General features: G+C 57.7%; 9 protein-coding genes across 21 annotated transcripts; 5 read left to right on the forward strand and 4 right to left on the reverse strand.

The window, feature by feature from the left end:
* Window positions 1–1,696: 1,696 nt before the first annotated feature.
* Window positions 1,697–4,046, reverse strand: PNCK (pregnancy up-regulated nonubiquitous CaM kinase). The gene is given in 14 exon segments (XM_058659186.1): window positions 1,697–1,856; window positions 2,114–2,172; window positions 2,245–2,332; window positions 2,399–2,480; window positions 2,543–2,652; window positions 2,728–2,782; window positions 2,857–2,880; window positions 2,883–2,970; window positions 3,148–3,216; window positions 3,218–3,287; window positions 3,368–3,442; window positions 3,718–3,741; window positions 3,743–3,845; window positions 3,962–4,046. Coding segments are annotated over 14 exon segments (1,074 nt in total). The 5' UTR covers window positions 4,029–4,046.
* A 10,713-nt stretch (window positions 4,047–14,759) lies between these two features.
* On the forward strand, window positions 14,760–21,475 carry SLC6A8 (solute carrier family 6 member 8). Of its 2 annotated transcripts, XM_058658619.1 has the most exons (14): window positions 14,760–14,915; window positions 15,025–15,663; window positions 17,084–17,215; window positions 17,762–18,011; window positions 18,417–18,549; window positions 19,234–19,368; window positions 19,464–19,567; window positions 19,644–19,768; window positions 19,988–20,100; window positions 20,206–20,343; window positions 20,435–20,537; window positions 20,636–20,736; window positions 20,809–20,979; window positions 21,154–21,475. In XM_058658619.1, the coding sequence occupies exons 2-14, from the start codon at window positions 15,402–15,404 to the stop codon at window positions 21,292–21,294; spliced, it is 1,908 nt and encodes a 635-aa protein (XP_058514602.1). In that variant the 5' UTR covers window positions 14,760–14,915; window positions 15,025–15,401; the 3' UTR covers window positions 21,295–21,475. The 2 variants fall into 2 exon arrangements, with proteins under 2 accessions (XP_058514602.1, XP_058514603.1); XM_058658620.1 differs by lacking the exons at window positions 14,760–14,915; window positions 15,025–15,663; window positions 17,084–17,215; window positions 17,762–18,011; window positions 18,417–18,549 and adding an exon at window positions 18,969–19,150.
* Window positions 21,476–27,425: 5,950 nt separating this feature from the next.
* BCAP31 (B cell receptor associated protein 31) lies at window positions 27,426–52,775 on the reverse strand. The gene is made up of 8 exons (XM_004598840.4): window positions 52,647–52,775; window positions 51,743–51,878; window positions 50,630–50,730; window positions 45,639–45,786; window positions 31,157–31,292; window positions 30,351–30,474; window positions 28,703–28,803; window positions 27,426–27,823 (listed from the first exon to the last, which is right to left on the reverse strand). The coding sequence occupies exons 2-8, from the start codon at window positions 51,832–51,834 to the stop codon at window positions 27,785–27,787; spliced, it is 741 nt and encodes a 246-aa protein (XP_004598897.1). The 5' UTR covers window positions 51,835–51,878; window positions 52,647–52,775; the 3' UTR covers window positions 27,426–27,784.
* Window positions 52,776–53,383: 608 nt separating this feature from the next.
* Window positions 53,384–71,300, forward strand: ABCD1 (ATP binding cassette subfamily D member 1). The gene is made up of 10 exons (XM_004598841.2): window positions 53,384–54,331; window positions 56,755–56,935; window positions 64,532–64,674; window positions 64,755–64,923; window positions 65,172–65,266; window positions 67,076–67,221; window positions 67,570–67,715; window positions 69,650–69,734; window positions 69,852–69,977; window positions 70,118–71,300. Exons 1-10 carry the CDS (start codon window positions 53,429–53,431, stop codon window positions 70,350–70,352), a joined length of 2,229 nt encoding a protein of 742 aa, XP_004598898.2. The 5' UTR covers window positions 53,384–53,428; the 3' UTR covers window positions 70,353–71,300.
* Window positions 71,301–78,808: 7,508 nt separating this feature from the next.
* On the forward strand, window positions 78,809–92,237 carry PLXNB3 (plexin B3). The gene is made up of 36 exons (XM_004598895.2): window positions 78,809–78,967; window positions 79,628–79,714; window positions 80,026–81,068; window positions 81,264–81,443; window positions 81,836–81,964; window positions 82,039–82,139; window positions 82,638–82,770; window positions 82,927–83,083; window positions 83,171–83,279; window positions 83,362–83,476; window positions 83,580–83,705; window positions 83,784–83,900; window positions 84,098–84,191; window positions 84,274–84,443; window positions 84,554–84,705; window positions 84,970–85,075; window positions 85,430–85,560; window positions 85,747–85,923; window positions 86,030–86,225; window positions 86,341–86,580; window positions 86,681–86,842; window positions 86,915–87,066; window positions 87,162–87,262; window positions 87,352–87,575; window positions 87,672–87,850; window positions 87,960–88,026; window positions 88,407–88,734; window positions 88,879–88,982; window positions 89,087–89,180; window positions 89,399–89,571; window positions 89,712–89,872; window positions 91,100–91,247; window positions 91,343–91,407; window positions 91,482–91,557; window positions 91,675–91,749; window positions 91,889–92,237. Exons 3-36 carry the CDS (start codon window positions 80,031–80,033, stop codon window positions 91,991–91,993), a joined length of 5,685 nt encoding a protein of 1,894 aa, XP_004598952.2. The 5' UTR covers window positions 78,809–78,967; window positions 79,628–79,714; window positions 80,026–80,030; the 3' UTR covers window positions 91,994–92,237.
* Window positions 92,238–92,406: 169 nt separating this feature from the next.
* On the forward strand, window positions 92,407–97,229 carry SRPK3 (SRSF protein kinase 3). 8 transcript variants are annotated; one of them, XM_058658345.1, is made up of 16 exons: window positions 92,409–92,581; window positions 93,320–93,421; window positions 93,500–93,630; window positions 93,811–93,919; window positions 94,008–94,095; window positions 94,284–94,371; window positions 94,730–94,836; window positions 94,920–95,085; window positions 95,172–95,197; window positions 95,412–95,538; window positions 95,626–95,865; window positions 95,949–96,049; window positions 96,368–96,475; window positions 96,548–96,617; window positions 96,699–96,791; window positions 96,889–97,229. In XM_058658345.1, exons 1-16 carry the CDS (start codon window positions 92,433–92,435, stop codon window positions 97,185–97,187), a joined length of 2,004 nt encoding a protein of 667 aa, XP_058514328.1. In that variant the 5' UTR covers window positions 92,409–92,432; the 3' UTR covers window positions 97,188–97,229. The 8 variants fall into 8 exon arrangements, with proteins under 8 accessions (XP_058514332.1, XP_058514328.1, XP_058514330.1 ...); XM_058658347.1 differs by having other exon boundaries at window positions 95,439–95,538; XM_058658346.1 differs by having other exon boundaries at window positions 92,410–92,581; window positions 95,415–95,538.
* Window positions 97,230–97,276: 47 nt separating this feature from the next.
* On the reverse strand, window positions 97,277–104,140 carry IDH3G (isocitrate dehydrogenase (NAD(+)) 3 non-catalytic subunit gamma). 2 transcript variants are annotated; one of them, XM_004598845.3, is made up of 13 exons: window positions 103,909–104,140; window positions 100,764–100,805; window positions 100,552–100,563; window positions 100,219–100,316; window positions 99,832–99,944; window positions 99,053–99,113; window positions 98,777–98,909; window positions 98,499–98,632; window positions 98,202–98,304; window positions 97,975–98,121; window positions 97,650–97,744; window positions 97,500–97,560; window positions 97,277–97,390 (listed from the first exon to the last, which is right to left on the reverse strand). In XM_004598845.3, the coding sequence occupies exons 1-13, from the start codon at window positions 103,987–103,989 to the stop codon at window positions 97,289–97,291; spliced, it is 1,182 nt and encodes a 393-aa protein (XP_004598902.2). In that variant the 5' UTR covers window positions 103,990–104,140; the 3' UTR covers window positions 97,277–97,288. The 2 variants fall into 2 exon arrangements, with proteins under 2 accessions (XP_004598902.2, XP_036354094.2); XM_036498201.2 differs by lacking the exon at window positions 100,552–100,563.
* Window positions 104,141–104,212: 72 nt separating this feature from the next.
* Window positions 104,213–106,590, forward strand: SSR4 (signal sequence receptor subunit 4). 2 transcript variants are annotated; one of them, XM_004598846.3, is made up of 6 exons: window positions 104,213–104,418; window positions 105,332–105,450; window positions 105,799–105,873; window positions 106,025–106,114; window positions 106,306–106,371; window positions 106,462–106,590. In XM_004598846.3, exons 1-6 carry the CDS (start codon window positions 104,352–104,354, stop codon window positions 106,564–106,566), a joined length of 522 nt encoding a protein of 173 aa, XP_004598903.1. In that variant the 5' UTR covers window positions 104,213–104,351; the 3' UTR covers window positions 106,567–106,590. The 2 variants fall into 2 exon arrangements, with proteins under 2 accessions (XP_004598903.1, XP_004598904.1); XM_004598847.3 differs by having other exon boundaries at window positions 105,335–105,450.
* Window positions 106,591–108,516: 1,926 nt separating this feature from the next.
* Window positions 108,517–126,864, reverse strand: PDZD4 (PDZ domain containing 4). Of its 3 annotated transcripts, XM_058658471.1 has the most exons (9): window positions 126,706–126,864; window positions 117,427–117,546; window positions 112,712–112,965; window positions 111,817–111,907; window positions 111,367–111,465; window positions 110,925–110,987; window positions 110,624–110,725; window positions 110,249–110,344; window positions 108,517–110,136 (listed from the first exon to the last, which is right to left on the reverse strand). In XM_058658471.1, exons 1-9 carry the CDS (start codon window positions 126,763–126,765, stop codon window positions 108,571–108,573), a joined length of 2,451 nt encoding a protein of 816 aa, XP_058514454.1. In that variant the 5' UTR covers window positions 126,766–126,864; the 3' UTR covers window positions 108,517–108,570. The 3 variants fall into 3 exon arrangements, with proteins under 3 accessions (XP_058514454.1, XP_058514456.1, XP_058514455.1); XM_058658473.1 differs by lacking the exon at window positions 117,427–117,546; XM_058658472.1 differs by lacking the exon at window positions 110,249–110,344.
* Between the last annotated feature and the right edge of the window lie 7,932 nt (window positions 126,865–134,796).

Genomic DNA, 134,796 nt, shown 5'->3' on the forward strand with positions numbered 1-134,796 from the left:
CTGCGCAGTGGTACACAGCAGCGGGCAGGTGGCAATCAGACTGAAAGAAGGAAGAATCCAGCTGTGGTATCACAGCCAGCCCCCGTCAGTTCTAGGAGAGCGTGGGTTCCAATCCTCGCACTGTCGCAAGCATGCAGCCTGAGCTATTAGTTGCATGTCAGTTAGTTGGTCACCTCGGAACATCAAGTGGAGAAGATAGTAGTAAGTTGCTGCGTTTCTCCCCATCAGAGGCTGCCCAGCTCCTTCAGTCAGCAGCTCTTTTCACACCTTGGTACTGCCTAGCACTGCCCACACACTACCCCACCACCATGGGAAGGCAGAAGAGTGGCAAAGAAAAGGTACCGCTTGCAGCAGGTCGCGGGGTGCATCCTCTTGCTGGGGTGCACCCTTCTGCGGGGCAGTCATTTCAGGGTAGTGGATAGGACGTCCTGATTTCAGAAACTGCCCTGAGAGCTGAAGGAACCAGTCACAGTTTAGGCACTCGAAAATGTGATTATGGCTCCCCCTGCTGACGAAATGAAGGCATATACCATCTGTCAGAGCTTGGTGGCTGGGAACGGGGGCGGGGGGTTGGTGGCGAAAGGAGTCCTAAAAGAGGGAGGTCGCAACTGGGCAGAAACGGTCTATCCATAGGCTTAGGCAGGAAGCGTGGTAATCTCTGTGCGCCGACTCTTTCTTGAAGGCTGGGTCCAGCGTGCCAGTTCAGGTATCTCAGCAGCCAGCACTCTCCTTCACCACAGCAAGTCTTAGTATAACCATGACTCCAGTAGAGGGCGCCCTCTGCACAGGCCCAAAGCATTCTCGTCACGAGACAGCTCAGTACACAGGGAATAAGGAAAAGCAGAACAAGCAGGTGCCATCGGCATCCCGTGTGAATGACTCAGAGGATGGACAGTAGAGCAGGCCAAATGCTGGCGAAGACTTCCTGGCAGGGAGGCAGGAGGCAACAAGGCCCCAAATAAATCAGGTGGCTGCAGGTCCGGAGGAAGGCGCCACTGCTGCTCTCAGTCCGTACCCTCAACACCCAGGCATGCCTTGCTCTGGGCTTCCAAGTTCAACCAGGAAACGGGTATTCTCCATCACTGTCCCCTATTGGACTGTGGGGTCTGGCTGCCGGAGGAGGAGAGCGGAGGAGAGGCCAGCTCATCTGGGGGCCTGCGGAGAGCACATTTTATGTGGCCTCTTGGTGCTCCTTTGATGGGCCACAGAGAAGCTGTGGCCAGGAACCAACTGCACACTGGCCGGGGGCAGGGGGGTTGCTGATTTTTCCGCATGATAAGATACCCCTGGAATTGTTTAGTTTGACCATGAGGAAAAAAACGAAGGACAAGAAGCGAGGGAAGACAGAAGGCTGGAGGCCACAGCCCTTCCCAAGCTAAGGCATTTCCATGGAAGGGGACTGCGACAGTGCCCTCTCCTGCTGACTGCAGTCACACCTCTAGGGTGGCAGAGCCACAGGCCCGGTTGCCTGTTGCCCTATGCTTGGACTATGAGGAGCGGAGGGCCCAATGGCATGGGCAACACCTGGTGCCAGGGCCCCACTGACAGGGGACTAGCTCTTTCTGCCAAGTAACCCCGCCCCTCCCCACTCTGCCATCCGCAGCGCATCACTGGTCTGTCACTGTTCATTTCCTCAGACATCAGAGGAGTCTAGAGGAGCACAAGAGAAGCACAGAACAGCCGTCCAGCACCTCCTCTACTTCCGGGCTCCCATCCCAGCATCCAGCAGCTCCCAATGACTCTCCGAGTCATCTGCAGAGGCCTGCCCCGGACTTCCGGGCCGGGAAAGGGAACCGAAAAAGACCCAAGGGCAGGGAGCCGGAGGGCGCAGCTGGTAGTCGGCCTCCAGCATCTGCCTGGGGAAGAAATGGCGAGGGGGGCGGTGAAAGGGCCAGTCCTGTGCCCCACCCCCTGCCACAGCCTTGGCTTTCACAGAGGCTCCCAGGAGGGGTGCCCACTCCCCAGCACAAAGGAAGGCTCCCAGAATCCCACTCTTTTAGGTAAGCCTGGAGCTGGTTGGCATGCGTACACACCTGGTCATCAGCACCAGGGGCAGGGGCCGCTCAGGAAGCCAGGGTAGCTGTGGCAAACCACAGCTCCGAGGCCTCCTCACCCTCTGCTCTGGCCCAGCTTCTGGATATGGCGCAGAACTGAGGTGGCATTGAACGCTCGCTGAAGGAAGAGAGAGGCTTCAGGTTTTGGCTAGGGGGTGCGGCTCAGATGGCGGCCTGTCCCCACACGCACCTTCCAATGAGTCCGGGCGAAGTTGTTCTGCTTGTGTTCACTCACTAAGCCCAAGATGTTCCAGTCGAAGGCTGCATCCCTGGAGATCCTGGGCAGGGAACCAGGTGATGTGGCCCCCGGCGCCCTGCGACAGCTGGCCAGGTGCCACACTCACCAAAGGTGCCTCAAGGCCTGTCGGCAGGTGAGCCTCACCTGTGGGTCCCGCTGCAGCAGGTGCCGGATGAAGTCTTTGGCTGTGGGCGAGGATGAGTGGGGAGCCCACAGCAATAGCACGCAGCGGCAGCCTTCAGCTTAGCAGATCCAGAGATGCCATCCCAAAATGGAGAGCTGAACTCTTAGCTGGCCCTCAGGACCTGACTGAAGAGCTCGGAGTCGCTCTCGTCGTAGAAGGGTGGGTAGGCGCACAGCCTGGTGCCACAGAAGGGTCACCCAGCTGGCCAGCCTCCCGGCCCCCACGCAGGGGCAGGCTGGCAGGTGACTCACAAGATACAGGAGATAACACCCAGGGCCCACACGTCCACGGCCTTCCCGTAGGGGGCTGACAGCTTGTGCACAAACATGTGATGCAATTCACAGGTTCCCACACACACCCCACGTGACTCTTCCCCTTACCTACATATCCTGGAGTCCTGCAGGCATGTTGCCAGCCTGGATTTTGGAGAGGCCAAAGTCAGAGACCATGATCTTGGAGTCCTCAAATGGTGTGGCATAGAGCAGGTTTTCAGGCTGCTGCAGACCAGGGGCCAGGGGTGGCAGGGGAAGGGCCAGATCAGTCCTGTAGCTTTGAGGTGGTTCCCAAACCCCTGGGGGAAGAGAAATGCTGGGGCAGGTCCTTTCCCTGGGCACCCAGCAAAGACAGAGCAACAGGTGGCAGGACCATGGCTGGGGACCTATTGCAAGCACCTTGAGGTCACGGTGCACAATGCCTAGGCTGTGTGGGTAGGAGATGGCTCCAAGGACCTGAGCCACCAGAGTGGTTGGTGTCCTGCTCTGTGTATGAGCCTCGTTCCATGATGCGGTCAAACAGCTCTCCGCCCGTCATCCTGGAGGCAGGTGAGGCATCAGGTGGCACACGGAGCAGGGATATGGCCTCTGCCCGGCCCCTGTCCCTGCCTATCCTCACAGCGCCATGGCCAGGTAGAGGTGGGAAGGGCTCTCGTGGACGTCCTCTAGGGCCATGATGTTGGGGTGGTTGACCCTGCCAAAGCAATCACAAGTCCTAATGCACAGGCCCTTAGGCCACTGGCCCCATCCACTCTGCCACATGCACCTGCTCCAGCACAAAGCCCAGGTCATTCTCTAGAGCCCCACGGCTGGTGGTCCACAGGGGCTATGTTGGGCTAGAGAGCAGAGGAGAGTGAACCAGATGCCCTCGCCCCAGGAGACTGGTGACCAGGCCTGGACTAAAGCAAAAAGACCAGCTTCCAGGCTCCTACCATCCCCATGGGGTGCCTACGTGGCCCAGGCTCGCACCTGCAGAGCACAGCGATTTCATTCCTTGCCTCTCAGGGCCTTCTTGGGGATACACTTGAGGGCCACCAGGTGTGCAGAGTCCCTCTCCTGGGCCAGCATCACCTCGGAGAAGGCGCCCCGCCACACACATGCAGGCAAGTGCACGCACGTGCAGCCAGGAGGATGAGGAGGAAGAAGAGAGACAAAGAGAGCATAGATGGGGAAGGGCGGGGGGCTCACTGCCTGCCTCCCCCAGCCCACCCCCGCTCCTCACATGTGCACACACTCACCATGCTGCTTATGTCCGCAGTCAGCTTCTTCAGCAGTAGCATGTTTGCAACAGGGAGAGCTGGAAGGGACCCTGGCAGGTCCCGCCCCCCCCGCCTCTGCCAGCCCCTCGTCCACGGTGCCAGGTACCCAACTGCCCCCCTATTCTTCTCCCCCTCGCTGCCTCTGCACATCCAAGCCACCACAACCAGCTGTTTTCCGGAAGGCTCCATGAGCCATCACCCTGATCTTTCTAGGCCCACCCCTGCCCACCGCCCCCACAGGCAATCGTCACCCAGACCACCAACCCACCCAACATGCGCTTGCGAACTCCTCACTCAGCTACCTGCCACCACTACGACCGCCCACACGATCGCCCACTCCGCCTCCTAGGTCCTCTGTGCTTCTGAGTAGAACTCGGCAGCCTGGGCTATGTGGGCCGCGAGTGTTGGAATAATGGGGCGCTTAGGGCGTGATAAGTATGTTCGAGGGGCTGTGGCAGGTGCCGGCCAAGCTCTCTGAGCCTCTCCCAGGCACGCACGCTCTGGGTTCCAGGAGCAGCAGGTGCAGACCTGGAGGCTATGCCGCCGCGCCGCCGAGCCTCCCCGCCCCCCTGGCCCGCCCGCCTGCGCCTGGCCGGTCCCGCCCACTCCGCGCGCGTTCCACTCCTGCCAGGCAGCCGAGTGCGTGGAGCCGTGGAGCGTGGACGCGCCGCTGCTGGGTGCCTTGTAAAGCAATCCGCGGGCTCTGCTGCCACAGCCTCCTTCCTAGGTCATTCAAGCCGGGTTCCCAGAAGCTTCAGTCCCCTTGGAAGCCGGTCTGGGCCAGAGTCTTCAGTCCTGCAGCCTGCTCACCGACACATGCGCATAGCCTGCCTACCTCCACTCCCACAGGGTGGGCGCACGAGCCAGCCATGCAGGTCATCTGATGTGATACCAGCTCATTCCCTCAACGCTGCCACTTGTCTCTGCATCCATCAGCGCCCTCTGCCTCACCCTCATTTTCCATTTGAGATCGTGGCCTTCAGGCCTCTGAAGTCTCCACAGCATTGCACGTGTCACCAGGTGTTTCCCAAAGGAGGATCCTGGGTCCGCAGCCCCCATCGCAGCTACTCCGAGCTGGAATGGGCCTTCCGTCAAGAAGGAAAGCACCAGGAGCACAGCTGGGGGAAATCGGGTCCCTTTCGGAGGAATGCTGTATTTTTGTAGCCACCTGGGGCAGTTACTCACTCAGTGTCCACAGCAGCACCCAGAGAACCCTCGGTAGGGCCCCAGTCCACAGGCATGGGCAAAAAAAGCAACGCTCTCCATGCATACACACATTTGTGTTTCAGAGAAACATGACGTATAAATGCACTGTGAGCTACCCTATGAAAAGAAAGAATCCAATCCCGGGGTCAGGGTGAGGGAACTCTGTGGAAAACACATCGCTGGATGAAGGCGTGGGATCCAAAACATGCAAGGAGCTCTGAAAGTGCCACACGGAGAGAACAAACAACTCAATTTAAAAAACATTAGTCATTAGGGGATTATAAATTAAAACCAGATGGGAGATACCATGGCACACTTAGGAGCATGGCCCGAATCCAGCTCCCTGACAGCACCTAGTGCTGGGAAGGCCGTGAGGCCCCAGCCGCTGTCTGTGGCAGCTGCTGGCTGTGAATAGCCGTGCACTCACTTCTGTTGGCAGCTGGCGAAGAAGCTAACCATCTTCCTGGTGCAGGACCCGACAGTGGGAGTCCTGGGTATTTACCCAACACATGTGTTGATGTAGGTACACACAGAGAGCAGGGCAGGGTCACTTCTAGCACTTTTCTTCACCATCAACAAGAGCTGTGAACAAGCAGAGCCAGCAAACAAACACACCTGCAGAGCCAAGCTGCTGCGAGCGCTAGGGCAGGGGCGACAGATGCACACTCCAAGACAGGGCAATTGTCAAAAGGGTATGGAGGTTGGGGGCTCCCAGGACAGAATGGAGAATGTGACTAAAAGAAGCCACTTGTTTCCCAAACGCATGCAACCTCCTCCGCAAGACATCACAGGAGGATGGGCTAACGGAAGGTCCTCTGAACGCCACGGCTACCTGCTACAGTACAAGCAGGACACCACAGAAGCCCTGAACTCCAACGCAGGAGCTGTGGATTAACCATCCCACATACTGTACTGTGGAGCAGTGGGAAAACCACCACCTACAACACTGCCATCTCCTAGACAGCACTGGTTCATGTCCTGGCTGCTCCCCTTCCCACCCAGCTCCCTCCTGTGGCCTGGGAAAACAGTGGAGGACAAAGCCTTGGGACCCTGCACCCGCGTGGGAGACCCAGAAAAGGCTCCTGGTTCCTGGCTTCAGATCAGCTCAGCTCCAACCATTACAGCCACTTGGGGAGTAAGCCAGAGGATAGACCATGTCACTCCCTCCCTCCTTCTTTCTCTGTCTGTAAATCTGCAGAGGAAATAAATATAAAATAAATCTTTCTACAAAGAGAGGAAGGCAGGCATGGAGTCTTAGTGAACCTGCATAGCTTTTTTTTTGGTAGAGCCATTTATGGGGTTTTTTTTTCCATTATTTTATTATATTTTTGACAATCTTTACATAGCTAATTAGGGCAAAAAGGCTCAAGGGCTACAGGAAAGTGGGTAAGACTATTATTTCCACGTTTTTTTCCCTGTATCTGGGGTGAAGGGGGATTTTAAGGGAGAAGCCCCACCCAACCTCCCACCCATCCCAGGTCCCTGATGTGGGGCATGCTCCGAGGGTCCTGCTCAAGTGGTTTTGATAGTTCAACAGTTATGAATTGCTGCCAATCTCGCCACCCCAAGCACAATGAGCTCGTTGAAGAATCCACTGATTGACATAGTCCACCTTGGAGTCTCTGCCCAGTTTTTCACTGCCAACACTTGGCTGGGGTAGTTGATTGATTTGTTCTGTCCTCTGTTGTGGTGCCAGGTGTCCTCTGCAGGTTCCGATGGACTGCCATATCCTCCATGTGCACCTGGTTGTGCTCTCCACTGCTCCGTCTGAGCCTCTGAGGAGGCTCGGCTCTGGCACTTGCACTTCATGGCAGACCATGGAACCTGCACTTCTCTTCATGGTTAGGGTTCTGAATCTGGCAGTTCGATTGGGGAGATCCTCAAAGAAACTGTTTGAGGTGATCCCAGACCAGATTCTTGTGTGTACTTGCAAGTACAGGGCCCGGTACAGTCCATCCCCCAATCAGCTGGTGGTTGCAATTGCTGGGTTGATTCTGTTTCCAGCGCAGTCTTCCACTGGAACCAATGGGTGTTGCAGTCCAGCCTGGTTCTGCCCAGCACACACTCGGCCCTCACATAAAACAGTGGGAGCTGCAGTCTAGTCAGAGTGACCCACCCCATAACCCCCACCAGGCCCGCCCCCTACCCTGGTTCCCATGCTTGTCGGTATTTGCAACAGACTAGTCCAGTCTGTCCCACATCCCAGTCAGCTCTCATACATGTCAATGGGCATTGAAGGCTAGTTCAACCCAACCAACCCCACTATCCAGTCCACACGCATACTGTTGGTTGCCTTTCTGTCTAGCCACCCCAGCCCCTGTCCTGATTTTCATGCTCTCCAGTGGGAGTGGTAACCCAAGAGGGAGGAGCCCACTATTTCCCTCCCAGGCCACTCCCACTCCCGGATTATGCACTCTCCAGGTGGTTCTGGAATTAAACTTGACAGATTTAGCCTCCAGTGCCAGCCCTGCCAGCTGATGCTGTGGCAAATCCCAACCATCCCTAGCCCACTCTAATTTTGTTTGCACCAGTAGGGTCAATGAGCTCAGCCTGGTTTTTCCCTGATCTAGTCCACATGAGGCCCACAGGTGTTGTAGCCCTGCCTGGTAGGGTCTGCCCCCATCCCAGCTCACGCTCTCCAGTGGGAGTAGCTGTCCAGCAAAGGAACCCCCTTATTCCCCCTGCCGGCTCCAACCCCTCCCGCCTGGTTCTCACATGAGCTGTTGGGCACTGCAGTCACATCTGGTACAGGCAACCTCACCTTGGCATTCTGTAATGTGCACTGGTTTGTGTTGTGACTGAACCCAGCTCGACCCACACTGTTCTGGTGCTCGGATTCACCAGTGGGTGACGTGAACTGGTTCAGCCTGGTCTGCCCCCGACCCATGCCAAATATATGCCAGTGGGAAACTTTCCATGGCCTGTTCTGGGCTGTTTCCTTTCATGCTTTTTGCGCTCACCTGCCGGGTCTGTGTCCTGCCAGAGGAGCCGCCCAGGCTCCTCCATCAGAACTTCTCCCAATGCCAGATTTTGCGCATACCAGTGGGTCCATGAGCCAGCCCTGCTCAGTTCACCTCCTGTCCTATCAGGAACAGTGGCTTTTCCTGACTGGCCTTCAATCCAAACTGGTCCTTGCTGTTGGATGTTTCAGCCCAGCCACGGCTTGTCCATACCCACATACGGCTCACACATGGCTGAGACCTAGCCTAGTAGGGGTTGAGACTTAGCCTAGTCCACCCCACATCTACCCTGGTCCTCCAGGACACCAGAAGGTGTTGGAGTCTGGCCCGGCTCGGTGCATCCAGTCCCAGTCCACACTTGTGCTAAGGGAGACTATAGCCATATCCAGATCAGAACATAGCCCCATTCCAGCCCCATGCTCCTCGGTGGGAATCTCAACCCAGCTAGGGTGTCCCCTTAGCTCCCCAACTGGGCCTGTTCCCAGCTGTAGATCACACGCATGCCAGTGGTGGCTCTGACTCAGCTTGGCTCAGCCCCTCACCTGTTCCAACCCCTGCCTTAGACACTGTGGCTTAGCATTCCTGGCTCACGCAGACCAGTAGGTTCAAGAGCCTAGCTTGGCATGACCTGTGCTCCATCCTGGTCTCTAGTTTCGCATGTGGGCGAAGGTTTGCTCAGTCCTGCCCGATACGCCTAGTTCCATTACCATTTCACACATTGGCCAGCCGTTGGAGCTACTTTGCCCAGCTTGTCTGACCCCCAGGTCTGGAGCATATGTTCACCAGCGGGAGCTATGACTCGCCTAGGGAGTTTCCCAAGTTCCTCCACTTGACCCACTCCCAGATCTGGTTCTCATACATGCCAGCGGATGGTAGGCCAGTGTCCAGCATAGTCTGGCCTTCCATTTGGCCTTGTATGAGTTGGTGATGAACGTTGCAGCCCAGCCCACCAAACACCCTATTCAGGATGCACATTCGGGTGCTGCTGCCTTAACCAGTCCAGACTGTTGCAGGTTCCTTAACCTGTGATTGATGGCAGGTTCCTTGGTCACACCTAGCTTAGTCCATCACCACCCCGTCTCTTGAGCTAACCGGTGGGGCTAGAATTTCCACAAGTTTGGCCCACACATTTCCCACAGAATCTACCCCCAGATATGGTTCTCTAGCGTGCTAGTTAATGTCGTGGCCCTGCCTGATGTGACCTGTCTCCTGACCCACCATCATGTCAGGTAATGGGATATGATTCTGCTGGACAAGCCCCGAGTCTTAGCTTTTGCATGGACTGGTATTCGGTGCTCAGCATTGTTCAGTGATTGCAAGTACTACACTTGGATTTAAAGGAGGCCGGTGTATCAGTCTTATCCATAAAGATCATCTGGTCCCTCTCCTGTAACCTACCAGGTCTCAGTACCCTCGCTTACCTTCAAAAGAAAAGTTACTCTGTCCTTGGGAGTCTTCAGGATTGATTTGAACAAAAAAAAAAAAAACAGAAGCACAGTGGGCTCAACACGGAGCTACCTAAGCTGCAATTCAAAGCCCCAAAATCTCAGAGCTCCCAGCTGGGCAGCCAGCAGGCAGAGCCTGGCGCCGAATGGCGCACTGGCCACCTGGGGACAGCTTGCAGTGGCTGGAATCGGGGCTTTGAGCATGAAGACATCCTGGCCTGGCACCCACCAGCATCCACAAGGCTGCCGGAAGTTTTAAGCCCCAGACCCCAAGGTCACCCCCAATCCCATCCACCAAGCAATGATGGCGGCGGATGGGGCCCGGGCCCTCCCAGCCCTCCAGACCTCCCCTCTCAGTGGACTCACCGCAAGGGGAGCAGTCTCTGGAGCCCGGGCAGGCCTGGGGACAGCTCACGGCGTGTACACAGTGGCTGGAATCAAACACCTGCGTACTTTAATAGGCCCTAAGAATGTCCCCTCCCCACGAGGCAGCACGAAGGCATGCACTTGCAAAGGCCATGCAGTTTGCATTTGTATTTGACTTGAGTTTCCTGAGGGCTGCTGTCACAAACTACCCAAACTACAACAGATGTGGTGGCTTCAAGCCACCTTGCCTCTTCAGCTGTTTCTGCCTCTGTCGTCATGGGGCCTTCTCCTCTGTGTCTTCTCCTAAGGATACTTGTCATGGGATTTAAGGCCCTAATCCAGCAGGATGTCCTCTTGAGACCGTAACTGAATCACATACATGAAAGCCTTTTTACCCTCTGGAATACGCTCACCTTCACAGCCACGGATAGCTCTGTGGGTTTGTTATTCTGCCTCCCACAGTCATCTTACCTGGAGTGAGCCCAAACCCAGCCAGGGCACAGGCACAAAAACCATTTCCCTGGGGACCAGTGTTGTGACACTGCAGCTTAAGCCACTGCTTGTTAGACCAGTATCCAATATGAACAGTGGTTCGAGTCCCGGCTGCTCCAGTTCCCTTCTGTTGAAGCCATTTAGGAAGTGAACCGGCACATGCAAGATTCTCTTTCTCTCTCTCTCTTTCTCAACTCCACCTTTCAAATAAATAAATAAAGTTTTAAAAAGCACACAATTCCACAAGCACCTCCCTTCATCCTCCAAATGCAAGACAGCCTTCTCCTTTCCAGTGGGAAATTGGAGATGCGAGCGGGGAAGGCGGCCCGTCTGCCCTCAGGCTACACTGCGTGCTGATGCTGCTGCCAACACATGAACACACACACCTGGTTCACACAGCCGTGTGCTCTCAGCTCAGGGGACCGCAGCATTTCAATGGCATTGAGCAAGCTGAGACTGTACGGCTCCGTGAAGCCATGGCTATCGCCAGCGCAGGCGCAGACGGGAAGCAGGTACATGCACACATACACACAGGAGTTCATCCTAAGGACACAAGCGCAAACCAACAGCTCCCGATGCTTGCAGATGGCGGATCTGATCACGAAGTCAGTGACATGGGGCTATGAGGAGAAGTTGCGAATCCCTATGTGGGAATGTACAGTGTTGCAGATAAAGGACAGACTTATCCATCAAAGTGGGTCAAGGAACAAAACCCCACAGTTCCTGGAGCTGTTTCCCACAGCCAGCTGCCCAAAGCAGAGGGCTGCGCATCGCCAGTTCCCGCCTCGCAGAACACAATGTAAAGGACAGACACGACACAGCCTGCCTCAGCCAGGTGGCCAAGGTCAGCGGCGACGTGATAAGCCGTGTGGCAGGCACAGCCTGATGACAGGGTGTGATGACGACGGCCCTTTGCCTCCCAGCTGCTCCTCCGGGCAACCCGGCGTGATCAGGAGCGAAGCAACAGGCCCAAGCAGGCCGGCCAAACAGATGAGCCAGTCGGCCTCCCAGCTGTCAGGACATCCGTGCGGAGCAGCACCAGGAGTCGTGAGCTGTGCACTACTTCAGGGACAGAGGGAAGCAATGGCCAGAGAGGGCAGGCAGGCAGCAGGGCAACTTTGGCTCCTGGCTCCAGTGATGCCTCTGGACACAGATCAGCCTGCATAAAATGCACAAAAGCAATTCAGCGGGTCTGAGTGAGCCAGTGTGGACAAGGACAAGGGCAAAGAGCTGAGCTGCAGTCCCCTTGTAGGCCTCCCCACCCCCAGGGTCACTGTCCTGTCCCCAGCTCATTGCCATTGCAAAGCTCACTGTACCCACACCCTACCTCCAGCTACCCAGACCCTCCTGCAGGCCCACCCCAAGCCACAGCTGCACACAGGATCCATTCCCGCACTTCCCACCCCTACCCCTCAAACATGTGTGCCAGACAGTGCACACATGGGGTCCAAAACGGAAGCTCCGGGTGGGCCCAGATGAGTAGTGGGGCCCCCACCCGCTCCTACAGCAGTTGAACAGCCACTTGGGCTAAGGGGCCTGGCAGGACCAGCAGAAGTTGGCTGGACCTGTCTTTTTTTAAAGATTTATTCATTTTATTACAGCCAGATATACACAGAGGAGGAGAGACAGAGAGGAAGATCTTCCGTCCGATGTTTCACTCCCCAAGTGAGCCGCAACGGGCCGATGCGCGCCAGTCCGAAGCCGGGAACCAGGAACCTCTTCCGGGTCTCCCACGTGGGTGCAGGGTCCCAATGCATTGGGCCGTCCTCCACTGCTTTCCCAGGCCACAAGCAGGGAGTTGGATGGGAAGTGGAGCTGCCGGGATTAGAACCGGCGCCCATATGGGATCCCGGACTTTCAAGGCGAGGACTTTAGCCGCTAGGCCACGCTGCCGGCCCAGCTGGACCTGTCTTACAGGCGGTGTTGCCCCCAGGGCGGGCACTGTAGCTGCAAACTTTGCGATGTTTTTCCAAGGTGGAAGGCCCTGCTGCAGCTTGCGGGAGGGTTCCCGCATCTCCCACAAGCAGCTGGGGACCCTAGCACAGGGGTGGGCCAGGGGAGCTCAAGCACAAAAGCCCTGACTTGTGCATCGAGGGGTGTCTGTGGCTATGGTGCAGGGGCTCACCATAGCACCACCTCCAGGAATTGGCAGTGAGGGGCCAAAGAATCTGCCCAGCGAGCACGCGCGCGCGCAGCGGGAGATGGTGAGATTTCCAGGCAGCAGAGGAGGATGTGGCCCTGCTGCGTCAGGACGGGAGAGGAGGGCTGCCCCACCCGTCCCCCTCCAGCTGGGGAGCCCCAGGGCCTGCAGGTTGCCGACACAGGTGGCAACGGCCCCGCAGCAGGCCCCAGCAGGGCCGCTCAGCAACCACCGCACCCTTCCCTGCCAGTCCTGCCACTCCCCCCTCTTTGGCAGCCACCCCTGCTCCCACAGGGTCCCCCCCCCCCCCCCGCCACTCCAGCTGGCAGCTCCCTTCTGTTCCTGCCACTGGCCTTGGAACCTGCTTCCCCACCCAGTCACCGTCCCAGGGTGGAGGAGGGCCCCACCCTTGGCTCCCAGTCAGACTGTTCACCCGGCACTCCCCACAGCAATAGCCACTTCCCCGAGCTGTCGTTATTGTCTGTCCCACGTGCTTCTCCAGCCCGGCCTCTCTGCGTCCCACACCCCTCTCCAAAGGCAGCTCTTACAGTCTTGAGTCACCTGCACCCAGTCACGTCCCCACTTCCCTTGATTCTCCAAGCAGCCTTCCCCTGGGTCATTGCCAGTTACTGCGTCTCCCCCACCTCCCTCCTTCCCTCCCCCACCCTGCCTCAGTCTGTGGGCATCAGCTGCCCCTGGGATGAGGTCCTGGGTGTACTTCACCCGATCGTCTCCTCTCTCCAGTGCCAGAGAGGTTGTCAGCGAGTAAGTCAGGTCAGGACACTGCCTACTCTGTCCTCTTGCCTAGGTGGGCCTGGCTGTTCTGGGCCATCCACACCAAACTTCTGGAGCACCTCGGCCACCTTCCAGGCTGGGGCACAGAAGACCCAACTTGGAGGTCTTGGGATACGCAGTATGACTGTGCCACCTGCAGGCTTACCAACCCCCACTCTGATCAGCGTGAGCAGAGATGACTTGTGTGTCGCTCCTCCACACCACACACACAGACACACACACACACACACACACACCCTTAGTGAGGCAGAGATGCTGCCCCTCCCTCACATAGCAGGTTCAATCTGGCTTGGGCCGGAACTGCTTTTCTTCCTAAAGCTGGCCGGATAGCTGTGGGCTTAGCTTAACGGGATGATCCGTATGGGGACAGTCATGTCTGCAATTAGATCCAGGAGCGTGGCCCTGGGGGGGGGGGCGGTGCGGGTACACTTTACCACTCCTGCCCTCCAGCCAGGATAATGACCTCTTCCTTTACTACCCTACTTCCAGGCTAGCCTCCGTCAGGGAAATTTTCAAATGAGCCACGTAGCTGGTGGTGGACGGGCAGCACCGCCGCCTTGTCCTGACTGGGGAGGCCTTGAGGTCACGCTCCAGCACCAGCAGCGCCTGGAGAGGGGACCTGGCCTGTGGATCTCCGGGGGAGGGTCTGTGCACCTTCCAGGCACCAGGGGGCAGCCTTCTATTCCTACCCGGGCCTCCAGCACAGTGTAAAGCCCCTACTGGCCCCTGCATTAGGCACAGGCGGCTCTAGAATCTCCCTTTGACCCTGACCGCCTGCGTTTCACCACTGTACCTCTTAGGAAAGGCTTCGTGCCAGGAGGCCTGGGGCAGAATTGCACAGCACAGTGGCAGATGGTACCCCCCCCAACCTTTGCTCTCCAGGCGAATCACCCGCCCAGCCCTTGAGGAGGCCGGGAAGCCCGCTGCCTTTTTGGTACCCAACCTTTGGCCAGCCTGGAGCTGCAGCTCTCACAAGGGTCGGAGATGGGACAGGTTGGACAGATCCAGCCTGAAGGAAGAGGGGAGAGAAGGGGAGGGGGCGCTCTGGTTGGCTGGAAAACGGCCAGGGAGGAGCCAGGAAGGGAGAGCGGGCTCGGCGGAACCAGGTGAAGCTGTGGCGAGGTGCTGGCCTGGAGTGGGGGTGGGTTGCTGGCCAGCGCCCCAGGTAGCAGCCATCCCATTCCCTGCTGGAGCGGCGTCTCCTCCTTGGGAGAAGGGCGGGAGGAGGTGGGCGGAGTGACGGGGAGGGCGGGCGGGAGGGATGGGAGAGGGGGAGGGGAGCTGCACGGTCGTGGGGGTGGGGCGACAGTGACATCACCCCCGGAGTCGCCTTTTAAGCAGCTGCCGATTCGGCCGGGGAAGAGAGGGCCGGTCGGAGTGCGGTGGCGAGTCGCTGAGCCCGCCGCGGCCCCGAGAGCGGCTGGAGCCGCCGCCGCCGGGAAGGAGGGGGCGAGGCGCGCCCGGGCCGCCGCCGTCGCCGCCGCTGAAGCCGCCGGCGAACAGGGTAACTGCCGGGGACGCGGGCCGAGGAGGGAGGGGGTGCGGGCTACGGAACCCTGCTCCGATCCCCACTTGCAGACACTGGGCGCCTGATGCCACCCGCGCCCCTCTAGGGTGAGCCTCGGACCCGGAGAAGCGCCGCCGCCGCCCGAGCCGCGGGCAAGAGCCTCGGGAGCCGCCGCCGCTCGGCCGGGCCCCGCCGCCGCCCGCGCGCCCCCGGGCCCCCGACACACATGAGATTCTTCAGACTCACTTTCAAGTGCTTCGTGGACTGCTTCTGACTGCGCAGCCCCCCGCCGTCCCGCACCCCGCCCGCCCACCCGCTCGTTCGTCGCCCCGTCCCCCGGCCCGGCCGCCCCCGAGGCCCCGGGCGGGCCCGAGCCTTCGGGGCCCTCCTCCCCCACTGGGTGAAGCCGGCGACCCCTGCCCGCCCGCCTGCTCCCGACGAGGCGCCACGACCCCCGGCCCGGCCGTACGGCCCGCCGGGGCCATGGCGAAGAAGAGCGCCGAGAACGGCATCTACAGCGTGTCCGGTGACGAGAAGAAGGGCCCCCTCATCGCGTCTGGGCCCGACGGGGCCCCAGCCAAGGGCGATGGCCCCGGGGGCCTGGGGGCGCCTGGAGGCTGTCTGGCCGTACCACCACGGGAGACCTGGACACGCCAGATGGACTTCATCATGTCGTGCGTGGGCTTCGCCGTGGGCTTGGGAAACGTGTGGCGCTTCCCCTACCTGTGCTACAAGAATGGCGGAGGTGAGCGCCCCCACCCCAGGGGTCAGCCCCATCCTACCCAGGGGCTCCTTACTGCCTTGCTTGCCTCTGGCCCACCAGAGCCGAGGAGCGAAGTCCAGATCCTGGGGAGGTCCCCCTAGGGCTGAGAGCCCGGGCCAGCCCCTAGCCAGCCTGGGGCCACTCGGTGGCCCAGTCCCGCTGCCTCCACCCCCCTCACCAGTCATGTGCCTGGCAGCGAGGGGGGGCGGGGCAAGGAACCTCTCCCTTGCAGAACCCAGGGGCTGCTGGTCCCTAACTGCAGGGCCAGGGTGGGAATGATTGGCCACAGAAATGGGGAGGAAACCCAGAAGGGCCTTCTGGGGAGGGGGCTCCAAGCAATGAGAAGTCCTGGCTGCCCCCACCCCCACCCCAGCAGGCCACAAGTGGCACAGGAACACACACAATGGGCCACTATCCCTCCCCCACGCCCTGCCCTGCCTTCCCTCCCCTCCCTTCCCTTCCCTCCTTTCCTTGCCTTTCCCTCCCCTCCTCTCCCCTCCCTTCCCTCCCCTCCTTTCCCTCCCCTCCCCTCTGGCCTGGGCCTGGAACACTGGGTGCCTACGCCAGCCTTGGGAAGCCTGCGGCCTGCCCCGTCTGGCGCCACCACTGGACACAGTGCAGGCTCGCCCCGTGCCCGCCAAAGCCCAGCTTAGCAACAGTGATGGGCATGCGTGTGTCCTGTGACTGGCACAGCAGCACTGCCAGCGCCAGGAGGTCCAAGTGCCCAGGCGATGGGTGGGCCACTGAAGAGCAGTAGGGAGGCACTGCCCCAAGGTCATACACCAGAAGGATGCTGGGAGCAGAGGCCGGGCCAGGCCGGCCCAGCCAGGGAGCAGTGTAGAGAGCTGGGATGGGGACAAGGGTACCAGCCGAGGGCACGGGGGCTCCAGCCTGGCCCCCTGGAGCTGTGGTCCCCTTCTCCCACCCGTTTCCCTCTGTTCTTGCATAGGACTGCCGCCCACACTCCCTCATAAGGGCAGGTGAGGCCCTACTCTGCCTTCACAGCCCTCCACCAGAGCCCCCCTGCCTTGGTGCTGGGCACACATAGGACATGCACGCCTTGCTACTCCTTGCAGTGCTGCCTGGCACCAGGGATGGCCTGCATGCAGGAGTGTGCGCGTCCCCAAGGCCTGTCAGGTCATTCTAGGTACTAGTGCTGGTGGCAGCCCTGAAGGTTGGGCCCAACCCACCACCAGCACACACAGACAGAGCCTAAGGAACGGGGCTGTAATGGCCTTGAGTCAGCAGCCACCGTCTGCACTGATTCGTCCAATGGGAAGTTATGGGATCAGGGTGGAACCCAGAGCTGGGCTCAGCCTGGGCCTCTCTGGTGGTGAGTGGGAGTTGGGGTGGGATTGTCTCCTGGTTAACGGCCCCCACGCCTCCCTCTCACCCTGCCTAGGTGTCTTCCTTATTCCCTATGTGCTGATCGCCCTGGTAGGAGGCATCCCCATTTTCTTCTTGGAGATTTCGCTAGGCCAGTTTATGAAAGCTGGCAGCATCAACGTCTGGAACATCTGTCCCCTGTTCAAAGGTGAGCTGTTGCAGGCCGGGCCCGCCCGCTCCTTTCCCATGGCCATGGGAGCCAACTGCAGCTGGCACGCGCTCCAGCACTCTTGCCCTACCAGTGAGCACCGGGCCAGGGCCTAGGTGTTATTCGCCCCCTCCCCCGCCCTGCTGCACCTCCTCCCTCAGGCTGGGTCTTGAAGGGAAGCTTGGGAGATGTGCAGACCATGGAGTGAACTCGGGCAAAGTGCACAGCTAGGCAGCTCCTGCTAGCATTGTCCCCTGGTGCCATGACTGGGCGTCTCCCATACCACCACAGGTGACGACAAAGCTAGTCCAAGCAAGCAGCCCACAGTGGGAACTCAGGGCATCAACTGGAGAAGCAGATGGCAGGGGACACGGTGGGAAAGACAGAATGAGCCATTGGGCCGACCAGCACTGACACACCCCCTGCCCGGGCCTGGGAGGATGGGCAGAGGAGGTGTTGGTGCAGGGGCTCAGCAGAGAGGAGATAATGGGGCATCAGGGAGGCAGCCGGGGAGTAGTCTGCATGGGACAACCTGCTCATCCCCAGGCCTGGGCTATGCCTCCATGGTGATCGTCTTCTACTGCAACACCTACTACATCATGGTGCTGGCCTGGGGCTTCTATTACCTGGTGAAGTCCTTCACCACCACGCTACCCTGGGCCACGTGTGGCCACACCTGGAACACTCCTGACTGCGTGGAGATCTTCCGCCATGAAGACTGTGCCAATGCCAGCCTGGCCAACCTCACATGTGACCAGCTTGCTGACCGCCGCTCCCCAGTCATTGAGTTCTGGGAGTGAGTCAAGTGCTTCCTGATACCTGGCCTGCCCCTAGGGACATAAGGACCACTCACTGGGAGACCCCCTACCTATCCTCAGCGAGCAGGGCCCGGGGCTGGGGTGCCCTTTGTAGCTTTGGCAATATTTGTCGCTTTGATTCTAACATGCCTGCCTGACAAGGTTGCATGTGTCTGTGCTTCAGTAGGGTGGCGGGGGGGCAGGGTCAGGTTGGCAGCGCGCCCCTCCTAGGCCCAGCTGGGGGTTCCTGTGCACATGGTGGCAGCAGAACCTGAAGACCCGGCCCAGCTGGACGAAGGGCTGCGGGAGGGAGGAGCCACGACCCCTCGAGGTGGAGCCCGGTCCCTGGACCCTCTGCAGACTCAGCCCTCATGTGCTGTCTCCCCCCACGCCCGGTTCCCCAGGAACAAAGTCTTGCGGCTGTCTGGGGGACTGGAGGTGCCGGGGGCCCTCAACTGGGAGGTGACCCTGTGTCTGCTGGCCTGCTGGGTGCTGGTCTACTTCTGTGTCTGGAAAGGGGTCAAATCCACGGGAAAGGTACTGCCAGGCTTGGGTGGGGCAGGGGCGGCCCTGCTCTAGGAGGGGCGCATCTCTGGGCTGGGGACACCGCTGTAGCCAGGGGTGATGGCCCGAGCAGGAGAGAGGTCCTGGCATCCAGGCCACTTTCTCCCTACCCTCTCCCGCCCGCCCTTGTTTTTCTCTCCATTCCTCACTCACGGCCTGAGTTTGTCTTGATGGTCTCGGTTGCCCAGCCTGGACAGTGGGTGAGGTGGCGGAGGCCTTTGCCATCTTTCCGTCACCTCTCTGTGTGGCCCAGTCACAATCTGCAAGTACTAACCAAGAGCCCTGCTCTCTACAGAGGATGGCCTGGAGGTCAGGGCACAGGAGGCACGCACTTGCCCCAGCTGATATCCCCCACCCCTGCCTAGGCGCCACAGGGCTGTGCTCCAAAGGCGGCCCCCACAGGCTTGTCCTGCACCGTGGCCGTGCTACCCCGCCAGTCCTTGCACGTGCGCACAAGGGCCCGGCCTGCCTTCCCCTCCCTCTGCATTTGAGCTCTGCTTGCCGGAGTGCTGTCAGCACTCCAGCCATGGCTCGAAGGGGTACAACAGGGGGCTGTCGCCTGCCCTCCCCTCTGGCAAGTGCTCTGCCGTGCTGGGGACCATGGGGTGGGGGCGGCAGCAGGGCCTGGGAGCCCTTCTGAGCAGCCTGGCCCCCTAGATCGTGTACTTCACTGCTACATTCCCCTACGTGGTCCTGGTTGTGCTGCTGGTACGCGGGGTGCTGCTGCCTGGAGCCTTGGATGGGATCATCTACTATCTCAAGCCTGACTGGTCCAAGCTGGGGTCCCCTCAGGTGAGGCGACCGCACGAGCTACGGCAGGGCTGAGGGACGGATGGGCGGGGTGGCCAAGGTCCCTCCCGCTGCCTCTGTCCTGGCTGTCCCTGCAGGTGTGGATTGATGCCGGCACTCAGATTTTCTTCTCCTACGCCATTGGCCTGGGAGCCCTCACCGCCCTGGGCAGCTACAACCGCTTCAACAACAACTGCTACAAGTAGGCACCACAGCCCCCACCCCCACTCCCGAGTGGCAGGCAGCCTACCCAGAGCACTCTGTCCTTCCACCCTCAGGGACGCCATCATCCTCGCGCTCATCAACAGCGGGACCAGCTTCTTCGCTGGCTTCGTGGTCTTCTCCATCTTGGGCTTCATGGCCGCAGAGCAGGGGGTTCACATATCCAAGGTGGCAGAATCAGGTGAAGCCCCCGGCCCCGCCCAGCCCCAGAACACAGCTACAGGAGAGACAAATTCCACCTGAAGTCATCTGCTCACTTGGGGCCAGAGGCTGCTGGCTCTCACAGGCACACACCTGTGTGGAGACCACAGCCTGCGTCCTGGTCTGTTGCTCCAACACCTCCGAGGGGATTCTGAGGGTGGCCATGTATGGGGTCTCCAGCCTGCGCCTCTCCTCACAGGGCCCGGCCTGGCCTTCATCGCCTATCCTCGGGCCGTCACACTGATGCCTGTGGCCCCACTCTGGGCAGCCCTGTTCTTCTTCATGCTGCTACTGCTTGGCCTGGACAGCCAGGTTGGTGGCGGCCTGGGGCTAGGAAGGTGGCTGCTGCAGGGCAGGGCTGGGCTGGGTGGGAGGTGGCCGCGGGGCAGAGCTGGGTCTGAGCTGCCGTGGCCACAGTTTGTAGGTGTGGAGGGCTTTGTCACCGGCCTCCTCGACTTGCTCCCGGCCTCCTACTACTTCCGTTTCCAAAGGGAGATCTCAGTGGCCCTCTGCTGTGCCCTGTGCTTTGTCATTGACCTCTCCATGGTGACCGATGTGAGTTGAGGGAATGGCTGGGTGAGAGGAGGGCCTGGCAACAGCCTGCGCTCAGCATCTGCACCTGCCCTGATCCGGCTGCTTCCTCCAGGGTGGCATGTACGTCTTCCAGCTGTTTGACTACTACTCTGCCAGCGGCACCACCTTGCTCTGGCAGGCTTTTTGGGAGTGTGTAGTGGTGGCCTGGGTGTACGGTAGGTGTGGGCTGAGATCTGGCAGCTGGGCTGGGGGAGGGAGCAGACGGGGACAGGACAAGTAGGCCTGCAGCTTCCACTCTCTTGCCTTGCCCTAGGAGCCGACCGCTTCATGGATGACATTGCGTGTATGATCGGATACCGCCCCTGCCCCTGGATGAAATGGTGCTGGTCCTTCTTCACCCCGCTGGTCTGCATGGTAAGACCAGAACGTGCTGGGCTGGGCGATGTGCCCTAGGGGCACTGCTAACTGGCAGCCTCCTGCCTGCAGGGCATCTTCATCTTCAACGTCGTGTACTATGAACCACTCGTCTACAACAACACCTATGTGTACCCGTGGTGGGGCGAGGCCATGGGCTGGGCCTTTGCACTCTCGTCCATGCTCTGTGTGCCGCTCCACCTCCTGGGCTGCCTCCTCAGGGCCAAGGGAACCATGGCTGAGGTGAGCTCCCTCCCTCCCCTGCCCATCCCACAGGCTGAACACCCCGGGGTGGGTGGAAAGCAGTGTAGCCATTGGGGCGCCAGCACCCAGGCCCACCTTGCCTCTGGTGTGGTGCACAGCTGCATCCCAGCCCGGGGCCAAGCTGCACCCCTGAGCTGATGGCTCCTCTTGCAGCGCTGGCAGCACCTGACCCAGCCTGTCTGGGGCCTCCATCACTTGGAGTACAGAGCTCAGGATGCGGACGTCAGGGGCCTGACCACCCTGACCCCGGTGTCTGAGAGCAGCAAGGTCGTCGTGGTGGAGAGTGTCATGTGACGCGCACCCAGTTCACATCACCAGCCTACCCTCTGGTAGCCATAGCAGCCCCTGCTTCAGCCCCCACCCCACCCTTCCAAGGGGCTTGCCTTTCCCTCATAGTTTTGGGGTCTGCCTGGGGGGAGGGAAGCACTGTTGAGTGCTAAAATAACTTTCCATTTTTAATAAAATGCCAAAAATATCACAACCCACCAAAAAATAAATGCCTCTCCCCCCACCCCCACCCCGCTCCAGGGCCCTAGCCAACCTGGTCCATGCATTTGCTCTCCAACTCCACCTGCTCCTCCTCCCAGGTCCAGGGCCCATGTCTTCCCACCTGGCCACGCCACCCTGGTCTGCCTCCTTGGTTCTGCTTTTAACTCCCTTGGGTGGCCCCTCACCCCTACCCAAAATCAGCAGTAGCCACTTGCGGGTGGTAGGGGTGAAGGGAGGGGTGGGGCAAAGCAGGGGCAGAGGAACAAAGGTGAATACTTCAGCTGAACTAGGCCCTCTTCCCTAGCCTACCTTAGAATGCCAGCCAGCAACAGAACCTTCCAGTTCCTGCACCGCTCACCACCAGTGGCCATGGCGTGCGCTTGGGCGTGAGTGCACATGTGAGAATGCAGAGTAGAGCAAGCTCCAACCCCTAGCAGCAGTGCCCCTGAGCCAAAGGGGCTTGTATTTTGCACATTTTATACAAACTTGAGAAGAGTGAGATTTCTGCTTGTATATTTCTAACCGGAAGAGCCCAAACCATCCCCTTTACTTATAGCTCCCTGTCAGCCCCTCCACATCCCTTGCCCCTAGCCAACGAGTGTGAATTTATAGAGCCGATTTTCATAGGCCAAACAAATGCTTCAACCTGTGAGTGTAAGCCTGTTGTATGCATGTGCGTGCGTGGTCCCCAGCTCTAGGAGGGGGTGGAAGAGTGCACAGTGGGGCCTCAAAGGGGTTCTCAGTCTGCTCCTGTACCCACCAGGGGTCCGGGCTGCTCCCCTGGCACCCTCAGGCTTGCCCCACCCAGCTCCCTGGGCTGGGTTCAACCAACCAAGGGATCATAGCTGGGCACCCCTGGGGCAGGGGTCCCGGGAACGGCTCCATCGCCAGGCTTAAGGCCTACACACTTCCACATCGCAAGTCTTCCCTCGGGGCAGCTCCCACCCCCGCCTGTGTCCAGTCACGCCCCGAGACAGCCAAGTGGCTCTCCGGGACAGCTGGCGCGCACACGCACGCACGCACGCATGGATAGAGAGCCCGGCTGGCGGGTGGGGCTGCCGAGGGCGGTGGGGACGTTCTTACTATGCTGAAAAGCCACTGCAAACATAGCAATAAAAATGCCATTTTCCAAAACTGCCTCCCGCTCCTACTTCAGCCTCTAGGGAGAGGGGGCAGGAAGCGGGGTGCGGAAGCTCTGGGGTGCGCCTTCCCCCAGTCCCAGCTGCTGCAGTCAGCCAGCTTGCAGCCTGAGGGCCTGTGTGCTCGGCCTGATGCCAGCAGCTGGGAAGGCAGTAACCCTAACCTTGCTCCCCCTGGAGCCGATTCTTGGGGAGCCAGGGATATCGGTCAGCCCGACGGGAGTGGACTGAGCAGGAAGGCTGGGTGGAAGCTATAGGTGCTAACTCGAGACGGTGTCCCTGAACAGATAAACTTGCAAAATCAGGAGGGGAGTGAGGGCCAAGGGCCAAAGGGGTGCAACAGGGTTTCGGTGGTGACCTCGAGGAGTTGCCCAAGTCTTCAGCTGAGGGCCAGCAGGAATTGTAAATGACTGGCATGTAGACATATCAAGCTCAGGACATGATGGCATTGCCACAGCCTGTGATGTAGACATGCATGGACAATCGGGAAGCCGTATCTGAGTGGCAGTGTCTAGCTGGAAGGTGGATAGGAAGTCTGCACTGGAAATAGAGCTCTGGAACTTCGTAGCACAGAAAAATGGCACAGAGAGCCCTGGGTGCGGACGAACTCATGATGGCAGGCCGTGGTGGGGGCTGAGGGAGAGGCGGCCTGAGCCCTGGACCCGTGTGATGCTCTGAGGGCAGGAAGGGCAGCTGGAGGGGTGGGAGGGAGCCCAGGAGCCCCAGGAGTGCCTCGTGCAGCCCTGCAGCCCCAGTGAGGCCGAGAGGAGAGGCTGATGAGTCCTGCCAGGGGTCACTGAAGAAAACAGGTCAGGGTCTGGTGCTGTAGTGTTGGTATCTCATAGGGGTGCCAGTTCAAGTCCCAATTGCTCTAGTTCCCATCCAGTTCCCTGCTGATGTGCTCTGGGCCCCTGCAGCTGGCAATCTAGCAGTTCTGGCCCAGCCCCAGCTGTTGTGGCCATCTGGGGAGTGAGCGAACCAGTTAGATGCATGATTTCACTCTAACTCTTTCATATAAAATAAAATGGGGGGAAGGTGGTGAAAACAACGCAAGCATCCATGAACGAACGAATAGGTAACAGAATGTATTCTATCCACATAGTGGACTACTATTCATCCTTAAAGAGGTAATAAATTCTTGGGGCAGACATTTGGTCTGGTGGTTAACATGTCTCCATCCCATATTATGGTGCCTGGGTTAAAGTTCCAGCTCCACTCTCTTTTAAAGATTTATTTTCGGACCCGGCACAGTGGCCTAGCGGCTAAAGTCCTCACTTTGAAGCTGGGATCCCATATGGGCGCCAGTTCTAGTCCCAGCAGCTCCACTTCCCACCCAACTCCCTGCTTGTGGCCTGGGAAAGCAGTCGAGGACGGCCCAAGGCCTTGGGATGCTGCACCCGCGTGGGAGACCTTTAAGAGGCTCCTGGTGCCTGGCTTCAGATTGGCTCAGCTCTGCCGTTGCAACCACTTGGGGAATGAACCAGCGGATGGAAGATCTCTGCCTCTTCCTCTCTGTAATTCCACGCATCAAATAAAAAATAAATATTTTTATTACAAAGTCAGATATACAGAGAGGAGGAGAGACAGAGAGCAAGATCTTGTCTGCTGATTCACTCCCCAAGTGAGCGCAACAGCCAGTGCTGTGCCGATCTTTCCGGGTCTCCCACGCGGGTGCAGGGTCCCAAGGCTTTGGGCCATCCTCGACTGCTTTCCCAGGCCAGAGGCAGGGAGCTGGATGGGAAGTAGAAAAGCCGGGATTCCAACTGCCACCCATGTGGGATCATATGCGGTAGGCCCCAGAGTACCCGCCCCCGCCAGTCCCCTGCAAGTGAACACTCTGGGAAGCAGCAGTGAGGACTTCAGTACTGGGGTCCCTGCCACCTACAACAGAGACCTGGACCGAGTTCCGGGCTGCTGGTCTTACCCAGGCCAGTTCTGGCTCTGCAGACATTTGCAGAGCAAACTATTACATGAGAAATTCTCTGTATGAAAAGCGGATAGCGAAATGTGTTTTTCAAGAAAGAAATTGACACCTGGCTTCTAATGCAGTTGATCACTGAAGATACTGTGCTCAGTGAAACAGACAAGCACCAAAACACAAATGCTGATAGGCGTGCCCTAGAAGACGTCCCTTTTTCCTACGAACCTTCAGACAGAGTTGCAAGTGGGTGTCAGAAGCTGAGTTTCAGCTGGGGAATGACAGTGAAATGCAGTCACACACGGTCTCAATGGCAGGGGAGGGCAAGGCAGGAACTGGATCCCCCGTGCAGAGAAGGGAGAACGCAGCATGGCCAGGAGGTGGGCCAGGCAGGCAGCCCCAGCACCCTCCACAGAGAGCAGTCCTCAGCTCAAGTTGACAATGGGCAATGGGCAGGGCAGTCAGACTTAGGAGGGGAGCCCTGTGGTCCTTCTCAGAGCCAAGTGACAGCATGGCTGGCTCTACTTCTGGGCCTTTCCAGGTCTGCGGCTTGGAAACACATGGGGTCCCTGCTTTTCAGCAGGCTAAGTCCGCCTCAGAGAGGATGGCCAGGGAAAGGAAGTGGGCTTGGAATGCTGTCATCAAGAAGCACAGGGCTGTGCCTGACACGGTAGCCTAGTTGCGGAAGTCTTCACCTTGCATGTGCCAGGATCCCATACGGACGTCAGTTCATGTCCTGTCCACTCCACTTCCCTTCTAGCTCCCTGCTTGTAGCCTGGGAAAGCAGTAGAGGACGGGAGACCCAGAAGAAGCTCCTGGCTCCTGGCTTTAGACTGGCTCAGCTCTAGCCATGGTGGCCACTTGGGGAGTGAACCAGTGGATAGAAGATATTTCTCTTAGTCTCTCCTCCTTATAAATCTGACTTTCCAATAAAAATGAAAATAAATTTAAAAAAACCCTTTCTATAAGGACTACACAGGAATGAGCTGTAATGATGTTATAATTAGCTAATAATCTAGAGGAAGTTAAAAAAACACACAGGGCTGCTCCAAGTGTGTTCCCACTGCGGGGAGGTCTCGCCCTGCTCGCCCTTTCTGCCCATGCTGCCTCTCTAGTTCGCCTTCTGCCTCAGCTCCCCCTCCCCTCTCTGCCCTGGCCGTACCTGCAACTTCACGAACTGCCTGCTGACAGCTCCCAAGTCTCCAGCCTAGCCCTCCCCGACTGCACAGGCCCTTCCTAACACCCACAAGGCCTCTGCCCAGGGCCTAGTCCTTGGGTGCCTTGTGTCCCTCCAGCCCCCACTTGGCTCTCAGCCAGCTTTCTTGCCCTGGTCTGCTAACTGCTCTGCTTGTCCTCAGGCCAAATGCCCTCCGAGCCACCTTGCACAAGACCAAGAGACATGGAAAATGCTGGCATGACAGAGAGGCACCGCCAATGTAGGCGGACCCCTCAAGCTGAGTTCCGAAGCAGTATGTTCTAAGCACCGTTTTCCCAGGACTTAACGTCCCTTTTAGTGTGGGGACACCCAGCCCAGCAGAGGTAACGGGCAGCCATGGCCAGTACAGCATGGTCAAGGACAGCACATTATGGGACGGACTAATCTCTCCTGGCTGCAGCTCTCTGTCCTCTGTATGCCCAGGTGAGCATAAAGCTAAGCAAGAGACTACGCAAAATGACAGGAGGCCACTAAGGCCAGCAGAGGAAGAACCCGTACCCTGTAGCTTTGGACTTTAACCTCAGAAGCTAAGAAGGGTGAGAGACACAAGGTAATCAGGGAATATTTCCTGGTAAAGTGGGACTAGCCCTCAGCCTTAGCATAGAAACCAGAGGGTGTCACCTGCATATCTCCGGCCATCGAAGACACCACATCTCAGATGGCCTAATGACAGGGTGTGAGGGGCAGGACTCCGCACAAGGCAGCCAGGAAGGGAGCTGCTGGACAGGACCCAGAGGAAGTGGCAGGCTGGCCCTCCACCACCTCCCTGGCATCAAGAGCCACCCCTTTAACCTAATGCTCCTCCAGCTCTGTTGAAACCTGCCACAGCTTTTGGACATGGTGGAGGCTTGGCAAGGCCCAGGGGCTGCAGCTGGAGCAGGGCTAGCAGTAAGCCACGCCCGAAGGCACCTTCCGCCTGCTCTGCTGCACAGCACACTACAGCAGCCTGCACCCTCACTGCCATGAGGGGCACCCCAGTGCCAGGCCTGGCTCATTGCAGCCCTGCCAGAGGTGGCTCTGGGCCCAGGATGCAGACTGGCAGAGGACAAGATTTTAAAAAGGAAGCTGCCTAGGGTGAAAGGTCAGTAAAGTACCGACCGAGGGGTCTCAAGGCAGTTTGTTCCCCACCCATTCTTGGGGCTGCAGCCAGCAGAAGGGTCAGCTTGCATCCATGGCCCTTCTCCATCTGCCAACTCTGCTCTGAGCCAGCTGTAGGTCACTGCCAAGGACGATTCTCCTCTCCCAGACAGCATTAGTCAGAGTTATCCTGCAAACCTCCAGGAGGGGGTGGAGCAGGGAGTGACAAGTGGCGCTCTGCCATGTCCTATCTGTCCCAAACGGGATGAATAGAAAGCCCCAGGAGTCAGACCAGTCGGCTACGCGGAAGCCCTGCAGGTGAGTCTCCTGACCCGCCCAGGCAGCTACCCAGTGGGGTTCGGCCCAGCCTCCTGAGCATCAACAGCAGTGGCGCGGCAGTGGGAGGGGCCAAGGGCAGCTGCTGGAGGACAGGGAGAGGCTAGCCCTAAGGAGCCGGAACAAGGCGCAGGATGCGAGGCTGGTATACAGAGGCTTCCAGCTGCCACACTGGGCTGGGGCTTCAGAGAAGGGAGGAAGCAGCATACCCCTCCCACGGCCTCAGTGACACACGAGCACCACATACATGTCATCATCATAGTAAGAACCTTTATTGCCAAGAGGAACGCAGCTCACTGGCTTCGCCAACCTCTTGCAGGCCACACCGCAGGGGGCTCAGACCAGCAGGAAGCAAGGGCTGCCACAGGCCGGGCCACACCGGCCCTCTCCGCTCTATGGGCAGCACAACAGCAAACTCGGTCGGAAAGGGTGGCGACCGGCTCTCGGGGTGTGCTGAGAGAGCTCGGACGGGGCCAATGACGAGCAACAAGCTGTGGAAGGGGACGGGGAATGGCGTGAACTGAAGTCCCAGAGCACAGGCCGGGCTCCCAGGAAGCAGCAGGCACGTGCCAGGTGGAAGCAGCTAGAGGCAGGGAAGGCGGGAGCCGCTCACTCCTCCTTCTTATCCGTCGAACCATCTACCAAGGCCTGGAAAGGGATACAAATCCCAAAGCAGCAGGTCGGCAGGGCACACTACCACCCTGCACCTGCTCGCCTCACCCTCCAGAGCTGCAATCGGCTCCCTGTGCCCCAAAATGACAGGGTTGCGGGCAAGCAGAGGCCTCACCCTTAGCAGCACCAAGGCTGGCCAGGATCAGAATGAATGGCAGGGAAGTCCGCAAGTTGAACGTCAGCCAAGGGAGAGTGGCCAGGACCTCCCTGGGGGACTGGGCCCCAGCCAGGGGGGACAGCTGAAGGCCTCTGCTGGCATTCTGTCCTGGGGCAGCCAGAGCGACCCAGAAGCAACACCTCCTCCTGGGCACATTTCCCCAGCTCCCTCATGCCCATGACAGCCTGGGCATTCAAGTCCCTTCCAAGTCTGTTCATCTTGCACAGGTCCCCTGCAAGCCAGCCCCGGCCTGCCATGGAACACATCCCATGTAGAGAGTTTAGGACCCCTCATACCCAACGTGAAGAGCATGTGAGCCTGCAGCTACCTACAGCCTGCTGCCCCTGGCTACTCCAAAGGCACAGAACAGGCCTGGGGCAGCAGGTCCCACCAGGGGAGAGCGAGCGCCTGCCAACTGAGTAGCCCTAGGTGTCCGAGCTCTATGCCCTGCCGCCCTTCCATGCCCTCTGGGAGAGAAGGTGCCAGCACTCCAGCTGCATAGCTGTTCTTGAAGGGACCGAGCATGTGGTGGGAAGGCTCAGAGTACAGCGAGCCAGCCTACTGCAAAGGTTCACTTGGCCATGTCCCTCATCCACTGTCAGGCCACGTTTCCCCTGCCAGCCAGCCCGCCTGCCTAGCAGGTTCCTCTCCCTGCCCAGACTGGCCCCCTGTGGAGTCCCTGCAGGTGGGGCACCGACCTGCAGCTTGGCGTGCTCATCCAGTAGGCGGTCGTACTCCTTGGTGAGGCCCTCAGACTGCTTCCGCATGGCCAGGGCCTCATTCTCGGCTTTCTCTAGCTCTGGAAAGGATACAGGCACAAAGAGGGAACAAGATGACGACTGGGATTATGGAGGACAAATCTACCTGTTAGAGAATCTGTCTCAAATGCAGCTGTGCTCGAGAGCGGCTGTCTAGATCAAGGTCCTCAGCCACACAGCAGCCCAGAGCACGGGGTGACGGCAGACCACAGACTGCGCTGGTGCAGTGGCTTACGTCACCATTTCTGACACCTACATCACCTATCATAGCACAGCTTTGAGTCCCAGCTACCCCTCTTCTCGCCCAGCTCCTTGCTAAGACACTTGGGAAAGCAACAGAAGTTGTTTCAAATGCTTGGGCTATCTGCCACCCACATGGGAGACCCAGATGGAGTTGCTGGCTCCTGGCTTCGGTCTGGCCCAGCCCCTGCTGCTGCTGCAGTCATTTAGAGACCGAACCACTGACTCGAAGATCCATGTTTCCTTATCTCGCTCCTTCTCCTCCCCAACCTCCCCCTTTCTGTCACTCTGCCTTTGAAATAAATCAATCTTTCAAAAAGAAAACAGAGCTCCCCGTGTGTGAAGAGTCAGACAGGAGAGCAGGCAGTTAGGCTTTCTGGTCCCTGGTGAAGTTATTCTTTTTTAATGTAAAAATTGTATTTCTCCCACTAGTCTTAACTTCCCAAGAGCACATTTCTCCCAAGGGTACCCTCTTTCCTTAAAGGACACAGGGGCAGAATCCACCACCTCAGAACTGTAACAAAAACGAGAAGTGACCCACCTACTCCCATCCCTGGGCCACTGTCAAAGAGACAGTGCCTGAGTGATGAGCTTCTCATTAGAATGGGAGAAGTTAGCCAGTCCCACCCTTCCGGGCCTGACTGGGAACAGATGCCACTGTGAAGGATTTTGTCCTGTGAGTAACTCCCCTGAGGTGGTGCACAAAGGACATCTTCTCAACCATTAACTCAGCTTTTTTGCTGTCCTTCCTTGGCACTCTGGGGTTTTTACCTGGAGCCCCCTCCTGCCACCACGGCAGGAGCCCTTTTCTCCTAAATAAACCCTGCTTTACAAACTGGAAACAAACAAACAAACAAAGCCAAGCTCCCCAGCCTGGCCCACCTTGGTACCTTCCCTGGAGGAAATGCCGGCAGCTCTTGGCAAGGGGCGACCTTCAGGAGGATGGGAGCACAAGATACAGAACAAAATGCCACCCTCAAAGGACGCTTCCTGGTGATGTCGCCTGGCAGAGCGCCGAGGCAGCTAACGCCAAACGGTGCCAGGTAAAAACGCTTGCACACGGTTTGGGGAACAGGAAGAAAAGGCCACCCAATGCAGAGCCAGCTCTGAGTTAAAAGAAAAAGAGAACAAATCACAAATTCCCTTCCAGAATGCCAACAGTCCTCCGGGCCTCAGTTCCTAGGCATGCTGGCTACCCAGTGTTTTTAGCACTCCGGAATACAACTGTGCCAGCAGCTGCCCAGCACCTCCTAGGCCCTGCTGGGAGTGGAGCTGTGGGCTGCCATCTGGGTGTCTGAAGCCAGCTCTCAGCTCATGTAAGTGGCGGACATGCTGGGAGAAGCCTCACTCTGCTTGGCGCTGGCCAGGTCGGCCTTCAGCTTCTTCAGGTCAGCCTTCAAGCTCCTGTTCTCCTCCTCCAGCTTCATCTCAGCGTCACCAACATCCAACTTGCCTCTGTCCACAGCAGCTCCCTGGGAAAAGTGCCAAGGCCTGGGTTGCTGGGAAGCGGGGGAGGGTCTCCAGTCTCACCACCCACCCCACCCCCGAGCCTCAGTTCCCTGGGGTACTTCTCCCTTTGGAAAAAAAGGCCGGGGCATAGCTGCCTGCCGAGGGACCACACACCTTGCCTGTGCTGGCCCCCTGCCTGGCCTTTTTCCTCACCAGCAGAGCTAGCAGCTCTGGCGTGTGCCAATGTACCAATCCTCCACGTGCCATCATTGGGACATCTCCACAAGTCCCCCACTAGTGACTCATCGCTTCCACTCCTTCTTCGTCCAGCCCCTAGCAGCTCCCTGCAGCCAGGAGCCCCAAGTTCACTCTTGCCCATGCACTTCTTATGCCTCTACTCACAAGCTTGGCTCCTGCCTCGGCTCCTCAGACAGACCTTCTAGGAGAGGCCAACATCTGGCCCTGCCTTCTGCCCAGCACTGAGGGAGGCCCCCAAGTGCAGATCGGGGGGGCTGCCAAGGGCAGAGGGAAGCAGCGGCCGCCCCCTCTCCAGCAGGGCTCAGTAAGCCAGAGGAGCGGGGTTGACAGCCTGACCCTTCTACACACCCACCTCCCTAGCTGCTCGCACGTTTCCTGGTGCAACACGGTGGCCTCAAAACATTGTGCCCAGGGTATCTCTCAGCGGGCTGAGCAGGCCGCACTCACCTTCTTCAGCTGCTCATTCTCCTCCATGTATTTCTTGGCCGCCTCACTGGCGCTCTCCGCTTGCTTTTTAAAGGCTTCATTGGAGGCCAGCAGAGTGGCCTGCTGGGAGATCAGAGTCACCAGGCGTCTAAGCAGGCTGCAATTATTTACAAAAGAAGGGCGAAGGGAGAAAAAGAACGCAAGAGCTGGCAGACACTTCTCTTGGATGCTCCCCACCCCAGCCTGCCTCCAGCCTGGACCTGCCCTCTTGAATTGCCAGCAGCTGAGCAAGAAGCTGCCAACCAGGCCCTGGCCAGTAAAGAGAGAAGGGTGGAGCCTGGGAGCTGCCTGCCGCCACCATTCCAAAGCAGCCACCCTTGGCTCTGGGAGGTGACCAAAGAAAGGGTGGTGTTGCTGAAAGCAGAAGCCGAGGGGCACCCAGGACAGTGCCTGGCTACAGCAGTCGGTCCCAGGACTCCAGCGCGTTCCAAGTCTGTACCACAGAGGCGCTGGCATTCTTCCTCACGGCGAGGCCACGCTGGCCTCCACACAGTAACAGTAGCAGCCCCCAACATGCCAGGCCAAACCCCCACACCTGTCTACCCTGCAAGCCAATCACTATCGCAGTGCCTGCCCCATCCAGGATGCAACAGAGGCTCAGCAATGTGAAGCAGCCAGTCTAGGTTAAAGAGCCAGAAACAGACACAGCTGGACTTATAACTTGTGTCCCTGGGACTCCACAAATGCTCCACCATGCTTCCTTATAAACCAGCAGGCCCCATCCCCAGGGCCTGGCTTCACTTCTCTCCTTACAAGCAGGCAGCTGCCAGAGTGCATCTGTTACATAACATCAGCACCCAAACTTGAAGGCCACGGGCACCCAGCATCTCTTGGAGGCAGCTGAGTGGCAAACAGGTGGCAGATGCTGGTCCCCAAGCAACTCCTTCAGTCCGCCTGTGGGCTGTGAGGTGAGTTGGCAGAACAGAGGAAGGATGCACAGTCCAACAACACTGACCTAGGGCAAGCTACATGCAACAATCCCATCACAAGCTGCTTTCTCCAAAAGGAGCAGCAGCCATGGCAGCTGCTCCCGACCTCTCCTGTCCTCCGCCGGACCCTGGGAGGCTCTGCTCGCCTCCACAGAGCAAGGAGCTTGGGCCAGCTGAGCCTTCCCAGCCAGAGACAGAACCCTTTCAGGAATGTCCACTCAGGCCACGGCCGCCCCCAAGGCAGAAGCCACCCATGGCTCCCAAGCAGGGGAGGCTCCCGGGGCCCGGCCCCTGGAGGATTCCTGGCTGCAGAGCAGTTTCCAGTGACATGTGCTCTCTAAAATTAGCGACCAGGGCCTCGTGGCCCAGGGCTCAGGTTTCCCTGCCTCAGCCCCCGGCTGCCCAGCAGCCTGCCCCCCACTGGGCTGGAGCCCTGCAGGTGGAGGGAGCTTCCAAGTGCCTCTGAAGGCAGAGTGGAGCAGTGAGCCTGACTCACAGGCGGAAGTCACTGGAGAAGCTTAGAAAGAGAGACAAGTGTGACTAAGCTCCAACCCCCCATTCACAGCTCCTGGGATGCTGCGGAAGAGGCTGGAAACAGGAGTGGGGCACATGTGCTACCTGGCAGTAAACATGCAGCAAGCGAACACTGAGGCGGAGGACACGATGCAGGTTGGGCTGGGTGAATGGCTGTGGTCACAGCCCAGTTACCAGGGAGGCCAGCCCAGGGAGATAGTGAACACAAACAAGTCACTGGCAGCAGTGCCAGCGGCAGGGGCCCAACTCTCCTCAGCAGCCAAGGCTTTTCCCAGCTATCAAGAAGTAGCACTTCCGAGACAGGCCTGCGTGTACACACGGGCCCTGGCAGTAGACCTGCACAGCATCTGGTCAGCCACAGTTCGCCTTTGGCTGGCAACTAGGTGGGAGGGTCTCCCTCAGCCAAGCCCTGGCCCCCCAGGGCACTGTGGTCACCTTCATGGTGGACACCTCCCCATACCAGTCCTGACACTTCACCTGTGCATTCTCCACATTGTAGGTGTGCCAAAGACAATTCTGGAAACTGCTTCCACACCCCTGCCTGGAACCTCCAAGCTCCCTCGCCTCACCCCGCCAGCCTCCTTCCTTGGAGCACCATGTTCACACCCGTCTCTCTCCAGCCCGGGCCTGCCTTGCCTGAGCCTCCAGCCACCACCACGCCATACCCCCTCACACACAGACTTCTGGAGCTCCCTCTGTATTCTGGCTTATCTCATCCCTAAAAGGGTTTGTAACGTCAACCTACTAAGTATCAGTTCCTGCATGGCCCATGGATGAGATCCCACTGTGCCAGCCCTCACACACACCATTTGCGTTCTACCGCCAACTCGCCGTGTCTCCTCCCCAACTCTCAGCACTGGCCCTCTCCCCCTGCCCCTACCAGGAGCATACCCTGCAGCAGCACCCCCACGTTGTACTCTCCAGGTGGAGCACTGTGCCTCCCATCTCCAGATCTTGAGAGCTGGTGCCCCGCAAAGGGCCTTGTGGGTGAGCTCATGCTGCTCCCGGGCAACAGGCATGCCCCGAAAGGCATGTGGACACACCTGGGATTGCAGGTCAGGCCTGAGCACGCACCCCCTCGCCACTGTGGTATTCCCCCGGCCACCTGGCACTGAAGGGGCCTGAGCAGACTTGGGGCTGATCAGTCCAGCAACAGAGGAGACGAGACTGCGGGGAGGAGACGAGACTGCGGGGAGAAGGCGTCATCTCAGCCCTGAGGTGATGACCCAGCTGGGCTCGTGGCTGTGACCAAAACTGAACAGGCACATGGGAAAAACGACTCACGGGCCGGGTGCGAGCGGAAGGCACAGCCCTTCGCTGCCTCAGCTTGGTCCCTCAGGGCCCCAGCAGCACAGGCAGGCAGGCCCTGCTAGCCAGAGCTGCTGCTCAGCCTAGGGGGCTGACCTTCGGAAACACCTTACCGCTGCCACACAACTCGAGGTCTCCTGTGTGATTCTGTGCTGGCTGCCAGGCCCAAAAGGACAGCGTGTGATACACTAACCCGGAGCTCCAGATTCCTCCAGATTCCAGATTCACCCCAAGGTACCTCCCAGGTATCCCGCATAATTGCTCCTACTTATTTATCCAAGGACCCCAAGCAACAAACTAAAAGCCAAAGGATTTCCCTTAGCTAAAGGTGTAGGGGACTCAGGGACAGCACGGCCCAGGGTCCAGGTAAAATGCTTGCAGCAGAAGACGGAAAAGCCAGTAAACCAAGCCTAATACAATCCAGATGTGTCTTTGGCAGACAAATGTTACCCACAAATACCTGAGCTCTACTTGGCTTTTTGGGTAAGATATTCTTGGATGGTGAGCAGGGTGATCATGCTTTTATAAAAGGTTGAGTAAACATGGGAGGGCAGAAGAAAACAGACTCTCTCCACAGACACCAGTGAGACGGGCCAGCCTATCAAGTGCCGCAAGGCGTCGATATGTTGTTCCCCAATCCCGTCTCTCCATGTCAGCAAAGAGAAGCAGGAAAACAAGGGTTTACCGTGAAGTGGGAAAGGAGCAAGTCTTGACTCAAATGTCCTACGGCCACTTGGCCAGGAGAGCAATGTCCTCCTGCAGTCAATATTCCACAAGCACACGCCTCTGCCTCTGGCAAGGTGACACTGGTGACACAGCGCCACCTGCTGACCACGGTCCACATAAGCCCAGGGCAGCCCAGCTGCAGGGCCAGTGATCCTGGGAGCAGGTGCCCCAAGCAGTCAGAAGACAAAACGAAGGCACTCAACGCTGGCAGATGATGCCCAAGTAAGGCTTCAAGTGAAGACAGCATGACAGCACAGCCTCTGCTGCAGCAGAAAAGCTGCAACCCAAAGAGCCTGGGGTCCCAGTAGCAATGAGGCTGCTAAACTGGAGAAGCAGGGAAGACCAGGAAGTTTACAAGACCTCAGGGTGGGTCACAAGAGCAGCTGCTTCACTGTGACTCAGTGTTCCTAGGCTCTGGGAAAACACTGGGACGGATACAGTCACACGGCTTCTGCCGCAAAGGCAGCCCCTGGTCCCACCCTCTTCCAGCTGGGCCTTCCAGGGCCCTTCGAAGAAAGAGGCCCTCCTAGGATGTCAGCGTTTCCAACGTCATGGAAGATGAGTCCTTGCCTCATGAGCATCCTGCCTGAAAAGAGCTCACCCAGCCTCTGCTTTAGCGTCAACGAGAGCATCCTGAGGGCTAATTCTGATTCATCTCAGTCCTTTCAGGGGCACCTGTGGGGAACCCCTCAAGACGACAGACCCTTCATAGCCCACAAAAGGTGCAGCAGCATGTTCCAGAGCTTAAGGAGAGGAATCTAGAATGTAATACAACTCTCTCCCTTTTTTTTTCAAGTTTAAATATGTATTTTGAAGACAGAGTTACAGCGTGAGAAAGGTCTTCCATCCACTGATTCACTCCCCAGATGGTTGCAATGACCTGCACAAGGCCAGGATGCAGCCAGGAGCCAGGAATTTCTTTTGGTCCCAAGGCTTTGGGCGGTCCTCTCCTGCTTTCCCAGGCCACAAGCAGAGAGCTGGAAGGTAAGTGGAGCAGCCAGGACTTGAACCAGCACCCATATAAGATGTTGGAGCCAGAGGTACTCGCTTAACTTCCTATGCCACAGCACTAGCCCTTAACAGCACTCCTAAAAGGCCTTCTCCCAATATTCAGACCAGAGGTGCCATGCTAATTTTTTTGACTATCGGAGAAGGGTGGCAGCCAGTGGGCAGACAGAGGTCGGGAGAAAGACAAAGACAACAGGCCTAAAGTCCAAACACACTTTGTGGCTTTCAGCGGCAATGAGCCCACAGGGTCTGACAACTCCTTAGAAGCCAATGTAAACAAACTGTAAGGCAATCAAAGCCATGTGAACAGTCAATAGAGGTTTTATGTTGTTAAGGAATCATTTCCAATTTCCTGTAGCTATGAAGTTGGCATACTGACAATTGTTTTTTTTTTTTTAAAGATTTATTTTATTTTTATTACAAAGTCAGATACACTGAGAGGAGAAGAGACAGAGAGGAAGTTGAGCTGCCGGGATTAGAACCAGCAGCCATATGGGATCAAGGCGAGGACCTTAGCCTCTAGGCCACGCTGCCGAGCCCCGACAATTGTTTTAAAGTCCCTATCTGGGGCTAGCATTGTGGCACAGTGGCTAAGCCAGCATCTCATGTTAGCAATGATTCATGTCCCACCTGTTCTACTTCTGACCCAGCGCCCTGCCTGTGGCCTAGGAAAGCAGCAGAGGACGGCCCAAGGCCTTGGGATCCTGCACCCGTGTGGGAGACCCAGAAGAAGCTCCTGGCTTCAACTAGCCTCAGGCCTATTACAATCACTAAGGCAGTGAACAGCGGATGGAAAAGCTCTCTCTGTAACTCTACCTTTCAAATAAGCAAAGCTTTAAAAAAAAAAATCTTTAAGCCCTTTTCATAAAGTGATAAACAAACATATCACCTTGCCTATAAATGTGGTATCTGGCATTTGCAACAAAATAACCTAGACCCCAGACAGTCTAGTGACAGAAGATAAAAAACCAAGCAGCCACGAGCCACCCAAAGCTCAAGTGGGGGTGTGGGCTGCCAGTCCACTTCTCCAGGCTCTATTCCAACTCGTGGCCCATGCACCCTGTTCTGCAGCTCACTGAAGAAGGTGAACAGGCAAGTCTGGTGGGAGAGGATAAAAACCAGTGCAGGCACAAGTGCCCATAAGTCTAGCCCAGAAACTGCTGTCACTATCAGCGAGGAGGGACAAACCCCATGCTGTGTGGCAGCGTAGGACTGAGAATGACACACAAACTACCTAGATCATCATTCCTGCTCTATGAATGAGGCAAAAGACCCAGAGATGGGAAGTGACTTACTTGAGGTCACACAGCTAGCCAGTAAGAGACGTGGGATCCAAACCCAGGCCTGCCTGTCATGTCAGCCTGCCCCTGAGGCCACCACGGGCCCTAAGGCCCCCTCCAGCCAGAGCCTATCAGGAGGTAGAATCTAGGCTGGGGTTGGCCCCAGCTGTCCTCTTGGCAGGCGTGTGGTGCCTCACCTCTGGCAGAAGTTGGGGCATCACATGAGTGCCAGCGACCGGCAGAACAGATCATCATGCTACCCCACAGGGTCTGGCTGGACTGCAGCCTTAGGTCAAGAGGACACAGTCGCCAGCCAACACAGGCCCCTACATCATGGATTAAATAACAGCCTCAGGGCCAGTGTTGTGGCCTAACAGGTTAAGTCACCACCTGCCAGGCTAGCATCCCATATGGATGCTGATTCAAGTTCCGGCTACTACACTTCAAATCCTGCTAATGGCCTGGAAAAGCAGCGGAAGATGGCCCAAAGTTTTGGGCCCCTGCATCACTTGGAACAACCAGAAGTAGCTCTGAACTCCCGGTTTGGCCCTCCCAGGCCTGGCTACTGTGGTCATTTCGGAAATGAAGCAACAGACGAAAGATTTCTTTCCCTCTTTCAAATCAATCAATCTTGGAGAAAGCCAAGCGCGCCATGCGCGCCAGCCCTGCCTCAGGCAGACTCTGCAGCCTGGCAGTTAGCAAGAGGAGCTTCCCCCAACTGAGCTGCAAGTGCTGAGGGCGTAGCCAGCCTCCACCCTAGCTGAAGGCTGTCACCACAACCAGCCTACCCAGCGTGAGCCTCTTTCTCCACAGCCTTAGGGCCTTGGGTACTGCAGTGGCAGGGCCCTAGGATGCAGGAAGCAGGCAGAAGCACAGAACTGGTAACTCACTGCTGGGAATTCTGGTGTTTCTGTGTCCACCCCCATGCTGCTGGACAGGCTGGGGGGCAGCAGCCTTGCCCAGAGGGTGGGCCGTGCCCGCAGCCCTGCACATGCCTCCTGGCAGCACTCAGAGCCTCTTTGCACAAGCCCAGGGCCTGCAAAACACCGAGTCTGCCCTCTGCATGTCTGCGCACTATGAAACTCGCGGCCAAAGTATCTTGGGCGTTGGGCAGGTGCTGCCCTGGGTCCCTGGATGTTGAGCAGCACCTCCCAAGTACAACACCACGCAGGCCTGCAGATGCTGCCCAAAGCCCCGTGGGGACAGAGCAGCGCGTCTTGCATCACTGGTCTAGATCTGGTAAGCCCCACACACACACACAAACACACATGGCTACTAAGAGTGCTATGCAAAGAAAGGCTCAAGCTCCACCTCTCAGCACAGAGTCACGGCCCAGCTGCCAGTTCCAGTGGGCTTGCCACTGCAGACTCTGAAGTGCTTCTCAAGATCACAGAGCAACAGATACAGTGACAGGAGAGGAGAATCAGAGGTCTGTGGCTGAAGGAAAGCCTCCGAGTGGCACGGAACTTCCAGCCTCTGGCCGATAAGCGCATGTGCTGCTGAACCACTGGGTGACACTGTAGCAGAGCGTCCTTCACACAGCCCCCCACCTGCCACCCCACTGGACTGCTACCCGGACTCCCTCCTCACTGACGGAAGCTCCCTTCCTATAGTGCCAAGTCCACTCCCAGACAACAAGCAGCAATCACACGACCATCTTGGAGCTCTCAACTAGCAAGACCTAAAAGGCTGGAATTCCAATTGAAAGAGCCCCACCTGGCAGGCTGTCAAATTCAACCCAGACACCCACCTGGCACTGTCACCATCCACCCACAACAGCCCAGTCAGCAAAGGTGCCAGCAGCCCCGCGTGTGTGCCAAGTTCACTGCACCAAGAGCTGCCACTCTAAAGTAGAAGAGCCCAGGGTCCCTAGGCTTCACCAATTTACTCAGTATGCACGTCGCAGCCAAGTGTGCGGGCTGCTCTAGTACGGAGGCCAGAGGAAGAGGTGCTGCTGGTACAGCAGGCATGGGGCCCAGAAGCCCGCAAATGCTACGTGCAGGGCAGAGAGCATGTGCCGCCTGAGGCTCTCCAAGGGACCCACAGTGTAGTTCCTGAGACGGAGGACAAAGTAGAGGGCCAAAGGTCAGCCCTCTGTGCCCCAGGGATCAGTAGTCAAGGGTCATCTGGCCTGCTGCATACACTACAGGGAGCAACACTGTGGACCCCCTTTCCAACTGCGCAGCCTCTCAGGCTCATGGTGCTTTCTCCTACCACCAAAGCCACTCCGATCTTCCCTCCAATGGCACTGTGGGGGCAGGCCGTCTTCCCCAGCAATCCCTCTCGTGGGCAACAACGAGCCATTTCCTTGCTACTACAGCTGGCTCCACCTCATCTCACCTCTCTAGAAGCTATGCTTGTGCCTAGGGTTCCAGTGGGAATCCCCACTGGCCAGCCAGAGGGCCCTCCGGCAGCAGATGGTGCTGTCACACCAAGTATACTCAGAGCGGGCACAGCAAAGATCTGAGCCCGCCCCACTGCTGCAGCATTGCCTTGATCAGATCAGGCCACCAGCACAAGCTGGTCTCCCTGGGCCTGGGCCTGCTTACCCACTGTGCCCATCCCATTCCCTCACAGAGCAGCGTCCCTGCCGCCGCCTCCACCTCTGAACAGCCACAACACTCACCTGGCTTTCTCCCGCTGGGACAGGCCACCACCTCTGAAACCCTTCCCTAAGCCATCTTCCTGGCCCTGCCCACCACAATCAGTTCATGGGTAGGAGCAGAGTCAGTGCCTCCCAGTGACATGTACAAACCACAGGAGTGGCACTCACACTCTAGACAGGATCAGGAGGCCCCAAGCAAGCTGGCCTAGCACAGGCACGCAAGTGACCAGTGATATCTCCCACCGTTTCAATCAGAAAAACAGGGTAACAGGCTTGAGGCCATGGATAACTGTGCAGACACAAAAATGGACTGGAGAAAAATCAACTGAGTAGGAAGCGCAGTGATCATGTGGCGCTCAAGGTTGCTGCTGTTTTCAGAAGCACACAGAATCCACAAAGCACAATCCCCCATGTTTGGCTCTGGGAAGTCAGAGATCTTTCTGGACTTCACTTTTTCCTTCACAGAACTATAAACATTTAGCAACTGCCTGCTACACAAAATGTATATCAAGTTGTAGCAGTTACTATGCACAGCAAATTCCAGAAAAGTCTATAACCGAGGCTGGGCCTGGGGCAGTAACCTAGTGCCTAAAGTCCTCGCCTTGCATCCACGGGGATCCCATGGGCGCACCAGTTCTAATCCCAGCAGCCCTGCTTCCCATCCAGCTCCCTGCTTGTGGCCTGGGAAAGCAGTGCAGGACAGCCCAAAACATTGGGACCCTTCACCCGCATGGGAATGAGGAGCGGGGCAGACTCCAACTTCACTGGCTTCTCTGCTGGACAGTGACCCCACGCTGCAGCCTGGAAGAGTCGAGAGCCAGGGACCTCTGGGCTACAGACAAAGAAGCGTGCCAGAGCAATGTCGCTTGAGCTTTGCTATGTGCAGGGTGACAGGGACCTCGATAACATGCGAGTTCTCCCTTTCAGGCTGCATTCCCGATGGGTCCAGCTGCCGAGACCATTGCTTTGGGCCACACTGAGAGCAGTGAGGTCAGCAGAGCAGGGGTCAGCTCATTTCCAAAACTACCAGGACAAAGGGACACAATGTGTGGAGAAGGCAGAGTAGAAACCACAGCAGTGAAATACTGGAAGAGCAGAAACTTCAAAGCAATTCAGGTAGCCCTGGTTAAAGCAGCATACCCTCCCAAGACAGCATTACAGAGCCATTAAGAATGAGTTACTCAGGGCCTAGTGTGCTAGCCTAGTGGCTAAAGTCCTCGCCTTCCATGTTCCGGGATCCCACATGGATGCTAGTTCGTGTCCCTGCAGCCCCACTTCCCATCCAGCTCCCTGCCTGTGGCCTGGGAAAGTAGTCGAGGACGGCCCAAAGCCCTGGGACCCTGCACCCGTATGGGAGACCTGGAAGAGGCTCCTGGTTTTGGATCGGCAGAGCTCCAGCTGTTGTGGCCACTTAGGGAGTGATCCGGTAGACAGAAGACATTTCTCTCTGTCTCTCCTTTTCTGTCTTTCCAATAACAATAAATGTTCACTACTTTTAAAGATTTATTTTATCTTTTATTGGAAAGGCAGATACACAGAGAGACAGAGATGAAGATCTTCCATCGTTTGATTTACTCCCTAATGGCCGCAACAGCCAGAACTGCACCAATCCGAAGCCAGGAGGGCCCATAAATTTTTTTTTAAGGATTTATTTATTCTTATTACAAAGTCAGATATACAGAGAGGAGGAGAGACAGAGAGGAAGATCTCCTGTCCGATGATTCACTTTCCAAGTGAGCCGCAACGGGCCGGTGCGCGCCGATCCAAAGCCAGGAGCCAGGAACTTCTTCCAGGTCTCCCACACGGGTGCAGGGTCCCAAAGCTTTGGGCCGTCCTCGACTGCTTTCCCAGGCCACAGGCAGGGAGCTGGATGGGAAGTGGAGCTGCTGGGATTAGAACCGGCGCCCATATGGGATCCCGGGGCGTTCAAGGTGAGGACTTTAGCCGCTAGGCCACGCCGCTGGGCCCCTGGGCCCATAAATTTTTAAAAAATTAAAAAGAATCAGTTGCTGAGCAGCACTGTCGAGGTTATACTGTTGGGTGAAAAAGGCTAGTCAAATCAGAGTGAAAAATATACACAGCCATTTGTAAGAAACATGTTACATGTACCTGTGGAAACACTAGTGAGAAATTCAAGAAACATCCCAGTCCTACCCGCAGCTAGCTCTGGAAGAGCCCCAGGAGCCAACTGCCATGGCCCCATGCTCTGACGCCTGGATAACGGGCTCTGTTCTAAGTTTTCAACAGGAAGAACTAGTAGAGCACACGGCTCTATTTGTGAAGTGTTTCCTACAGGTTCCACGTGGGTTAGATGGCTGTAAAGCCTGGGGAACCTCACCCCAAAGGAGAAGCTCCACAGGGCTCCTCAAGGGCCACCGGCACCACCGCAAGACCTGAGCTGTACACGAGGGAGGAGCACACGTTCAAGGATTCCGAAACAGTGGAGTGGTCGTTCACAAGCAATGAGTGGATGCACACCAGCCCCTACGGTCAGCATTCCCTTCTTTACACAGCAGCTAGCCACGCCCAGGTGGTGACTGCAAGGATCCAGGAGAGGGCAGTGCATGCACAGCTCACATGTCCCTCCCTACAGCTAAGAACGAGATGAAATGAGCAGGACTGCTGGAAGAATCGGGCCAGTAAGGCAGCCCACCACAGCCTCGTCTGACCCATTTCAAAGTAAATGAGGGGGCCTAGTGCAGTAGCCTGGCAGTAAAAGCCCCCCACCTTGCATCCACGGGGATCCCACATGGGTGCTGGCTCCCGTTCCAGCTGCCCCACTTCCCATCCAGCTCCCTGCTTGGGGCCTGGGAAAGCAACTGAGGATGGCCCAAAGCCTTGGGACCCTGCACCCGTGTGGGAGAGCTGGAGGAAGCTCCTGGCTCCTGGCTTCAGATCGGTGCAGTTCCAGCCATCGCAGCTGCTTGGGGAGTAAATCAATGGATGGAAGATCTTCAATGACTCATAGAGCATGCAGCAGCATCATTTTCTTCAAGAAGGCTTTTTATTTTTTCATTTCTTCAGCAACACATTAGTCATTCAGTAGCATGTTATTTAACCTCATGGTGTTGTTAATTTCTTTTTTTCTTCCTGTTGTTCATTTTGTTGTGTGGCTTTTCACTTACGGGGATGTATAGTAGCTGTGTAATGGAGACTATCACATCCAGATGTGAGGATACAATGCAGTATGCATCTCTGCTTCCAGACAAAGATGGACTCCCAATGAAACTGTTTACTGTATCTTGACAATAGGATGCTGGACTCTCTGCCATTGTCCATGCCCGCAATGATGGACTATGACTGTGTATGAAGAACGATACTATAGTAATGATATAGAGGAACTGAGTGATGGGGAGGCAACTGGGGAGGGGATAGATAAAGAGAAATCCCATGATCTATGGAACTGTATCATAAAATGATAATAACAAAAAGAAGTAAAATTTAAAATAAAAAATAATAGTGGCACATCGGGCACTCAAAAAAAAGTGAATTAGGTACAGCTCACACACCTGCCAGAGGGACAGGAACCAGTAACCGGGATAGCCCGCTGTCAGGATCACCGGCAAGGCTTACTGCGGGCCTCCCGCCTCTGAGCGCCACCTTGGGAATGGCAGGAGTGTGTCGATAACAATGGCCTACTCTGGACCAGCTCACTTGAGTTAGCAAAGTTCCAGCAAAGACTTCTGCGTCCTGACTATGGTAGCATCACCGACAAATGGCTCTACACTTGCCAAAACCCTTACAACTGTACACTAAAAGTGGTTTCAGGGTAGGAATGTTACTATGCTGAATGAAGCTGGAACAGCTTAGCTAAATGGAAATGCACAAGGTACGTACACACGTGCCCGGTACCCTGGGCATCCCACTGCTACAAGAGAAAGGAGACAACTGCTGGCTTCCAGCATGGTCCAGTAACACGTGAAGCACTTGACCTGGAGATGGCCTTCCAGAAACAAGCCCATGAAGGCAGAATGGAGGCATGAGGGAGGCTCACAGGACAGCGTACAGGAACCAACAGCAGCAGATCAGTTACTGCTGTGCCAGCTTCCAAAGTAGCACCCTGCAGTGTGCCAGACACTCTCAGACATGCCCACGTCCAACCCTCTAAGACTCAGGCCCGCAACAAGGGGCACCAGCTTGCTCAAGTCCCCATGTTCTGGTTCAGCACAGCATTCCCCACTCTCGTGAGTCTGCATACGCACTTAGAAACAGCACCTGTTCCCCAGCACCACCACTCGCAGGAGTTAGCGGCACAGCTAACACACTGCCCACGACAGCCTCTGCTCTACACGAACAAACGTGGAAGGTAGGGAGAAGACACATCAAAACTCTGCAAACTCTTGGTACTCTTCAGAGACCCCTCTTTTTCTGAAAGCACACAAGCCACCCTTTCTAGAGCATGGCTTGAGGTCAAAGTCAAGGCCTCCCATGGTGGTCATGCCCTCACCGATCTGCTGCCCCCTTTGGGTATCAAGACATTTGCCCATCTGCAACCTTCCAGCATTTCTCCCGTTAGGCACTTCCTCAAGGACCCCATCAGCTAGTCCGCTGTAGGCGAGTTCAAGTTTCTGGACCACTTAAATGAGCAGGTGGTCTAGGATGCCCTTGTCCACCAGAGGCTTCCTTTGTCCTTGCCCTTCTGTGCTTACTGAACAGACCCACGAGGGGTACTGCCTTCTCCCTGTTTCTTCCCAAAGCTCCTGTGAAGATGGCAGTTGCTGCTCTAGCACAACTCCTGCCCCCTGCCCTTCCTTCTCTGCTCTCATTTGCAGTCAGACTCAGATTCCTGCTTGTGAAACTCTGTGCTCTGGGTTTACTTTTCTTTCAGTCTCAAACCACAAAAATGTACTCTTCTGTAGCTTCCTGAAACCGTAAAAATTACAGGGTATGTGTCTCTGACCGCTGTAAGCTTTCCATTTGCTGACTTTCCTAACTGTGATGGTGTTGAAGTTACACAATATACTATCTGTGGTCAAGCACATTACCTTGAAAAGGTACGTATGCCCCACCTGCCACCCTTTCCAACCTGGAGCCAGAGTCCAAGGTCACCAGGACAGCTGCAGGCCTTAGGAAGCAGTCTCCAGGTGCCAATAGCAGGAAGGAATGAGCATCCTGGCCCAGCCTAGGAGCACACATGCCCAGCTCATGCTATGGCCTCAAGGCCCCGTTGGGCTGAGGTCTTCAGGGGAGTCGGTCCCAAGGACTCTGTCCTGCGAAGTGTGTTGGAGGAAACTGGGCTTGGGCCCTTCTTTGTCCTTCCTTCCACCCCCTGTACCAACAAGCTATCTCGGGAGCAGACAGCAGCCATCATCAGACACCTTGACCTTGGAATCTGCAGCCTCCAAGATAACATACAATAGATTTCTGTGCTTTACAGGCTAGCCAGCCCAGTGCTCTGTTAGAGCAGGACAAGTGGAGTATGTCAGCTGAGCTCTTAGCAGCAAGTCACACCAAGCACCTTTCCAACACTTCTGTCCACCGTGGTCTGAGCGCCCTGGCCAAGGCCTTGTGTGAAATGGAAGACTCTGAACAGGGGCAGCAGGCTCAAACAGGCACTTTGCTCATTTCATCTTGCCCAAACAGCCACCCCACTGGCCCTCAAGGCATTCAGTCTTGCCAAAATCACTCTGGCTGCCGTGGAGCATAACGTGCCCCATTTCAGGTTTACACCGAGGAAGGCCCGGGGACAGGGCTCGTCCATGCCCTTCCGTGCCAATCCCACCCAGCGCTCTCAAGTCAGCACTGAGGCACAAAAAGCCTCAATGCACTCAAGTCCTGATAAGCTGCACCTTAAAGATGCTCTTTCCCAGAGAAGGCTCACCCGTGCGCACCGCAATCTACAAGCGAACAGGCTCACATGGTAATCACCTTGCCCTACGCCATCATGTGGCATGTTTGGGTCTTCTGATATTCCAATTAGCCCCCTCCCACTCTCCACACTGACTTTGGAGGTCAGAGAGCATCGGCGTGGCTCCGAGTGTCAAGTAGTCAAAGGGACAGTAGGAAGCCAGACGCCCAACTCTCCTCATGGGCCCTGGTCCTTGCACACTCACAAGGACAGCAGCAAGGAAAAGCCAGCGATGTAGAGATTCCTCTGGGCCCGGAAAAGCTTCATGTGGAAGTGCTCCATCGCTCCAGGATTGTTCTGCAGGTTCACCTTCTCCGTCACATCGTCATACTTGTAAATCTCACGCACCGCATCTGCAGTGGGGCAGAGGAGACACGGGAGCTCAGCTGCCACGCTGGCCAGAGCAGGCTGGCCGGGACAGGTAGTAGGAGACTCATCAAGCTCACGTCCCCACACGCTGAGCCACCATCATCCTCTCCAAGGCTTTCCCAGTGCTTTCCTCCAGCTTTTCCCACATCAACCCCCTACACATTGTACTGAGACCACCAGCTGCTCTAGAGGTCAAGATGCTGTGGGGACCCGTGGTGCTACGGCACAGCCTCCTCTGCCCGTGCTGGCCCCCAGCGTCACCTGCGAGAGGAAGGGCCATGCATTCCCAAGCTCTACAAGAGGCTTCATTGTCTACAGCATCTTATTTTAGTTGTCAAAGGGCTCCATGCTCATTCAAAGTTCAACCATGCCAGAGCTGTGGGAAGGGAAAGAAGCCCAGACACAATCACCTCCAGCATTGTAAATGCTGTGTGCCCAATTTAAAATTGCTTCTGATCACATTAACCTGTTCCTCATTCTTCAGTACACACTGTCTCTGAAATCATCTCCAGTAACTCTCTCGTTCCTGACCTTCAGACCACAATAAGTCTGCTACCTTCCCAGGGTCCAGCATGGTTGATACAAAACCACACACACAACTGCTGAGTGGGTGGCCCAGGCTTCATGGCGTAGTGCGTAAACCACTACCTGTGGTCCTGACATACCACTTGGGCAATGATTTGAGCTCTGACGGCAGAGGGTTGGGGCCCTGATACCCATGTATGAGACCCAGAGGAGCCTCCTGGCTCTACAGCTGTCCAACTCCAGCTACTGTAGCCACGTGGGGAGTGAACCAGCAGATGGAAGACTGGAAAATCTCTTTCAAATAAATATAATTTAAAAAAAAACTATCACTGTAACTGTCTATAAAGAGATGGATTTTTCTGGGCCCGGCGCAGTGGCCTAGCAGCTAAAGTCCTCGCCTTGAACTTGTCCCGCTTCCCATCCAGCTCCCTGCTTGTGGCCTGGGAAAGCAGTCAAGGACGGCCCAAAGCCTTGGGCCCCTGCACCCACGTGGGAGACCTGGAGGAAGTTCCTGGCTCCTGGCTCCAGGTCGGCACAGCACCGGCCGTTGCGCTCTCTTGGGGAGTGAATCATCGGACAGAATATTTTCCTTTCTCTCTCCTCCTCTCTGTATATCTGACTTTGCAATAAAAATAAAATAAATCTTTTGAGAGAGAGAGAGAGAGAGAGAGAGAGATGGATTTTTCTTAAAAAAAAGTTTATTTGAACAGCCAGCATCATGGTGCAGGTTAAGCTGCTGCTTGGGATGGCAGCATCCCATGAGCACTAGTTCGAATCCCAGCTACTCCATCTCCAATCCAATTTCTTGTGAATGTACCTCAGAAAGTAGCAAAAGATGATCCAATACTTGGGTCCCTGTCGCCACACTGGAGACGGGATCAAGTTGCTGCCTTCAGTCTGGCCTAGTCCTGGCTGTTGCAGCCACCGGGTAGTGAACCAGCAGATGGGAGATCTCTCTCTCTCTAAATCTACTGTCAAATAAGTCTATCAATGTTTAAAACAAAAGTTTGAGGGGCTGGTACTGTGGTATAGCTGGTAAAACCACAGTCCGCAGTGCCGGACCCCTTATGGGTGTGGGTTCATGTCCTGGCTGCTCCACTTCCAATGCAACTTACTAGTGGCCTGGGAAGGTAACAGAAGATGGCTTAGGGACCTTGGCCCCTGCACTTACATGGGAGACAGGGGAGGGAAGCTCGCAGCTTCAGACCAGCCAAGCTGCAACTATTGCAACTGGATGTAAACTCTCTCCCTCTCTCTGTCATTCTGCCTTTCAAATACAATTAATAAATCTTTAAAAAACTTATTTAAAAGGCTGAGTGATGGAGGAGGGGAATAGAAGAGAGAGAAAAGGAGAGGTGGGAGGGAAAGCAGGGGAAAGACCTGCAACAGCCAGGCTGGGCCAGGCTGAAGCCAAGAGCTAAAACTCTATTCATTTCTCCCACAGGGAGCTCAAGTACTTAAGCAATGGCAGAAAGTGGAACAACCAGAATTCCAACTGGCACCCCGATATGCAATGTGGGTGTCCCCGTGGCAGCCCCAATCACTGTACCAAGACACCTGCCCGAGCCAGTTTTTGTCAATCTATTAAAGAAACAACCTCCTGAGCTAGTCCACTGGTTAAGACAGCTGCAGCCCACAGTGTACCTGGCTTCAGACAGCATACCCCACAGCTGTCTGTTGTGTGGGACAGCTCAAAGAGCTGGGTCCCCTCCCCCACGTGAGAGCCTAGCACTGAATCCCCATCCCCTGGCCTACGTGTGCCTTGCCCCATCCACTGCAGGTACCTGCAGAGTGAATCCGGAGATGGAGCACATGTGAATGAATTCTCACTCAGCAAAAACTTTAGGAACCACAGATCACCATTTCAAAAGGTTTAGTTCTTGAGTTCTGGTCTTAGGCTTTACTTACGTTTTTAAGAAAGTACTTATCTAAAAGGCAGAAACACGGTGACAAAAAGTGGGAGAGAGAGACACAAAGATAGAAGTCCTCTGATCACTGGCTCCCTGCCCAAATGCCAGAAGCAAGCTGGGCCAGAGGCCCAGAACTCCATCCAGGTCTCTCCCCAAAGGGGTGAGGGACCCAAGTACTTGAGGCGCCATCTTCTGCCTCCCACATTCTGCAGCAGCAGCAAGCTAAAACTTGAAGAGCTAGTATCCGACAGCAGGCCCTCTACCAGCAGATGCAGAGCCCGTGAGTGGCATCTTTCCTGTCCTTTGTTTACCTGAGAAGCAGACAGTGCCCCACAGAGCTCCCTAACAACAGCCAGGGCTGACGGCCAGAGCAGAACCCAGTCTCCATCATGGGCTCCGAGAAGCTAATGGCACTGACACAGGATACCCACCATCCTGACCATCTTGACCACCAGGCCCAACTCAACGCCCACCCTGACTGCTTGGTCTTGCAAGCTGATTTTGCATAATAAAAATCTGCCTGCCTTTCCTGTCACACTGTCAACAAGAATATAAATTAATAACACACCTGTTACAGAATGTAAACTGCCCACACCCTCAGGGTCAGCAATCCTTCTCACCGAATGTACGCCACAGAAGTCTATGCAGAGATATGCAAGCAGAACAGGATCTGGCACTGTTACACAAGAGAATAGTACGCACTCTTTTTTTTTTTAAAGATTTACTTATTTTTATTGGAAAGGCAGATTTACACAGAGCAGGCTATACAAAAAGATCTTCCATCCACTGGTTTACTCCCCAAACAGCTGTAATGGTCAGAGCTGAGCCGACCTGAAGCCAGGAGCCTCTTCCGGGCCTCCCACGCTGGCGCAGGGTCCCAAGGCTTTGGGCCGTCCTCCACTGCTTTCCCAGGCCACAAGCAGGGAGCTGGGTGGGAAGGGGAGCAGCTAAGACATGAGGCAGCACTCACGGCATCCTGGTGCTTGGAAGGTGAGGATTTAGCCACTGGGTCATTGTGCCCCAGTACCAGAGAAGAGTATGCACTCTTAAGAACAAAAGAGCACAGATGGTGTGGGACAGTAAACTAAGGCATCACCTGCAACGCCAACATCCCATATGGGCACACATTTGCGTTCCGGCTGTTCCACTTCTAGTCTTGCTCCCTACTGATGCACCTGGGAAAGCAGCGGATGATGGTGCAAGTCCTTGGGTCCTTGAACCCACATGGGAGACCTGGAGGAAGCTCCTGGCTTTAGACAGCTCAGCTCCAGCTGTTGCAGACATTTGTGGAGTGAACCATCAACTGGAAGATCTTGTTACCTTTCCGTGTGTGTGTGTGTGTGTGTGTGTGTGTGTGTGTACGTACACATAACTGGGCCTCTTAGATATTAAAAAAAAAGGCATCCAAAACATTGTGTACATTGTGTATATGATCACACTAATATGAGAACAGAGACGTCAGCACTGAGAAGAGCGGGTGGCTGTCTGTGGGACAGGAGATGACGCGGGACTTTGACTGTCTCAGTTCAATTTGCAAGTTCTCAGAAACAAGTCAATGCTTTTAGAATCAGAAGACTAAAAAGTCTTTTCTTACAATGCCACCTGCATTGAGGAATCAGCATGGCAAAACCTACCTTGGTCATCAGCCTGGGCTGGGGGATCCTGGCTCTGCCGAGCACAAGCTGCCTTCTACCCAAGAGGTGGGCCCTCACCTCCCGCCCACCGCTCTCCTGGGCCTCTGCCAGGCTGTAACTCTGCTAGCTGCACCCACTGCCTTGTACTAACCAGCTTTGCTGTTCACTGCCACTTCTCTTTGCAGAGGGCTCTGCAGCTCTCTCCAGATCTTTACCTGGCTAGGCAGCAGCCCATTGCTACAGCCGTATGTCTCTCTATGACTTCTGAGCACTTTCTAGATCCGAAAGAAACAAGTGCTCACAGCTGGAAAGTTTCTTCCTGGCCCACTGAGCTGCGGTAGAAAAGAGACAGACGCTGATGGTGGTGGCAGGTGGAAAAAGTGGGCACGGGCAGAGATCTAGGTGAGCCCAGGATGGCTCTGGGACTTGTTCCCAGGCTCTGCTGCCACGCAGCTGTCTTCCCTTCACACCAGTACACAAGGCAGACGTCCTTCCGAAAGGCTCCTTCTATGTAGCTGCTCGACCCCTTATTGGAGACCCTCTTTCAGACAATTTAAATGACTGGGAAACACCAGTACTGAGCCCAAGACCCTGAGCCAGTCAACACCTCTTTGCTTTGGTTCCAGAACACTCGGAGGAGCAAGCTGAGAAATGCGAGGCTGCAGATAAAGACAGCCCCCCCCCCCGCCACTGGAGGAGTCCCTCTCACCCGTCCCAGTCGGCAGCACGCTGCTTGGCAGAGGCCACAGCCCACTCACCAATGAGCAGCAGCACGAGGATGCCAATGAGCACCACGAAGAAGGTGTTGCCATAGGTCACAGCCAACTCTACCAGGCGGGACTTGAAAATCTTCTGCCATCTGTGAAGCAACAGACGAGAAGAACAGGGGCTGCGGTGAGCGCACACCTCACTCAGTGTGCGGGATACATTGCACAAGGTCCGCTCTGTGCTCTTCTCCACAGCCCCATTCATGGCATCCACCCTGGAGTGCATTAAAAAGAAGGTGCCTGTCCATGGACAGGACTGTCCAGACACTCGCGTTCTGCAGGCAAGACAGCCTGGCTGTCACTGTACCCTCCTTGGCAGTATCCTGAATGCCTGTCTCACGGAGCCAGCGTCGGGCAGCAGTGGGTTAAGCTGCTGCCATGTGGACACTAGGCTTCGAATATCACACGCTCCACTTCTGATCCAGCTCCCTGCTTCTAACCTTGGGCCCCTGCACCAGTGTGGGAGACCCTGGCTAAGTTCCCAGGGTCCTGGCTTCAGACTGGCCCAGGCACAACTGCTGTGGGCATCTGGGCAGTAAGCCAATACACAGGAAACCTGTCTCTGTCTCTCTGCCTCTCCCGTGTGTGTGCGTTTTTTACAAGAGCTATCTGAAAGGCAGAGTTCGCTCCACAAAGGACCATAATGGGCGGGGACTCCAGCAGGGTCTCCCATGTGGGTGCAGGGACCCAAGGCTTTGGGCCGTCCTTGAGTGCTCTCCTAAGAGCATTAGCAGGGAGCTGGAGAGAAGTGCAACAGTCACACCCAAATGAGCCCTCATATGGTTCCAGCATTACAGCAGGTGGCTTATCCTGATACTCCACAACGCTTTCCGTTCACAAATTTTAAATGAAGCATAATTTTTTAAAATTGTGGATGTTTAGGCTTATCTGAAAGATTCTAATTTCAATCACGATGTGCTCCTCAGGGGCTGAGTGATGCTGAGGCTCAGGCTGGGAGGGCAGGCCCACTGGGGCACACCAGGGCGACTCCGCTTCCCTTCAGGGGATGTGACAGCACCCTGCCGCCCCCAACTCAGACCCGCTGCACCTGCTTCCCAGGGGTGAGGGTGGCCTTGCGCACAGGCCCCGCTCCCGCCAGCATACCTTTTGGGGGAGATGAAGGGGATACACAGCAGCAGCACGGCAAAGACCTCTGCGTAGAGGAAGGTGGCCACTGCGGTCCACTGCAGACTCATCCTGCTGTCAGTCTGCCCGCGGGGAGAGCGCCTCAGCTTCTGTCCTGCGGGGCACGGGAGGGAGCAGCGCAGTCAGAGCGCCCGGGGCCACCGCAGCAGCCCAACCGGCTGCGCTGCTCAGCGCCAACGCTGGCCAGAGGCCCTAGCCGACTTCCGCTGACCGGGAGAGGGGTCGCACTAGCCTGCGGGGGCCGCACTTGCTCTGCTCGACGGAGCCCAAGCCCCTCTGTGCAAGAGCAGAGCAGGTGCAGGAAGAGCTGCCGCAGGCGCAGCCCCCCGCCCCCCGGCCCTGGGGCGGCCTCCAGAGCTCAAAAAAGCCTTTCCACGGCCGCTTCTGCGTCTGATGGAGACGGCGAACCCTGGGCGCCTCAAAACATTTTTGTTAACAAGGCCCAGCAGTGGGACTACCCGAGGGCGAGAGTCGCGGCCAAGACCGAAGGCAAGCCTCAACTGAGCACCTCAAGGCAACTGTCCAAAGAAAGTTCTAGAAGAAGGTCTCAGCAAGCAGAGGCGTGCTCCTGATAGTCCTCGTGGGCCAACGTGGCCACTCAACTGGGGAGCCGTGGAGCGGCCCCCAGAGTTACCCCCAGCCACGCGCGCGACGCGGCCCAGCACTTTGCCCGAGGCCCACGCCGGGGGATTCGGGGAAGGCGGAGCCTCTGTCCCCGCCGCCCCCGCGCCCCCACAGCCGGTTCCACCTGTCGCCGCCCCAATTTCTCCGGGCCCGGCCCTGCCCTCTCGGGGCGCCGCGGAGATGCCCACGAGCTCGGGCCACGGCCCCCCGGCCCGCCCGCCCCGAGCCCGCCGCTCACCGACTTTCCCACCGTCACTGAGCACGCCCCGCACCAGCCAGCCGACTCTCCACAGCGCCCGCCCCGCCCCTCACGCCGCGGCCGGAAACCGGAAGCGCCTGGCAGGCCCGCCCCCAGAGCGCGCGCGCGCCTCGGAAGGCCCCGCCCCCTAGCCGCGTGCCGAGCACCGAGAACTGAGAGGAAAGCGCGTCCCTCCGCCGGCGGCGGAACGGCGCAGCTTTGGCGGGAAGGCCGGGCAGTCCGTCTAGCCCGCGCGGTCGGCCGACGTCTCTGTGGTCCAGGCAGGGGGTGGGGCGAGAACGGGGTGGGGCGACCCGCGCCCGGACTCCGCCTCCTCCCCTGCCCCCGGCTCGCCCCTAGGGAGGGCTGGATGGGTGGGGATTCGAGGCCGGTGGCGGAGTCACTGTCGCTTCAGCCAGGCTGCGGAGCGGACGGACGCGCCTGGTGCCCCGGGGAGGGGCGGCCATCGGGGGAGGAGAAGGAGGTAGAGGGTAAGAGGAGCCTCTCTGCCCGAGACCTCCGGAGGCTTTGGGGGCACTGACACGCCACAGGATCCCGGTTTCTCCAGCTGGGCTGCCTGAGGAAGCCTGGAGCCTGGAGGGTCCTGAGCCCAGCGCACTAGGGGCCCCAGCAGCACCCTGAGAGACCTAAAGCGACAGTCTCTCGGAGTGAGAGCAGCAACCACCCTCCAGCCGCCTGCCTCGACCGCCACCCCAGGCCCCAGGCCCAGCCCCGGGGGGGAGGGGGTGTGCACACGCGGGCCTGAGCACCTGCCCCGTGACATGCCGGTGCTCTCCACGCCACGGCCCTCGCGGGCCACCACGCTGAAGCGCACGGCCGTGATCATGGCTCTCGCGGCCTACGGAGCCCACAAACTCTACCCTCTGGTGCGGCAGTGCCTGGGCCTGGCTAGGGGCTCGCCCCAGGTGCCAAGGGGGGAGCCGACGCAGGAGGCCCCTGGGAGCACAGCAGCCAAAGCTGGCATGAACCGGGTGTTCCTGCAGCGACTCCTGTGGCTCCTGCGGCTGCTCTTCCCCCGGGTTCTGTGCAAGGAGACAGGGCTGCTGGCGCTGCACTCCACTGCCCTGGTGAGCCGGACCTTCCTGTCGGTGTACGTGGCCCGCCTGGACGGAAGACTGGCCCGCTGCATCGTGCGCAAGGACCCGCGGGCCTTCAGCTGGCAGCTGCTGCAGTGGCTCCTCATCGCCCTGCCTGCCACCTTCATCAACAGTGCCATCCGCTACCTGGAGGGCCAGCTAGCCCTGGCCTTCCGCAGCCGGCTGGTGGCCCACGCCTACAGCCTCTACTTCTCCCAGCAGACCTACTACCGAGTCAGCAACATGGACGGGCGCCTGCGCAACCCAGACCAGTCTCTGACAGAGGATGTGGTAGCCTTCGCCGCCTCCGTGGCCCACCTCTACTCCAACCTCACCAAGCCGCTCCTGGACGTGGCCGTCACCTCGTACACCTTGCTTCGAGCAGCGCGCTCCCGCGGCGCCGGCACAGCCTGGCCCTCGGCCATCGCCGGCCTCGTGGTGTTCCTTACAGCCAACGTGCTGCGGGCCTTCTCGCCCAAGTTCGGCGAGTTGGTGGCCGAGGAAGCCCGGCGGAAGGGAGAGCTGCGCTACATGCACTCTCGTGTGGTGGCCAACTCAGAGGAGATCGCCTTCTATGGGGGCCATGAGGTGGGACAGGCTGGGTGCTGGGCATGACAGGCCCCCAGGCAGGCACCTAGGAGTGGCGGGGCAAGCCCCGGGCCGGCCGAGGCCGGAGGTCCGGGGAGGCCGCGGCAAGGGCAGCCGGCGAGTGGCCGGGGCCTTGGACGTGCTGGAGTCTTAGGTGCAGGAAGGGGGGGCGTGCTGCCTGCGCGCGTGCTCAGGCCCTGCCACTTCCTCTCCTCGGCAGGCAGGTTGTCCTCAACTTGCAGCTGCAGATCCTAGCGGTTTGAGGAGACGCCTGCCGGCTGGGCGCGGGGACAGTGCGCTGGGAGCCTCTCCGGGGCCCTTAGGCCCTTTGAAGGCCGGCGTCCAGCAGGGCTGGCCGGCAGGGCAGCAGGCATTATGGGTATGACTCAGCCCCAGCCGAGGTTAACGAGCAGCTCCCAGCGCGACGGCAGCAGCGGCAGTGCTTGGGGTCAAGGCCACCAGCTGGAGCCGTGAGCCTTCCTAGCTACCGACCGGCTCAGCCGCCTCCCCGCAGCAGCTCCAGCTGGGGATGGTGAGTCCCGGCAGCCTCCGGCGGCGGAACAAACTTCCTGCTCCCCCAGCAGCTGCCCTGCCCGGTGTGGCCGCCCTTCCGCCTGGGTCCCAGGAGCATAGCCGCCTGGTGGGCTGGGGCCGAGCCGAGGCCAGCCGGGACTGCGCCGAGCGAGGTTACTCCAGGCCAGTGCTCCCTTTATCTCGCCTCGGCCCCTGCCTTGTGCCTGCGGACACTGCCTCGCCCCGCTGCTGCTCGCCGCAACTCTGGTTTCAGTTCCCCGGCGCTTCTTGGGGGAGGGGCCGTGGCAAGGTGTCTCCCGGAGGCCTAGACCCTTGCTCCTGGCTGCGGTGGAGCCCCCTCCCTGGTGTCCTCCCGGCCTGCCGGAGCCACCACGCCCTGGCAGGCGGTCATGGCCCGGGGTGAGGAGTTTGGCACGCTCATCGCAGCCACATTTGTCGGGCTTGGCCAGCACCCCTGCCAGCTCAAGTGTGCCTCGCCAGGGAGCTCAGGGGAGGCGCACTCGCTTCAGGAAGGGGTCCCCGGGCTTGCAGGAAGCTGAGCTCTGAGGGCTGCCTGGTGCTTTGAAGGGGTTGCTGTGGGCTGGCTTCAGGAAATGGCAGCAAGAGGGTTCACTTGCTGGGCAGAAGGGTGCTAATGGGGCATCCCGAGGCTGGCTGAGTATGCTTTGACCAGAAAACTTACACTAACACAAGACTTTGTGGGGCCCCAGGCCCCCGTGAGGGGTCGTCCGCCCCTTGCTGTGGTGCTGTGGTACCGCAGGCAGGCCCCTTGGCTGAGGTTCCTGTGAGCCAGAGCCCAGGCTCAGGCCAGCACGTTAGAGCAGACGCGACTGGCTGCGCCTCAAAGCAGGGGCTTGCTGAAGCGCACACCCAGCCGCAGGCTCAGCCTCCTCACACTGGACCTCAAAGCGTGTGTGTCTTCATAAGTCAGAACATCCTCACAGCGATCTGCTTGTAACAGTTTTGCCAGTGTGGTCCAAGTTCCCGCGTTGCTTGCTCCCTGCAGGCTGTGTGAGCTGAGGCAGGTCACTTGGCCTCTCTGAGCTTCAGTGTCCTACTGGTCATGCTATGCATGAGACACAGACCCACAGGGAGGCATGAGAAAGCGCTGGGCAGACTTTGCCAGGCTGGGAAGCTGTTGTGAGGCAGGACTGGGCGTGTGCTGTACACCAGGCAGGAGATCCGAGACTCCACAGCCAGCTTCCCGGGAGTACTTCCTAATCCCTCGGGCCTCTGCTTCCCGCCTGCCACTGCCCCTTTCCCAGCCTTACCCCATCCAAAGGTGGCACATGGCAGCCAGTGCGGGAAGGAAAGCTGTAGAGCAGGGCCTAGGACTGCCCACTGCTGCGGCAGCAGAGCCAATCCAAAGAGCGCGCTCGCCTGGGTTGCCATGGGAAAATGCCTTGCGATTTTCTCATGGAGAGGGACCGTGGGAAAATAGAGGTCCATGGGGCCTAAGGAGGCCAAAGTGGATGAACAGCTTTCCATAAGCGAGAGCATTGCCATTGGCTCTCCTCTGTTCATCTTTGGTTACTCAGGGCAGAATGGTAAGAGCTAATGATCTTTGGCAGGGGTGGGGGTGGTAGGTGAGGAACAGTGTTCTGCCTGAGTAACAGTGGCAAGGGAATGCTGGAAGGGAGTGGAGGAGTACAGGGTGGCTGCCATGGGCCTGCATGGATCCCTGTTGGAGAGGTGACACATGGCATGGGAGTCGAGCCGTGATATCAGGCTGTCCCTTATTCCCACCTCAAATTTGAGCCCTGGCCCTGCCCAGCCACGTCTGCCAGCCCATCCAGTGAGTGGCTTAGAGCATGTAAATGATGCTTGAGGGCTCTCCCCTTTGCCCCCAGCCCCGTGCCCGGGAGTTGCCACAACTGTTTCCCGTGCAGGTGGAGCTGGCACTGCTGCGGCGCTCCTACCAGGACCTGGCCTCACAGATCCACCTCATCCTGCTGGAACGCCTGTGGTACGTCATGCTGGAGCAGTTCCTCATGAAGTACGTGTGGAGCGCCTCGGGCCTGCTTATGGTAGCCGTGCCCATCATCACTGCCACTGGCTATTCGGAGTCAGGTGAGAGCCGCTTTGCTGGGCTGCTCATCCAGCCTGCCTCCCTGTGTGCCAGCCCCCTTGGGCGGGCTGGCTTCGTAGCCGCCTGGTGCCTTCCAGCCTGCACCCACTCCTTGGGAGCACTCAGCCAAGCTCAGGACTGCACGTGTGCCCTCACCCCTGCCCTGGGCTCGGCCCAAGCTGGAGTTGATAGGGGGGATGTTGCCTGAGCCCCTTCATTAGCCAAGCCTTGGTGTTCCCACCCCTGAATTGGCTCTAAGAGTTCGCAGAAGGTCAGAGGCACACCCTAGGCCTGCCATCTTTGCCTCGTGCAGTCATGAGCAGCCAGGGTTCCTTGTTCCCTTTTGTTTCTCTACCGGTCTGCATTTTACTCTGTTTTCAGTCTATTGAAAGTTCCCTCTAAATGATAACACGCACATCTAAAAAGTCTTTTGTGTTTAAACATTTATTTTTATTGAAAGGCAGAGTTACAGAAAGAGAAGCAGAGAGAGAGAGAGAAAGAGATCTTCTATTTGCTGGTTCACTCCCCAAATTGTTGCAATGGTTGAAGTTGTAGTAGGCTAAAGCCAGGAGCCAGGAGCTTCTTCCAGGTTCCCCATGTGGGTCCAGGGGCCCAAGAACTTGAGCCATCTTCCAGTGATTTCCAGGGCTGTTAGCAGGGACCTCGATGTAAGTGAAGCAGCCAGGACAGGAAGCAGTGCCTATATGAGATGCCAGCACTACAGGCAGAAGCTTAACGCTATGACACCGGCCCTAAAAACAGCCTTGAGTTCATCAGTAGCACCCTTCTCCTAGACTTCAGTGCTTGCTTGCCTGGGAGAACCATCCAGTCCATATGAGCATAGCCAACAGAAAGTTAGGATTTTTATTCTGGGCTCTGCCGACATCCTGTCAGTGCATCTGAGCTCACCCACAAGTCTACTCGTTGCTTTGCTCACCCTCCTATTGAAAAGAAAAAGATTTATTTGTTTTGTTTGAAAGACAAAAGTTATAAAGAAAGGAAAGGAGAGACAGAGAGAGCTTGCATGCACTGATTCACTCCTCCAAATAGTGGCCAGGCCAAAGCCCGGAGCCCGTAACTACTCGGAGTCTCCACGTGCTTGCAGGGGTCCAAGTACTTGGGTCTTCTGCTGTTTTGCCAAGTGCATCAGCAGGGAGTTGGATGGGAAGTGGAGCAGCTGGGACTTGAACTAGCACTCATCGGTGTCCCAGTTGGTAGCCTGACCCACTCTGCCAGGATGCCTGGCCCTCCCCACCGTATTCGTCAGTCTGAACTCTCCTGTGCTCAGTTAGTTTCTTCCAAATAGGCGTCTTGGAAAGTCCTTTCAGCAAGGGTTTCATCTTGGAAAGTTCGTGATTATTTTGTTGTCCAGAAATGTCTATTTCATCATTATTCCCGAGCTGAAGTCTGATTTGAGTGTGGGAATCTAAGTGGACAGTTACTTTCTGTCAGTCTGTTGTTCTTTTGTTTGGAAGACAGAGCTACAGAGAGAAGGAGGCAGGTATTTTCCATTCGCTGGTTCACTCCACAGACGGCCACCATGGCCAGTGCTGGGCACATCCGCAGCCAGGAGCCTCCTCCAGGTCTCCCACGCGGGTGCAGGGTCCCAAGGCCTTGGGCCGTCCTCCACTGCCAGGCCACAGGCAGGGAGCTGGATGGGAAGTGGAGTAGCCAGGACATGAACCAGTGCCCATGTGGGATGCTGACGCTGCAGGCAAAGGTTTGACCTACCATACCACACCACGGCACCAGCCCCATTCTATCTTTCTTTTTGACAACATCTCTACTTTTCTGGGGTTGTTAGTGTAATTGCCTGCCCGTAGTAACCTGCAATGCCTTCTGGGAACTTTTAGAATCTTCTTTCCTTTCTCCGCATCCGTGTGCAGTGTCCCTGCCGCGCACTCAGACGCAGGCTTCTGGTTTTCCTTGTTGAGACTTGCTGTAGGTCAGCCACTACCTCATCAAATGTCACCCAAGATCCCTTTTGCTCTCTTCTGGAACTCCTGCCAGCCGTCTCTTCAACCTCCCCAAGACCCACAGTCCACGCACCCGCTCACTGGCTCAGCCGGCTCTACTGTGAAGGTTTTTTGTTTTTAATGTTTCAGGAACTGTTTTTCTAAGTAGTATTTGGTTCTATATCAAACAGAAGCTTGAAAGAATCTGCTTTTTAGAACACAAATTTCATGTAGTTTTTTAAAGTATCCTTTCTAAAAAAAAAAAACCATTTACTTAGTTTATATTTGAAAGGCAGAATTACAAGGTGGGGCAGGGAGGGAAGGAGAGCTTCCATGTGCTGGTTTACTCCACAGATTTCTATAATAGCCGGAGCAAGGCTGATTGGAAGTTCAGAGCCAGGAGCTTTTTCCAGATCTTCCACATGGGTGCAGGGGCCCAAGCACCTGGGCCGTCCTCCACTGCTTTCCCAGGGGCGTTAGCAGGGAGCTGGGTCAGAAGTGGAGCAGCTGGAAGTCGAACCAGTGTCCATACAAGATACCAGCACCACAGACAGAGGCTTTGCTTGCTATGCCGTGGCACCAGGCTCCTGTAAATATGTTCTTTCCATCTCTCTTGAGACGCTGCTTCGGTGCTGGATACCGTCGTATTAAAGATTTACTTAGTTGAAAGGCAGAGTGAGAGAGATCTTCTGTTCACTCACTCACTCCCCAATGGCTACAAAACCCAGTGCTGGGCCAGGCAGAAGTTGGGAGTCCAGAACTGCATCTGAGTTTCCCACGTGCGTAGCAAGGATGCAGGCGCTTGAGCTACCAACCACTTGCTTCCCAGGCACATTGGCAGGAAAATGGGTGAGATATGGAGTAGCCAGGACTGTAGACAGTGCTCCGACATGCGATGTGGGCGTCCCCAGCGGTGGTTTCACCCCCTGAACCACCATATGGGTACCATATGGATCACACTTATCCCCCCCAGTCCCTCTCCAGATTTTCTCCTCTCTGGTTTTTCTCCTCAGGAGGGCATGTGCCCCCTTCCCTCCGGTGGGGTGGGGCCCACTTCCTGTGGACTCTGAGGTAGCGCTTCCAGGAGTCCAGTGACCCCCATGTAGTGTGTAATTCCTTGCTACCTGTTGGCTTTGTTTGTACCAAGCACTCCAGGAGTAATTAGCCAGGTGGAGGACTCATTCCTGGGCAGTGCTCAGCTGGGCCAGGAGGACGCAGTTCCTGACCGTGGAGGTAGTATTCACTTGACCCCCAGACACATAATTACAGATTCTCAGGGTGACCATTTTTGCCCTGCACCTGGAGCCCCAGCTAAAGGAGCAAAGCTGTGGGTCTGATGCCTAGCCCCGGGGGTCTGCACCTTCCCCCTGCCAGCCCTCCAATTCAGCTCTGCGGTCCAAGCCCTTCAAGTTTGTCCATTGTGCTGGCAGTCTGAGGTTCTGCAGCTGCAGGTGGCCAATGCAGCCTGACCCATCTTAGTAACAGAAGGCCCCTGCTTCTCTCCCTGCTGTGCCCCCACCTCGGACTGCACACCTTCAACTGCCCATGTCCCTCTCAAGAGGAAAACCGGGCCAGAGTGGACAACTGCTTTCACCACACAGGCTTCCATGGAAAGGGTGGCCTAAAGTCACACACAGGCACCCAACCCAAGATGCCCAGGCATGTGGGCCAACCCGCTGCTGCAGCCACTGTCTCCATGGTTGTCTAGTTCCTTTGCAGTCTGCAAACTTGGAGCCTCTACTGTGCAAGGCTTTGTAGGCGATTCCAAGCAATATTTCAAAGGTTATCTCTGACACCTGAGACAGGCTCCATTCCTCCCTTGTGCTGGTCTGCTTCCTGCCTCACTGGCCTTCTTGTTCCTGCAGACCACACAGGATTCTGCCTCGGGGCCTTTGCATGTGCTGCCAAGATTGCTCCCTGTTCTGCTCTGCCGGGTTCTGCTATCAGGCTCCCACTTGGGCAGCCTACCCCAACTTGCTGCCTTTTTTCCCTTGCTTTGCCTTCCTGCCCTGCCCAGCGCCAGCACCCTGTCTGTGTCCCAGCTGGAGCTGCTCACTGTCTCTCCCCAACCTTAGATTGTGGAGAGCTGGCTAGGGGCAACTGCCCTGTGAGGGACCAATCGCTTCCACTCCAGCGCAGAGGTCTACCCGGGCCTCTTGGGGGGCCTTTGCTCCCTGCGAGCTGAGGAAGCCTGCAGAGGGTAGTTTGTTTCCTATTCTGAAAGGTCTCAGCTATTGCCAGGGTGTTCTGGCTACACGTACCTGCCGGCTACTCCCATGGTCGCTAATGACTGTCCGACTCTCCTGGCTGCTTGCTGGGTCTCTGTCCTTAGGACCTTAGGCTTCGGGATTCACGCCCCCATCTCTCCAGCCAGATTTAGTCACCTGCTGTCTTGGGCAGGGCCCCAGTAGGCACTGGGAGACGCTCTGCCCATCCCTCCTGGCCCCTGTCTTGTGACCACAGCTCTGAGCTGACCCCCGGCTCCTTCTTCCAGCCCATCCCTGTCCCCACAAGACCCTCAACCCTAGAACCACGTTGGCCTTTGGATGGAGTTCTTGGGCTACTCACAGAACCCTCTTTGCTGCCACCCTGAGGCCTCACTACTGGGTGCTTGCGTACCAGGATCCAGAACCGTCAGTCAGCCTCCTCTCTACTCCCTCTGCCATTTCCAAAAAGTCCTTGTGTGAAAATCTTGTCTGGGAGTTCCAAGAGTCAAATGAGTCAGGGCCATTGACAGTGGCTCGATGGGCGTGATCACAGAAACTAGCACCAAAGCAGGTTAAGGGGCAGCTCTTAGGAGAAAACTAGAGGTTAAAGAGAGCGTGGCCATGACATGGGGGTCAAGGGCATGGCCTCAAGGGAGTATATGAGGGAGAAATGGGCACAGCAGTGAAGGTCATAAATTCTCGTTTCAAAGACAGACAGCTCTGGCATTGGGTGACCAAGTTCAGGGGTGAGCCTGGAGGACAGATGCGGAGTGACAGAGCAGAAGGCAGAGGCATCCTAGGTGGAAGGAGCCAGGTTGTGCCAAGAAACAGCCAAGGGCATGGAGGAGGTTTTGGTTTTGCTTTAGTTTAGGCTTTTCTTTTTCATACAGTGAGAAGCTAGAGGGACAGAGATGGAAGGTTTTATTTTGTAGATTAGTTTTAAATTGTTTTAAATGAACACAGGACAACTGTATGTGCTTACAGGGTACACTGCACATGTACGATGGGTAGGGATCAAATCAGTGACTTTCCAACAAAATAAATAAATCTTTTTAAACAAAAGTCAGTGTTCTGAACTGCTCTGGGCTCGTCAGCATGCCTCACTTCTTTGTGTTGGGAGGCTCTAACTCCTGTCTTCTAGTTCTTCAGGAAACACTCAATAAATGACGTAGAACTACTGCTGCCTCTTTCTGTCACCCAGCCTGGCTCTGTCGCTGCCCTCCATGCTCAGTCTCTATGGCCTCTGTTCTCCTCTCAACTGCTAAGAGAACAGCTCTTGATCCCACATGCGAACGAAATCACGGAATGCCTATGTCTTTGTGCCTGGCTTATCTTCCTTAACATGATGGCCCCTCATCCCATCCTCTTGCCGCAAATCACAGAATTTTCTTCTTTTTTGAGTGGCTGAGTTTTTACAGCAGTATTATCAAGCTGGAGTTCTCATAGCAAGCACTCCAGCCTTTGATGCCCGTGATTCAGCCGTTTTTAATGTATCTGGAGTTGTGCAACTATCAGCACCGAGTCCAGAACAGTTTTTAGTGCCTAAAAAGAAATCCCAGACCCATTAGCAGCTGCCCCCCCTCCCCTTGCCAGCCTTTAACAACCGCATACCTTTTTGCTGTCCCCGTGGCTGAGCCTCTTGGGGACATGTGACACCAGTGGACCCATACAACCATGACACCCCTCAGGTCTGGCTTCAGTCACTGAGCACAGTGGCTCCCAAGATCCATCCGTATTTTTCAATGAATCAGTTCTTTCTTTCTTATGGTAGAATCATATTCCATTGTAGACAAACAATTGGTCCATTCATCCACTGACGGACAAGCAAGTCGTTTGGCCCTACTGGCGACTGTAACTAGCACTGCCGCTGTGAGCGAGCCGGAGTGAGTCTGTGGGCCCACATGTGTTTGCCTGCAGTGCAATCCCTGCTTCCGGGGGGCCAAGCAGCAGTGAGGAGGTAGCTTCTCGTGGTTTGTACGTGCAACTTCCTAATGGCAAATCATATGCCACATCATTCCACAAGCTAGGGAGTTTATTGGTCTTGTTTGGACAAATCTTTTCAGATGATTTTCCCCTGGGTGTTTTGTTTGGTTGCTTGATTTGTTTGTTCAAGAGGGGAAGGAAGACAGAGCATGCCCTGCGCTAGATCACTCTGCAAAGGCCTATGCTGCTCAGGGATGGGCCAGGGACACCAGCGAGGTCTCCCCTGTGTATGACAGGCACACACTCACGTGAACCCTCACTGCTGCCTCCTAGGGTCTACACTGGAAGAAGCTAGAGGCAGGAGCTGGCCTGCAATCAAATTGAAGTACTCCACTGTGGGTACATTTGAACCAAAAGGCTAAACACAGGCTACTTTACTGTGTTTTGTGTCTCTTTGTTGTTAAGTTGTAAACATTCTTTATACATTGTGGATGTCACAGCCTTATCAAATATGTTCATTTGCCTCTGGCCTGTATGTTCCCTTCTTATGTTCTTGATCATGTTATTTGATAGACAAAAATAGGGTTAGTTGCTCTATGGTTCTTTAAAAAAAAAAATATTTTGATTTTGATTGGGAAGGCAGATTTCCACAGAGAAGGAGAGACAGACAGGAAGATCCTCTGTCTGATGATTTACTCCCCAGGCAGCCGCAGCGGCCAGAGCTGAGCCACTCTGAAGCCAGGAACCTCTTCCAGGTCTCGCACACGGGTGCAGGGTCCCAAGGCTTTGGGCCGTCCTCGACTGCTTTCCCAGGCCACAAGCAGGGAGCTGGATGGGAAGCAGGGCCGCCAGGAACCCATATGGGACAGCAGTGCCATAGGCTAAAACTTACCGTATTATATTCTACCGTGTTGACACCTCTGTTGTTCTTTTGTTCGTTATGGTTTTACTGTCCATTGCCCATACCCAAGATCATGGGGTGTCATATATTTTCTTCTAGGAGTTTTATTTTGTTTAGGATTGGTTGATTTGAAAGGCAGAGCTAGAGAGAGGGAGGGAGAGTCAAGGGTGGGGGTGTGAATCTTCCGTGTTCTATATTCGATCTCTCCCCGAATGGCTAGTGGCCTGGACTAGAACATGTTGAATCCGGAAGCCTGAACCTCCATCCTGATATCCCACGTGGGTGCAGGAGCCCAAGAACTTGGGCATCCTTAGCTGCTTTCCCAGGTCATAAGCAAGGAACTGGATCAGAATTGGAACAGCTGGGATTTGAATCAGCCCTCCAGTACGGGATGCCAGCATCACTTAACCTGCTGTGCCACAAAGCTAGTCCCTTTCTAAGAGTTTCATTGTATGAACTCTTCTGTGTTTGCCTATGATTCGCTCTGCATTAGTGTATGCTGTGAGGCAGGAATTACTCTGCCACAATTAAATATACCTGGTTGTTCCAGCACTGCATGACTTCTCACTGTCTCTGTACCTGCCCTCCCCCCTGCCACCTCATGCTCCCCAGACTCAGAAGACGTTAAGAAGGCAGCCATGGAGAAGAAGGAGGAGGAGCTGGTGAGCGAGCGCACAGAAGCCTTCACCATCGCCCGCAACCTCCTGACAGCTGCCGCAGATGCCATTGAGCGGATCATGTCCTCGTACAAGGAGGTACTTCAGGCCCGGCACCCATCCTTGCTGTGCCATCCTCTCAACTGGCAGGGGCTAAGCCAGGGTCACCTTCTATGCAGGTGACAGAGCTAGCTGGCTACACAGCCCGGGTTCATGAGATGTTCCAAGTCTTTGAAGATGTTCAGCACTGTCGTTTTAAGAGGCCCGGGGAGTCAGAGGATGCTCAGGTGGGCTGTGGGACTGTGACACGGTCAGGTGTTCGAGTGGACACACCCCTGAAAATCCGAGGTAAGGGTGTCTCCTCACTCCTAGCCCCGTTCTGCCCTTTGGGGCTCTCCCTAGGGAGAGCAGGGCTGCCCAGCAGGTCCCGGGGGTTTCCTTTGCAGAGTGGCCTCCGGTTCCCGAGGCGCAGTAGCAGTGTTGGTACAGGGTGAGGGTAGAATGCTGCTTTGTCCTGCATGGCTGTGGAGTGTGGGTGCAGCCGTGCGCAGGGTGCTCGGGAGGCCAGCCCGAGCCCTACACACATCTCGCTGCAGGCCGAGTGGTAGACGTGGAGCAGGGCATCACCTGCGAGAACATCCCTATCGTCACGCCCGCAGGAGAGGTGGTCGTGGCAAGCCTCAGCATCACGGTAGGTCTCACAGACGAAGCACCCTGACCTTGATGCGTGAGCTGCACTGGGCTGCTCGCGTGGCACATGACCTTTGGCTTCCCACCTGCCTGTGCTGGCAGTAGCCGTTGTCCCTGGATCTGCGTGGCAAGGAAGCCAAGGTCAGCGGCACATACCAACGTGTTCTGCTTTATTAGTATTAGGGCAGTAGAGTCAGAGCTGATAAAGGGATTAGCTATTACCAGGGCTGGCTAAGGGCCAGCCAGGTGTTTCTGAGCTGCTCATCGCCTGTCCTGCCACTCCTGCTGACAAAGGCAAGGCACAGGGACCCGGGTACTCCTTTGTGGCCTGAGCCGCTTTGCTGTGCAGTCTGGGGTCCTGCTTCACAGATATGTGGAAGGAGCTGGGTGACACCCTCAATAGTTCCCTGGGCACCTGTGCTACAGCCAGAGTGCTGTGGGTTACAGGAAAACCAGAGCTGGAGGTAGGGGAGAAGTAGGAGGGAGGTACTCCTCCTTTCACTCCTTCTAGAAAGCAGGGGTTAGTTAGGGGAGCACGCAGGGCATCCCCATGCTGGGAGCCCCCACAGCCATTAGCTGCCGAGGCCCAGCAGGGACCAAGAGAAGGGTAACCCGCATAGCTGCAAGGAGTGGTGCCATGGGGAAGCAGGGCTGGGCAGCAAGGTTAAGAAGGGCCCTCCCACAAGGGTACCGGTGGGCAACAGGCCAAGAGTGGGCTAGAGGCTCAAAGTGCAACCATACCCCAAACACTGCTGCGATCCTGGTGACCCCAAGCAGTACTCACGTGGCCCACAGACCTGCAACAGTGTCCAGAGCTGCGGGACCCTAGGACCAGACACCCGCAGCCTTGACTGCAACAATGGGTTCCCCCAGTCCTGGAAGCTGGGTGTTTGAGACCCAGCTATGGTGGGGCAGGTTGCCAGGAGCACCTGCTCCAGGCCTCCCCACACCCCTGGTGCTGAGCCTTCAGCTCCTCTCGTTCCACGGCCCTTGCCCCCCAGTTCCCCCTTCATCCGAGGACAGTATCAGGGCACACCCACCTCCGCCATGATTTCCTGTTTATCCAGCTCAGCACCTTGGTGACTGCCCGTTTGCCACATAAGATCACATTCTGAGCTTAGTGGCACTTAGGACTCCCACGGATGAATCGGGGCTGAGGGACACAATTTTACCTGCGGCTGCACAAGGCAAACCAGACACTGCTTCCCCAGAGCCCTGCACCCCAAGGGCAGAATTCCCAGTGAGGGAAGGCCCAGCTGAGAGGGAGGAGAGCCTATTAGGAGGGGACCATGGTTCCCCTGCCATGAGCCCTGCTGCCTAAACACGGCCCACCACATCTGCGTCCAGCATTTCTTCAACAACAGATGTTTCCATAGCTCCAAAGGGAGCCTGAGGTCAGCAGTGCTGAGTCCGGGGTCCCCGGTGGCAGCTGTGGAGACAGGAAGGGCCATGGGGGTAGGGGCAGGGAGACTGGCAGCGTGGGGCCGGGGAAGCTGTGTCTGAACTCTGGGAGTGGGTCGCAGCAGTGAGTGGCACCCAGGACCTTGGAGCATACTCATTCACTGTGTTGTGGCAGACTAGGCTTGGCTAGCACTGACTTGTGTTCGCTGGGCGTGTAAGAGCCTGAGGGCCAGGGCCAGGCCTTGTCCATTGCCTCAGGTTGCGTCAGCTAGGCATTCAGCTCTCTCCAGACCCAGTATCCATTCCCCAGAGGTCTGCATTGGCCCACCTCGGGCCCAAGTCAGGGGAGCGGGGAAGGAGGGCCAGGAAGGAGCCCTCTTCCATGGCCAAGCCTTTGTGCCCTCTGCAGGTGCAGGAAGGCATGCATCTGCTCATCACAGGCCCCAACGGCTGTGGCAAGAGCTCTCTGTTCCGCATCCTGGGTGGGCTCTGGCCCACCTACGGCGGTGTACTCTACAAGCCCCCACCGCAGCGCATGTTCTACATCCCACAGAGGTGAGCATGCTCCGCGGGCCTGAGCCCTGTCTCTCCCTCACCCATCACTGCCGCAGCTCCACAGCAGGAGGCCCCAAGGTACTGGCCCAGAGATCCAGATGGGCAAGTCCCTGCTCCCTCCACCTCTGGCCCAGTAGATTCATTGGTCCTTGCTGGATGTGGGGGGCCCAGCACATACTTGCTGATATGTGTGTGAAGTGTGTGCACATGGTGGGGGGCATGAGTGTGGGTGCGTCTACTGCCTGGAAAGCTGTGCTGGGTGTGAGCTGGGGTGAAGGCAGCTGCGGGCCAGCACCCCGCAAGGCGTAGGGCCTCCCTGCCCTTGGTGGACGTCCAGCTCTGCCACAGGCCCTACATGTCTGTGGGCTCCTTGCGCGACCAAGTGATCTACCCGGACTCGGTGGCAGACATGCGCAGAAAGGGCTACTCAGAGCAGCACCTGGAAGCCATCCTGGACGTTGTGCACCTGCACCACATCCTGCAGCGAGAAGGAGGTAGGCAGACAGCACACACGTGACCCTCGCCCTTTGTCCCAAGCCTCAGATGGGGAGCCTGCTTGCCCTGCCAGCCCATCCTCTCTCTCTCCTGTGGCCCCGGGGCATGAAGATTATCTTTGCAGCCAAGAGTCCAAAGTGCTAGGCACTGTGAAGCTGGGACCTCGGTGCCTGCCTCTGAGAGCCCTGTCTATAAAAGAGGAACACACATGTGGCCCCCAGGGGCACAAGTGCACAGCCGATGGCAGGGGCTGGGCAGCAGACCACTGCCTTCATCTCAGAGCCCGGGACAGCCCCTTCTAGGGAAAAGGGCTCTGAGCTGAAACCTGCAGACCACCGAATGGCCACCCTGACCAGCCAGAGATGGCAGGCCAGGGCAGCCAGCTCCGGAGGGCCCCTTGAGCCAGGAAGATGCCTGGACCTGGCCTGAGTCAGGACAGGAGCCCTGGTGAGGCTTCAGGCAGGGGAGGAACTGAAAATCACTTTGGCATTCCAGCCAGGTGCAGGCCAAAGCGCGGGGCCATGGGCAGTCGAGGGCACGTGTCCGAGGACTCGGAGTGAGGAGAGAGGGAGAGGGAGGGACAGGTTACAGCACGATGATCTCGATGATCTCGTCTGAGGAAGAGGGCCTTGCTCACTGTCATTGTTCTCTGACACCTGCCCAGTGAGGGAAGAGCAGTCGGTGTCCCAATGCAAGGGCATAATGGAGGCCATGGGGTTGGCTCACTGAAATTCGAGACTGTGCATTGAGCCTGTGCACCTGTGTAGAAAAGGGGGCAGGTGTCGAGGTCAGAGCCAGGCTCAGACTTTGGCCTGGCCTCCCGTCCCTGTTCCTCCTGTCCCCCATGGCAGCCGTCACAGCCTGTCAAGGACTAAGTTTGGCCACAGCAGGCAGAAACTGAGTCTGCCATGCATGGAGCACTCATACTCCACTGGCCAGAATTTTGTCATGAAGGCAGCTAGGCTGTCATTCGGGGCAGCCAGATGATGGGAGAGAAGGAACTGATGCATCCCTGTCCTACTGGCTCACCCCACTGAGCAGCACTTGCACAGGTGGCCTGGCTGAGCCCCCACTCAGGACAAGAGCCCCTGCCATCCAGGGCTCTCAGCCATGGCTACTTGCTATACACTGAATGGAGTGGCAGCTGCTTCTTCAATAGGGCCCCTGTGGCTGCTGTAACATTCCCAACCAGGAGCCTCAGCTACACCACGGGGCATTCCTGCTTCCTGAGGTCAAGGTTCCTTCTGGGCTATGAGGGCAGGATGCTCAGTGAGCCTGAGGGCGTGGCTCGGCAGTGGCCATCTTCCCCGGGTGTGTATGCACTCTCCTCCCTGTGTGTGTGTCTCCATGCCCCAATGTTCCCTTTGCACGGTGACGCCTGTCACACTGGGCTGGGGCCTGCCCTAATGACCCCACTTGAACTTGATCAGCTGTGGAAAGGCCCTGTCCCCAAATATGGTCACACTCAGGTCCTGGGGGTTAGATCTACAGTTTATCTTTAGGAGGGTCCCAACTCTTATTCTTTTATTATTATTATTATTTTATTTATTTCAAAGACTGAGTTACAGATTGAGAGAACTCTTCCATCTGCTGGTTCACTCCCTATATGGCCACAATGGCCGGTGCTGCGCCAATCCGAAGCCAGGAGCCTCCTCCGGGTCTCCCACACGGGTGCAGGGTCCCAAGCTTTGGGCCATCCTCCACTGCTTTCCCAGGCCACAGGCAGGGAGCTGGATGGGAAGCGGGGCTGCCAGGAACACAAACCAGCACCCATAGGGGATGCCAGCATAACAAGCAGTGGCTTTATCTGCTCCACCACAGTGGCAGTGCCCAAATTTTGCCGTCCTGGGAGGGGCTGAGACAGACACAGTCACAAAACGTCAGTGCCCTGTGTTTGTGTTGAATCGAGTGGAGCCTGTTGTCCTCTGTCTAGGCTGGGAGGCAGTGTGTGACTGGAAGGACGTGCTTTCTGGAGGAGAGAAGCAGAGGATTGGCATGGCCCGCATGTTCTACCACAGGTGAGCCCTGGGGACCAGAGCAGGGTGGGGGAATGGGGGAAGGGGGCAGTCCGGCGGGGCTGGAGAGGGTGGCAGGGCTCGGCACTGGCAGCCTACAGCCCAGCCCTTGCCCCCAAGGCCCAAGTATGCCCTGTTGGATGAGTGCACCAGCGCCGTGAGCATCGACGTGGAAGGCAAGATCTTCCAGGCAGCCAAGGATGCCGGCATTGCGCTGCTCTCCATCACCCACCGGCCCTCCCTGTGGTAGGAATCCCTGCGAGCCTGCACCAGAGGGGCTAGAGCGCCCCCTGCAGCCCGGGCTGGCCAGGGCTACTCCCAGGGGCAGGTGGGGACAGGGGAACTGCCTCTGGGGCAGCCAGCAGCCTGGTCTCTCTGCCGGCCAGGAAGTACCACACACACTTGCTGCAGTTCGATGGTGAAGGTGGCTGGAAGTTTGAGAAGCTAGACTCGGCCGCCCGTCTGAGCCTGACTGAGGAGAAGCAGCGGCTGGAGCAGCAACTGGCCGGCATCCCCAAGATGCAGCGACGCCTACAGGAGCTCTGCCAGATCCTAGGCGAGGCTGCAAGCCCAGGGCAGCTGACAGCCCCCAGCCTGCCGGGCCCCAGCATCCCCACCTGATCAGGGCCTTGCTGCCCAACTCTGTGCCCATCCCCAAGCTCTCGGATCACATGAAGGAAGCAGCAACACCCCCCCCCCCGACACACATACTCTCGCCCTCCTCCTGGCCCTCAGCTCACCCCTGCATGCCTCTCCATGGCCCCGGGATGCTCTGCCCTGGGCCTGACCTTCCTAAAAGACCCCAGTGAACCCTGGGGACCCCTGCCCATGAGGGCACATTCAGGGTGGTGCCCTACTGCCTAGTCCACATTTCTCACCCCTCATCCCTCTCCTGGGGAGCTGCTCCCCAATTCTATGTCCTGTACTTTTCTCAAGAGACAGGGAATGTGGCCTGGGGATAGTAGCTCTGGGCCCATGCCTCTTCAGTCGCTCCAAGACCCCACAGTCCATCACTCACATGCCATCCTCCAGGGTGGCCAACCAAGGCTGCTGTCCCATGGGACACCCTTCCTGCCATGGAAGCAACCAAATAGTAACCCCAGTCAGACGGAGCCCTTGTCTGTACCCTCCTGTCCCCACCAGTGGGCCCAAGGAGCCCCAGAGAAACTTGTCCAGCATAGCCTGTCCCTCTGTCCCTATAGCCTAATTTATTAGAGTCCCTGTTTGAAGCCGTGTCAGTTGCCAGTGGGAGCACCTGTCAGCAAAGGAGGTGGTCACTGTGCTCCCTCCACGCTGCCCTGCCTCGGAGACTCATGGCGGCTCCCATGGGCCAACCCAGCAGGGCTGCCCTCCACCAGCCTACACTGCCAGCTGCCACTGGGGCTGGACCAGAGTGAGGGCGCCTTGTTCCCAGCTCAGTGCCAAAGAGGGGTCGGCAGGGAGCGCCATGTGTGCAAGGCCAGCCCTCGCCCCAAAGGGAGACCTCACAGCCGTGTGCCTTTCCTCGGCCCTCAGCCCTCGGGCTAGGTGCTCCCTCTGTTCCCTCAGTAAAGACCTCTATGGAAGGCACATACCTCCCTGCCTTCGTGTCCTGGTCGTGGGGCTTCGGGGACAAAGGGAGAGGCTGCAGGCCACCTGTGGGAGGCGGGCAGAATGGGGTGAATTTAGGAAAGGAGGTGGCTCTACCCTCCAGGCTCTGTGGGAGAGGACCATGGACACTCAGACTTGTAGACCTGTGCCAGGCTCAGGGCCAAGTGAAGCAAGGGGCTGGGCTGGCACACCTTGTAGGCCACACTCAGGACCGTGGACTTCGGTCAGAGTGGCCTGTAGGATGGAAACGTGGGGTGTACTGATGGCTGAAAACGCGGCATGCAGCATGTCCCTGGGACATGAGTGAACCCAGAAAGCACTGCTGTGTCCCCAAAGTCATGCTCAGTGTTGTCACACATCTTACGCTTCCATTTATGGTAGCCAGGCAGGACAAAGTCCCGGAGGCACAAAGCAGACGAGAGGTGGCTACGGCTGCGGCGGCGGGGGGTGGGGGAGGGGGCAGGGGATGCAGAGCTGCCTTTTGGGGGAGACGGAGCTGTTGCGTTTCTGCAGAGATGGCGGTTGCCCTGCACTGTGGGGCTCCTCAACACTGCGTGGGCCAGTTCAGAGAGCATTCACCACAAAAGATAAGTTGATGCTGGATAGTAACTGAGAGAAGATAGGTGGACAGCTGATAGACTGCCATGATAGAGTGATACACAACTGAGAAATGAATAGATGCTAGCCAGCTAAATGGGCGACAGGCAGCAGCTTCACCGTTCGCTGCTGCTGATGGTGGTGGGTAATGTGCAAAGGAACAGGCTTTACTTGGGTTCACAGTTGCAAGTCCAAGTGAGTGTGTGGGGAACAGCTGGCCTCCTGCGGTAGGCAGCCCATCCTCAGGAGAAATGCACCAGTCTGAGTTTCAGAGGGGACAAACTATATTCAGCTCATAGCAGACACACAGACAATGGATATAAACAGAAATGGTAGAGAGATGGATGGGTAGATGTGTCAAAGATGGGTACATAGAGGTAGATAAATGATAGGTGATTGATGACATAAATAAACAGGTGGTTGATTATATGTAGCTAAGTTGTAGGCGGTTAGAGAGAGCATAGGCATGATTGCCTATAGGTCGTATACATAGATGGCTGGGGAAGGGATGGGTGAATGGACACACAGATGGATGACAAAGCAGTGAGACAGGAGCGAGCATCCCATGAGCCATGCAGAGATCTGCCCATTAGAAAACCATAGCTTGGGCCTGGCGTGGTAGCCTGGTGGCCAAAGTCTTCACCTTGCGTGCACCAGGATCCCATATAGCCACCATTTCTAATCCTGACAGCCCCACTTCCCATCCAGCTCCCTGCTTGTGGCCTGGGAAAGCAGTCGAGGACGGCCCAAAGCCTTGGGACCCTGCACCCACATGGGAGACCTGGAAGAGGTTCCAGGCTCCTAGCTCCGAATCAGCTCATCTCTGACCATTGCGGCCACTTGGAAAGTGAATCATCGGACGAAAGATCTTCCTCTCTGTCTCTCCTCTCTGTGTATCTGATTTTGCAATAAAAGTAAAATAAATATTTTTAAAAAAGAGAAAGAGAAAACCATGGGCGCAGCACATGCATTATGGCACAGCATGTTAAGCCACTGTATGGAAGACATGCCTCCCATTTCAAAGCACCTCGGTCAAATCCCAGCTACTACAAACTTCTAATCATGCTTCCTGCCGATGTGCATGGGAAGCAGCACACAACAGCCAAAGTACTTGAGTTCCTGCCACCCATGGAGGAGGCTACAATGGAGTACCTTAGCCTTGGTTAGATCAGGCCATTCCTAGGGAATTAACAAGAGCAAGAAAGGAAGGTGTGTGTGTATGACTCTGCCTTTCGAATAAATAAAGAAATCTTCAAAAAAATAAAGACAAAGAACTTTGTTTTTTTTTTTTATTTTTTATTTATTTATTTTTTAAAGATTTTATTATTATTGGAAAGCCGGATATACAGAGAGGAGGAGAGACAGAGAGGAAGATCTTCCATCCGATGTTTCACTCCCCAAGTGAGCCGCAACGGGCCGGTGCGCGCCAATCCGATGCTGGGAACCAGGAACCTCTTCCGGGTCTCCCACGCGGGTGCAGGGTCCCAAAGCCTTGGGCCGTCCTCTCCTGCTTTCCCAGGCCACAAGCAGGGAGCTGGATGGGAAGTGGAGCTGCCGGGATTAGAACCGGCGCCCATATGGGATCCCGGGGTTTTGAAGGCGAGGACTTTAGCCGCTAGGCCATGCCGCCGGGCCCAAAGACAAAGAACTTTGACAGACACTAGATAGAGAAGGAAGAGGAGCTGGGCCCTGGGAGCTGGATAACAAGTGGACTCAAAACAGCACCCATGTGGAGTGCTGGAGCTGCGGGCGGAGGCTGAGCCTACTGTACCACTGCACCAGCTCCAGGGGCCCTGGGTTTTGGCTTGGAGGTGCCCTTGGCAAGAGAGGCAACACCCAGGAGGGCAGGGGTGAGAAGGTGCAGAGGCCATGGGCCTGGCAAAAAGTGGCAGCGTGGAACTTGCAGTATAGAACGGGTGCTCCATTTCTCATTTGGGGCTTGATCCACATCTGGAACCTAAGGTTTGTTGCTGATCTCAGGAGAGGTGGACAGGAAGGAATACCGGAAAAAGTCGGCTTTAGGGTCAACATTAGCCATTGGAATAGAAGTCGCTGTCAGTGATAAGCTGGGACTTTGAATGAGCATAAAGCCAAGAAGGAGCAAACAAAAAAAGTCACCACGGGCCCGGCACCTTGAACATGCCGGCATCCCATATGAATGCTGGTTCTAATCCCGGCAGCTCCACTTCCCATCCAGCTCCCTGCTTGTGGCCTGGGAAAGCAGTCGAGGACGGCCCAAAGCCTTGGGACCCTGCGCCTGTGTGGGAGACCTGCAGGAAGTTCCTGGCTCCTGGCTACGGATTGGCGCAGCATTGGCCGTTGCGCTCACTTGGGGAGTGAATCATCAGACGGAAGATCTTCCTCTCTGTCTCTCCTCCTCTCTGTATATCTGACTTTCCAATAAAAAGAAAATAAATATTTTTTAAAAAGTCACTGAAACAAGCACCTCCTTTCTTATGGGACCTGATAGTTAAGGCAGACAAAATTAATAACAAGGACAATGAAAACTTGAAGAAATCTAAGCTAAAGAATGTCCCAAGTTCAGAAGCTTTGAACATTTGCAAAAATGCCCCATTTTCCTGGCCACAAAACAAGTCTCTACAAGTGGTAAAAGCACTGGAATCCTCAGAGCCAATTCTTCAACCAGAGTGGCAGAAAATAATAGATTGTGGGCCCAGCTCAATGGCTCAATTAGCCACTCCTCCCCCTTCAAGCTCTAGGATCCCATATAGGTGCTAGTTCATGTCCCAGCAGCCCTGCTTCTCATCCAGCTCCCTGCCGTGGCCTGGGAAAGCAGTAGCGGATGACCCAAAGCCTTGGGACCTTGCACCTGCATGGGAGACCTGGAAGAAGCTCCTGGCTCCTGGCTTTGGAGCCACTGCGGCCACTTGAGGAATGAACCAGTGGATGAAGATCTTTCACTCTAGCTCTCCTCTGTAAATCTGCCTTTCTAATAAAATAAATATAAAAAAAATAAGAATGCTTATGAAGCTTGACTTAAATCTTCCCCTATGTTTAGAAATTTGAACGGAATAGCACACCTCCAGATAATGAATCACCCAGGTAGAGTTCTAACAAACAACTAAAAACACGGAGAACTGAGCAACAGTAAGAGCACAGTGTGGGAAACTGTAGTGTGCCCAGGAGACAGAGTCTGAAAAGGAGGAAGGCGCAGGGCAGGAAGTGCTTCAGACTGCACTGAGGCACGCCTCACGATGGCAGAGCAGGGGACTCACACCCACTGCACACGAGAAGAAAGGTCACTGAGTGGCAAGAAGGGTCCTGAGTGGCAGCATCTCAGAACCATCAAAACCACTTAAACAGTACCCTCAGAACATGCTCCACATCGGGGACCCTGGGATGACATGGGGTGGCAGTCCCCCATTCAAGGGTGCTGATGCGGTTGGGCTGCTGGGAGCGGCCTCCCCCCTTCTCTCCGCCTCTTCCCCCAGGCACAGGAAGACAAAGAAGGAGATTGGAGGCAGTTTTCTCACCCACTTTTCCTCAGTCCTTGACCCTCCCCACCCTAATCAGTGGTCCACATGGGCACACATTCCCCTCAACTATGTAAACATCATCCAAAATAAAATGAAGTCATTATTTTTTTTAAAAAAAGGCAAAAGTTGTTGCTTTGAAACTAGGAAGACTACATGCCTCCGGCAATAATGTAAGCGGAGACAGCGAGGAGAGCTGCAGGCAGGAAAGGGCACGTGGCAAGCCCGACTCAGCCTCCTGGGACAGCGCAGCTTCAGCACTTCTCCAAACACTGCAGAAACGAGACAGAAGCAATTGCAAACGTGAGAGGCAGAAGCTGGAGAGCTGGCACAGGACACCACTCACACTTGGCTCTGACTTTCCAGATCAAGTGGTGGAAGGTCCCAGCGGTCCTGTCTGGCCCCAAGCCAAGGGGAGGGGAGCAGCCTCAGCACAAACCAAGCCTACTAGCAACCTTAATCTTGGGCTGGCAGCCTTTCCAACTGTTAAGGCATTCCAGGGTTGAAAGAAGCATAGAGTTATAAGCCAGTTTGGACTATCCTAAAATCCACCAAGTTCAGTAAAAATTATGCTTCAACACTATAATAGCTACTAAGTACAAAAATGAAAATAGACACGAGACAGCTGAAGCACCCCATAGCCATTTTAACGTGTGTAGCAGCCGGATGTGTATAAACTAAAATTGAAATGTCAATGAAGTAATCACAGGATGTGGTTAAGAACTTGTATTTTCTAACATATTGATTACTCAATACCATGTCAATTGATTCCATAATGTTGTAAATTGTTGTTGATGCTATGTTGTGGCTTTAAATTGATCGGGATGATATCCTGCCAGCTCTGCCTTCAGACCAGAGATGGTCTCCCCAAGAAACTGTTGAATGTATCTGGACAATAAGATGCTGGATGCTATACTTGGTATACACTTGCAATGAAAGAATCTTGACTGAATTGAAATGTAATACAGCAACAAGGTGGAGGAATCCACCATGGCGGGAGGGCACAGGGAGGCGGTGGGGGAATTCCAGAGCCTATGAAACTGTGTCATAAAATGAAATGTAATTAAAAATGAAAAAGAAAGAAAGAAAGAAAGAAAGAAAGAAAGAAAGAAAGAAAGAAAGAAAGAAAGAAAGAGCGAGCAAGCAGTGCTTCAGCCCGGTGGCGTGGCCTAGCGGCTAAAGTCCTCGCCTTGAACGCCCCGGGATCCCATATGGGCGCCGGTTCTAATCCCGGCAGCTCCACTTCCCATCCAGCTCCCTGCTTGTGGCCTGGGAAAGCTGTCGAGGATGGCCCAAAGCCTTGGGACCCTGCACCTGCGTGGGAGACTTGGAGTGAAGCTCCTGGCTCCTGGCTTCAGATCGGCTTGGCTCTGGCCATTGCAGCCATTTAGTGAATGAACCAGTGGGTGGAAGATCTTTGTCTCTTCCTCTCTCCGTAAATCTGATCTGCCTTTCCAATAGAAAAAAAAAATTTAAATAGAATAAAACAAGTGCCCAGTGCAGTAGCCTAGTGGTTAAAGTCCTCACCTTGCACGTGCTGGGATCCATATGGGCACTGGTTGGTATTCCGGTGACCTCTCCTCCCATCCAGCTCCCTGCTTGTAGCCTGAGGAAGCAGTCGAGGACAGCCCATAGGCTTGGGACCTGCACCTGCGTGGGAGACCTGGAAGAGGCTCCTGGCTCCTGGCTTCAGATCGGCTCAGCTCCAACCGTTGCAGACACTTGGGGAGTGAACCAGCAGATGGAAGATCTTCCTCTCTGTCTCTCCCTCTCTCTGTAAATCTGACTCTCCAATAAAAATAAATAAATATTTTGAAAAGCAAAGCAAAACAAAACAAAACACAGGGAAATACTGTCTGAGGCAAGCTCGAGCGATACACTGCTGAGCTGCCCCCTCCTCGCTGAGCACCCGTGTGTGGGTTTCCTCACCTCCCTTGCTTCTGGTTCCCTACCTGTGTGAGCCAGCAGAATAGCCATCGGGTCTTGCTGGGAGGTGTAAATGTGCCAACCCCTGTGAACACAGTAGGCACTTTGATGCAGTGGGAGCGAGGGCACCACCTCTCACCTGCTCCAGGCAAAGGCCCACAGTCAGACCTCTGCCATGCCTACCTCAACCAGCAGAGGGAAGCAGCGCCCTGCCCTGCACTCTTGGGCAAAGGGGCGGGCCAGGAGGGGCCGGCCAGCAGAGATGAGCTGGGCTGGGAGCGATTGCGTTGTGGGGAGGGAGGCTGGGACTCCCTGGCAATTCACTCTGGGCACTGCCGACTGCTGTCCGATCCCGGCCGGCAGCCCCGCCCCAGCCCGGTAAGCAGGAGCTGGGACTGGTGTGGGCACGGGGCCCTGCCATGATGAGGGGTGGGTGTCAGCCCCAGGCGGACTTACACTGAGGAGTAGCCAGTCTTCAGGGCTGAATTGCCAGACTCAGGTGAAGGCCCACAGGAGCCACAGCTGCCCTCTGCCCACACCTCCCACTGCCTGGGCTATGGGCACTGCCCACCAGGGTGGCCCTGGAGCCTAGAGGTTGGGAACAGGGATTTCAGACTCCAGCAGCCAGAGTCAGCCCAGGGTAGAGTGCAGAGCAGGGAGGCTGCTGCCTGACTCCCTACCCCCATAGCCACCCAACCAGCCCTGGAGCCCTGGAGCCCACTGCCATGCACTGGCTGGGAGGTGGGAACCCCGAAATAGCTACTCCTGTTCCTACAGGGGTCCTGGCTAGTGGCCCCAGGGTGCTCTGGGGGAGTAGCAGGGAAGACAGTTGGCAGGTGCCTCTCCCTACACCACGGGTGGCGGGGCAAGGAGGGGTCTAGGCCCAGACAGCCAGCCGTTTCCTTGAGAGCAGACAAGGACTGGGGTCTTGGTGACTGCACATCCTCCCCTGGCACCAGCCAGCACCAACATGCCCCCACAGGACTGAGGGCTGTGGGCTGCTTGGCCAGTCTTCTGGGGGCGGGGGGCGAAGGTCTTCTGCCTTTGTCAGCACCTCCTCTGCCCTCAGCCAGACAAAGGCTGGCATTGAGGACCAGGGCTGGCACAGTGAGCAGGCACCAAGGCTACCAGGGCTGAGGCTGTGAGGCTGGCCCCATCCTGGGCACTCTGAGGCCTGCCCTGTGCCCTTCACAGAGACTGGGATGCAAGGAGGGGCACCATCAGCGGGCACCGGGTCGTGAGGTCAGATGGGGAGGGCTGGCTACAAACGCTGTCCCTTTGTCCCCAGATCCTAGGGGGTGTCTCCTGGGGAGTGATGGGGAGTGGCAGGGAGCCCCCCCTCCTTTTCAGACCAGCACCAGATAGTGGGTCCCTGGTCTGGGCCTCTGGACAGAGGAGCCATTGTTGGGGTGGAGGCAGGGCTGCCTTGGCCCGGCCGCTATTGACAAAGCTGCCAGCTGTGGCGGAGCCCGGTCGCCAGGCCCTTGCCCTGCCCCCAGGGCCGGCGTGAATGGGGCTGAGCCTCAACTGTCACCCTCCCACTCAGGACAATGCCCCCCACAGCCATCTTGTGCCTGTCCCCACTGCCCTAGGGGAGCTGAGCGAGCCCTCTGCTGCAGCCTCTTGCCGGTGAGTGCCTGGGCCCCATGTCCCTGGGAGGGCTCAGCACGCACAAGGAAGGTTTGACATGGGTGCCCGCATCCTGCAGCTTCCCCGCCTCTAAGCTGCCGCTGCCCAGGCATCCGTCTGCACTCCTCAGATAAGGGCTCTGCACTCGGGCCTGGGGTGGACATACCCACACAGCCAGGTCCATGGTCCTGGATCATGCCCCACTGCCTGTCGCCTTTGCCAGACCTCTGCCCACGGTGCCAGCTCTCTGGGTGCACGCAGGTGGCCAGCTGGCAGAGCTGTGCCTGAGGCTGTAGTGGGGGCCACGCACGACAGCCTGGATGCCCTCCCCCTAGCCCGCACCCCACCTTTCTCCTCCCTTGACATGCTCAAGCGCTTCTAACCTGTAGACCTCAGGCGGCAGGGGCAGACCTCCTTCGGGCCCGTGCACAGCACCCCCGTGACTGCCCCTACCCTGACCACCCCTAGTCAGTCATCCAGTTCTTGCCACCTCTGGCTGTGTCTTGGCCGGCAGCTCACAGCTGCCTCAGTTTCTCTCTCTTCGAATTGCACTTTCAATGTCTGTCCCCAGTGTTGTGCGTGTCCCCAAGTCCCTGCACGGGGGCCTAATTTGTCTGGTTTGTGATGACACAGCCACCCTGCCCCATCTTCCTTCTGTAGCACGTGCCCTGGGTTATAGCCTCGGCACCATCCCTCGGCACCTGCCAGGCCTTGCCTGCTGTCACTGCCAGCCCTCTGTTTCCGCAAGTATGACTGGACGGGACCCCCGACACACAGTGCAGATGCCTGTCAAGAGCGAGAGGAAAAAACACCTTCCTCTCTAGGCTTGCACCCTCCCCGACTCCTGTGCCCTGCTCTCGCTTCCCCCACCCACCCACCCTGCCTTTGCCCTCCCTCTCCCTGGGAGTCTCCTGCGGCCTGTTCCCCTTGTCAGCCCTGTTTCTGTTCCCCCTCCCCACCCTCTCTGCTCTCTGTCCCACGCATTGTCCTGACTCATGCCATTGGGAGAGGGGCGTGGTGCTCGCCCCCCACAAGCCTCATGTGCGCCTCTCCCTTAGGTATTATGACGGCTCCCCAACCTCCCTTGGGCCTTGGCCTCCTCCTGCTGCTGTTGCTGCTCCTATGGCCACAGCCCCTGACTGTGGCCCATCGCTTCTCAGCGCCCAATACCACTTTCAACCACTTGGCAGTGGCACCAGGCCAGGGCACACTGTATGTGGGCGCTGTGAACCGCCTCTTCCAGCTGAGCCCTGAACTAGAGCTGCAGGCAGTGGCCATCACTGGCCCTGTCGTGGACAGTCCTGACTGCCTGCCCTTCCGGGAGCCAGCCGAGTGCCCCCAGGCCCAGCTCACCGACAACGCCAACCAGCTACTGCTACTGAGTGGCCGAGCCCAGGAGCTTGTGGCCTGCGGCCAGGTGAGGCAGGGTGTATGTGAGAAGCGAGACCTCAGGGACGTGACCCAAGTGCTGTACCAGGCTGAGGACCCTGGGGACGGGCAGTTTGTGGCAGCCAACACGCCCGGGGTAGCCACAGTGGGCCTGGTGGTGTCTGTGCCGGGCCGAGACCTGCTGTTTGTAGCCCGAGGCCTGGCGGGCAAGCTGTCGGCTGGGGTGCCACCCCTGACTGTGCGCCAGCTTTCTGGGCCTCAGCCCTTCTCCAGTGAAGGCCTGGGCCGCCTCGTGGTGGGCGACTTCTCCGACTACAACAACAGCTACGTGGCTGCCTTCGCTGATACCCACTCAGCCTACTTCGTGTTCCGCCGCCGCGGAGCCCGGGCCCAAGCCGAGTACCGCTCCTATGTGGCTCGGGTGTGCCTGGGAGATGCCAACCTTTACTCCTATGTAGAAGTACCCCTCGTATGCCGGGGCCAGGGTCTGGTGCAGGCTGCCTCCCTTGCCCCCGGCACCTTGCTGGGGGCCTTCGCTGCAGGCCCACAGGGGGCCCAGGCGGCCCTGTGTGCCTTCCCCCTGGCAGAACTGGACAGGAGCATGGAGCAGGCCCGGCGCCTGTGCTACACAGCGGCTGGCCGGGGCCCCAGCGGTGTGGAAGAAGCCACTGTGGAATATGGCATCACATCACGCTGCGTCACCCTGCCTCCTGTGAGTGGCCCGCCCTTGTCTGCCCTTGCCTACTCACCCCTCTCTGGACCGGGAGACGTTAGGGGGGGGCTGCAACACCCCCACTCGGCTCCTGGGAGAGCTTTGTGGCTTCGAACCCTAGTCTCCAAGCCCTGGGATGTCTCTCTGTGGCACCTCGTGACACAGCACCTGCTTTCCCACTCCCTGCCCATCCAGGACTCACCGGAGTCATACCCGTGTGGCGATGAGCACACACCCAGCCCCATCGCTGGCCGCCAGCCCCTGGAGGCCTGGCCTGTGCTGCACCTCGGGCAGCCCATCAGTGCTGTGGCTGCTCTTGAGGTCGACGGGCACACCATAGCCTTCCTGGGTGACACCCAAGGCTGCCTGCACAAGGTGAGTGCGGAAATACAGCAGGGCACCACACTGGGCCCAGGATCACTGCCTGCTCAGGTGCACCCTGGCCCTCCTCTGTGACTCCAAGAGCTTCCTGCTTCCCTTCACCCCTCAGCCTGCACCCTGCCCCTCCAGTGGCTCCAGATGGCTGCCCAGGGGCCTCCTGAGGTGGCCCTGCCCTGTTTGGCCAGTGGGAGCTCAAAGCCAGGGTGGACAGGGTAGGCAGTGGCTGGTACTCACAGCTAACGTGTCCTGGAAGTCTCTCTCCATGGCTTCCTTGTGACCTGCTTGTCACTCCAGCCTGACAGTCTGATGGCCTCACTCCCAGTGCTTCTGGAAGCCGGAGACTGTGGCTCCCTGGGAAGGGTCCCAGAGCAGCCTTGTGCTTGCAGGTCTTTCTCAATGGCTCCCGAGGGCAGATGTACCACTCCCAGCAGCTGGGGCCTCCAGGCTCAGCCATTAGTGCAGACCTGCTGCTGGACAGCGACGGGAGCCACCTCTACGTCTTGACCACCCAGCAGGTGAGGGCTGCTCCAGGTGAGGCCAGGGCCACAGGGCCTGCCCCTCTCTAATCACCATCTCCCTGCCCATCCAGCTGGATCGTGTACCTGTAGCCACCTGCCCCCAGTTTCCAGACTGCGCTAGCTGTCTGCAGGCCCGGGATCCACTGTGTGGTTGGTGCATCCTCCAAGGCAGGTAAGCATGGAGCCCGCATCCCGGCTTAAGGGGTAGCAAGAGTGGAAGCTATCCCCTGGGCAGCAGCTCAGAGGGGTCAGGATGCCAACCCTAGTCACTCAGGCCCATGCTCTCCCATGCAGGGATGCAACTAGTTGGCACCAGCCTCTCAACATGGCTCCGCTCCCCCAACCTTGCCCTGTTTCACCTGTGCACCCACCCCCTCAGAGCTGCCAGAGTCCCCTGGCCCACCCCTGCTCCACTGTAGGCCCAACAGAAATCCTTTATGGCAACCCAAAGGCCAATCTGCATGGCCCACCCCAGCATTTCCCTGGCAGCTCACGGTCAAGGGCAAAGTCTGCAGCTTGGCACCAAAGCCCTCTGTGCTTGGCCCAGTTCTGTCAGCATAGCCCCCAGCCCCATACTCTCCGTACTCCCTGAACTGCAGCCCAGCCATCCTCCCAATCCCCTTGCTAGCGGTCACCCAAGGAGCCTGAGACCCACATGGTGACCTGGCAGGTGCACCCGGAAAGGCCAGTGCACACGAGCTGTGCAGCCCAACCAGTGGCTGTGGAGCTACGAGGAGGGCAGCCACTGCCTGCACATCCAAACTCTGTGGCCAACCCACCACCCTCGCCAGGAGCAGGCTCAGGTAAAGCACCGGCACAGTGCATGCCATGCCTATGACCCCGGCTGCTTCCTCTGCTCCTCACCCCTCGGAGCCTCTGCCCCAGCCGGCTCCTTGCTTGCCACACCCAGCCACCAGCTCACTCCACCCTCCTGCTTCCTTCCCTTCCATGTGTCCCAGGTCACCTTGTCTGTCCCCCACCTGCCCACTCTGGCTGTGGATGAATACTTCCATTGTGCCTTTGGGGACTATGACAGCTTGGCTTACGTGGAAGGCCCCCATGTGGCCTGCATCACCCCTCCGCAAGCCCAACTGCCCCCAACCCTGCCAGGCACAGGTGAGGGGCCTCTGCGGGGAACCTGAGGTGGGCACTAGGAGGGAGTTGAAGCCACGTGACCTGCTCTCCTGCCACTCCCCCTCCCAGACCACATCACTTTGGCCCTGGCCCTGATGTTTGAAGATGTGACCGTGGCTACCACCAACTTCTCCTTCTACGATTGCAGTGCCATCCAAGCTTTGGAAGTGGCTGCCCCGTGAGTCCTCAGTCTGCTTTGTGCTGCCTGCGGGGGCAACCCCAGACAATGCACAGCCTGAGCAGATCCCCTACCCCTGCAGGTGCCGCGCTTGTGTGAGCAGCCTGTGGCGCTGCCACTGGTGCCCCCAAAGCAGCCTCTGTGTGTATGCAGAGCACTGCCCAGAAGGCGAGAAGACTGTCTACAATGCCCAGGAGGTGCGGGAGCCTCGGTGCTGTGGAGCACAGAGGGAGCCCCAGCTCCCTGCCCCCAGCTTGAAGCACCTGTGCCCTGCAGTCCTAAGGGCTCTTGTCTCCCCAGGTGGACAGCCCAGGGCGTGGTCCAGGGGCATGCCCCCAGGTTGAGGGTCTGGCCAGTTCCCCACTGGTGCCTGTGGGCTGGGAGAGCCGAGTGGCCCTGCATGTGCGTAATCTTCAGTATTTCCGGGTGAGTGGTCAGACAGGCCAACCAGTCAGGGCTGCGGGAGATGGGAGGATCCAGGGTCCTAACCACAGCATCCCCCAGGGCCTTCCTGCTTCCTACTACTGCTGGCTGGAGCTCCCTGGAGAGGTGCAGAAGCTGGCAGCCTCCCTGGAGGAGACAGCTCAGGACTCGGGTCTCATCCACTGTCAAGCCCAGCTGGTGAGCGCCTGCTACTGGACATTTTGGCTCCCTGAACCCTGTGCCTGCCTGGCTTTCCCCATTGTCATACGTGAGAGCCTGCTCTGTGTCAGGCCCTGGGTCCGTCCATGGCAGGAACATAGGCAGTGGGAACACTGTCACGATGTTTCGGAGGACACAGCAGGTGGAGCCACCTTGACCCTGCTCTCCACCCACAGTTCCAGCCATCCTTGTCCCAACGGGAGCTCTCTGTGCCCATCCATGTCACGCGGGGCGAGGCCCAGAGGCTGGACAATGCTGCCGCTCTTCTCGGTGAGCCCCAGGGGCAGGCCCAGCAAGGGTGAGGTACACGGGGGCAGGGGGCAGTGCCTCAGTGCACGCCTGACTCCCCCAGTGACCCTGTACGACTGCACCGTGGGCCACCCGGACTGCAGCCACTGCCAGGGGGCCAATGGGAGCCTGGGCTGCGTATGGTGCGGTGGTAGCCAGCCTGCCTGCCGCTACGGGCCGCTGTGCCCACAGGGAGCCGAGGAGCACCTCTGCCCTGCGCCCAGCATTGATGAGGTGAGCACCACAGCTCTTGAGCTGACCACAGCTATCCCATGAGCCCTCGCTCCCTGCACTGCCCACTGCTCACCCTACTCCTAGCCACTCAAGAGCCTTCCCTACTGCAGATCGAGCCGCTGACTGGCCCCCCAGAGGGAGGTTTAGCCCTCACCATCCTGGGCTCCAACTTGGGCCGGGCTTTCGACGACGTGCAGGCTGCCGTCAGTGTGGCTGGCCGGCCGTGCAGCCCCGAGCCCTCTCTCTACCGCACCTCTGCTCGGTGAGGCATCCAGGGGGAGGTGAGGGCCAGCAGGGGAGGGGGGGCAAAGGAGGAGCAGGCATACTGCCTTCCCGGGAGGCCCTCAGAAACCCACCACCCAGAGAGACGGGAGGCTCGTGGCCAAGAAAGACAAGGCCCTGGATCAGAGTGTTACAGGCCCACAAGTCAAGCAGGGCTGGAAGGGGCAGGCCCCAGGCAGCAGCTGGCAGGCTGCTCACTGCTGCCCTGAGGCCCTGAGCAAGCCATGGCACCTCGGCTCCTCAGCATTGTGTGTGTGACATCGCCCGCCCCCAACGGCACCACTGGGCCAGTGCAAGTGGCCATCAGGAGTCGGCCACCAGGCATCTCAAGGCAACAGTTCACCTACCAGGTCAGTGGCCACCAAAGAGTGGTCCCACGGTGGAGAGGGGCAGGAGGCAGTGTTCTGAACCTTACATTAGGAGCCCATGCTGGGAGCAGCAAGCGGCAGGGGCTTCCCGGCTACACGTGGCCCACCCCCCAGGAGACAATCACATCTAGGAGTTTCAGCCCAGGTCTGTGCCCTGGCGGCACCAGCAGGAGCTGGGAGGAGGCTGACAGGAAAAGCTGGCTTGGTGGGGTTGGGGGAGGAGCTACAGAAGCAGGCTGTGGAGCCAGGAGGGCATGGCAGTCAGGCTCCCCAGAAGCCTAGTGGAGCAAAAACAGCAGCCAGGCTGCCATGCTATCGCAGTGTGCCCCTCCCCAGGACCCCGTGCTGCTGAGCCTGAATCCGCGGTGGGGCCCCCAGGCAGGGGGCACCCAGCTCACCATCCACGGGCAGCACCTGCAGACCGGGGGCAACGTCAGTGCCTTTGTGGGCAGCCAGCCCTGTCCTATGTGAGTCCCCAGCAGTGCCCATGCAAGGGTTGCAGGGCCGCTCACCTCCCTGCTCCTGGGCGGGGGACGGGTGTGCATGATATTCTCCCAGGAATGCCGACCCCACCAAGCCCCTGCAGTCTCAGCCCACACTGGGGGAGGCCGAGGCTGGACTACAAGACCTGAGAGCCCCTCTGCACCATGCAGCCGCGAGCCTGTGTGTCCCGACGCCATCGTGTGCCGCACCATGCCACAGGCTGCCCCAGGAGAGGCCCTGGTCCTTGTGGTCTTCGGCCACGCCCGACGCACACTGGCTAGCAGCCCCTTCCACTACACTGCCAACCCACAGCTGCTGGCAGCAGAGCCCAGCGTCAGTTTCCGGGGGTGAGAAGCATGGAGGGAGCAGAGGGAGGGGGCACATGCACCCTGTATACTTGGTGGGCAGAGCAGCACCATCCACTGTCTACACATCCTTGTCCGCCTGGCACAGGGGCGGACGGCTGATCCGAGTCAGGGGCACTGGCCTGGATGTGGTGTGGCGGCCCCTACTGTCAGTGTGGCTGGAGGGTGAGGAAGAGGTCCAGGCTTTGGGGGCCCGGCCCCAGGCCCCAGAGCTGAGGAGCAGCTGCAAGGCTCCTGTGGCTGACTCCCAGGCTTGCACTCAGCTTGATGGAGGCTTGCTGCAGGTGAGCCCCCATGACACAACACGGCTGCCCCAGGCTGTGCCATGAGGGAATATGGAGGGCCACAGCACCCTGGCCGGCACCAGCTTTTCCATGTCCTGGCCTCGCCTCCCCACAGTGCTCCTCCATCTGTGCTGTCAACTCATCCAGCCTCCTGCTGTGCCCGAGCCCCGCAGTGCCAGATGGGGCGCGACCCCAGCGCGTCTTCTTCACCCTAGACAATGTGCAAGTGGACTTTGCCAGCGCTAGTGGGGGCCAGGGCTTTCTGTACCAGCCCAACCCCCGCCTGGCCCCTCTCAGCCGGGACGGGCCGACTCGCCCTTACCGCCTCAAGCCGGGCCACGTCCTGGACGTGGAGGTGAGCACCTGCCAGCCAGGCACACGCCCGGGCTACCTGGGGCCGGGTGGGGCTGTGGGGGGATTGGCCCTGCTGAGGCTGCTCCTGCCGTGTGCCCCAGGGAGAGGGCCTCAACCTTGGCATCAGCAAGGAGGAGGTGCGCGTGCACATCGGTGACGGCGAGTGCCGCGTGAAGACGCTCACGCTCACCCACCTGTACTGCGAGCCGCCCCCACGCGCCCCACAGCCGGCCAACGGCTCCGGCGCCCTGCCGCAGTTTGTGGTGAGTGTGCGTCCCTGGCGACCGGGCCGGGCTCTACAGGCCCACGTTCATGGCTTTCTGACCCCATTGCAGGTGCAGATGGGCAATGTGCGGCTGGCCCTGGGCCACGTTCAGTACGAAGCAGAGCCTACGCTGGGTGCCTTCCCCGTGGAGGCGCAGGTGGGCTTGGGCATGGGCGTGGCCCTGCTCATCGCTGCTGTGCTTTTCCTCACTCTCATGTACAGGTGAGGGTCTGTGCGTGCTCGTGACGGAGCCTACGGGCAGGGTGGCATGGGGGAAACATCTGCACTGGCGGCTGATGCCTGGCCTGCTGCCACAGGCACAAGAGCAAACAGGCCCTGAGAGACTACCAGAAGGTGCTGGTGCAGCTGGAGAACCTAGAGACAGGCGTGGGCGACCAGTGCCGCAAGGAGTTTACAGGTCGGGCGATGCGTGAACGTGGGCCACCACGGGCAGGGCTGAGGGCGCCCCTGGCCTCAGCCCACATCCTGGTGCCTCCCGACCTACAGACCTGATGACCGAGATGACCGACCTCAGCAGTGACCTGGAGGCCAGCGGGATCCCCTTCCTGGACTACCACACATATGCTGAGCGAGCCTTCTTCCCGGGCCATGGCGGCTACCCGCTGCAGCCAGAGCTCGAGTGGCCTAGAGAAGAGGGCCGCCGTGCCACCGTACGCCAGGGCCTCACACAACTCTCCAACCTGCTCAACAGCAAGCTGTTTCTGCTCACAGTGCGTGTCCAGAGCACGGGCGTGTGGGGAGGCAGGGCTGAGGGCTGCTGGGGGATGCGTGCTGCTTCCCCCACTGAAGGCCGGCTCCCTGCGCAGCTCATCCACACCCTGGAAGAGCAGCCTGGTTTCTCACAAAGGGACCGCTGCCACGTGGCTTCACTGTTGTCCCTGGCGCTGCATGGCAAGCTGGAGTACCTCACGGACATCATGCTGACACTGCTTGGCGACCTGGCAGCCCATTATGTACACAAGAACCCCAAGCTTATGCTACGCAGGTGCGTCTTCACCCCAGCTGGCGACAGGACTCAGCACACACTACACTGCCCTGCGCTGGCCTGGCGCCCCCCGGAGGCCTGGAAGGAACCAGGGCTTTGCTCTCTGCAGGACGGAGACCATGGTGGAGAAGCTGCTCACCAACTGGCTGTCCATCTGCCTGCACACCTTTCTGCAGGTGAGTGCCAGGGTGCAGCCGGCCCTGAGCCCAAGGGCACCCTCCTGCACTCCCACCACATGGGCATTACTAGTCACCCATTTCCCTTGTGACCTGTGCCCAAGAACCCTCAAAGGCCTCAGCCAGGTGAGAAAGTGATTGTCCCAGCCCCGCAGGCCCACTGAGGCATGGCCAGAGAGGAGTGGAAAACGGAAGGAGTTCACACCATTTGCCCTTACCAGATGTGGGGTAGCAGGGCTTAAAGCAGCAACCCAGGGCCTGCCCCAGCCTTCTGTCCACCGGCCACTGTTGCACTGAGCTGCTGGCTGCCCTTCCCTCTGCCTGCGGTGCCCTTTGCTGGGCCTCACCCGGCATCCCATGGTCTATCTCGGTGTTTGCAGGAGGTAGCTGGGGAGCCACTGTATATGCTGCTGCGGGCCATCCAGTACCAGGTAGACAAGGGGCCAGTGGATGCGGTGACTGGCAAGGCAAAACGGACCCTGAATGACAGCCGCTTGCTGCGGGAAGATGTGGACTTCCAGCCCTTGACGCTAATGGTGCTGTTGGGTCCTGGGGCTGGTGAGGCTGTGGGGAGCAGCGAGGTGCAGCACGTGCCGGCCCGGGTGCTCGATACAGACACCATCACCCAGGTCAAGGAAAAGGTGTTGGAGCAAGTCTACAGAGGCACTCCCTTCTCTCAGCGGCCCTCCGTGCATGCCCTGGACCTTGGTAAGAGCCCTCCCTACCCACCTTCCTGGGCTCCAGGCCTGGCTCCTCCACCAACGGGCAGCCACTCCACTTTGCTGTGCTGCAAATGGGAATGGGAAACCCCGGGACGGGGTGTGAGCCATTGGTTTGTCTTGGTTCCTCCAGAGTGGCGCTCAGGGCTGGCTGGTCACCTCACTCTGTCTGACGAGGACTTGACCTCGGTGACTCAGAACCACTGGAAGAGACTCAACACACTGCAGCACTACAAGGTGCCCGTGCAGGCAGGGCAGGGCAGGGCAGAAGCACGGGCAGGCCCTGCCTCGGGGTTCAGCCAGCCCAGGGGCACCAACTCTTCTCCCCCAATTCCCTTCAGGTCCCGGACGGAGCAACGGTGGGGCTCATTCCCCAGCCACACCATGGTGGCACTGTCTCACAAAGCCAGGCCCGGAGCTGCGGCCCAGGGCACAGTGAGTCCCTCAGCCCCAGAGCCCTGTCCACATGCGTCCCCAGCTGTACAGCATGCAGTGGCGGCTAGGCAGTGCACCAAGGCTGCCCCCCATTTTCTTTTTTTTTTTATTTACTTATTTTTTTATTATTATTTTTAATTCATTAATTACATTGTATTATGTGACACAGTTTCATAGGTACTTGGGTTCTCCCCACCCCTGCCCCCCCATTTTCTTAGATCCCCCAATGCCAGAGGACGCGGAGGAGGACGGCATCCGTCTCTGGCACCTGGTGAAGGCCACTGAAGAGCCTGAAGGGGCCAAAGTGCGGCGCAGCAGCCTGCGGGAGCGGGAGCGCACGCGGGCCAAAACCATCCCAGAGATCTACCTCACCCGGCTGCTCTCCATGAAGGTCGGCCTGGCCAGTGCAGCTTGCCAGCCCCAGGATGGGAGAGGTGGGGGTAGGGATGGGCATGATCTCGGCGGGGGCGGAGCACCAGCTTCCAACACCCCCTGCCCCCGCACACACGGACCTTGCTCGCTGCCTCACAGGGCACGCTGCAGAAGTTTGTGGATGACACATTCCAGGCCATCCTCAGCGTGAACCGGCCCGTGCCCATTGCCATCAAGTACCTGTTTGACTTCCTGGACAAGCAGGCGGAGAAGCACGGCATTGACGACCCGGAGACTCTACACATTTGGAAGACTAACAGGTGTCTTGCCTGCTGCCGCTGCCCACAGCACCTTGCAGGAAAGCCACTGGATGCCAGGCTTGCCACATGCCCACCCTCAGTACAGACTCACAGGGACATTTGAGCCTTTTCAAGATTTATTTTTTTTCTATTGGAAAAGCAGATATACAGAGAGGATGAGAGACAGAGAGGAAGATCTTTCGTCTGATAGTTCACTCCCCAAGTGGCCACAACAGCCAGAGCTGAGCCAATCTGAAGCCAAGAGCTTTTTCGTGCAGGTCTTCCATGCGGGTGTAGGGTCCCAAGGCTTGGGGCCGTCCTCCACTGCTTTCCCAGGCCACAAGCAGGGAGCTGGATGGGAAGTGGAGCTGCCGGGATTAGAACCGGCGCCCATATGGGATCCTGGCACGTGCAAGGCAAAAATTTAGCCTCCGGGCCTTCTGATTTAAAAAATATATATTTATTTATTTGAAAAGTAGAGTTGGGCCCAGCGCGATGGTGGAGCGGTTAAAGTTCTCGCCTTGAATGCGCCGGGATCCCATATGGGCCCAGCTTCCCCATCCAGCTCCCTGCCTGTGGCCTGGGAAAACACTGGAGGATGGCCCAAAGCCTTGGGACCCTGCACCCTTGTGGGAGACCTGGAAGAAGCTCCTGGCTCCTGGCTTCGGACCAGCGCAGCACCGGCCGTTGTGGTCACTTGGGGAGTGAATCATCAGATGGAAGATCTTCCTCTCTGTCTCTCCTCCTCTCTGTATATCTGACTTTGCAATAAAAAATAAATAAACCTTTAAAAAAGCAAAAAAAGAAAGGTAGAGTTAGAGACAGTGGGAGAAAGAGATCTTCCATCCACTGGTTCACTCCCTAAGTGGTCGCCATTGCCAGAGCTGAGCTGATCCAGAGCCAGGAGCCAGGAGCCTCTTCCAGGTCTCCCACGTTGGGTGCAGGGTCCCAAGAACTTGGGCTGTTCTCTACTGCTTTCCAAGGCCACAAAGCAGGGAGCTGGATGGGAAGTAGAGGCACTGGCCTAGACCTGGTGCCTATGGGAATGGTGTCAGCACAGATGGAGGCTTAGTGTGCTACGCCACAGCGCCCACCACACTGCAACTGGGCCTTACGCACAGGTCAGGACTGGGGGCCCTGGCAGTGGTGTGGCTGCCTTGGGTTGTCAGCTGGGCTGCAGGGTAGGAGCAGAGAGCAAGTTCCGTGGTGGGCGAGGAGCTGCAGCTAAAGCCCTGCCTCTGCCCCCAGCCTGCTTCTGCGCTTCTGGGTGAACGCCTTGAAGAAGCCACAGCTGCTCTTCGATGTGCGTGTGTCAGACAATGTGGACGCCATCCTCGCTGTCATTGCCCAGACCTTCATCGACTCCTGCACCATCTCAGAGCACAAAGTGGGCCGGGTGAGCACAAGGGAGCTCTGGCTGGGAGGCCCCGGGCGCAGAGCTGCCTCCTTAGCCTTCCAGCTCACACCTAGTACCCCCTCAACCTGGAGCAGGACTCACCTGTGAACAAACTGCTCTACGCCCGTGAGATTCCTCGGTACAAGCAGATGGTGGAGAAGTAGGTACCGGTGCCCATGGGGCTAGGGAGGGCATGCGGGCTTCAGCACCACTGACTGAGCCTGGCTCCCCCAGATACTATGCTGACATTCGCCAGAGTTCGCCTGCAAGCTACCAGGACATGAACTCAGCCCTTGCTGAGCTGTCTGCGGTGAGGCATAGCCGGGGGCTCAGCCTGCACCCCTGGGCAGGGCGGAGGGAGAAACTTCAGAGCTTGTAGCCCAGGCTGGGGTCTCACAGCTCATCCCCTGCCTTGCCTCCTCCCCAGAAGTACACCTCTGCCCCCCACTGTCTGGAGGCTCTGCAAGATCTCTACCACCACATCCGCAGGTATTATGACCAGGTGAGACCTGCCGCGTGCCCAAGGGTGGGGCGGAGAGGGAGGGGTGGGACGGGGCTTGGCTTTCCTCTGGGTTGCCCATTGGATGCCTTGTTGCTGTGGTACCCTCCTCTTTCCACTGTATCCCACCACTTTTTGGCAGATCATACTCGCCCTGGAGGAGGACCCCAAGGGCCAGAAGATGCAGCTGGCCTGCCGCCTGCAGCAGATTGCCGCCCTGGTAGAGAACACAGTGACAGACCTGTGAGCACTGGACACTGTGGGCCACAGCAGGCGCAGGGTCCAGCAGCTTCGACAGCAGCAAGTGGGAGTCAGCAGCAGAGTGCCTCCCGAGCTCCTGGAGTGAGCCAGGGGCTGCAGCGGCTCCACCAGCTCCCTAGCAGCCCGTGGCTTCCCTGCTGCCCCGTTGCTAATTTATGCTGATCCCTCCCCCGTGATATTTATTTGCTTGCTGGAGAGTCACTTCTGAAAATAAAATATTTGCATTTCGGAGGAAAAGCACCATCCCCAGCCAGTACCTTGTGCTCCACAGGACAGCCAGCCCCCACCCTGGCACAGGCACAAGGGTCACCTTGTGACATTGTCGCCCCGCCCTTGCCTGCTGACTGCAGCCCCTCCTCAGCGGCACACGGGACCAGGGACCGCTGTGCCTAAGAGAGGGGGCTCTTCCTCCACTGCCCCTCAGCATGCTGCAGCAAGGCCAGTATATGCTGGCTCCAACCTGTCCTGCCTACTGTGGAGGCTTCTGGGCACTCAGGCTGCAGCCCCGAGGCAGCGGCGTGGAGCCGAGGCCTTGGTGGCCCCCCTCTTGTGCCAGGTGCAGAGTACACAGTCGGTAAATCTTGGTAGAACAGTAAGCAAAACAGGGGTAAAGAACGCCATGGCAGAGGCCTGCGTGCGCGACTCCCCATGCTTCCTCCTACCCTGCTGGGCCAGGGGACCCCAAGTGGCACCGGTTCCGGGGGCGTCCTGGAGTTCTGTCGCTCTCATGGGTGGATGGGTCACAGGAAAAAGGCAGACCATGCTGGGAAAGGGTACAAGTGGGGTTCTGCTGGGAATAGGAGAGATCATTGCGAGGGGGACGCCCCCAGGGACTCATTTGGGAGGATCAAGAATGCTCCAAGCTCCCAAAGTACCCCTAGTTCCCTAGAGCACTGGGATCACAGCCTGAGGATCCGGTTGCCATGTCAACCACAGCCTTTGAGAGACACCCCAAGGTCAGCCCTGGGGTGCTGGGGGCTTAGTTTGGGATTCTAGCAGCTTCCAACCCGCTCCCCTACCCCTACCCGTGTAGGTGTTCCTCCGCCCACGGCCAGTTCTGAGCTGGGAGCAGCGCCTGGGCGTGAGTCACCGCACACCGTGTCCCTGCGCGCCGGCACTGCCCCCCGGGCTGGGGCGAAGTGGAGGTGGCGGGGCTCACTGGGCCGGCCTCTCCGGGCCACCGTCGCGCGCCGTCCCCTCCCGCGCCGCATACCTTGCCCACAGCCGAGCAGCTGGGAGGCTATTTATAAAGGCGGGTGAGATCAGCAGCGGCCGAGGCTATAAATGCGCGGGCCCCCTCCGGGCCCCACAGGAGCAGCCGCCGGGGCGCCGGAGTCGCGGGCCCCGAGACTGGGATGAACGCCAGCGCGGGCGGTGGCGGCGGCGGCGGGGACAGTGGCAGCAGCAGCAGCAGGTAGGGCTTGGCCGGGCCGGCTGGGGGACCACCCGGGACCTTGCGTGCTCACTGCCCGGCCGCCCACCCCGCCCGCAGCTCGCAGGCCTCCTGCGGGCCTGAGTCCTCGGGCTCTGAACTGGCCGCAGCGCCGCCGGCACCTCGGATGCTGCAGGGACTCCTTGGCTCTGACGATGAAGAACAGGAAGATCCCAAAGACTACTGCAAGGGTGAGGCCTGGTCTCGCTGCAAGCGGCCACCCGGCCAGTACAGGAGCTCTCAATGGCGGGAGGTGGGGGTCGGCTCACGTGAGCCAGACGGCCAGCAGGGCTGCGCCAGCTTCGGGAGGGTGCTGAAGAGGGGAGCCGGAGATGTCCCCACTGCCATCCATCATCTGCGGACCTTGATAGGCGGCTACTACCCCGTGAAGATCGGCGACCTGTTCAATGGGCGCTACCACGTGGTTCGCAAGCTGGGCTGGGGCCACTTCTCCACCGTGTGGCTCTGCTGGGACATCCAGTGAGTGTGCCCTGTGAGCCCCGAGCCCTGTGCTGGCCAGGCCCTGGCTCTGGGCTAGCGCGGTGAGGGGTCGCGGTGTGCATTACAGGCGCAAGCGCTTCGTGGCACTCAAAGTGGTCAAGAGCGCAGGGCATTACACGGAGACAGCTGTGGATGAGATCAAGCTCCTGAAATGTGTGAGGCACCTCCCCTACCGCTCCCTGCTCCGCGGGAGCTGCTCGTGGCCTGGCGAAGGCTGAGGCCCAGGGCCCAGCTGGAGCAGCAGAGGAGCCAGCCCTGCTTCCAACTACGCTGGTGGGGGCGGGGGGGGCAGCTGACAAGAGGCAGGTTGGAGGCTCATGGCACCTCTTGGCTCTTGTTCCAGGTGCGGGACAGTGACCCCAGCGACCCCAAAAGAGAGACCATTGTTCAGCTCATTGATGACTTCAGGATCTCAGGAGTTAATGGAGTCCGTATCCTTTGCAGGTCTTCCTAGCCACCAGGGCCTCAGTTTGCCCATTTGCACAATGAGCATTTTTCCCCTGCAGTGACAGTGGTCTGTACTGATTTGGTTGGTGTTGAGGTGTGCCTAAGGCTGCGTGGGTCACCAGCCTGGCCATCTTTTGTAGGTGTTGTTACCTCTAAAGGGATCACCTGTGCGCCAGTTCCCCCAGCTCTTCAGGGAGCGTGCTGAGGGACCTAGGAGGATGGACACAGAATGCCCATCTCTGACAGTATGGTGCCTGAACCTCATGGTGCACCCCCCAGTGGAGGGGGGTAGGGCCTGTGCCCGGCTCTGTGCCTGCTGGCCAGCCTTTACTCCAGACCCAGATGTGTGCATGGTACTGGAGGTGCTGGGCCACCAACTCCTCAAGTGGATCATCAAGTCCAATTACCAGGGCCTGCCTGTACCGTGTGTCAAGAGCATCGTGAGGCAGGTGAGTGCAGCACCCAGCGAGTGCCGGCCAGGCCGGCCCAGCCCGAGCAGAGCTCAAGAAGCCAAGTGGCTGGCCCACCACAGGTGCTTCATGGCCTGGACTATCTGCACACCAAGTGCAAGATCATTCACACGGACATCAAGCCCGAGAACATCCTGCTGTGTGTCGGGGACGCCTACATCCGGCGTCTGGCTGCCGAGGCCACGGAGTGGCAGCAGTCGGGGGCCCCACCCCCATCCCGCTCCACAGGTAGGGAGCACCTGAGGGGCGCCAGCAGGGACCTCTGGGGCTGGGCACCTGCCCAACTCTCCATTGCCTTCTCTCTGCACCCCTAGTCAGCACTGCCCCCCCGGAGGTCTTGGTAAGTGGTCCTCCTGCCTGGAGGAGCCTGGGGACCCCATGATGGTGGTGCACGGGTGGGTCACAAGTTCTCCCTAGGGGAGCTTCAGGCCACGAGGGACAGGTGTGGGGGGGCATCCCATTCTGGCACTCATGAGGGCCCTAGGCAGGAACACCACGGTCAAGTGCACTGGGGGTGAGTGATGGAGCCCTGGGGGTGACCCTGGCTCTGGCAGCAGACTGGTAAGCTGTCCAAAAACAAGAGGAAGAAGATGAGGCGTAAACGGAAACAGCAGAAGCGGCTGCTGGAGGAGCGTCTGCGAGACCTGCAGCGGCTCGAGGCCATGGACACAGCGGCCGAGGGTGAGGGGCTGGAGGCAGCGCTGCGCCCAGGCGCATGCACAGGCCAGGCCATGCCATCTGTTCACACATCACCTCTGCCCATCTCAGACTCCACCTTCAGGCTCGAGGGGGGCAGCGGCTCCACGTCTTCTTCCGGCTGCCACGCCGGGGGCCCCAGGGCTGGCCCCTCTCCAGCCTCCTCGTCCCCAGCCCTGGGGGGCGGCCGCAGCCTCAGCACCGGCTCACAGACCTCAGGTTTCTCGGGCTCCCTCTTCTCTCCTGCCTCTTGCTCCATCCTCTCAGGCTCATCCAACCAGCGTGAGACCGGGGGCCTGCTGTCACCCAGCAGTGAGTACACGGGGCTTAGGTGGGCGCGAAGGCTGGGCGGTACAGGCTCGGCTCAGTCTCCCTCTTTCCTCTCCCCTCCTCAGCACCCTGTGGTGCCTCTAATCTCCTGGTGAACCCACTGGAGCCTCAGAATGCAGACAAGATTAAGATCAAGATCGCTGACCTGGGCAACGCCTGCTGGGTGGTACAAGAGCCCTGGCGAGCAGGGCTCCGGGCTGAGGGTGGGGGCACCTTGCTGCAGGCCACTGGCCAGGCAGAGGCTAACTCAGCAGCGTCCTGCTTCCAACCAACACGGGCCCCTGCCACGCAACGGGCCTGGAGCAAGGGGCAGGGGGGCAGAGGGCTACCAGGAAGGGCCAGCCTTGGCCTCGCCTCCGCCCCCACTCCCTCCAGGGCCACGTGGGGAATCCCTCGGGACGCTGATGGGCAGTGGGAGCAGGAGTGCTGGGGGCGTGCCAGCCTGGGCCCTGGCACCTGTGTCTAGGCTCCTCCTTGCTTCCAGCATAAGCACTTCACTGAAGACATCCAGACTCGGCAGTACCGGGCTGTGGAAGTGCTGATCGGTGCCGAGTATGGGCCCCCGGCGGACATCTGGAGCACAGCATGCATGGTGTGTTTGGGGGTACCTGGCCACCACGGGCCCGACCCACCTGCCAGCCCCTCACCCTTGCCTCTCCTGCAGGCCTTCGAGCTGGCCACCGGTGACTACCTATTCGAGCCTCACTCTGGAGAAGACTACAGCCGTGATGAGGGTAAGGCAGGCAGGCTGGCTCAGACACGGCCGGGGAACGAGGCCAGGCCTGGCGTGCCTGCCAACTTCTTCTTGCCCACAGACCACATTGCCCACATCGTGGAGCTTCTGGGAGACATCCCGCCAGCTTTTGCCCTCTCTGGCCGCTATTCCCGGGAGTTCTTCAACCGCAGAGGTGGGGGCAGTGGAGGCAGGCAGAGCAGGGGGCAGGGAACTGAAGACCCGGGGGCCCCCCCGTAAAGCTCACCCCCCTCCCCCACCCGCCAGGACAGCTGCGGCACATCCACAATCTCAAGCACTGGGGCCTGTACGAGGTGCTGATGGAGAAGTACGAGTGGCCGCTGGAGCAGGCCACGCAGTTCAGCGCCTTCCTGCTGCCCATGATGGAGTACATCCCGGAGAAACGGGCCAGCGCCGCCGACTGCCTGCAGCACCCCTGGCTCAACCCCTAGGCACCTCCGGGGCTGCCGCAGCTCCACCTCGGGGCCAGCTCAGTGCCTTGAGGGAAAGCCAGACCCTCTCCCACTCCCAGGGCAGGGGCTGCCGGGTGCCCTGCCCAAGGCCCTCCTGAGTGTGTGCATCTCTTTCTTAATAAAGTGTCGCCTAAACAGCACCGAGGGTAAGCAGCTGGTTTATTGCGGAGTGGGCTGTGCATGCTGGCGCCGCTGCCGTCTAGGCCTCCACAGCCCGGCCGTTGGTGATGCGGATGTTGCGGATGATGTCCTGAATGGCTTCCGACGTGGTGCCCTGGCCCCCAATGTCTGGGGTGTGCATCTGGAGGAGACAGACAGGTAGTGAGGCGGAGAAGCCCCACCCCCCGCCACCCAGGCTACAGAATGGAGTGCTGGGGGAGGAGTCAGGGCAGGGGCAGGAGGAGCCTCACGTTTTCATTGTCCATGGATGCTAAGACAGCCTTGCGGATGGAGGCAGCGTAGGAGTGGAGCCTGGCGAGGCAGAGGTACAGCCTTTAGCCCTCAGAGCCCAGAGGGCTGCTGCGCCCCACGGCCTCAGGCAGGTATCAGAAACCACTTACTTCAGGTGGTCCAGCATCATGCAGCTGGCCAGCAGCGTAGCTGTGGGGTTGGCAATGTTCTTATTAGCGATACTCTTGCCCGTGTTCCTGGTAGCCTGGAAAGGGGAAGCAGAGGAGGCTGGGTGGAAAACACAGCACACAGGGCAGGGGACCCACTCACACACTGCGGCCAAACAGGTGCATCCTCAGACACCAGAGGTAGGTGGGCAGGTGCCAGGGCCTGGGGAAAGAACTAACCCCAGCGAAGCAGGCCTTGCTGAATGGGGTGCGGGGGTGGAGGGAGGGCCCAGGGGGGCTGGTGACTGACAGCCGCCAGTATGCTCACCGTCTCGAACACTGCGTACACATGGCCGTAATTGGCCCCAGCCACAAGGCCTGGCCCCCCAACCAGCCCTGCACACACGTTGTTGACGATGTTGCCGTAGAGATTGGGCATCACCATGACGTCGAACTGCTGGGGCCGGGACACCAGCTGCAGAGCAAGGAAGCAGCTCAAGGGCAGACTCAGGAACACAGGGGCGGGGCCGAGCTGCGGCGGGGCAGGCCTCCCACCTGCATCGTGGTGTTGTCCACTATCATGCTCTCGAAAGTGATCTGAGGGTAGCCAGCCGCCACCTCGCGGCAGCACTGCAGGAAAAGCCCATCACCCAGTTTCCTGGCAGGGGGTGGGAACACAGGACACGGGCTTGGCTGGCTGCAATGACCAGCCACGGGAGCAGGGGGCACACCTCCCGACCTATCGCTCCTGTCCCACCGCCCCTGAGGGCACAGCCCTAGGTGTGCTCGCTTGGTGGCTGGTCAGGGCCACGGAGCCCCAAGACCCAAAGACTACAGAGTAGGGATACATACATGATGTTGGCCTTGTGTACAGCTGTCACTTTCTTGCGCCCACTGTCCTGGGCCAGCTTGAAGGCATATTCAGCAATACGGAGAGACTTGGCCTTGGTGATGATCTTCAGGCTCTCCACCACTCCTGCCACGCTCTGAGAAGGGAACAGGGAAGGGGCAGAGGTGAGGAACCAGAGACTTGTGTCCTGTCAAGCAAGCAAACATACTGGGGACACAGCGGCAGGCAGCAGGCTCCGGGTGCCCCTGGCAGGCCCGTGCCCGCCCATGACCGTGCCCACCTCATGCTCCAGGCTGCTGTACTCGCCCTCCGTGTTCTCCCGCACGATGAGGATGTCTATGTCCTTGTGCCGAGTCACCACTCCCGGCAGGCTCTTACAGTGGATGACATTGGCATAGAGGTCCAGGCTGGTGCTGGGGGGGCGGGGGTGCAGGTATGGAACAGGGTGGGCTAGGCTTTCTGGCAGCTCCTGTGATGCACCTGCAGCTGCCCCCGCCACCATCACCCCCTTCTCTGGGGAAGAGTCCACCCCGAGCATCCGAGCGAGCATCTTTACCGAAGTATGTTGTTTCGGGATTTGTGGGAGGGTGGCAGGTTATGGTTGGTTTCAATGTTGCCTATAGAACAAAGACAAGACACACAGGCTCAAATGAAGGCTGCTGAGTTCCAGGGAGCCTCACAGAAAGCACTCCATAAATCCTTACAGAAGGAATGGACGAACAAGAACCTAAGGGCTGGCAGCTGGCTGGAAGCTCTGCCACTCCCCTGCCCACAGCCTGCCTTGAACAGGCTGCCCAGCCAGCTGGATGTCAGCAAGGTGACCTTGACTGCCAGGCCCAAACTCAAGGAGCTACCCAAGGCTCAGGTCAGGAGCAGCCACAGTATCTAGAGGAAGGGAAGGATCGGGGCTGCAGCTGCTGGCAGGTGGAGAGAGTGTGCCACCTGGAGAAGCCTTTCTCAATAGCCTGCCAGGGCTCCTACCGGGTTCGATTGGGTCCACACAGGGCTGGGGGGCCAAATGCCTGCTGGAAACCACCAAAGGCCTGCACCAAAGCAAGGTGCGCTCAGGAGGCATAAGCCAGCGAGCTTATGAAGAAGGACCTAGAGTCAAGGCTAATCCCAGCCGAGGGTGCTTCGGGAGGGCTGGAGGCGTGATGACATCTCATGCAGTCATGTGCGCAGGCTAGTGGAAACACACACACACACACACACACACACACACACACACCACTAACCACTAACCCTAACCCCACCATGACCACCACTCCAGCTGCAGTTGGCAAAGCCTGGAAACCTGAGAGGAGGAGCTGGGCCCCGGCCTCGCCCCCAGTGCACCTTTCAAGGCCACGCGGTTCCGACGGATGGCCATGATGGCGTTGCGGATGTCCTCCTCGTCGGCGTTGGAGCTCACATGCACTTCCTCAAAGTCCACCGGCACACACGCATGCCTGGGGCAGAGCTGGCTCAGGACTACGGCTTGAGGCCATCAGGCACAGATGCCTGGACCCTGCTGTCACCCACTCTGACCCGGCTCCACTGGTGCAACTGATGGGGGCATGCTGGACCTCCAGGATGCACACTGCTGCCAGTGCCAGTGCCCAGCCAGGCCCATGGGGTAGGCCCACTCCCACCCATCCAGTGGGTTTGGGGCTCACTGCCCATCCCAGCACAGGGTTCTTAGTACTCCCCCTGCCCACCCCTGTCGAGGAAAAAGCCCTGTACCTGAACACAGATTTGACGTGCAACATGAGCTCAGGCCCGATTCCGTCCCCCGGGATCATGGTCACTGTGTGGCGCCCACCATATTTCGCCGACGGAGGCTACAAGGAGGCCCAGGGCAAAGGTGAGATTTGGGGAGTCTGACAGAGTCCCCACTTCAGCACCCAGGTCCTCGAGCCAGCTCCCTGCTGCCCACCAGGGAGGACTTAGAAGGCTGGCCATTTGTGAGTTGCCAGCTGGGGATATCCCAGCCTGGTGAGGGCTGCTCCCTTGGGGATCCCTGCCTGGTCACCAGGACTCCCAACCCCAATTTCACAGGCAGAGGAGAATACTCACAATTGCTTGTTGCTAGAGGGGAACAGAAAGAAAGAAGACTCAGATCAGCCAAGGCTGGAGCAAGAAGGCTGAGCCCACGGGACGGAGCCCGTTTTCCCTAGGGCTGTGTCTCGTGCAGTTCACGCAAGGGCAAGGGCAAGGGCAAGGGCTGGGAGGAGCAGCAGCAGTACAGGCCCCCACACAGCGTGCACATGTCCACAGGCAGTACTTACTGAGGAGATGCTCCTCCAGGTGGCCTCATGCGTGCTTAGAACCTGGTAAAGAAAACCCCAATGCCAGGGTTTGAGGACAGCTTGAAGAGTCAAGTTGGCAAGGGTTGGCCAACCTCTTGGAAGCGGAGGAGGGACTTGCCCCAGCGCCCTGACAGGTCGCCAGCTCTGCAGCGAATGGTGGCACACACAGACTCCAGACACACAGCCCTCTGCCCCTGACCCTCTCAGGGCCAACCTTCGGGCGCTCTTTGCTTCTTTTCTTGCTTCTGACTCTTTTTTCAGGTCCAATACTACTGCTCAGCAGGGTGTGTGACAAGGGAAGACTGGCAGAGAAGAACTCAGCGCCACAGGAAAATCAACTCTACAGACAAGATGCTCGGGTGCTTTTCTCACGTTCCCTAAGTACAAGCAGAGCCAGAAGGCGCTCCGAGGCGCTAAGGTAGCCCCAGCCTCCCTGAGCCAGCGGTTCCTGCACTACTGCCACAGACACCACCTTGACAGAGGCTATCTCAAAGGCCAAGATGGATGACGAGCATCCTTAACTTGACTGGGATGGCCATGCACGGGCGGGCATGCTAACAGCATGTTCAATGCCAGCCTCAGTGCAACAGTACCTTGGGCACAGAGGCCAAATGCTTCCAACTAAGCCAGTGTCAGAGAGACCTGTGTCAAGTCCCAGTGAGAGAGTTCACCTCTGCCCACTGTACCCCACGTAGGAACACAACCAAGGACATGCCAGTCATGCATGCCAGTTGGGCACAGCCATGCTCTCCTTGTGGAAGCCCATGAGGCTCAGGCAGGCTGGCCACTCCCTGCCTGGGCAGTCACGGGAGTCTGACCTGCACATGTGCCATCTGGGAAGGGCTGAGCACCAAGAACAGAGCTTCAAGTCCTCTGCAGGGACCTGGGTGTGCAGCAGCAGGAGCCACAGCCACAGCCACAGCAGACTCAAGACTTGGCAGTTTTCTCCACTTATGTCAATCTTTCTACACTTAATGCCTCAATTTTAGATGGTCCTTCCTCCAGGAAGCCTTTCTTAGTGCCCTAAAGTTACTGCAAACCTGGGTTCCCCAAATCCTACCTACTTCCTTCCCCCATCAGCAATGGCCCTCCCCACAGGTCACCATTCCCATGATCTCTCCCCAAGCCTTAGGATCCTGAGAGCAGAGGTCATCTCAGCCTCAGTGCAGTGCCTGGCCCAAAGCTGGGAGGCAAGGAGCAAGTGCAGAATGTTCCCAGCACATCAGAAAAGGAGCAAAGATGGGCCCGGCGGTGCGGCCTAGCAACTAAAGTCCTCGCCTTGAAAGCCCCGGGATCCCATATGGGCGCCGGTTCTAATCCCGGCAGCTCCACTTCCCATCCAGCTCCCTGCTTGTGGCCTGGGAAAGCAGTGGAGGACGGCCCAATGCTTTGGGACCCTGCACCCGCGTGGGAGACCCGGAAGAGGTTCCAGGTTCCCGGCATCAGATCGGCGCAGCACCGGCTGTTGCGGCTCACTTGGGGAGTGAATCATCGGATGGAAGATCTTCCTCTCTGTCTCTCCTCCTCTCTCTCTATATCTGACTTTGTAATTAAAAAAAAAAAAAAAGAAAGAAAAGAAAAGGAGCAAAGGGAGGGAGGCTGGTATGATGACTCAACTGGCTGGTCCTTTGCCTGCTAGCAGCCATGCAAGTGCTTGTTGGTGTCCCACTTCTGCACTTCCCATCCAGCTCCCTGCTTGTGACCTGGGGAAGCAGCGATGGACAGAACAAAACCGTGGACCCCTGCACCTGTGTGGGACACCCGGAGGAGGCTCCTGGCTCCTGAATCAGCTCAGCTGTGGATGTTGTAGCCACTTAGAGAGTAAGCTAGTGGACAGAAGATCGTTCTGTGTCTCCTTCTCTTGGTAGATCTGACTTTCTAAGAAAAAGTTAAAAAATGCTTAAAAAGAGAGAGGAGAAAATGAATAAGGGGCCAGTAGCATGGCACAGCAAGTTTAACCCCAACACTGTGTCAGATTGCCAGTTCCAGCCTCAGCTACTGTGCTTCATACGCAGCCTCCTGCCAATGTGCCTGGCCACACAGCAGCACGTGGCCCACGTGCTGGGCTCCCTGCCCCCATGTGGGAGACCAGCAGGGAGTCCTGGCTCCCAGCCTCATCCCTTCAACTGTTGTGGCCTTATATCTGCCTCCCTGTTGGTTACTCTGCATTTCAAATAAACAAAGTTTTTTACCAAACTGAGGCTTCTCCCCACTGATCCGACAACCACCTGAGCACTGTGCCTCAAGAAAGCTGCAGAGGCAGGGAGGGAGGGAGGAAGACCCGAGGCCAGCAGAGAGAAAGGCCTTCTCCTGGCAGAACTCAGCCCTTTAAAACGGGGGCGGGGCCAAGAGCCGTCCGAGCTGTTGAAGGTCAGAGCTGCAGGGTCCTTGGGAACTTGAAGTTCCTACCCCCCGCCCCCCCGAACGCGGCGCAAAGTGGACCCAGAAAGAGAAGGGGAGGGGTCACGGGCCAGGGATCACCGCTGCCAGTTGCCACAAGCAGTGGTGGCTCGCCGCTACAGACCTCTGGTCTGGTCGAGAGAGAAGAACGCAGTGTGGACAACCGCGAACCCAAAGGAGAAGTGAGACAGCCCAACTCCACCGCCGCCAGCCCCAGAAACCCTAGCTGTGTGCCATTCCAGCGCTGTCTGCTTAGACGTTACTGACAAAGAGCGACTGTCCTCCGCCGGCACAGGTGGCAAAGCATACCGGAGGCAAAGCCTGAGTAGGAACTGAGTCCCGCCACGGGATCCCCAGGGCAGGCCGCAACTCAAGAGAAGGCCCGAGAGCACTCTCGCCAAAGCCCCAGGGAAGCGCCGCAGCCCACCGCACAAATTCGTGGGGGTCACGGACCACAGCCAACTTCGGCCAGTCCCCAGACGCACGATTACGCGTACACTCCAAACACCTCCCGCCCCCTCACTCCCACACACGGAGACAGCACAGGCGGCCAATCAACCGCGGCCCACAGAGCTCTCCCCGCCCCGTAGCGGGGCCCGCATCCAATCGAACACCGGGCTACTCTAGGAGCCTCTATACCCAGCCCGAGCCCAAGGGCATGCGAAGCCCCAGTGGCGGACTTTGAAGCTGTCCCGCGAGCTGCAACGTCCGCCCTGCTCCTCACCTCCCGAGGACGGCTGAGGGAAATCGGCTTGAACACCGCCTTTGCAGCGGCGCCTGCGGCCGTCACCAACTTGAGCGCCATGATGGAAAGTCAGAGCCGCGGCAGGTTCCAACGATTAAGCCGGCGCTATCGCGAGACTTCGGCAGCTAGCGGCCGGTCTGCACTGCGCACGCGCGCGGCCTCACCGCTTTCCCACAGCCCCTTTCGCGTGGTAGAGCGGTTGCCGCCGGCGCTGGCGCCATCTTAGGAGGGGGCGCGACCCGCTGGGCTGCTGGCTCGGGGAGGGGACACGTCAGTACCGCCGACAACGTCACGGAACCCAGCCCTACCCACCCGCGCACCATTGGCTCCCGTGGCCGCTGACGCGTCGCGCTTCCTCGTCTGGCCCGCGTGTTCGGGAACGCTCGTTCTCCGCCCCGCCCCCCGTCGACTAAGAAGAGGCCATGGCGGCGATGGCATCTCTCGGCGCCCTGGCGCTCCTCCTGCTGTCCGGCCTGTCCTGCTGCTCAGGTAGCGGCCTAGCCGGAGCGAATTGCCGGTGAACCTCTGACCCGCCGCTGGTGGTGCTGGGGGGAGGGAGGGTACGGGCGAAGCGAGGGGCTGGCCCTTCCCGGGGTCCACCGTTAGGGAGCGGGCCTTGCCCCGACAGGCAGATCACCTCGGGGCACCGTGACCCAAGTGCTGCAAACACGTTTGCCCGGCAGCCTGGCTGCTTGTCCTAACGCTTCAAAGCTTCCGCTGGGGAGCCGAGGTGCCCAGGTCCAGGAGGGAAGGTAACACAAGTCCCTGCCACCTGCTGGCCTCGGAGGGCACGGAGGTCGGCCAGGAGCCGCCCGGGCCACTGCGGAGCGGACCACAGAGCTGCAGTGCGGGGGTGAGGAAGGTAAGAGGTTTCCACAGGCCAGTAGGCGCCTGCGGCAAAAGACCTGGGCTTTCCAGAAGGCCCCGTCGTGTCCACACCCGGGGTCTCGCCGACTTAGCGCCAAGAGACAGGCTTGAGGACATCCTGGAGTCCCCTGTTGGAGCAGCCGGCACCAGCTCTTGCACCTGCGTCCGCAGCCTTCAGCATTTTCCTGCCCTGAAGCCAGGGGCTCCATGGGAAGAGGCCCAGTTAAACGACAGCACACCCCTGTACTGCCAGGCCCGACACTGTGGCCGGCCTGTTTCCAGTGTGCCCTACCTGGGTGGCAGCTTCATTTCCTCTGAGTCCCCAGGTGGCCTCGGCAAGGGCTGTTGAATGGCCTGAGATGAGGAGTCCCGTACCCCCCACCACACACACACACACACACTCACTCCCAAGCTCATTGTGGCACGAGAAGCAGCCTGCAGAGGCGGGCCCGGGCAAGTGTGGGAGGCAGGGCCAAGGCTGGCCCCTGGGCCCGGGCTGCAGCACGGTCAAGTACCCCTTGCCTCCTCCCTGCAGCAGAGGCCTGCGTGGAGCCGCAGATCACCCCCTCCTATTACACCACCTCCGACGCCGTCATTGCCACGGAGACCGTCTTCATCGTGGAGATCTCCCTCGCGTGCAAGAACAGGGTCCAGGTGGGGCAGTGCACAGGAGAGGGGGCAGGGCCATGGGCACCTCCTGCTCAGCTTTGGGGCTGTGGGGGGGGGGCCCAAAGTGGCCTCCAGGCTCTTGTTCCCTTTGGCTGCTGCTCACCAGAAGGCATGCCTGTGTGTTTCTGGCCTTAGGCCCTGACTTGCATGCCTTGATTGGTAACGCTGGCCACAGCACATTCCTTGCAGTGTGGTCCCCAGGGCACATAGAGGGACACGGATGATCCCAGTGCCTGTTGCTCTCCCAACATGGCTCATTTGGGGTAGACTTACCCGTGTCATGCCTGTGCCCTCAAGAGGAGACGGTGACAGTCCCATTGTCCTGTCACCTAGAACATGGCTCTCTACGCTGATGTCAGTGGGAAGCAGTTCCCCGTCACCCGCGGCCAGGACGTGGGGCGTTACCAGGTAAGGGAGACCGCTCTGCGGTTGCTGGGCGATGCCGCTAGACCACTGGAAGCCTGGGGTGGTGCCCCTGGACAACATCAGCAGTGAGGACTTGGGGGACAGATGCTCAGAACAGAGCTCCCCTCACAGGTGCACCGTGCCCCCCCCCCAGGTGTCCTGGAGCCTGGATCACAAGAGTGCTCACGCGGGTACCTACGAAGTCAGATTCTTTGATGAGGAGTCCTACAGCCTCCTGAGAAAGGTGATGAATGCCCAGGGCCTCTGCCCTATGCCTGCCCACCCCCCCGCCACTGTCTCCTGTGTGTTGGGCCCTCGCTGCCACCCAGCAAGGCCACAGCACCTTCCCATGCTCCTGCACACCCATGCCCACTCCCCACCCCTGTGCCTCCCTCTCCTAACCTGGGCACCCTGACCCCAACCTGTCCTTTCCAGGCTCAGAGAAACAACGAAGACGTGTCTGTCATCTCGCCTCTGTTCACAGTCCATGTGGACCACAGGGTGAGTGGGCAGCTGAGGCAGGCTGGCCAGGGCCGGCTGCTGCGTCGGGCTGCCCAGTCTGAACTGGCTTTTGATGTCCTGTCCTTGCAGGGCACTTGGAACGGGCCCTGGGTCTCCACTGAGGTGCTGGCTGCGGGCATCGGCCTTGTGCTCTACTACCTGGCCTTCAGCGCCAAGACCCACATCCAGGCGTGAAGGCAGCGGTGTCCTTGAGCAATAAACTCAGTGCTCCTAGTTTGTGTTGCTGCGCTTGTCCCCCTCTGGGAGATGGGGGTGGCCTCGATCCTGATCTCCCCTCCCACATTCCCTGTGGTTGGCCCCCAGGACGCTGTCCTTCCCACCACACCCTCCCTACGCCGGTGCTGGCCTCATCTGCACAGGTGGCACGAGCCACACTGTTGCTTCCATGCCCTGCTGGTTCATGGTAGCTCCGTGCTCCTCCTCTGGGTGCGGTCTGGCACGGATTGTTCAGGAACCGCCACCTGGCTCTCCCCGTTTCCACAGCCTGCAGGGCACAATGGCAGGGGTAAAGGCCCTGGGTCTACATCTCCAGTAAGCCCTTTCAAACTAACTTCTCAAGCTGGTTTGCTCAGCTAGGCCATAACCATGCCTTACTAAGGAGGCACTGGGCCCAGCAGCCATGCCCAGGTACCCAGTGAGAAAGACAGGAAGGCTGTGCACCCACTGGAAGGATTGGTGCTTCAGTGCCGGAGGCCTCTTCCCCGGTTCCCCAGGCAAAGCCCCATCTTTGCCAACTTAGGGTTAGTGGAGCAGGGGTCGGGCCAGTGAGAGGAGTCCTTATATAGTGCGGTGGGCACGGTGGAGTGGGTCAGGTGGCAAGTGCCCGCAATGCCATGTTGCTTATTCTGGCCGCACTGAGAAGGGGGGATGGGGCTCCTATGCTCTTTGTCCTACTTCTTGGGAGGAGGAGTGTGTACCTCCAGCTCACTCCAGGAGGGCTCCCAGGAGACAGCTGGCCTTAACCTGGGGTCTGGATACTACCTGCCTCTGGGGTGCCCCTTGCTTGCCAGCAGCAGGACTGGACAACATCTGGGTGTTGAGCGGCTGCTCTGTTTCCTCATTCTCGCCTGTCTCACTCTGGTTCCCCCTCCAGCTCTCGCCATGGGAATTGTCTTACTGCCTGGACTGGCGCCCTGGCCGCCCTATACCTGGGATTTGCCCGGCTTGCTTGCTAGCAGCGCCTTAGGCACAGTGTTGTTCCAGTGCTCTGTGATAAAGGTGGGGTGGGACCCATTCCCCTCATGGAGGCAGATCTCTGCCATCCCCCATGTGGACACTGCCCAAAAGCTGGGCCACACCCTGAAATGACAAATGACACTGGTACTACTCCTGCCCCCACCCCAAACTCGCATCTCCATCCCTCCCCCCAAATGCTGAGAATGAAGAGGCAGGGAGGCCGTGGCTCGTGGAGTAAAAAAGCAGCTTGGTTTATTCTGCAGCTACAGGAGAGGCAGGGCTCTCTGCCTCCAGTCTGGGAGCCTGGGGGGGTTCCCTTCGTAGCTGGCCCTGTAGCCTGGACTCTTGTCCGAGGCTCACGCAGCCTCGGAACAGCTGAGCACCCTGTTCTCACTCCACATGCTGCTAGGCACACAGCCCCGGGCTTGGTGCTCCCAAGACTGAGCACTGCACCTGCCCCCAGAGTGGAGGCCACCATTCCTTACCCATCCTCCCACATTCCCTCCCCTCCCTCCCCTCCCACCCTCAGCCCTCCCTCTCTTCCTCCCCCCACCTCCTTCCCAGCCAACACCTTTACTGGGCAGCCTGAGGGAGCTGCCAGCCCCCAGGGTGGGCCCACACAACAGGGGGGGAACTTAAAACAAGCACTGAAAGGGAGAAATACAAATTGGGGTTGCCTTTGTCCACAAATCGCTGCGGCTTCCAGCAGGGGGCGCGCAGTGGTGGAGCTGTGACCTTCTCGCACCTAGGCCGGTGCTGCCTTCCAAGCCTTGAGCTTCCCTTTCTCCAAGCAGATACACCACGGCCAGACGTGGTTGCTTTGCTTGGGGAGAAGGAGACGGGACTTCTCTATGAACCATGTCCTATGCACAGGTAAGACAGGCAGGTGTGTGCGCCTGGGCACAGCATGTGTGTACACATGTGTATGTGCACACATAGACTCGTGCACTCTACATTCTAAGGGGGGAAGGGCCGGGGGGAGGTGGCTCTGGCCCAAGCAGCTCAGACAGTGGTGACAGAGAGCAGGGGGTTGTAGACTCGCTTGCCGTCAGCCGAGCGTGCACCATGGGCCAGCATCTCCTGGATGGTGATCCAGTTGTCCAGAATCTTCTTGTTGCGCTTCTTCATGGTCTTGCGGTGGCTCAAGGCGATGATGTTGAGCTCTGTCTTGCCGTCACTGCTCTGTTCCCTTAGGCACTCCAGGCGGCTCTGCATCATGAACTCACGCCTCTTCCGCTGCTCGCGGGCGCGGATCAGGTGCTGCTTGCGCTCTTCCTTGCTCCAGTAGCGACCCATCTTCATCTCACTCACAGCATCATCATCAGTGGTCATGCCACTGCGCTCCTCCCGGATCTTCAGGGCACGGGCCTTGAGCAGCCGGTCCCGCACAGGCCGCTTGGCCACGTAACGCGTGCCGTCACTCCGTACCTTCACCTTCCACTCCATGCGGGGTGCTTCAGGGGCCACAGCCGCCACCCCAGCACCTCTCGGGCCACCAACCAGGCCCAGGGGGCAGTGGGCCAGCTCCTCCAGGCCACCACGTGCCGGGGCCAGCTGCACGCAGCTCTGATACTGCTCGTTCTCCTGTCCTTGGGCGTGATGGCGGCGAGACAGGTAAGGGCTACCTTCAGGGAGCATGCGCTCCAGCGTCACCCCCATCTTGGGGCTCCGGCGGACACGCTCATCAGCATGTTGCCTGCGGCCTACATCGGCATCCTGGGAGAGGGAGCGGAACTTGGAAGGGCTCCCCTGCGCAGGTGCCTTGGGAGTGGTGGTGATGGGGCGGCCAGGAGGGGTCCGATTCAAGTTGGAGTTGCCAGCAGCAGGCTGCCTCAGGGGGCTCTCAGCCAGGGGCCCAGCCAGCAGCGGTGTACTGCGGCAGCTCTCACCGGTGTTGTAGGCGCTGGTACTATCCTTGTCCGAGGACTTCTCAGGCAACTCGGAGATGTCCGATAGCTCGTGCTTCTTGGGCTCACAGGCTGCCAGGGCGTAGAGGCCCTCGTCCTCCAGCAGCCAGGCCTTCATGCAGCGCTCCCGCAGCTGCTGCATCTTCTGTGCCCGTAGGATGTTGCGGCACTTGAACTCCAGGTGCCGCAGCTCCTCCTCCAGCATGGCCATCTCATGACCCAAACTCTCGTTGCGGTTCACGTCCAGGGCGCTGTTGCCACCACCGCCGCCCGCTGCCCGGGGGAAGAGCAGGCCCAGGGGGTTGCCGTTCTCCAGATGGCACTTGATCTCCAGCAGCTCCCGGTAGCGCTCATACTCCTCATCTGTGAGGCCCGGCACATCGCCCCCAGCCAGCCCCGCGCCCTCAGCCAGCAGTGAGTCCATGCTGAAATGGAAGTCCCGGCTCTGCAGTGCGTCCCCTCGTGGGCCAAACTTGCGCAGAGTGCCAGGGGTATTGGTAATGCTCGGCGGCTCGTCCACCAGTAGGTCATGCTCAGAGCTCTCTTCGTTGCGGGTACTGTCATCTGTGCGGCCCACCCCGCTATCCAGCTCCTGGCTGTTGCTCAGGCCTGAGCTGGCAGCAGGAGCTCCCTTCTCCTGTCCACTTCCAGGCTGCGGCGGCTGCAGGGGAACCCACAAGATTCAGGTCTGGAGGCCCAGCCCAAACTGGCCTACACACACCACCCTCCACCCCTCCACCCCTCCACCCCACCGCTCCTGTGTCAACCCGCACCTGCTGGGAAGGCAGCGACTTGAGTTTCCCCTCATTCTCAGAGCCGACGTCATCCAGGAAGTCATCCCGATCACTGTCTTTCCAGTGCTTCGCCAGCTACGCACGTGCACGCACACACACACACACACATGAGCCCACTGGTTCAAGGAGCGCCCCACAGCAGCCCATGCCCCTCCCCACACACTTCTAACCTAAACCCTGCACCCGGCACCCTGGTGTCAGGGAAATGGATAGTCCAAGACAGCAGTGCTCCTACCCTGCTCCTATGCCAGTGAAATGGGCTAGCACCATCCCTGCCCACTTCCGAGCTTGCTGGAGACAGGGTTGGATAAAGACAAGAGGTCCCAGGCAGCCCTTCCGAGCAAACGGCCCTACCTGGCTTTCAGGCCGGGCCACCAGCAGGGAGATGTTGGTGTTCTCCTCCTGGCTCAGGATGGCCACTGCTTCTTCCCGGTTCTGCACATCCACACCATTGATCTGTAGCAGGCCAGCAACTGTGAGCATGTGCACCAGAGTATGCGTGCATGTGTGTGTGTGTGTGTACACTCAAGGATAGCTGTAGCCAGAGGAGCTGCTCTGTGGGACAGAAGCCCCAGCAACTGGTGTGGCATGAGACAAAACTCCCAGAGTGCTAGGTAGCAGGGGCCTGGCGCCACACGTGGCCGTCAGTACTCACCTGCACAATGCGGTCTCCCTCGCGGATCCGGCCGTCTTTGGCTGCGATGCTGTTGGGGTTAACCTGCAGGACACACTCATCTTGGTGACCTGGTGCCTAAGGGAGCCTTGTGATGGGAAGGCCTCACCTCTGAGCTGAGCTGGAGTGCACATGCTGTGCCGCTGCTCCACTCTTGTGCCCAGAGGCCCTGCTCTCTGCCTGGGCATTCACCCAGGGGCACAGTGGCAGCTTGGCTGCACTAGGCCAGAACTAGCGCCTGTCCTTCGTCCTGCACACACCTCCAGGGGCAAGCAAAGCTGAGGCGCAGGCAGAGTTTCTCAGCTGATCCCCACCAGCAGCAGCCCAGGGGCACACCTACATATGCCTGCCTGCTCCTGCCATGAGGACTTTGGGCAGTGTGGGGAATTCCTGGGCCCCACCATGCCCGGGCACTACTCCGTACCTCTCCCACGTAGATGCCCAGGTCGTCCTCGTCGTCCGTGCGGTAGCACACCATGAGGCCCAGCTTGTCTCGGTGACTGCTTTTATACAATTCCACCTCCTGCACCAGCACCCAGGAGGCAAACAGAGGCAGAAACTCAGGAACACCACAAGCAGCAATCTAAGGGCCCATGGCAGTGGCCATCCCCAGGGCATGTTGCCTTCCCCTCTAGTCGCTCTCTTACCATCCCAAATGGTGCATGTGTATGCAATAGTCTCTCCCCACCAGCACATGCCCAAGACGCACACAAGACGCACAGGACACAGACATGCGTGGGACACAGACAAAACTGCAGCCTCACCCACACCCTCCCTGCTGCACGCACCGGGAAGGGCCACAACGCCCAGCTGCCTGGCGCAGCAGGAGCCTGGCCTAAGTGAGGCTGCAGGCAGCCATCCTGGGCCAGCTCACCTCATACTCCAATTCGTCCACACGGTCTGCCTCCTGCGGGCCGCCCTCCATGAACTCCGCTGGGTCATAATACTCATGGCTGATGGGGGGGCTGCCCAGGAGAAGGGGGGGTCAGCCAGCCACACGCTCACTCCTCCCACACCTGAGTCCCAGTTCCTGGCTGGGACGCAGCCAGCCAAGTGGCCCAGCCACCTTCTCCAGAAGCACTTCTTGAATGGCAGTGTGCCTAGCTCTCCTCGCACTGTCCCCCAGAGCACACTCTTGTAGCCAGCCAGCCTCCACGAGGGCCAGTGCAAGGCTCCTGGTGTCCATCCACCTCCCATGCCCTGGCCTCACTCAGGCCCCGCCCCCAGAGTCCCCCAGGTTCTGGAGACTTCGGCAGCACAGAGGGGAGCCACTGCATCTGGAGATGCCAGCTGGCACAACCCCTACGGCCTCCCTCTCGCCATACTGGGGCCCCCAGCCAGGCCCCTCTCCCGGCAATCAGGGACAGTGAGTCAGTGCTGGTGAGCACATGAGGTGCCAGGCCTGGGCAAAAGACCCAAGACAGAAGCCGAAGATACAGAGTGGATTGAGCGCAGGCAGAAGAATTGGCCAAAGAATGCAAGGAGAGTCCAGGAGCGGTACTCAGGAGGTCCACGACAATGGGTGGTCAAGAAGGAGACAGACTGCAGGTGTCGGGAGGCCCAAGAGGCTGCAGCTGCGGCAGCAAGCTTGCAGAGTTCCAAGGGCACGCACGCTGCCCAGGCTGCACACGCTAGCAGCCTGCACGCATCTGTGGCTCTGGGGGATCAGAACAGGGCCAGGGCAAGCCAGAGGTTGGCTGCTGGGCATGGAGGGATGTAGGGGGATGGCTGCACAGGCATGGCCCAGGGCCTGGCTGAGGACAACTCACAGCTCAGAAAGGACGTACGGCTCCAGGATACCCAGGGGCGGGGTGGGCGGGCGCAGCTTGCCCAGCGCCAGGATATGTTCGAAGGTGATGTCGGTCTGAGTGCCACTGTCCACCAGCTGTAGGTCATGGCAGGAGCTGTCACCCCGCAGGCGGGGACCACGCCTCAGCACCTGGATCACCAGGGGCTCCTTAGAGGAGCGCAGGGCCTCCAGGGTTTGCTCCTGAGACAGCTTGGAGAGTTCCTTCCCGTTCACCTGCAGCAGAGACATGGGGCCATGAGAACCTTCAAGGGCAGCTCCTCCCCTCAGAAGGTCAAAGTTCAAGATGGCCAGTGGCCATCTGCACGCTCCCTCTGACCCTGGCTACTCATGGCTTCACAGAGTCCAGGGTGGGTGCGTGTAGGCTGTGCACCCAGGGTCGGGAGCAGGCTCTGCCCCACACTGGGTGGATCCCTCAGCCCTTCCTTCAGGCCTCAACCTGGTCACTGTGCCCTTACGCTACTACCTGGCTGCCTCTGCTGGGCCATCACCATTCTGTGAGTACCTGCGAAGTGCCAGTTTCCAGGCCGGGCATCTGATGTGAGTCCCCAGTGAATCCTAACAGCAAACCACCTCTGTCGCGCACACAAGCGAGCCCACGGGTCGGGTCAAGGTCATGAGACAGGACAGGCTGCAGAGTGCCGAGTATGGACAGCAGGAGGGAGGCGGAACAAAGGCGGCACACACGCAAAGCTCCTCACTTCCTGGTGATCCCACCAGCCCTTGCTGCCCATGGTGTGTTGTTCTGGGGGTCATTCCCATGAAGACTGTCCAAGAGACAAAGCACCTTGTGGGAGTCTAAAGCAGGGGTGCACAGACGTAGGGAAACCGGCAAAGGCTTTGCATTTGACAGCCTTCACATGGAAACCAGCACCCTGAAAGGGAAGCCAACATCGAAGCCTGCCGTAAGGGGTGCATGGGCAAGACTCTTGGTACAAGGCAACAAGCACCATGGGACGCTCCACTGACGCAGCGAGCTGCAGGAATGTCTTTCTCCCTGCAATCGTTACCCAGCAGCAGTGTTGCTATGGAAACTGGGCACAGACACTGGGAATAGCAGGCCATGGGGAGGCCTGGGACAGCAAGAGGGGGATGGGTGACCGCCCCGGCTAGCCCCTCAGAGTGGTGGCTTGTGACACCAGGATAGGTGGAAGCTGGAGGCCTGCAGAGAGCCTGCGTGGCCCCACAGAGGAAAGCAAGCACCCTCTGGGGAAGGCAAGGCCACCAACATGCTCCGGCATGCCACGAGCAGCCCTGCCCTGCCCTGCCACTCAAGGCAGCCCACTGACAAAGCTACCACTCAAATGTCACTGACTTTGCACTGCCTGCCTACTGGACCATTCTGGTGACCAAATGGGGCTTACCAAGTAGGAACCTAGGCCCTATTTCTCCCATGTGCCTTCTGTGGCCCCTGCTGCCACATGATCCTAGCCATGCTAGCAACACCAAATGGACCCAAAACCTAAACCAAAACACAGGGGGCCTGAGCACAACAGAGCGATCTTTTACTGGGCTAGCCAAGAAATCCCTGCAGGAGGAGCCTGGTGCTGTGGTGTAGCAGCTTAAGCTTCTATCTGTGACCCTGGCATCCCATACGGATGCTGGTTCAAGTCCCACTACTCTACTTCCCATCTAGCTCCCCGTTTTTGGCCTGGGAAGACAACGGGGGATGGTCTAAGTGCTTGTGCCTCTGCAAAAAGCTACTGGCTCAGGGGTTCAGTGTGCTCCCTACGGCGCCGCTGTGGCACCTGGGGACTGAACCAGCAGATGCAAGAGCTCTCTGTGCGTCTCTCCTCTTTCCTTCGATTTCTAACTGTGGCTTTCAAATAAAAAAATAAATTTTTATTTGAATCTTTTTATTTGAAAGGCAGATTTAGAAAGGAGAGACCAAAAAAAAAGAGAGAGAGAGAGAGACAGAAAGATCCACTGCTTCACTCCCCAAGTGGCACAATAGCCAAAGCTGAGCCAATCTAAAGTAGGGAGCCAGGAGCCTCTTCCAGGTCTCCCATACGGGTGCAGGGTCCCAAGGCTTTGGGCCGTCCTCCACTGCTTTCCCAGGCCACAAGCAGGGAGCTGGATGGGAAGTGGGGTTGCCGGGACATAAAGTAGCAACCATATGGCATGCTGGCCCTTGCAAGGGGAGGATTAGCCTGTTGAGCCACTACATTAGATCCAGAAATAAAACTTTTCTTATGGCCCGGCACAGCAGCCTAGTGGCTAAAGTACCGCCTCGCCTTGCATGTGCCGGGATTCCATATGGGCACCGGTTTGTGTTCCTCGTAGCTCCAATTCCCATCCAGCTCCCTGCTTGTGGCCTGGGAAAGCAGTCGAGGACAAAGCCTTGGGACCCTGCATCCACGTGGGAGACCCGGAAGAAGTTCCTGGTTCCTGGCTTTACATCAGCTCAGCTCCGGCCGCTGCAGTGGAGGGAAGATCTTTCTCTCTGTAAATCTGCCTTTCCTATAAATAATTTTTAGAAAGGTCTACAATTTAAAAAAGAAAGACAAGCACAACTTCGGGACATGCCATCACAGAGTGGGAAGGACAGGCCAGAGGATACTGCCACCTGTGCTGGGGAGAAAGGGCAGACAGAAGAGACGTCTGATGCTCCCTCAAAACATGCCAAGGCCCACGGGGAGCCAGGTGACCTCAGCATCTGGGGCCAGTTGGGAGAAGACTCTGCTCAACACAGCAACCCACTTTCGTGCCCTCTGGCAGGGTCATGTCCTGCCTGGCTGCTTATTCCCCACAGCTATGCCCAGGGTCCCTGTGGGCATTGTGCTGTCCACAGGGCTATGTCCTGCCTGGCCTTCCATCTCTGCCTTGCCCAGGCTCTTCTTCCCAGCCTGACCCTGAATCACTGTCAGGAGGAGTCAGCAGCAACTACCCAGGGAGCACACTGGGCGCGGGGCACAAACGCCAGCTTCTGTGCCCTCACAGGCAGGCATATTTTTTACAGCTGCTGGAATTGACTGCATGGCCACGGGCACTGAAAACAGCCAGCAGGCTGAAGCAGCCAAGCGCTTGGCCACATGCATTCACAGCACCCCGGGACTCCGGCACAAGTGCTCCAGCTGCGCAGGCGCCCAGGCCCAGAGCTTCGCACAAGCCCCTCCCACCATGGCTACACAAGGTCATGGCCTCTGGCCCATGCGGAGGCCACCTGAGGGCAGAGGCCCGGTCTCCACCTGCACAAGGAACAGCAGCTTTTCTGGAGCACATCCTGTGTGGGAGGGCAGCCTGTGCCACTGGACGTACTGACATCAAGCGCAAGCCTACCTCCTGCAGAACAATCCAGAAGGAATCCATTTGGGTTCTAGAATAGGAGTGAGATTTGTGGAGCAAGCAAACTATCATTATTCTAAAAAAAAAAAAAAGTTTCCTTTATCTAGTACAACCTACCTCTTTTGGAACAATCCAGAAGGAATGCACTTTCTCCTCCAACACTGGCCACCCACAAAAGCCCCACTCAAGCCGTTGCCTGGCCTCCCTGGCGTTTCAGTGGGCCTCAGCTTCCACAGCGCTCCAGGCACCGAAATGAGTGGCAGGCAGTTCAGCAGCTGACCTCACAAAGCAGACCAGAGAGGGGCTGCACGCTGGCCGGCCCCCGCAGCCCCTCTTCATCTCTCAGGCTGCTCTCCTTCCTCAGTTCTTGCCACCCCCTATCCAGCTGAGCTGAAGTTCTTCAGGGTACCTCCAAACCCAGCAGGAAACTCAGGCCTTCACAGTGCCCTCCGATGCAGCTGGGAGCTGCAGGACGTGGCGGGAGGCGTGCTGCAGACCACACAGAAGGCACAGGGAGCCACTGAGCGGCAAGCCCTGACATTAATGGGTACCAGTGAATATAACCAGAAGGATGATTAGAGCAGCACTGCTTAATTGTGGCAAGATACACTGAGCACACAATGAACCATTTTAAAGTATTGTAATTCACAGGTGCTTAGAACATTGTCGATGCTGTGCAAGCACCCTACCATCTAATTCTGGAACATTCATCACTCCAAAAGCATGCCCATACACACAGAGTCAGTCCCCACTCTCAGTCCCCAGCTCCTGGAAGCCACTGGAATCGGAGGTCTATCTCTACGAACTTGGCAACTCGGGGCATTTCATAGCAACAGAAGCACAGAACTGACAGCCTTCTGACTGTCTCTTCACTGACCAGAAGGTTTACAAGGGAGACCAAATTTATTTGAGAGAAAAATGAGTGACAGGGATACAGTTCTCATCCACTGGTTCATTCCTCAGATGCCTACAACAGGCCTGCGCTTGTGGCCTAGTACAGTAAGCTTCCACCTGCAGTGGCGGCATCCCAAATGGGTGCCGATTTGGGTCCCAGCTGTTCCACTTCTGATCCAGCTCCCTGGATCTGATGCACCCATTTGGGAAACCCAGAGGAAGCTCCTGGATTTGGTTTAGCCTAGCCCCAGATGCTCACCCCACTATATTCCCTTTTATGGTTGAAGAATCCCATAGTATTTTACATCCCATTGTATGACTCATAACTCATGCATTAGTCAATGGCCATTTGGGTTCTTCCATCTCGAGTCATGCTATTATGCACACTCCTATACAATTTTTGAGTGCATTTTAATTTTTTAGGTTTATTTATTTGTATTTAAAAAGCAGATCTACAAGAGAGACAGGGAAAGATCTTATATCCACTACTTAACTCACCAAATGGCTGCAATGGCTGGAACTGACTGATCCGAAGCCAGGAGCCAGGAGTTTCTTCCGGATCTCGAATGAGGGTGCAGGGTCCCAAGGCTTTAGGCCATCTTCTGCCGCTTTCCCAGGCTGTAATCAGTGAGCTGGATCAGAAGCTGACTCAAAGGCTAAATCTTTGGTTGACATGGTCAGGGATCCAATGGGTGTCCCGGCTGCTCTACTTCCCATCCAGCTCCCTGCTTGTGGCCAGGAAGGAAGAGAGGAGCCAGCAACCTGTACACAAACGCTCTCAGCGGTAGCTCTGGGCGGCCGAGGCCTGGGGGTCCCAAGTGGCCAGCAAGCACTGCATGCGCACAGCAACACGTGCTGGTGCAGGCAGGACACACTTCAGTCACCCCACCCCAGGATCGGGGGTCAAGTTCCAGTGGCCTACGTCTGTGAAGGATCACCCTGGGAGGCAGATCTTGCGACTGGAGAACAGGTCCACGATGGCAAACACTGCACACACGCGTGTTTTGGGTGATATAAACACCTGTCGTCTCCAGCTGCAGGCCTGCAGACACCTGCTCCATCCTGTCCCACACTCAAGTCACCAAACCAGTTTCTTTGTGTCCCCATGGCTGCCTAAGCCCACCACCATCTGTCACTCACTGGACATTGGGCAGGTGTTTGCCGGAGTGGTTAGATGGCTGCTTGGGGCAGTCGCATGCCCAGTGCTGCTCAGGTCCACCACGAGAGGTGACAGTACTGCCTGCCAAGTACTTGGATCTGTGCCACCCACATGGGAAAGCAAGATTGAGTTCCATCCGGCCCAACCCTGGCTGCTCGCAGCCCCTGTTCCTGTCATTTCTAGGCCTTCCTAACAAATTAATAAAACTACAGAAGATAACGGAAAGGAAATGTGGAGGTGGCGCACAACAAGGGTGGCAAGCAAGATGCTGGGAGCCACCGAGAAAGCAAAGCAAGATGTATGCAAGTGGAATCACAGAGCGGAGGTGCGGGCTGGGGGGGCCCTCGGCCACGGGCGGACACTAGGGGGCGGGCAGTCCCTAAGGCGACCTGAGGATGTGGGAGCGCACTGTCGTCGTCTAGAGAGGGGAGGGGAGACATGCCAAGACCGTGTCATAGAGGGGCCAGGCTACCAGGGATCAGCAAAGGAGTAGCTGCGCAAGTGGCGCTGGTGGGCGGATGCCTAGAGCGGGCGGGTTCGGTGTCGAAGGCGGGGCTCCGGTGACGCTCACTCCGCCCCCACCCCCACCCCACAGCCCGGAACCACAGACAAAGAGCAGGCAGCTCCAAGCTGGGAGCTGGGAGCTGGGCCGGTGGCCACGTGGGCTCAAGCCAAGCCTCCCAGGCGGGGGCTGGGCTCAGTTTCCTGGCCCTGCGCCAGAGACCCTGCTTGGCGCCTCTTGCAGCACTCGTGTAACTGCTCCTGGAGGGGCGGGTGGCAGTCTCTCAGGGTGGGGAGAGGAGCCAGGGCAAAGAGCCCAACCCTGCGACTCAGGGCAGGTACTGGGGAAGCCTCTCTGCGATGAGACAGTTGAGGCTGTGAAAAATGTTTATGCCCATTCTCCTTTAAACCTCCACACTAATACCTTTGTCACTTAAAAACAAAACAGAACAGGGCCCGGCGGCGTGGCTTAGCGGCTAATATCCTCACCCTGAACGCACCGGGATCCCATATGGGCGCCGGTTCTAATCCTGGCAGCTCCACTCCCCAGCCAGCTCCCTGCTTGTGGCCTGGGAAAGCAGTCGAGGACGGCCCAATGCATTGGGACACTGCACCTGTGTGGGAGACCCTGGAAGAGGCTCCTGGCTCCTGGCTTCAGATCGGTGCAGCATTGGCCACTGCGCTCACTTGGGGAGTGAACCATTGGACGTAAGATCTTCCTCTCTGTTTCTCCTCCTCTCTTGACTTTGTAATAAAAATAAATAAATCTTTTAAAACAAACAAACAAAAAAAAACATTTGAGGGAGGAAGTAGACCTCAGCTGTTGGTTCAGTCCAAGTTCCAGTCCAGGTAGGAGTTGAAGCCAGAATCTCAATGCAGGGACTGTTTGCTGAGCTGTTCCCATTTCTGCCTCTCAGGGCTTGCCTGAGCGAGAACATGGAGTCGCGCCCTAGACGTGGGAGCTCAGGCACCTGGCACACAGTGTCTTAGCTAGTGAGCCACACGCCCACTAGCTGCACCGTTCAGCCCAGAGGAAGCAGTTAGAGCACCACTTCATGATCACTTGGTGTTTCACCTCGCAGCAGGCCACCAAATCCATCTGGCAGGTGCCAAGCCTAATAACCTGAGCACTGTGTAGAACGGATGCCCCCTGATCACACCCAAGTGCCCGGAGGGTGGGTACAGACTGGCTGCCGCAGCATCCTTAAGTCAAACAATTCTACATAGGCAGTTGCATCAGAGGCTACAAACGCTTCCATTTCTAAGAATCCTGGCAGGGGCACAGCAGTACACACCACAGAGGGCTGCCAGCACACTGTGGGCGAAGCCGCTGTTTCTCCTGTTCCCCCAGCCTAGCAGAGAGGCCAGAGCCCTCATTTCTGGAAAGTGACTCCATAATCCCCAAAGCATGTTCAGACAGCAGGCAAATGCAACGTGGTGGCGGCATGCAGGCCGCAGGGATGCCCATGCTGACAGTACTGCATGTCCACACACACAAGGCAAAGCGCTGACCACCAGCCCAACGACCCACATTCCTCACCCGCGCTGCTGCTGCTGCCGACCCAGGCCCCGCCTCGGCCCGTGGACACAAAGGCCCCTTACAGCTGCCTGACTGCCTCATCACTCGTCCCTCGGGCGAGGCTCTGAAGCCAGGCTCTGAGAGGGGCACACAGCACCCTTGTGTCACCATGCCCATCCCCGCAGTCATGGCCGACTTCCTGTCACACAGAATTGGGTGGCATGAACTCAGAAGCCCCAGGAAAGGCCCTCAAAGCAGGGTGACCCCAACACCAGGCAGCTGTCTGAATGCAGTGTCCTCGGCCTGCTTGTGCATCCACTCCATCAGCGAGTGTCTAGGCATCCCTGCTACCAGGGCAGGTGTCACACAGCTAAACCCACAAACCCTGGGATAGGGGTCTCAGGTCTCCTGCCACCCCTGGGGCTTAGGACAGGGCTGCACAATGAGGCCTCAGCAGGCAGAAGCTAAAGAAACAACCCCTGGCAGCTAAAACCTAACCTTGCAGGACCAGGATCCCATATGGGCACTGGTTCTAATCCCAGCAGCCCCACTTCCCATCCAGCTCCCTGCTTGTGGCCTGGGAAAGCAGTCGAGGACAGCCCAGAGCCTTGGGATCCTGCACCCGCGTGGGAGACCTGGTTAGGATCTGCTCATCTCCAGCCACTGTGGCGACCTGAGGAGCGAACAAGCAGATAAATCTCCTTCGGTCTATAAATCTCACCTTCCAATAAAAAAAATAAATCTTAAAAAAATGAAAAGGAGGGCCCGGCGGCGTGGCCTAGCGGCTAAAGTCCTCGCCTTGGATGCGCCGGGATCCCATACGGGCGCCAGCTCATGTCTAGGCAGCTCCACTTCCCATCCAGCTCCCTGCTTGTGGCCTGGGAAAGCAGTCGAGGACGGCCCAAAGCCCTGGGACCCTGCACCCATGTGGGAGACCTGGAAGAAGTTCTTGGCTCCTGGCTTCGGATCGGCACAGCACCAGCCGTTGTGCTCACTTGGGGAGTGAATCATCGGATGGAAGATCTTCCTCTCTGTCTCTCCTTTCTGTATATCTGACTTTGTAATAAAAATAAGTAAGTCTTTTTAAAAAAAAATGAAAAGGAAAAAGAAAGAAGCACTGGGAGAAGGCCCCAGGGCTGGAGGGGCAGTCTCCACTTCCCTCTCCCTCCTCCTCCTTTGGCCCCAGAGGCCCCAGGAGAGTGTCCGGACCAGGCAGCAGGGGCAGGATGCGGCAGTGAGCTGGGGCACAAGCAGCGGCCCCAAGGATGGCCGGAGCTCAGTGTGCAGGCTGCTGCTGGCCCACTGCCTCTGGAGACCAGGTCACTTCTGTGACCACCAGCTTCTTTAGGGGCCGCGGTTCTTTTATTTGAAAGGCAGAGTGACAAGAGAGTCAAGGAGATGCAAAGTGGCAGGGGAGGGGGAGACAACAGAGAACTCTTCCTTCCACTCCCCAAACTGTCACAACACCCAAATCTGTACCAGGCTGAAGCCAAGAGCCAGGAGCCTCTCTCTTCAGTCTCTCAGGGGTCTCCCAAGGCTTGACTGCCTTCCCAGGCCACAAGCAGGGAGGTGGATGGGAAGCGGGGCAGCTGGAACTGGTGCCCGTGTGAGATGCCAGTGCCATAAATGGGAGCTTAGGCAGCAGTGGCAAGCAGCCCGTCTTCCGAGCCCACCTGCTCCCGTGCCCCTGGGCAAACGGGGCTGCAGTTCTGACATCACCTCACCAGCACCTGCGCTAGGCTTGACCAGGGAAACATTCAAGTAGGCTTGGCGGGGCACTTTTCCAGCCTGCCCATGTAGGCGAAGGGCCTGCCTGCCTTGCTCTCAGATCAGAGCCACAGCAAGGACACCAGCTCTCCCTGTTTCAACACTGCACTGCAGGTGCCAGCCAAGGTATGTTGGGAAGAAGAAAGCCAAGGCAGCCAGGCTGGCACTAGTGCTGGGGTACATGGGCTGCTCCACTTCCTATCTGTTCTCTGCTAGTGCACCCAGAGGAAAGCAGCGAAAGATGGCTCAAGGACTTGGGCTCCTGCCATGTGATGGAGCTCCAGGCTCCTGGCTTCAGCCTGAGTCAGCCCCAGCCACTGCACCCATTTGGGGAGTGAACCAACCAATGGAAGATTCTCTGTTTAACTCTGACTTTCAAATAAATGTTCAAAAACTAAAATGATTCTAGTTACAACAGCATCATAACAAATAAAAGAGAATAAATGTAGCAGAATTAAGTGACTACTGGAGGAAGTTCAAGTCCTAAATCAATGAAAAGACCCTGCTCAATGCAATTTCTATCCAGATTCCAGAAAGCTTACTTTTAGGTATTAACAAGCTGATCCTAAAATTGACATGGGTGCTCAAGGGACACAGCATATCCAAAACAATCCTGGAGAACTGTACAAAGAGGCCTCAGTTACAGAAGTCAAAGTTCATGCCAGGGCCAGAGGGCCCAGTGGGTTGAGTTACCCCTTGGGACACCCATACCCCACATCCCAGCAAGGAAGTACCCAGCTCCCTGCTGCTGCCGGGAAGGCATCCACAGAAGAATCAAATTCTTGGGCCCCTGCAGATGGGCTCCTGGTTCCTTGCTTCAGCCTGGCCTAGCCCTCCTTCTCAAGCAGCCCCAGCTGAGTGAGGGGTGAGATGTAGGCTAAGTCCTTGGAAGGCTCCAAAGGGGACAAGCAGCTACTAAGTGTGTGTCAACCCATAGGCAACGCCAGCGAAGGCCACCAAGAGACTCCACACCCAGGCAGCAAGGACGTGTACATTACAATCCTCATGCATTGCTCGTGCAAATGGAAACAGGCACAGCTGCCCCCTCCCCGGCCACATCATCCAGCTGCTCCATTCCCAAGGGGAGCCTCAAAAATGTGGAAAGCAGCGACTCAGATATGTGAGCGCCAGCTACGGCATAGTGGCAGCAGGTAAGCAGAGGGCAGACACGCACTGCCACCTGAACCATCAAGGCAGCCGCATCCCGTCCTGGGCAGGGAGAAGACTAGCAAAGTCATGCCCAACACGTCCAGAATCTTTTTTTTTTTTTTTTTTTTTAAGATTTACTTAATTTATTTGAAAGGCACATAAGTGGAGAATGAGAGACACAGAAAGAAATCTTCAGTCCACTACTTCATTCCCCAAATGGATACAACAGCTAGTTCGAACAAAAAAAGGTATTGAAGGGCCTGGTGCGATGGTTCAATGGCTAAATTCTCACTATGCAAGTGCCAGAATCTGATATGGGCGCTAATTCATGTCACGCTGCTCCACTTCCCATCCAGCTCCCTGCCTGTGGCCTGGGAAAGCAGTCGAGGACGGCCCAAAGCCTTGGGACCCTGCACCCGTGTGGGAGATCTGGAAGAGGCTCCTGGCTCCTGGCTTCAGATTGGCTCAACTCTGGCCATTATAGCCACTTGGGCAGTGAAGCAGTGGACAGAAGATCTTTCTGTCCTTCTGTCTGTAAAATCTCTCAATAAATCCTTTTTAAAGAAAAGATCTATTTTTTTTAAGATTCATTTATTTTTATTGCAAAGTCAGATACATATACAGAGAGGAGGAGAGACAGAGAGGAAGATCTTCCGTCCAATGATTCACTCCCCAAGTGGCTGCAAGAGCTGGAGCTGAGCCAATCCGGAGCCAGGAGGCAGGAACTTCCTGCAGGTCTCCCACACGGGTGCAGGGTCCCAAGGCTTTGGGCCGTCCTCCACTGCTTTCCAAGCCACAAGCAGGGAGCTGGATGGGAAGTGGAGCAGCCAGGATTAGAACCAGTGCCCATATAGAATCCCAGCACATGCAAGGTGAGGACTTTAGCCGCTAGACCGTCACACCGGGCCCTCAATAAATCTTTTAACAAAAGATGTCTAAGTCCCCCTGTGGGTGACAGGAGGCCTTGCCAGCGATGTGTAGCTGCTTTCTCAGGCACACTATCAGGGAGCTTGGTGACAGTAAGCAGTAATTATAGGAGATGCTGTCATTGCAAGCAACGGCTTAACATACTATGCTGCTCTAGCATTTCTTAAATGACAAAATGTTCTATAATCAGCAGGGATGCTCCTAAAATTTTATGAATTCCCTAACAAATATCAGTTTGTACACTGCAAAAAATTAAATTGTAGGTTATGGGAAACATAGCGTAAGAAAGCATTTCCTTAATTTTTGGCAGAGAAAGAATTCCTGGTGCATTCCCCACATGCCTGCGAGGGTTCGGAGCTCAGCCCAGGCGCCTCCTCGCATGCATCCCACGAGCGGCAGTCCACACTACTGCACTTTATTTTTTACGATTTGCTTATTTTTCCAAAAAAAAAAGAGATTTATTTTAATGGGAAAGGCAGATCTACAGAGAAGGAGAAACAGATCTTTGGTCCACTGGTTCACTCCCCAAGTGGCTGTAACGGCTGGAATTGAACCAATCTGAAGCCAGGGGCCAGGAGCTTCTTCTGGATTTTCCACACAAGTGCAGGGTCCTAAGGACTAGGCCATCTTTCACTGTTTTCCCAGGCCACAAGCAGGGTGCTGGAAGGAAGTGGAGCAGCTGGGACAGGAACTGGTATCCATATGGGATCCCGGCGTGTGCAAGGTGAGGATTTAGCCACTGAGGCACTACACCGGGCCCAGTGCTCCACTTCTGATCCAGTCCCCTACTGATGCAGCTACAACGAAAGGCCCATGCACCCACATGGGAGACCTACATTAAGTTTCCAGCTTAGGGCTTCCGCCTGGCCTAGCTTTGAGTATGGCAGCAATTTACACAGGAACGAGCGGATGGCAGTGCTCTCTGTATCTCTCTGTGCACTTGAAATACATTGACAAAACTTTAAAATTGACTAAATAAGTAGATCATGTGCTGTCCGGTGCACAGCTTAAGCAGGCCCACCTCAGGCCCCCTCCCCCAGCAGTCCCTCCCCCAAGGCAGCCCTCCAGCAGCCACTGGGGGGCGCCAGCGTCCAGGCTCATTTAGGGCCTGCCAGAAGTTCATGTTTGCTCTCTTCACAGATTTCCCCCCCACCCCGCCCCTCCAAAAATGGGGCAAGAGCAAAGCACCAGACCAGTGTTTCTCCAAGGCAGTTAAGACTCAAGTTCAAGGAGAGGTAGAGCTGTCCTATTTCAAAGGAGCTCGATTCTGAGCTCTGGGGCTGGGGAGGCCAAGGGCATGGCTCTCTCATGCCGGAGAGCTAAGAGTCTGGCCTGACCTAGCACTGGCCATCTGAAGAGTAAACCAGAAGATGGGAGCTTTCCCTGTGTCTAAGAATTTTAATGGCAAATGGGCGGCCACGTTGGAATGCAGAAAAGGGAGGTGGTGAGGGCAGGATCTGGACACTCCATCCAGCAGGGAACCCACCGGGAAGCCCAGGCAGATTCTGCTGGAGGCCCACGACTTCCCGTGGCAATAAGAAGGGAGGCAGCAGCCGAGAGGACGGCAGAGCAGGCAAGCAGAGGGTAGCCAGCAGAAGTGGACAGCACTGTGCCCCCTAACCACATGTGCGCCACTCCCAGTAGCTCACCAAAGGAAGACAGCTCACAGAACCAGGCTGTACCCCAGACCTTCCGTTCACAATTCCTCCTGTGTTCCCCACCTCCGCTGCTCCATGCAGCAGTCCCCGTGGGTGTTCCAGCCAACGGCCCTTACACTTGCTTCTTAGTGATTAATACACTCGAAATACCTGTCCATGCCCAGGCCTACCCCTGGGTCTGGACTCTGACCTTGACCTCCCTGCACGTGGCAGGGGTATCAGGACATTTCTCCAGACAGCTCGCAGGGGGCACACAGAATGTACACACATGGGGCCACACGGAGGGGCACAGCTACGCACTGACGTAGTCACAGCACTCACAGGTAACGAAGCCACACTTGGGGCATGAGGATGGCCTCCAGAGCCAAGTGTACATCTTCTCCCCGGGTGGCGCCACGCGCCACCCGGTCCACGCCCCCAAAAGCTGGCCTGGCAGAGGGTTGGCCAAGTGGCAGAGTGCGGCCGGGCACTGCCTCGTGGAGGTTGCCCTCCTCATCGACCGGCGGCAGCCACTCACTGCAGACGCCTAAAGCCCGTGAGTGTGCCCTCCCGGCAGTGCCAGTCCTGGAGTGAATTCCCAAGTGGCCCTTAGTGGGGTATCCTCGGTGCTACGAGCTACGCACTCCTACGCCCCCCGCCCGCGGGGACCAAGAGCCGGCTACCGCCAGTTCAGCGGGCTCCCAACCCCTTCCTCCGTCCCGGTACAGCAGGGAGGATGCGTGTCGGGATCGGAAGCCGTTGCTATGCAACCTCCATGCTCATCCCGGCTGTGGGGTCTGGGACCGAAGCACGCTGCAACCGGACCGGTCCCAACTTGCCATCTCGGGCTGAGCTGGACACGGAGCTCGTGCCAATCTACTTGGGCTGCCCAAGTCGTGCGCCTCGTATGCCCACTCCACTCAGGGATCCCCTAGCAGCGCCCGAGTCCCACAGAGCAACAATAACCAGCAGCACCGCGATTTGAGGGAGAAAGATGCTTCCTTATCTTTCCTTCCCGCAAGCAGCCCCCCAGCCCGCCCAGCTTGCCGCCCACGGAGCGTGCTCCTTCCCAGCGGGGCCGCGCCCCCTCTCCTCAGTCCCAGTTCCAGCCCCCGTACCTGAAGCATCACTTTGTACTGCTCCTCCGGTTTCTGGACCACGCACATATTACATCCCATGGTGCTGGCCGGCGGCGAAGGAAGAGGGCGGGAACCGGCACAAGATCTCACTGGCCGGTGCAGGGAACTTCGGGTCCCGGGCCGGGGCCCGGGGCCATAATCTAGTGGGGGAGGCGGGGGTAGCCGGACCGCCTAGCGGGGGAGTGGGGCACGCCCCCGTGGGGGGAGCAGCTCCACGCCCCTCGACTTAACTCTTGGCTGGCCGAGGCAAGGCGCGGGCATGCTCCTTTGCAACTGGCCGGGAAAAAAAGGTGGGGGCCGCGGCGGGGGATGGGCGGGAGTACCGGGCGTTGCCCGGCTACAACCCCTTGCAGGCGCAGGGGAAGCACCTGGCCGCAGAGCAACGTCAGGGGCCTTGAGTTACGAGCTTCCCCGCCCGCGGGTCCCGCCGCTGCCGCTGCCGCCTCCGGCTCCCGCCCATGACCGCTAGGCTCGCGAGCCCGGCCCTCGCGCTCAGCGCCGCGGCCCGACCAGGCAGACAGGGGGGCGGCGGCCCCCGTCCGCGGCCAGGCCTGCGCCCGCCCTCCCCACTCGGCCGGCCGCGCTTTCGGCGAGGCGGGCGCCCGCTCTCTGGCCCGCAGCCTGCCGGCCGTCTCGAGCTCCCGCCCGGGACGTCGGGCACGCGCGCGCACGCGGCGGCGGCGGGGGAGGGGTGCGGGACGGGGCGCACGCGCGCGGGGGAGTAGAGACGGGCAGGCGGAGGGCGGGAGCGGCCGGGGGGCCGCGCGGGAGCCGGCGCGGGAAGCCCGGGGCAAGATCCTGACGGGAGCAAACGGCCGAGCCCCAGCAACCCGCGACCACCTGCGGTCCGCCCCCCGCGGCGATCAACCCTGCACCTGTCGCTGGCAAGGTGCAGCTCCGAGACATAGGGCCCCCCTTGGGTGTCCTGGATCCCCAAGAGAGGTTGAAGCTTCAGAAGGGGAACTAGATTGCCGCCGCCCGAACGCTTCCGCGGCTTCCTCTGGCCTCTCTAGAGTGTCTGCTTCTCTTCCTGGACTCAGCTGTTCCCTCGATGTGTTCGAAATGAACACCTTTGTTTAGGGAAAAAGAAGAAAAGCGTGGCGTTGGGTGCGGAGGGCTGGATAAAGAAGAGAGCTGTGGCAGCAGTTTCACGCACACGGCTGGCCTGCCACGGTGGGCTGCCTCGCTGTTTCCCAGCCCCCGCTTGCACTGCCCCTCCATCTCCACCTCCCACAAGCCAGGCATCTTGTTTGGAGAGCACAGGTGCGGCTGAGGCAATGTCCCCAGAGCCCTTCCCGCCTGCCAGACAGAAGCTGAGGGGCGAAGTGGGGGGATGGCACACAGGGGGTCTGCTGCTCTGGGGACTGAGTCACTGCGGGAGGGGAAGGTGGCCGTGTCCTGCTCTGTCCGGCCTGCATGCCACCAATCATAGCCGTCCTCAGCCCCTAGTCTTTGTTAGGCTCCGCTGCCCGCTGCGGCACAAGCGCCCACAGACAAGCACAGCTGTGGCTACCATGGACAGATCCTGCGGTGTCTGTGGTAAGGCCACTCAGCTGGCTCTGCTTCACAACCTTCCAACCCCAAGCCAGGCTCCTGCTCATTCCGGCCCATCTGGTTGCACATGCATCTCCCACACTGCCTACCAGTTCAGCGGTGCACATAGCAGCATGCCTAAACTCTCCTTTGCTGCCAACGTTAGAATCACTTTTCCTGTAATTAAAAATTAGACAAGAGCCTGGCGCCGTGGCCTAGTGGCCGGAGTCCTCGCCTTGAACACACTGGGATCCCATATCGTCGCCGGTTCTAGTCCTGGCGGCCTCACTTCTCATCCAGCTCCCTGCTTCTGGCCTGGGAAGGCGGTCGAAGTCGGCCCAAAGCCTTGGGACCCTGCGCTTGGGGAGAGCACCTGCATTCTCCTGGCTCCTGGCTCCTGGCTCCTGGCTTCAGATCGGTGCAGCACCGGCCATCGTGGTCACTTGGGGAGTGAATCATCAGACGGAAGATCTTTCTCTCTGTCTCTGCTTCTTTCTGTATATCTGACTTTGCAATAAATATAAATAAATCTTTAAAAAAAAAAAAAAAGAAAAATTAAAACGCTACCCGTGCCAAGAGCTATCACCCCATGGCCCTCCAGGACCATTCTTCAGCTGGAACAATTCCTCTTCCTTTTTTTTTTTTTTTGTAAGATTTATTTATTTTTACTGCAAAGTCAGATATACAGAGAGGAGAGACAGAGAGGAATATCTTCCCTCCGATGCTTCACTTCCCAATTGTCCTCAAAGGGCAAAACTGAGTCGATCAAAAGCCAGGAGCCAGGAACCTCCTCCAGGTCTCCCACGCAGGTGCAGGGTTCCAAGGCCTCGGGTCACCCTCGACTGCTTTCCCAGGCCCCAAGCAGGGAGCTGGATGGGAAGTGGTGCTGCGGGGATTAGAACCGGTGCCCATATGGAATCCCAGTGCAAGTAAGATGAGGGAGGGCCTCAGCCACTAGGCTACCTCGCTGGGCCCTCTTCCTTTCTTTTTAAAAAAGATTTTCTTTCATTGTTTATTTTGAAGTCACAATTATAGAGAGACAGAATCAATCTGAAGCCAGGAGCCAGTATGAGATGCTGGTGTCACAAGTAGTGATTTATCAACTAAGCCACAACGCCAGCCCACTTCACCTTTTGTGGAAGACTCTTGGACATCAAATGGCTTTTTTTTTTTTTTTTTTTTTTTTTTTTAAGATTTATTCCATTTTTATTACAAAGTCAGATATACTGAGAGGAGGAGAGACAGAGGAGCTGCCGGGATTAGAACCAGCGGCCATATGGGATCAAGGCAAGGACCTTAGCCACTAGGCCACGCTGCCGAGCCCCATCAAATGGCTTTTGCTCCACAGTCAAAGACCAGCTGACCAGGGGCCAGGGTTGTGGTGCACTGGCTAAGCCGCTGCTTGGGACACACTGGTCAGAATCCCAGCTGCTGCACTTCCATCCAGCTCCCTGCTGGCACAGGCCCTGCACCCTCATGGGAGACCCAGATGAAGATCCTGGCTTCAGCGGGCCCAGACCTGACTGTTTTGCCCTTTTGCCTTATTCTTTCTGTTACTCTACCTTTCAAATAAATGAATTTTTAAAGATTTATGTATTTAGGGCCCGGCGAGGTAGTCTAGTGGCTAAAATCCTCGCCTTGCATGTGCTGGGATCCCATATGGGCGCCGGTTCTAATCCCGGCAGCTCCACTTCCCATCCAGCTCCCTGCTTGTGGCCTGGGAAAGCAGTAGAGGACGGCCCAAAGCCTTGGGACCCTGCACCCGTGTGGGAAACCAGGAAGAAGTTCCTGGCTCAAAAAAAAAAAAAAAAGAAGTTCCTGGCTCCTGGCTTCCGATTGACTCAGCTCCAGCTGTTGTGGTCACTTGGGGAGTGAATCAATGGACAGAACATCTTCCTCTCTGTCTCTCCTTCCCTCTGTATGTCTGAGAGTCTAATAAAAGTAAAAAAAAAAAAAAAAAAAAATCTTTTTAAAAAAGATTTATATATTTATTTTAAAGACATCTTATTAAAAAAAACTAGGCCCTGGCAGCTAGTGAGGTACCCACGCTGGCATGGCTCAGTGCCTTCCTCTGCTTGTGGGGTGGACCCCAGCATGACAAATCCCCATCCCTTGCACACAACCAGAGCTGTAGGCCTCAGGGGAGGACCGCAACCAGGGTGGCTGGCTGACAGCACGCACACGCACGTGGAGCCGCCCCGCAAGGCTTTGCTTGTGGTCAGAGGCTTTTCCTGCAGCTCTGGTGGGGAGCTCTGAACTGGGCCTTTTGTTGGCACATTCACAGCCACTTTGGGCTGTTCTGGGCCGAGAGGGCTTGCAGGCCTTGGCCCCAAGGCCCGCTTAGGCTCCTTTGTTTGCCTTTCTTTCTTTTCTAAAGCAGGAAGCTGAACACAGTCTGCAGGCCTAGCAAAACATGCAGAGCATTGAGATGCAACTCCTCCACAATTCTGCCAGTCCCAGCACGATTGCCTCCAATGCAAAGTGTTAATCCCAATCCCGGGGGGGGGGGGGAATCCCTGGGGAGGGGAGTTGGGCACGTCCACCCCTCTTCTTCCCCACCTGCCCCCAACACTGCCCTGGCCTCCCTGCAGGCCGAGTTTCCTGTGGACCCTGTAGAGGAGTCAGGGGCCCCAAGAGACATATGGGCAGCAGATCTTTTGTCTCTTTTTTTCTTTTATAGTATTGCTTTTTTGGATTGATTTGAAAGGCAGAGATGGAGCTACATGGGGGCTGAGACACGCAATCCAATAATTCACTCCACAGACATTCCCATTGGCGCCCAGGCGGGACCAGGCCCAGTCCAGGCAGGTCTCCCATGGGGTTAGCAGGGGACCTTAGCCCTTGAGCTGTTACCCGATGTGCATTAACGAGAAGGTTCTCTAGCCTTTCTGCTCTGAGCAGGTAAGAGTGCAAATCCAAATCGGCCTCCCTGGTCTTGTGGCCGGGTGCGTTGAGGCTCTGCTGTGATCCTTGCAGTATTCCAGGAGGGCAGCAGTGCCAGGTCCTCCGGCAAGACTTCTCATCCAGCTCCCTGCTACTGTACCTGGGAAGATAGTAGAGCATGACCCAGCTGTAACTGTAATAAAGGCAAAACCAAAAATCAAACCAAACCAAACATCCACCGAAACTGTGAATTACCTTCCCCAGTCCAGTGAATGGGAACATTTGCAGAAGAATTTCAGCAGTCCCCAGAAGATGGAAATTTATAAGGGCAGAATCAGTTCCAGCTATCAAAAGAGCTTCCACAACCGATGCTGTGCCCCAGCTCACCAGAGGCCTCCGCTGGGGGAAGAAGCACTGTGCTGGGGTGGCACCCAGGACAGCTCTGGACTCCACCAGACACCCATGGGCTGGGTGGACCTTCATTACAACAGTCTAAACATAGGCATAGTGGTCAGGGGAAGAGACCCCGTGTTTCCTTTCTGACTTCCGCTTGCACCTTGCCCTTTCCAAACCCCTCTTGCTGCCTTGTTGGGCAGCGAACAGCACATTCCAGATCAAAAGATCACTCTTTCCCCAGGGTGGTGAATTGGTTATCTGCACTGGGATCTGATAATTTGTCTGGCAACAAAATCGGCAAAGGGGAACTGCCATGGTTGCTCGTACGGCGTGGCAGTACAGATCCCAGGACAGGGCCGCCAGGAATGGGCCAGCAGCTGCTGAGAGCACGCTCTCTCCCCGCAGCAACAGCCATGCTGGGGAAGGGGGTTGCTGGTCTCTGAGTGGGTATGTGGAACCGGGTACACACCAGGTAGCCAGCACCTCAGTGCTGCTTGGCTTCACGCCTATGGCCAACTTAGGTGCTTTGAGTTGGTTCTGGTGCCAACTGGTGGGAGACAGGACCGCAGAGCTTTAGCTGGTTGACTTGGGAGAGAACTTATTTGGTTGTATGAGAATTTCTTTTTGGGAAAATGAGAACCGTTTCGTTCCATCCAGTGATCTCCTAGGCTGTGCCTTGGCTGACGGGCAGCTTTCAGGTGATGAGGGAGGACATGGTGCTGTGCTGCAATGCTGTAAGGCCTGTGTGTTTAGGGTTTGAAAGAAAAGCTGCTGTCGCATGGATTCTTGACTAAAGGCTAACCCGTGTCCTTGGCGACCTGCTAACAGCATCAGCCTTCCAGCCAGAGTGCCTGTGTCCACTGACGCTCAAAGAGGCCCTCTTCATTTAGAAACTGCTGGAGCTTGGCACCCAGCCTGGGCAGCTCACTTCCCGGCGGCCCTGTTTCCCATCCTGCTGGTGGCCTGGGAAAGCACTGGAGGATGACCCAAAGTCTTGGGACCCTGCACCTGCGTGGGAGACCTGGAGGAAGCTCCTGGCTTTGGACAGGGCCAGCTCTGACCTTAGCGGCCATTTGGGGCGTGAATCGGCAAGCACATCATTTAAAACTAGTAACAATCAATAAATCTGTTAAAAAGAAAAAGAAAATGTTGGAACTACCAGCCCACATCAACCTGATCAGAGGCCCAGGGCCTGTTGGTCTGCATAGACGCCCCGGTCGCAACTGACAATGGGCAGTAGGAAGTCAGACACTTCTCCGAGTACTTTTCATCTTTATGTGGGAAATTGGCCAGCTCCTATATTGGAAGTAGATGTATTTTATAAAACTAAAAGCTCAAATCTAGTTCTTTTGTTTGTTTGTTTATTGGAAAGGCAGATCAGCAGAGAGAAGGCAACAGGAAGGAAGTTCTCCTTTTTGCTGAGAGGTTTTGCAATTCAGAGTCCACAGGCCCAGAGTCCAGGAACACCTCCCACACCTGCCTCGTGGATGGATTACATTTCAAAGCACTGGCTCTCTGGAACATTCCCAAGGTGGGAGAGGAGACCGAGTTCTTCTCTGCCATTGAAAAGATCTGCATGCATTTGAAAAGGAGGTAGACCCTGGGGCCCAAGCTTACTGTGGCCTAAAAGGAAGCCTCTTGCTGGGACGTGACCCAGTGGTCTCTATTTCCCTGCATTCCTAGGAATGCAAAATGACAAGTTGTGGGTGCCTACCTACTCAGCAAATCCGGAGGAAATGGCCTAGCAGGACGATGCTCAGAATCACATTAGAAAGAATGTTTCAGCCAGTGGCTTGGCAGCCTGGGGGAAGCATATCCTGGAGGCAAGTGGCCCCGCTGCTGAGGATGCAAAGACCATCCTTGGGAGGTTACTGGCAAGCATCTGCCTTCCACAGATGTTCATTTTCTTAGCATCTTTTGACATCTTTATGGCTCGAGCTTTTTTGCATGGTTAACTATTGGACTATAGCTCCTTGCAAAGTCTTCCCTAGTCGAAGCCTAACAAGTATTTTAACTCTGGAGTCTTACAGTTGAACTTCTTGAGTGTTTTCCTGATAAGGAAGGCCTCGACACTTTCTGGAATTTTTCACCAAGCAGATAAATCACGTATTTATGTGATAATTGCAACCTTCATGTAATTGTTCCACCTACTCAAGGACCATTTCTCAGTGTCAATTTCTTCTTATTCTTTTTTTTTTTAATGTTGTTTGCATAATTAAGAGGGATGCACGCCCAGTGGGTCTCCCATTAAGGTGGGAAAGGTCCAGTTATGGAGGGAGATAGGTGGGAAGCATGTTTCCACCCATTCTTTTTTTTTTTTTCTTTCTCCTGTGTGGAATAGCGGACCATCAACTGACTGACCAAATTCACCATAGTGCATCCACAAATCCAGGAACCTGCTGCAAAGCCTGGCAATGACTATCAGGCCTACTCTGCTTTCCATCCTCCAAGGAGGCACTCCACGTCCTCCGCTGGCCTGGAGGAGCTGGCCTCATGTTGGCCATGTGCATCTGGGCGTACTGTCCGCTGGACAGTCACCAGCAGCTGAGGAGGCCCAGTCTCAATAAATGCAATCCTAGGCAGAGCGCACATCCTATGGTTTGCACTGTGGCTGGAATTGGAGTCCTGCAGCCTAGTTTGGGGAATACCCCAGAAAAATCCTCTGAGATTGAATCGGTAATTAAAATCCTCCTAGGGTTCTGCACCATGGCCTAGCAGCTGAAGTCCTCAACTTGAATGCACCGGGATCCACTTGGGCACCAGGTCTAATAGCAGCAGCCTCACTTCTCATCCAGCTCCCTGCTTGTGGCCTGGGGAAGCAGTCGAGGATGGCCAAAAGCCTTGGGACCCTGCACCTGTGTGGGAGACCGGCAGGAAGTTCCTGGCTCCTGGCTTCAGATTGGCTCAGCTCCAGCTCTTGCAGCCACTTGGGGAGTGAATCATTGGACGGAAGATCTTCCTCTGTCTCTCCTCCTCTCTGTGTATCTGCCTTATTCTTTCTTAAAAATTTTTATTTATTTTATTGGAAAGTCAGATTTACAGAGAGGAAGAGAGACAGGAAAATCTTCCATGTGTTAGTTCACTCCCCAAGTGGCCACAAAAGCCAGAGCTGAGGCGATCAGAAGCCAGGAGCCAGGAGGTTCTTCGGGGTGTCCCATGTGGGGCTGAACTTTGTTTTAGGTTTATTTGTTCATTGGAAAGACAGATTTACAGACAGGATAGAGTCAATCCTAAGCCAGGAGCCAGGAGCTTCTTCTG

Source organism: Ochotona princeps, chromosome X (assembly GCF_030435755.1).
Source record: "Ochotona princeps isolate mOchPri1 chromosome X, mOchPri1.hap1, whole genome shotgun sequence".
In the NCBI taxonomy this organism is placed as follows: domain Eukaryota; kingdom Metazoa; phylum Chordata; class Mammalia; order Lagomorpha; family Ochotonidae; genus Ochotona; species Ochotona princeps.

Bases quoted from the DNA above. Each gene is read 5' to 3' on its own strand.
- PLXNB3 (XM_004598895.2), top strand. From the start codon at position 80,031: ATGACGGCTCCCCAACCTCCCTTGGGCCTTGGCCTCCTCCTGCTGCTG. The intron at 88,983-89,086 runs GTGCCCGTGCAG...AATTCCCTTCAG, and splicing joins ACACACTGCAGCACTACAAG to GTCCCGGACGGAGCAACGGT. The intron at 89,873-91,099 runs GTGTCTTGCCTG...CTCTGCCCCCAG, and splicing joins CACATTTGGAAGACTAACAG to CCTGCTTCTGCGCTTCTGGG.
- BCAP31 (XM_004598840.4), bottom strand. From the start codon at position 51,834: ATGAGTCTGCAGTGGACCGCAGTGGCCACCTTCCTCTACGCAGAGGTC. The intron at 30,475-31,156 runs GTGAGTGCGGCC...CACTTTTCCCAG, and splicing joins AGAATGAGCAGCTGAAGAAG to GGAGCTGCTGTGGACAGAGG. The intron at 28,804-30,350 runs GTGAGGCTTCTC...TATCCTTTCCAG, and splicing joins CCTGGCCAGCGCCAAGCAGA to AGCTAGAGAAAGCCGAGAAT.
- ABCD1 (XM_004598841.2), top strand. From the start codon at position 53,429: ATGCCGGTGCTCTCCACGCCACGGCCCTCGCGGGCCACCACGCTGAAG. The intron at 65,267-67,075 runs GTAGGTCTCACA...TGCCCTCTGCAG, and splicing joins TGGCAAGCCTCAGCATCACG to GTGCAGGAAGGCATGCATCT. The intron at 69,978-70,117 runs GTAGGAATCCCT...TCTGCCGGCCAG, and splicing joins ACCCACCGGCCCTCCCTGTG to GAAGTACCACACACACTTGC.
- SSR4 (XM_004598846.3), top strand. From the start codon at position 104,352: ATGGCGGCGATGGCATCTCTCGGCGCCCTGGCGCTCCTCCTGCTGTCC. The intron at 104,419-105,331 runs GTAGCGGCCTAG...TCCTCCCTGCAG, and splicing joins CGGCCTGTCCTGCTGCTCAG to CAGAGGCCTGCGTGGAGCCG. The intron at 105,874-106,024 runs GTAAGGGAGACC...CCCCCCCCCCAG, and splicing joins AGGACGTGGGGCGTTACCAG to GTGTCCTGGAGCCTGGATCA.
- SRPK3 (XM_058658345.1), top strand. From the start codon at position 92,433: ATGCTGCAGCAAGGCCAGTATATGCTGGCTCCAACCTGTCCTGCCTAC. The intron at 95,086-95,171 runs GTAGGGAGCACC...CTGCACCCCTAG, and splicing joins ACCCCCATCCCGCTCCACAG to TCAGCACTGCCCCCCCGGAG. The intron at 96,792-96,888 runs GTGGGGGCAGTG...CCGCCAGGACAG, and splicing joins GGAGTTCTTCAACCGCAGAG to CTGCGGCACATCCACAATCT.
- SLC6A8 (XM_058658619.1), top strand. From the start codon at position 15,402: ATGGCGAAGAAGAGCGCCGAGAACGGCATCTACAGCGTGTCCGGTGAC. The intron at 19,769-19,987 runs GTGAAGCCCCCG...CTCTCCTCACAG, and splicing joins ATCCAAGGTGGCAGAATCAG to GGCCCGGCCTGGCCTTCATC. The intron at 20,737-20,808 runs GTAAGACCAGAA...TCCTGCCTGCAG, and splicing joins TCACCCCGCTGGTCTGCATG to GGCATCTTCATCTTCAACGT.
- IDH3G (XM_004598845.3), bottom strand. From the start codon at position 103,989: ATGGCGCTCAAGTTGGTGACGGCCGCAGGCGCCGCTGCAAAGGCGGTG. The intron at 98,910-99,052 runs GTAAAGATGCTC...CCGCCCCCCCAG, and splicing joins TCCCGAAACAACATACTTCG to CACCAGCCTGGACCTCTATG. The intron at 97,391-97,499 runs GTGAGGCTCCTC...TGTCTCCTCCAG, and splicing joins CATCCATGGACAATGAAAAC to ATGCACACCCCAGACATTGG.
- PDZD4 (XM_058658471.1), bottom strand. From the start codon at position 126,765: ATGGGATGTAATATGTGCGTGGTCCAGAAACCGGAGGAGCAGTACAAA. The intron at 111,908-112,711 runs GTGAGTTGTCCT...TCTCCTGGGCAG, and splicing joins CCGTACGTCCTTTCTGAGCT to CCCCCCCATCAGCCATGAGT. The intron at 111,466-111,816 runs GTGAGCTGGCCC...GTGCTGGTGCAG, and splicing joins TGGACGAATTGGAGTATGAG to GAGGTGGAATTGTATAAAAG.